This window comes from Schistocerca piceifrons, chromosome 2 (assembly GCF_021461385.2).
Source record: "Schistocerca piceifrons isolate TAMUIC-IGC-003096 chromosome 2, iqSchPice1.1, whole genome shotgun sequence".
Lineage (NCBI taxonomy): Eukaryota > Metazoa > Arthropoda > Insecta > Orthoptera > Acrididae > Schistocerca > Schistocerca piceifrons.
The window spans coordinates 638,731,893-638,876,071 of NC_060139.1; positions in this window are offsets into that span (position 1 = coordinate 638,731,893).

The following is a 144,179-nucleotide window of genomic DNA, read 5'->3' on the forward strand; positions in this document are numbered from 1 at the left end:
TTCATGTATCGTGAAGAGTAATGCCGAGTACAGCCTTCCCTTGCGATGATGTCTCTGCATTAAGGGCGACAAAATGAGTTGCATCCGCTGCTCATACATGTTGCGATCTGGTATTTCTTTGGTTACTGTTGGCATCCCAATATTTTCACGGTAATTATTCGTGAAATACTTCATGTAGCTGCTTCTCGTAGTTTCCTTTCTTAATTTTCTTTGTTAGTCTTTGCTTTTAGTCACTCAGCTCTGATACTCATACACAAATTCACTAATCAGTTCTAGTTTACGATTGATTTCGGTGGGTAAACAGTTAGAATTTGAATTACCTCTTCTGCCTCATCCAAAATATACTAATTAATCACAATTTTTTCTTCTTGTCTTTATTTTTTCTGCTGTAGTTCAAATGTTCCATCCCGTCTACAATTCACTTACTGCCATGGTCGCCAAAAACGAGGTATAACATCGGTGTTATTGTTATAATTATATTATTATTACTTTATATTATATACATATATAATAACTAGATTTTATTATATTGTATTATAATTATACGATAATAATGATTATTATTATACAGTCACTCGACTGTATATGTACCACTTTGATATTGTAAACTACATCACCAAATTTGCATTAACTCCATTAGTTCCTGTGTCGTGTCCGGCAGCAATAGACATTATCGATCCCAAGTCAGATGTTGGCTATACTTCCTTGTGCCTTGTGGTGTTCTCTTTCTGGCTGCTGAAGTGTTTATCTGACGGCAGTCGGGACATGGAAGGGGTTGGTCAATAGGTGCAAGGAGCAATGAGGAAAGGTGGTTGCTTGTCGTTCGGGAGGTGCCTTGCCTCTAGTTGCGAATGCGTTTTGTTTATGGGACCGGCCGCACACACTGAGAGATCGCAGACCTGCAGTTTTGTGGATTTTGGAGGCGGTGCTCTCTGAACTTATGGTGGTGACTACATTGTGTCTACTCACGTTTGACACACGGAGTGAATTCTGATCACGATCCAGGTATGCTTCTGATCGAAGCAGGTGCTGTGCTTTGCTGTGTCGCCATCTTTTCGCCATTTTCTAGTCACCACAAGTAGACAGCGTGTATTTAAACTGTGTTCACGAATTTGGCCACACACTAAGTTCTTGTGGTTGTATGTGACAGACTTCGCATGAGTGTATGGACAGTTACCCGATTTCTTATACGGATTCTTATACTGCTCACTGCGTCTTAATGTTGTTCTATAACGGTAGGCAATCTATGAGCGGACGTTGTTGGTATACAATCGATCTGTTAAACTTGTATATAATAATGCTATAGTGTCTGGCCGCGTGAAGGAGCCATAGTTTGCTGTTGTGAATACTGTGTTGCTGCGGGATAGCTTATTACACATCCTTATATTTTTATGAGTTGGAATGAACTGACGACGTAATGTTATGACAGAGAGATCGCTTGGGACCCTACAGACTATCCCAAGAAAGTTGCTGTTATTTTTATGTTCGATGAAAATTCAATTTTTAATATTAATTTTAATTTTAATAATCAACAGCCTCAGTTGAACCGTTTACCTATAATTTACATAGGTTTCAGTCGGGATAACCCAACCTTCTTCAGAATAGCAGTAACTACCGTTTGTCCATAGTTGCTGTAGTTGCTGACAGGGCCGCGAAATGTTGAGAATATTCTATTTTCATACTCTCTGTTTGAAAATATGTGAAATGAATATGTGTTGATTTTTTTATTCTAGAGCAAACTATTATTCATCAATTTAAAGAATGCGATTACAGAGTTCTTAGTGAATATTTCCTTCTAAACTAAGTAAAAACTGGAACGATTTGTCAACGGGTCGTATATATTTAGGTTTAATTTCTTGTGATGTTTAATGCTGTTTGTTTTTATTGAATCAGAGTGTTAAAACATTTTGCTATTGGTATGTAATTTCAGTTATTATGATAGGTTAATTGTTCAAGAAACATTGCACTTTGTATTTGATTCAAGTGTTAATAAATAAGTGCTCAAACGAAAATGTTAACCTGAACTCAGGTAATCGATTCCACCATTTTATCCTGTCCACACAAGCCAGCACGCTACACTACAAAAAATATTATCTTGTTTAGGCAACACTTTAGAAATAAACTTTCTTCACCAAATGCAACTGAACGTGCAATATATTTTCCTCGGCTTCAGGTACATCAACAATTATTCATACTAATCTGATACGTTAATCTTTCCACATGCAAGATCAATGTCAAAATCAATTTCCCACCCCTCAGGGTGGCTCACCACGCACACAACAAAAATAAAACAAACTCATAATAAGTGCGCATTTACATTAGACTTAGTATTTCTTGTTATTGTTTTCTTACTATGTCAATTACTTTTGTTTCAGGTGTCATTCGTCGTTAAGAATCCATAGGACTATGCTTCACTTCTGTGGCGTGATATGTATCACTACAGGCCGATGTTCATCATCATCCTCATTGTCATTATTGTGCAGTTCAAGTTTCCCTGCTACTGTTAATGAGCATCTTCCACTTCCTTCTTACCATTAATAAGTTGTCACGGAGAATATCATCCCCTGTCCTTCCACTGGCACTGAGGTCTTCCTTGATTAACATTCGAAAATCCGTACGTTTTTCATATGGAATCTATTTTTTCGTCAGTCATAACCTACTATTAGTTTTTGAGCTTAACAGGTTCACAATCTAATGGGCTTATCTTTACGTTCAACACATTCGTCTTATAAGCTACTGGCACATCTTTGCTAGGGGGCACAAGCGTCTCTAATAATCTCACCATCAACGAGAGGCTAATCGCTGATCTTCCTCCCTTGGAATAAGTGATGCTATCCCTTACGGCTCAGTAATTTGATGACATGGCACACTTAAGTGTCAGTATGTACTTTGGTAGATGAATAGCCACAAACTCTTTGCATGCACTGTGAAAGTTTTAAAGTCATTATTGAAGCATTCTGTTAAGTGTTATCTGTCTCTTTAGTCCGACAGTTGTTTTCCTTTTCCTTTAATTCATACGCTGTTTGTTAGTGACATCTTGCCTACGTGGTAACTGCCGTCCGCACAGAACCACTGACGTGTCCTTTTTCTTCTTGCGGAATTCTGGCAGAGCCGATCTTTATCTTCTCGCTTCATTTTCTGAACAGTCTAATTGTTTCTCACAAAGGAGCGGGAAGAATTAATCACTGAAGCGCTCCATTTAAAAGTCACAATTGAAATACACGTCTGAGAATTAATTAACGACCTTTTGTCGCTGCTAATGAAATAAATTCCCCAAGTCTCTCCTTCTGAGCATTGCCCTTTGTCTCTGCGACTGATAGAAATTCACTCTGCAGCCACCCAACAACTGTAAAACTATCCGAATTAATTATCTGCGTTTCAGTGAAAGCGCAAAGGTCGGGGTTCTTTCCACCACCCTAGTACTTACGAACGATTAGACTGAATCTGATCTCTTTAAATATCCGCAAGCTTCGACCTGTCTAAACAGCATTTAAAGAGTCAAAGTTGTTGCTTACTGCAGATTCTTGTCTGCCGCGTATATAAGCGGACATTGTCGTTATAAATTCCAAAATACGATACCGCACGCAGCCAGATCCTTCATACAGCTACGTTCGATGGTGTCCCTAGTTTACAGACTTTGTCCCAACATTTAACTGTTTGTAACCTTTAATAGAAGGGAAATTTAGTATAGTGTACTCTGATTTCGCTCTGGTCCTTGATGCCATGGAAACAGCGCATTCTGTGTGAAGGAGCCCCGTTATTATTTCCCTGTATGTTATGTAACACTCGAAATCGAAAAGGGAACAAGAAGTCATTATTTTCTGCCTAGAGCTGTCTTGCAGCTGGTACAGAATGATAAGCCTTACCTGAAAAGATGCTGTGTATAGAATTTCTTTATTGGTAGGAACGTATATGTATTGTGAGATACTAACGGAGTCAGTCTGGATTTACGAAGCTACGTCATTCAGTCAATTCCTCAAATGTGAAGTCTCAGTGGATACGTTGTAACACCATAGCTCTAATGCTGTACGGATTCATTTTGCCTTTTGTTTTGGTTTAATGTTATAACATTGAGTATCTGTAAAGGTTATTGGATTGAATCGATATCATGGGAGTGTTTATTCTTTTCTGTGTAAAAAACTTTGATGTCATGGTTTGATTCTATTCAGTGTAGTGTATCTGTCATTTAAATTCTTTGTCCCAATTGGAGGGAGACAAAGCTTACTGTATGTATTCGGAATTTGTTTAAATAATTTTTATAGAAATGTCAGTATGTGCAAAGGATCTGTTTTATGTAATTGCTGATCCTCACTTAGGGTTCTTAATTATTTCATACGCAAAAGGTGTTGTGTTTCCCCTCGGGAACAGAGCTGTGTAGGGCGCGCAAATTGTGGTTGGCCTAGGTAGAAAAGGTGGAATTGAGAGTCAGTCGGGAACGAGCTTCCAAACTGTGAACTTCCCATGCAAAAGTTGTATATTGTGCTGGTTCCGAGGGAGGCTTCTCCTGACGTTTTGCAATGCCTCGGATGGATGGACAAAGAGCTGGAATTATTCTGAAATTGGTATCTATCATTGCCACCAAGAAATGACAGAGTCCAGCAATTCTACCTGCAAATCCACTTACCAACATGCAACCCGCCACCACATTGCGCAATCACTGTAACGGAACACTGTAGTATTGTACAGTGAAGGATCAGCTTATTGGATGTGTTAATGTAATTTATAAGTGAATTTACGTACCTATCTCGATGTTTTTCCTTATCATAACACCTCTCAGGTTCCTCTCCGTTTGAACTAAATTGATTACCGAGTGTCCTTACTGAAAAAACATTAAAGCCCAGTGTTTTACTAATTAATGCCTCTTGAACATAGTAAAAAGAAAGTTAATGTGGCAAGATAGTGGGTTAAAGTAAATGATGCTTGCTAAAAATAATTTTCCTATTAAAACTGCTTATTAATATGTTGTTGCCAACTTCAAAACTAAAAGTTCTTAAGACTGTGGCTTATAAAGTTTTGCTTAGTAAATGATCACATTGCTGCCTGTTGTAAATCGCAAAAGGTGAGTCAGTATCTTACAAATATGTTAATTCTGTGTCTCACTGTAGTAAAAGTGGAAAACTGAAATTCTGGAAAGTTATATACTCATGCTTGCTAAGCACTGGTTTCTTTGTGTATTGAAAGTGCATATTAATTGTGTAATAGAATCCACAGTTTCTCCTTCATGCTCATGATAAATAACAATTAATAGAAAGAGCACTATTTATAAAAACAATAATTTCTTTATTCAAAAGACAGTGAGAAGTAACCTGTTAGTGAATTCTATTTAACTTTCACTCTAAATATAAAAGTATTTAGCCGAGGGAAACTTAATCTTTGACCAGTTCATAATTTTGCAGTAAACTACATTTACAATTTTTTTGTCATATAGGAAAATGTTTGAAAGATAATACTGAACCTATGTCCAGCTTATGATTATACAGTGAATATTAATAGTAATGTTGTAAAGACCATTCACTTTGAATGAGCCCTGAAAGTAATAGTGTGTATTGTTATCTGTTATATTTATGCAAATAGTTTGTTCTGATCTGTCAGCTCCAACCTTAACCTGAACACACTTTATTCATTGTACTCGCGTGTGGCAAAGTATAGGTTGTGTTTGTCCGTTAAAGTTACTCGTACCTATATTCTTAAACAAGAATGTTAATCATTCTCTTGCCTAATTAGGCTGGCGACCGTTTTCTTTATTCTTTAAACAATGTAGCTAGATAAAATATTATTTGTTACTCTTTGAATATTTACGTAATTCTGACTTTCATTTCCGATAAGTCACCTCTGTTAGTTACAACACGGTCAACATAACAAAATTCCTCTCAGAGGGTAACACTGCCCTGTTGCTTTATACCATATTTGCTTTAACACGATAGTTTTATTTCACGACCTGCCTCCAACTTTAAGGTTGTGGTGTAGCAATAGCGGACAGTAGTGTTATAACGTAACTTTACATTCACATGTTAATCGATTTCATAAGGTCTCTTATTGCTCATTGTCGGGTGCACGGACGAAGCTTCCCCGAAGATTGTATGAATTATGCCATGGAAAATCAGAACAATAGGACGCACCCTGGACAATGTTGCTTATTAGCAGCGGCAGTTTCTTCCACCAACGGTAGCCGGATACGGAAATTAATGAATGAATGAGATTATTCGTTGCAGAACAGGCTATACTCACACTTTTTTTTTAATATCAGTAGATTTTCGTACTAAATTTCCCACAGACATGATCATCTCATTTAAAACCAGCATCTCGTCCGTGGTAGTAACACAACTTGCAACTCCCTGTTTACAAGACAGCAGCATCGACGCTGACAGTCAAGCCCTGTGATTTTAGAACCTGGTAGGCTTTTATTCCTAAAAGGATTGAGGAGCCATTTGTGCCGTGTTGAACAACACAGGTGCCGAAAATCCTGGTCATCTGTGTGTGTGGCACTGGTGTCAACATAGGGTTGAAACGTATCTTGTAAAAGAGGTATTATTTTCCTTGCAAAAGATGTGTTATTTTTAATTTTTTTTATTTTTAAGATGAAATAATTACTGTGTATGAGGACCATGTCATAGAAAATGAATATAACTTCAAGAATAAGAAACATAATATAGCTTGTAAATCACAGCGTATACGAGAAATGTTAAAGATAAGAACACTACTTTGGAAACGCCAGAAATCACTTCTCTTTTACTCGATGGCTTTCAGTCAATTACTACGAATTTTGACCTCTCTGACAAGAATTCACGAATCCAGTCACACAACTAAAACGATATTCCATAAGCACGCAATTTGATTACAAGCGGCTTGTGTACAGTGTCCAAAGACTTCCGGGAATCCAGAAATACGGATTCAATTCGAAGTCACTCGTCAATAGCACTGAACACTTCTTGCGAGTAGAGAGCTTATGAAACATGTAAGAACGATGTCTTCTAAATACGTGTTGACTGTGTGTCAATAGACCGTTTGCTTCGAGGTAGTTTATAGTGTTCGAACAGAACGTATGTTTCAGGATCCTGCTGCATATCGACGTTAACAATATGGGCCTGTAATTTAGTGGATTACTCCCGCCACCTTTCTAGAATATTGGTGTGACCGTTCAAGTTTCCAATCTTTGGATACGGATCTTTCGTCGAACGAAGGGTTGTATATGATTACTAAGTATGGAGCTATTGTGTCAGCATACTCTGAGAGGGACCTAACTAGTATACAATCTGAATCGGAAAACTTGCTCTTGTTAAGTGATTTAAGTTGCTTTGCTGCTCCGAGGATATCTACTTCTGTGTTACTCATGTTGACAGCTGTTTTTGTTGAGAATTCTGGAATATTTACTTCTTCTTCTTTGGTGAAGAGATTTCGGAAGGCTGTGTTGACTGTCTCTACTTTGACAGCACTGTCTTCTACAGTATCTCCATTGCTATCGCGCAGTGAATGTGTTGACATTGTGTCTTGCCGCTAGCATACTTCACATACGACCAGAAACTCTCGGGATTTTTTCCCAAGTTTCGAGACAGAGTTTCGTTGTGAAAACTATTATAAGCTCCTCGCATTGAAGTCTGTGCTAAATTTCGAGCTTCCATAAAAGGTCGCCAACCCTGCAGTTTTCGCGTCCGTTTAAATTTGGCACGTTTTTTTCGTTGCGTGTCCGACAGTGTTCTGACCAGATGGGTGGTGAGCTGTATCCACTGAAAATTCTTGGAGTGACGCGACAGAAGACAGTGCTGCATGGAGCCTATTCCAGGGCTTCAAGGAGCTGGTGGGCAGGACAGTACCGGACTCGACGACAGTCAGCTAGAGCAGACGGCAAACTACGATTACTGCAGTGTTTGCTGGCTTTCCCAGTCGGAAGGCACAGCCTTCCAGTGGATGCGAGGGATTAGCTTCAGCTGATCTTAAGGAGCATAAGTTTAATGCTTTTACAGTTAATGACGCCTCCAGGTATCCTTGTGATTTAGGCGACGCACAGGTTATGTGTGAACGTGCACTAAGTATGGCCACGTGTAAAGAACTTCTGAACAAAATCTGTGAGTGCTGCGTGATTGATTGTCGATATTTAGCCCTGTCAGACTAGAATTTTTCCGGGTGAAGGAAAATCTTTCTTTACGTTGTAATGTTCTTCGGTGGTTTTATTGACTTTAGATGTAAGATTCATACAAAAATATATACCTGTTTCCAAAATATTCTTTCTGCACTTGGCTCCTTTTTATGGACAGAAATAACTAATTTTGAAATATTCACTTTTTTAATAAATAAAATTACCATGCAGAATAACAATAATAATTATAGTGAAGCCCAACAGTTGGTAGCACTTGTACATGACAAAAAGATTGAACATTCACACATGTGTATACAATGCTTCCACTGGGGAAAAATGTTTCTGTTGCAACTAAGAGACACTAAAATTTAATGTACACAGCTGTAAACAGAGAGTCTGAAAAGGTTAGGACAGTGTGTCATGCGAGACATCGGACCTGACTGCTCAGTAAATTGCATAATGATTTATGGTTTTTTTGTTATTATTCTCAACCTTTTGTTGTCAGTGGTTTTCAGAACTGATTCTGTACTTGTTTCTTGTATGTAAACCAGCGATTACTTCATGTGCCCTACGTGAATGAACTGTCTCATATGCTGTTACATAACTATTTATTTAGACATAAGTTTGGTTATCTTGTTAGTGTCGTTGGTAAGCGGTGTCCTAGTTGTTGGTGTCGGTAGTTAAAGTAGATCAAGGTGTAGTTAGAGATTACAGATTTCATCATAAGTAAGTTAAATAGTCTATGTCTTTGTAAGTTTCCAGCTAAGTTATATTGTTACATAGTCACCCATTGTAGGTTGTAGCCGGCCTGGTTGACCGAGCGGTTCTAGGCGCTACAGTCTGGAGCCGCGCGACCGCTACGGCCGCAGGTTCTAATCCTGCCTCGGGCATGAACGTGTGTGATGTCCTTAGGTTAGTTAGGTTTAAGTAGTTCTAAATTCTAGGGGACTGATGACCTCAGAAGTTAAGTCCCATAGTGGTCAGATCATTTGAACCATTTTTTGTAGGTTGTATATTTTCTTTTGTTCTGTTTCTTTTAAGGATATTTTGTGTTCGAATATTCTAGTCTTACTGAAGCCCTTCGGCTACAGGATGTAATAATGTTTTACTGCAAATGGTGTCGGTTTGAACTTAAAACTATTTTCATGTTAAATAAATTATTGTTAATTTCAGCCCCAAGTCTTCAGAAAACTCCGCCCGAACTTTATTCCACCTAAACCAAGGCTACACATTGAAGCCAGCAAGACAAAAATGTTCAACAAACAGTGATACTTTATCATGTGTCTTATACAATCAACGTTCGCCATTTTTAAGTATGAAATAATTGAAAGGACTATTTTACTTCGTTAATAGCGACAGTGTCTGCGTGTATGCAGTATCTGCAATTGCTACAATATAAGTAGTAGTATGTAGTACTGTAATAAGTGCAGTTATTGCACAGACACAGACATTGTCGCCATTAGTGATATAACCACGCCTGGTGGAGCTACAATGACAATATAATGAAACTATTCTTCCTACTTACTTTCATGAATGTCCAGCCATTTTAATTGTGATTGCGTAACATATGAAGTTTTCGACCAGCACAGGGGGAGTGCTCGAATAGCTGAAGTTCTTATACCACCGCTTAGGGCAAGCGGAATAACCGGGTTCGAGTCGCAGTGGGCACAAGTTTTTGTATGTCACAAATGGCTGACGCTAATATATACTCATAATATATGAATCCGTTACATGTTTATTTTAACTTGATTTAAGGTCCTTGATATACTTATTACAGTTGCACAAAGGTTATTTAGGGTTTTATCAAATGTTTCATCAAAGCCACTCAACACGCAAATTCAAATGGTTGAAATGGCTCTGAGCACTATGGGACTTTATATGTGACGTCATTAGTCCCCTATAACTTAGAACTACTTAAACCTATCCAACCTAAAGACATCACACACATCCATGCCCGAGGCAGGATTCGAACCTACGTCCGTAACAGTAGCGCGGTTCCGGACTGAAGCGCCTAGAACTGCTCGGCCACCACGGGCGGCCACGTAAATTCCCCAAGTTGCAAAAAAAAGTGCACGTTCTTCCTAAATTCTTCACTCTCACTCGCATTCGAGAGGACGACGGTTCAATCCCGCGTCCGGCCATTCTGATTTAGGTTTTCCGTGATTTCCCTAAATCGCTCCAGGCAAATGCCGGGATGGTTCCTTTCAAAGGGCACGGCCGACTTCCTTCCCCGTCCTTCCCTAATCCGATGAGACCGATGACCTCGCTGTCTGGTCTCCCTCCCCAAAAACAACCAACCAACCAACCTCTCTCACACCTCTAATTCTGACCATCATCGGATTAATTCAGAACTGGTGAAGTCGCAAAGAGTGACTCATCACCCTCAGCCTCCGTTGCCTGTAACCCACCCAGTCCCTTTTAATCAGAAGTGATCTTCAAAAAACTTTTTTAGTTAGAGTTCTTTCACTAGATCCAATGAATTTATGGTTACAGTTCTATATCAATATATTTGAAATTTCTAATCAATTCTCAGTTAACACAGAAAAGTGGAGAAACATCTACGTATCTATCGCTTCAGCCTTGACCCGCAGTTACGCAGGGTCAGCCATTGTTAGTCGGATTTGGCATGTTAATGGTTAAGGGGTGGCCGGGTGCCCTTCCTGCCGCCACCCCTAACCCCCTGGGATGGAATTAGTGAACCCCAACTGTCTGCGTCAAGTGTAATCCATGGAATAGTGCGAATGTGTGCAGATGTCTGCGATCCGTGTAACTGAGGTGGAACATGGAGACCAGCCCTGTATTCACCTAGCGGGATGTGGAAAACCTCCTAAAAACCACATCCAGGCTGGCCGGCACATCAGCCCTCGTCGTGAATCCGCCGGGCGGATTCGATCCGAGGCCGGCGCGCCTACCCGAGTCCAGGAAGCAGCGCGAGAAACATACAGTAAGCGAAATGTCTTTTCGGTTACCTTCGTTCCACATTGAAAATTCCCTTGAATGAAGAAGATAGGAAATTAATTTCAGTTTCCTCCAAAAGCAGAGTTATTGCTTCCAATAGGGCACAGTGGCAGCTGGATAACTAGTGTTCATCCTCGTGTAACTACATTGCACTCATTGAGAATAGCTGGATCCTAATGATGATCTGATTAGAGGGAGTCTTTGTGTTTTCGAATAGGCATTTGTGCACGGCTGTGTCAACAACAGTTGTAACGCTCGCAGCGGGTGGAAGAAATACTGACATAGCTAAGGACAGTAAATTTGACCATCATTTTCTCAATCAACATGTGATTTTGCACAATTAATAAAGTTCTCATTAACCAACATATAGGTGATTTACAACTCAACAGAACACGATACCTCCCTTTCCTGCAGACTCACTTGCTGGAGCAAATCCAGAAATTTTACTTCGAAACAATAGATATAAGGTACTCAAAGGTTCATTTCCATCAACAAAACATTAAACCAGTCCAGGGTGAGGGATAGTTTGCAACAGCGCAGTAAATTATTATTTACGTGGCAATTTAAATAATTAAGCCCTATCTCTGCCAGAGTCAACTGCTCATGGCACCTGAAAGAAGAGTGTGGACATCAGCTCCTGTTAACTACACCGCATCTATGAACACGAATTGTAAAATGCGTTAAAATGAGGGTTGGAGCTAAAGTTGTTGTTGTTGTGGTCTTCAGTCCTGAGACTGGTTTGATGCAGCTCTCCATGCTACTCTATCCTGTGCAAGCTTCTTCATCTGCCAGTACCTACTGCAACCTACATCCTTCTGAATCTGCTTAGTGTATTGATCTCTTGGTCTCCCTCTACGATTTTTACCCTCCACGCTGCCCTCCAATGCTAAATTTGTGATCCCTTGATGCCTCAAAACATGTCCTACCAACCGATCCCTTCTTCTAGTCAAGTTGTGCCACAAACTTCTCTTCTCCCCAATCCTATTCAATACCTCCTCATTAGTTACGTGATCTACCCACCTTATCTTCAGCATTCTTCTGCAGCACCACATTTCGAAAGCTTCTATTCTCTTCCTGTCCAAACTGGTTATCGTCCATGTTTCACTTCCATACATGGCTACACTCCACACAAATACTTTCAGAAACGACTTCCTGACACTTAAATCTATACTCGATGTTAACAAATTTCTCTTCTTCAGAAACGGTTTCCTTACCATTGCCAGTCTACATTTTATGTCCTCTCTACTTCGACCATCATCAGTTATTTTACTCCCTAAATAGCAAAACTCCTTTACTACTGTAAGTGTCTCATTTCCTAATATAGTTCCCTCAGCATCACCCGACTTAATCCGACTACATTCCTTTATCCTCGTTTTGCTTTTGTTGATATTCATCTTATATCCCCCTTCCAAGACACTGTCCATTCCGTTCAACTGTTCTTCCAAGTCCTTTGCTGTCTCTGACAGAATTACAATATCATCGGCGAACCTCAAAGTTTTTATTTCTTCTCCATGGATTTTAATACCTACTCCGAATTTTTCTTTTGTTTCCTTTACTGCTTGCTCAATATACAGATTGAATAACATCGGGGAGAGGCTACAACCCTGTCTCACTCCTTTCCAAACCACTGCTTCCATGGATTTTAATACCTACTCCGAATTTTTCTTTTGTTTCCTTTACTGCTTGCTCAATATACAGATTGAATAACATCGGGGAGAGGCTACAACCCTGTCTCACTCCTTTCCCAACCACTGCTTCCATTTCATGCCCCTCGACTCTTATAACTGCCATCTGGTTACTGTACAAATTGTAAATAGCCTTTCGCTCCCTGTATTTTACCCCTGCCACCTTCAGAATTTGAAAGAGAGTATTCCAGTTAACGTTGTCAAAAGCTTTCTCTCTAAGTCTACAAATGCTAGAAACGTAGGTTTGCCTTTTCTTAATCTTTCTTCTAAGTCGTAAGGTTAGTATTGCCTCACGTGTTCCAACATTTCTACGGAATCCAAACTGATCTTCCCCGAGGTCCGCTTCTACCAGTTTTCCCATTCGTCTGTAAAGAATTCGCGTTAGTATTTTGCAGCTGTGACTTATTAAGCTGATAGTTCGGTAATTTTCACATCTGTCAACACCTGCTTTCTTTGGGATTGGAATTATTATATTCTTCTTGAAGTCTGTGGATATTTCGCCTGTCTCATACATCTTGCTCACCAGATGGTAGAGTTTTGTCATGACTGGCTCTCCCAAGGCCATCAGTAGTTCTAATGGAATGTTGTCTACTCCCGGGGCCTTGTTTCGACTCAGGTCTTTCAGTGCTCTGTCAAACTCTTCACGCAGTATCTTATCTCCCGTTTCATCTTCATCTACATCCTCTTCCATTTCCATAATATTGTCCTCAAGTACATCGCCCTTGTATAAACCCTCTATATACTCCTTCCACCTTTCTGCCTTCTCTTCTTTGGTTAGAACTGGGTTGCCATCTGAGCTCTTGATATTCATACAAGTGGTTCTCCAAAGGTCTCTTTAATTTTCCTGTAGGCAGTATCTATCTTACCCCTAGTGAGATAAGCCTCTACATCCTTACATTTGTCCTCTAGCCATCCCTGCTTAGCCATTTTGCACTTCCTGTCGATCTCATTTTTGAGACGTTTGTATTCCTTTTTGCCTGCTTCATTTACTGCATTTTTATATTTTCTCCTTTCATCAATTAAATTCAATATTTCTTCTGTTACCCAAGGATTTCTATTAGCCCTCGTCTTTTTACCTACTTGATCCTCTGCTGCCTTCACTACTTCTTCCCTCAGAGCTACCCATTCTTCTTCTACTGTACTTCTTTGACCCATTCCTGTCAATTGTTCCCTTATGCTTTCCCTGAAACTCTGTACAACCTCTGGTTCTTTCAGTTTATCCAGGTCCCATCTCCTTAAATTCCCGCCTTTTTGCAGTTTCTTCAGTTTTAATCTGCAGTTCATAACCAATAGATTGTGGTCAGAATCCACATCTGCCCCTGGAAATGTCTTACAATTTAAAACCTGGTTAATAATTACTATTAAAAACAGTCTTGATCACGATTTATTTTATAAGGTGACCGGTTTCGACCACTACTGTGGTCATCTTCAGACCATTGAGTGGAAACCCCTTTCCAACAGAAAGATGCACGATGCACGAAAGGCCTTTAAATCATATCACTGTAAAAAGTGATTAAACTAATAAGAATGTTTCTTTCTTTTCAGTCATCACTATTCCGGCTTGTTTGATGCGGCCCGCCAAGTATTTCTCTCTCGTGCCAACATCTTCTACTTAGAACGAGCGAGGTGGCGCAGTAGTTTAAATCCGCATTCGCCGGTCGGGGTTTAAGTTTTCCTTGATTTCCCTAAATGGCTCCAGACAAATACCGGGATTGTTGCTGGAAATGTGCACTGACGATTTCTTCCCAGTTCTTGAACATTCCGAGCTTGTGCTCTCTCTCTAATAACCTCGATGTCGACGAGAATTTGAACCCTGATTTTCCTTCATTCTTCATCTCGGAGTAGCATTTGCGCCCTACGCTTTCAACACTTGTTGGATTATTCCAGTCTTCGTCTGTAGTTTTTACCCTCTACAACTCCCTCTTGTACCACTGAATTATTCCCTAATGCCTTAATACAAGTCCTATCATTCTGACCCTTGTTCTTAACAGTGTTTTCCATGTTTTCCTTTCTTCAGCGATACTGTGGAAAGTCTCTTTATTCCTTATTTTATCAGTTTATTTAATTTTCAACATCAATCCACAGCTCCGCATCTCAAAAGCTTCGATTGTCTTTTGTTCCAGTTTTCCCACAGTCTATGATTCACAATCGCACACTGTTCGCCACCCAGAATGCAAGACCATGAAGAAAGAATCCAAATCAAGTGAAATTTGCAGCATGCTTCTTCGGCGACGAGGGATGCACATGATTAGAATTTCAGTGCAGGCGCTCATTACTGACGCCAGTAGCGCAACCTGCAATGCCTGCATAAAGAGGAAACAGACGGCCGAGTGGCGGTACTGGAATTTTTCCTTCGTGTGCTTATTTTGCGTAAGCAGCTTCAGTATCCCTCGTAGAAGACAGCGAGTGCGTTTCGAGCATGTTTCTGAGTTCGATCTAGGAACAATAGTTGCCTATGGGGATTGCGGATTATTCTTCAGAGAAATCGGTGACAGTGACGAACGGAACGAAGCAACTGTGATGCGGATCTCTAATCTCTGGATTCAGGAGGGAATGACAGACTAATGGGACCGATTGCACCAGCCTCATTGCACCACTACTTGTGATGACAGGTTTTTAGTCTGTTGCGCAACAAGCAGCTCCTACGTTTACCATTCGATGTCGCTTGCCACAGAGCGGAGTGTCCGCAAGGCGTCCGTTGTCGCGTTTGCCTCTATGTCAACGCCACAAGCACTTGCTCCGGAAGTGGTGCAATGAACGATGGATACGGATAACCGAATGGAACAACACGGTTTTTACCGATGAATCGCAATTCTGCCTGCACCACCACAATGGTCGGATTAAAGTCTGAAGACACCGTGGAGAGATTGTTGAATTGTTGCCTTATGCATCGCCATGCTGGTTCTACACCCAGTGTTATGGATTTGGGTGGTATTGGACTGCATTTCCGCTGCCCTTGTACGCACTGCCGGCACACTAACCAGCCAACGCTACTCCTCTAAAGTGTTGAGCCTTTTGTCGTCCTTTACCTTGGGAGCCTGCAGACGACCACACTGCAACACGATTATGCGTGAAGATCCGCGGCACATGATGTTCAAGAAGACTTCGTTGCCCATTGGGCTGCATTGTAGCCTTAGCCTCACTGTTCTACCGATTTCTCGCCTATCGAAAACGTCGATGACTGCGGCACGACTGGCACGGGATACGCTACCCACTGTTACAACAGATCAACATTGGCAATATGTGGAAGCAGCATCGACTGCTGTATCCCAACAACACGTCCAGAGCCTCTTTGATCCAATGCCGAGGCGTGTAGCAGCGTTTATAGCCAGCAATGGCGAAAACAATCAACACTGATTTCGTCATCTTCCTCACTTAAAATGGGGCTGTTAAGTCACGTGTGTACAACGTATTATCTCCCAAGTGAGTTTGGCTGTAATATTTTCGACCCTTTTTGGTGTTGCATTTTGGATGGGCAACAGTCAACAATGTTGTGCTCAAAGTGTACATTGTCAGAAATGTCATCTTCAGATTAAGGCCTATGTTTTCTGCTAGATGATTCCTCTTTGACAGGAATACTCTCTTTCCCTGTGGTATTCAGCTCTTTATGTCCTCTTGCTTTGTCCGTCGTGTGCTATTTTACTTCCAAAGCAGCAGAATACCCTAACTTCGTTTACTTCGAGATCCCCAGTTTTTATGTTAAGTTTATTGTTATTCTCATTTCTATCAGTCCTCATTACTTTCGTCTTTCTTTGGTTTAGTCTCAGCCTGTACTCTTTATACATTAGACCATTCCATCCAGTACGTCCTGTAGTTCTTCTCCACTGTCATAGAGGGTTGCAACGTCATCAACAAATCATAATTGAAATTATTTCACCTGATAATTAATCCCACTCTTGAACATCTCTGACATTTCCGTCATTGCTTTTTAGATCTCGTCCATGAACCATGGACGCTGCTGTTGGTGGGGAGGCTTGCGTGTGTCAGCAATACAGATAACCGTATCGTAGGTGGAACCACAACGAAGGGTATATGCTGAGAGGCCAGACAAACGTGTGGTTCCTGAAGAGGGGCAACAGCCTTTTCAGCAGTCTGGATGATTGACTGATCTGCCCGTGTACCACCCACCAAAATGCCATGCTGGTACTGCGAACGGCTGAAAGCAATGGGAAACTCTAGAGCCGTAATTTTTCCAGTGGGCATACAGCTCTGTTGTATGGCTAAATGATGATGGCGTCCTCTTGGGTAAAATATTCGGGATGTAAAATAGTCCCCCATTCGAATCTCCGGGCGGGGACTACTCAAGAGTACGTCTGTATCAGGAGAAACAAAACTGGCGTTCTTCGGTTCGGAATGTGGAATGTCAGATCACTTAATCGGGCAAGTAGGTTAGAAAATTTAACAAGGGAAATGCGTAGGTTAAGGTTAGATATAGTGGGGAATTAGTGAAGTTCGGTGGCAGGAGGAAGAGGATTCCTGGTCAGGTGAAAACAAGATTATAAGTACAAAATAAAATAGGGATAATGCGGGAGTAGATTTAATAGTGAGTAAAAAATAATTGCCTGGCTGAGTTACTATGAACACCATAGTTATTATTGTAGCCAAGATGGACGTGAAGCACACACCCACCACCGTAGTGCAAGTTTATAGGCCAACTAGCTCAGCAGATGAGGAAGAGATTGAGGAAATGTCTGATGAGAGAAAAGAAATTATTCACATAGTTAAGCGAGCCGAAAATTTAATAGTAATAGGGGACTGGAATTCGATAGTAGGGAAAATAAGAGAAGAAAAAGTGGTATGTGAATATGGACTGGTGGAAAAGAATGAAAGAGGAAGATGCCTGGCAGAGTTTTGCACAGAGCGTAATTTACCCTTAGTTAACACTTGGTTTACGAATCGTGAGAGAAGGTTGTATACATGGAAGGGACCTGAAGACATCAGAAGGTTTTTGATTGATTATGAAATGGTCAGACAGAGATTTAGAAACAAGATTTTAAATTTCAGGACATTTCCAAGAGCAGATGGAGACCCCCAACACAATTTATTGGTTACGAACTGGAGATTAAACCCGAAGAAACTACAAAAAGGCAAGAAGTTAAGGAAATGGAACCTAGATAAACTGAAAGAACCAGAGCTTGTAGAGGATTTAAGAAGTAGCATTAGGGAATGATTGACAAGAGAAGGGGAAAGGAAGAAAGTAGTAGAAGAACTGGTAGCTTTCAGGGATGAAATGGCGAAGGCAGCAGAGGATCAAGCGGGTAAAAAAAGACGAGGGCTAATAAAAATCATTGGGTAACACAAGAGATATTGCATTTAATGGATGAAAGGAGAAAATACAAAAATTCAATAAATGAATCAGGCGGAAGTGCAAAATGGCCAAGCAGGAACGGCTAGAAGACAAATGTAAGGATGTAGAAGTCTATTTCACTAGGGGTAAGATAGAAACTGCCTACAGGAAAATTAAAGAGACGCTTGTAGAAAAGAGAACCATCTGTACGAACATCAAGAGCTCAGATGGAAAACCAGTCCTAAGAAAAAGAAGGGAAAGCAGAAAGGTGGAAGTACTATATAGAGTGTCTATACAAGGGAAATGTACTTGAGGGCGATATTATTGAACTGGAAGAGGACGTAGAGGAAGATGACAAGAGAAATATGATACTGCATGAAGAATTTTACAAAGCACTGAAAGACTTGAGTCGAAACAAGAACTTGGGAGTAAACAACTTCTGTTAAAACTATTGATAGTCTTGTGAGAGACAAACATGACAAAAGTCCTCGATCTGGTGAGGAAGATGTATGAGACAGGCGAAATATCCTCAGACGTCAATAAGAGTATAACAATCCCAATTCCAAAGAAAGGAGATGCTGACAGGTGTGAAAGTTACTGAACTACCAGTTTAATAAGTCACGTACGCAAAATACTAACACGAATCGTTTATTGAAGAATGGAAAGACTGGTGGAAGCCCACCTCGTGGAAGATCAGTTTGGAATCCTCAGAATTGTAGGAACACGCGTCACAATACTGACCTTACGACTTCTCATAGAAGATAGCTTAAGGAAAGGCAAACCTACGTTTATACCATTTGTAGACTTAGAGAATGCTTTTCACAATATTGACTGGCATACTCTCCGTCAAATTCTGTAGGTGGTAGGGGTGAAATACAGAGAGCAAAACGCTATTTACAATTTGTATAGAAACCAAATGGCAGCTGAAAGTGTCAAGGGGCACGAAAGGGAAGCATTGGTTGAGAAGGGAGTGAGACAGGGTTGTAGCCTATCTCCGATGTTATTCGATCTTTATATTGAGCAAGCTGTAAAGGAATCAATGGAAATATTTGGAGTAGGAATTGAAGTACAGGCAGAATAAATACAAACTTTGAGGTTTGCCGATGACATTGTAATTCTATCAGAGACAGCAAGGGACTTGGAAGAGCAGTTGAACGGAATGAACAGTGTCTTGAAAGAAGGATATAAGAAGAAGACCAACAAAATCAAAACGAGGATAATGGAATGTAGTCGAATTAGATCAGGTGGCGTTGACGGAATTAGACACAATTATGAAATAAGACACTTAAAATAGTGGATGAGTTTTGCTATTTGGAAAGTAAAATAACTGATTATGGCCGAAGTGGAGAGGATATAAAATATAGACTGGCAACGGCAAGCAAAGCGTTGCTGATGAAGAGTGATTTGTAAAAACGAGTATAGATTTAAGTGTCAGGAAGTCCTTTCTGAACATATCTGCATGGATTGTAGTCATGTATGAAAGTGAAACATGGACGATAGACAGTTTAGACAAGAAGAGAATAGAAGCTTTTGAAATGTGGTGCTACAGAAGAATGGGTAGATCACGTAACTAATGAGGAGATACTAAATAGAATTTGGGAGCAGAGAGATTTGAGGTACGGCCCGACTAAAACGAGGGATCGATTAATAGGACACATTCGAGGCATCAGGGGATCACCAATTTAGTACTGGAGGGAAGCGTGGGGAGTAAAAATGGTAGAGGCAGATCAGGAGGTGAATACAGCAGGCAGATTCAGAAAGTTTAAGGTTGCAGTGGTTATTCAGAGACGAAGATACTTGCACAGGATAGAGTAGCGTGGAGAGCTCCATCAAAGCAGTCTTCGGACTGAAGGCCACAATAATAACAACAGCAACAACAAATTCAACAGTATAGACGAAGGCCTACCTCCATGCCCTACAAGCTTTTAATCGCCAGTAGTACTCTTTCTCGAGCCTCCGTTCTTATTGTTCCCTCTTGCTTTTTGTACACAGCGTAACTTGTTCGTGTTACCCAACAGGTTATTCTTGTTTTTCTCTGAATATCGGACATCTGGCGCCATTTTATACTGTCAAACTATTTTCTAGGTCGACAAATCCTATGAACATGTCTTGATTTTTCCTAATTCTCCCTTCTATTATCAACCACAACGTCAGAACTGTGACTGACGCAATTATCTTTCAGAAAACAAATTTCATCGTCATCTAACAGATCCTGAATTTTCATTCGTCTGTATATTATTATCATCAGCAACTTGGATTCATAAGCCGCTAAGCTAATTGTCTGATACCTCTCACACTTACTCGCCCTTCTTTTTTCGGGGTTGTGTGGACGATATTTTTTGAGAATCTTTGTGATATTTTTTCAGTATCATAGACTCTACACAACAGTTTGACTAGTCGTATAGTTACCATTCCCGAAAAACATCTAAAATTTCTAAAAATAGCTAGCTTTCCCTTGTTTGCTTTGATAGCAGGTAATCCAAACCTCTACTGCACTCTGATTCTTACAATGAATCCCATATGTCTTCCTTATTGACTCCTACTCTTCTGCTATCACATCTGAGAAGTCCTGTCTCTCACAGAGTCCTTTGTACTCATTCCACCAGTCGCTCTCTCCACTGTGTTTACCTATGGAATTTCCATTGCACTCACAATGTTACCACCCTTGCTTTTAATTTCACACAAGTTCGTTTTGACTTTGCCGTGTGCTGAGTCAATCCTCACGATGATCATTTCCTTTTCCTTTTCGATTTTGTAAAGTCTTTTGTGCAGCCATTCCACCTTGGCTCCCATGGGCTATCTATTTATTTTATTACTGAGAAATTCCTATTCATGTGTTCCTGTCTTCTTGTGGACATTTTTGTTCTTCATTCCTTCGTCGATCGGTTGAAGTATTTCTTCTGTTACCCATTGCTTCATCGCAATTACCTAGGTTGTACCTAAGTGTCTCTGTCCAGCATCTGTGATTGCCATTTTAATATGTGTCCATTCCTCTTAAACTGAGCTGCCTGCATCGCGCGTGATGGCGTAGTGGTTAGCACACTGGACTCCCAATCGGGAGCACAACGGTTCAAACCCGCGTCCGGCCATTCTGCTTTAGGTTTTCCGTGATTTCCGTAAGTCGCTTCAGGGAAATGCCGGGAATGTTCCTTTTAAAGGGCACGACCGACTTCCTTCTCTATCCTTCCCTAATGTGATGGGACCGATGACCTCACTGTTTGATCCTCTCCAGCGGATCAACCAACCTGAACTGCTTACTGTGGTAATCATTAGCTCAGTATCTATGGCCTCACATCGTTTCACATGCACCTTATCATTACTCAATATTTCAGTATCCCACTTCTTTCCACACGTATTATTGCTCATGCGTCTATTTAACTTTAGCCTACTCTTCATCATTACTAAATTGCTAACCGAGTCTTCATAAGCTCCTTGGTTAGCGTACTATGTAGTATCTTATTTCGGAATTTATGTGCGACTATGATGTAATGCAGCTGGAACCTTCTCTAATGTGGGCGCCTTTTCCAATTATACCGCTTTCTCTTGGGAGTTTTGTACATTGTATTCGCTATTATCCTCTGAAATTTATTGCAGAGCCCTTGGTCGTTCCTACTACCTAGCCCTTACTCTCCGGTAACCTTTTCTTCTATTTATTAACCTACTACCACGTTCCGATAATCTATGATAATTAGAGCATCTCCCTTTTCATACTGAATAACACTTTCTTTATCCTTATGCACTTAATCTATCTTTTCAGATTTCTCAGCCGGCATGTACACCAGAAGTTTTGTTATCGCTGGTTTGCTGTCGATTCTGATGAGAACAATACTGTTACTTAATAGTTCGCAGTAACCGTTTTACTGTTTCTGCTGCTGTTGATATTAGCCTATTTTCCTCTAAAAAGAAATCCATATTTTCTTTCCGCTTCACTTCTTTGATACCCACTATACCTTCACCGAGCGTTTGCATTTCATTTTCAGATTTTCTAACTACGCTACTACGTCCAAACTTCTTACATCTGCCTTCGACTCATTGTTATTCCACTAAGTACCCAAGGATTTCAGTTAAGAACAACTTAAAATGGTACCATCCCATAGATTATGTTGTGGGGAAGGCGAACAGAAGACGGCGTTTTATTGGCAGAACACCCAGAAGATGCAACAGATCTACTAAAGATATGGATATGGTGTTATGGGCACTCAACATCGTAGTCTTTAGCGCCTGAACGGAAACAATAACGGACGAGTGTCACTAAAATGCAGCAAGTGCAAAAATAAGACTAAAATTAAAGGTGACAGTCTACATAGGCAGTGTGCACGTCAACAGTAGCAAAGTGGAAAGCAGCATGTAAAGAGGAGAACTGCAGGAGAATGTAGGGGAATGGGTTAAAATGAAACACATAACACATGTTTGGAACTGGCTTACTACAAGAATAAAAAGGAGTGGTCAGCCACTCGGCAACACACTAAAAATTCCAACCTAAAATTTTAGGCTGAAGACCAGAAACATCACAGTACCTTAGAACTTTGTTGACACTCGCCTCGTCATCGGCTAATATCGAGGACAGATCCCCACTAACATTAACTTTCGCCGTGACAGAACGATATAAATCACACTCAACTAAAATGTGGCGTACAGTGATTCGTACACCACGAAGCACTCTCAACATTACGTTTGTTGTCCTATTCAGTGGTATTAATGCGACGTATGGTATCCTTACCAGACAGGATTGACGTAGGACACCAAAAAGTTCAAAGAAAGGCAGCTCGTGTTGTATTGTCACGAAAAGTGGGAAAGAGTGTCACTGATGAGGTGAGCGAGATAGGGTGCAATAATTAAAAATGAAACAGGCATTTTTCGTTTCGATGAGATCCTTAACACGAAATTTTAATCACTAGATGTGGTATTTTACCCTTTCCTTCGTTACTCAATATTTTTCTCATTGTTACCTCTCCCTTGACAGTTCCCTCCTGGACATCCGAATGGGGCGGTAACCACGTATCTTTTGCCAACGGCAAAATGATGATATTTCGATTACTAGACAATGACGCTAACGCTAGAAGAGGAAATGTGGATGCCAGGCAGTGAAGGTAAATGGAACAGCCGGCACTTGGGTTTGGTCGTAGCAAGGCAGGTGTCCTTCGAGACCCAGATGTGAGGTAGGTGTGGTGGAGGATGGGAGATGGCGAGCATGAGTGCTTCGTGGTCGTATGCAAAGATTTTTAGTAGTTTAACCTATCCTATTATGTTCATCGTAAGAGACGGTGAACATACTGTGATTCGAGCACAACTGCGGAAGTGCAGTTGCGCTTATTTTAGAAAACTGGACTGTCTAAATGAAGGAACACAATTGACGGTCGCACAGCGACTGTACTTTTAACTGATTACAAATCGTACTACCAGTGGGAGTACGACTATTCCACATGGTTATTGACCTACAAACTAATCTTTAAGCTCCCTGGCAGTATTCATTTAAAAGGATGTCGAAAGGTAGGGGGTTTGGCGCAGCAGTCACTGTCGCCGAGTATAGTGCATTGTCGCGATAATAAAGAAGCTGGTAACATCCAAGAGACCGGGAAGAAACCGACTAGTGTCCATTGTGTCCACACTTAATACATCAGTTTATTCAGTTAATAATTCGTAATTTATGTAAAATTTGGTGAATTCCAGCTTCCCTAAAGCAGTTCCACCTTAATAAACTCAATTTAATCCCCAGACAGTCCCAATAAGTAAAACAAATACTGTTACTCCTACTGCCGTATCTACTACTTGCGGGCGTTGAGCGCAAGTACCGATCTGAAATGAGAGGTTGACGCCAGATAGGAATTCGTGGCGGGCAGCATCAGGCACCAGGTTACTCATAAGACCGATGATAAAAAAACTGCTAGGAGTGTTATTCCAAACAACCTGAACACTGAGGTGATTTCTTGTCTTTCTTTAGTGTCCGCGCTAGACCGGTATCTGTTTATATTCACGTGTGGAGATCTAGACTTTTTCAAGTCCGGAAATGGTCATTCGGTGCTGCTGTTGTCTGCTTTGCTACTTATAAAGGAAAATCAAGCAATTTGTAGTACATGGTGCCAATACTGTTCCCAAAATTATGATCAGTACTTAGTTTTCACAACGAAGCAATTATGCGCTTAGCCGTTCCCATCATGCGTGTAAGGGTTTGTGCTTACACTGAAAACAGGTTATGAATGTAGTGGTGTCACCACTGTAGAAACGGAGAAGAGGCTGGGGTGGGAGACGGAAGAGGGGCCACAACGTACCGCCCAGTGTGCAGCGACACAGATAATCTTGTAGCGGACTGGCAACGACCAAAACGTCGCCGCTTTACGGCAGCCGAAAGAGCGGTCGTAGACAGCCGAATGGGTTCATACAAAAACACTAATATCAAAACTGAAATCGTTACCAAGCGAGGGGCTGCTATTGGTAACGTTCCAGGACGAAGAAAATATAACACGTCAGCTAGAAAAGACTCATTACAAATAGTGCAAACTGGTATTGTTACCTTACATACAGTTTCTCCCCACTCAGACGTTTCTTCCTCGAAATCAATTCTGTAAATGAAAGTACGAATTCAGATGCTACTAAAACAGATAGTAACACTCCAATTAACAAATACTCCTAGAACAACACGTCAAGCACAAATAAATAGCGGGCCAGAGTGGCCGAGCGGTTCTAGGCGCTTCAGTCTGGAACCGCGCGACCGCTAAGGTCGCAGGTTCGAATCCTGCCTCGGGCATGGATGTGTGTGACGTCCTTAGGTTGGTTAGATTTAAGTAGTTCTAAGTTCTAGGGGACTGATGACCGCCTATGTTAAGTCCCATAGTCCTCAGAGCCATTTTTTGAACAAATAAATATTTGGTTAACATCTATAAACACATCACATACAACAGTCAATGACCAACAATAAAACAGTATGAAATATAACCTTCACATAAATCGAATGAAGGCTGTTCGAACTCTCATAAATAGGTAACTGTTGTCTCATTAAAGAGCTCGACAGCAGGAGCAAGTAGAGGAACATGGAATTAAGTAGAATGTAAAACACAATCACGAGAGAATGTAGCAATTCACGTAGTTTGGTTTGAAGTTGTGATAACTCAGGCTCGAACTATAAAAATAATTATATGTAAAAAAAATGGTTCAAATGGCTCTGAGCACTATGGGACTTAACATCTATGGTCATCAATCCCCTAGAACTTAGAACTACTTAAACGTAACTAACCTAAGGACATCACACAACGCCCAGTCATCACGAGGCAGAGAAAATCCCTGACCCCGCCGGGAATCGAACCCGGGAACCCGGGCGCGGGAAGCGAGAACGCTACCGCACGACCACGAGCTGCGGACAATTATATGTAACATATAAACAATAACGCGCACGTGGCTCAAACTAAAACAGCAGGTAGTAAAATTGAGCTTGTACAAATCCTGAGTACCAAATGAATTACACATAACTGGCACAAATAACACTCACAAACTACCAACAGGGCTCATATCCGATTGACAGAAATTAGGAAATCTGGCCAGAATAACTGTGGCATAGCAATTTTAGCCTTGTAAGTTAGTCAAACTGAAACCAGTAAACTATTTAAATAAAACTGGGGTTCGCTCAAGCCTGAAACAGCACAACACACATAGTTTAAAGAATACTATAGTACAGCAGATGGCTCCGAATAACTGTTCGTACACTCTACACACTAAAGTGTTCACAAAAAAAGTCGGACAAACGCCGCTCACTAATTCCACTTTTCATGTGAATACTTTAGACAGAAACAGCAGACACAATTCCAAGGACGGCTTCCACCACAGCCGAGCGACGTGCTTGTCGGTCACGTAGCTTCGTAGAGTAGAGAATCACACACATGCTCAAAGCGATAATAAACATCGGCAAACGCCCATGTTCGATTAAACTTGCCCATCCTGCAGTTATCGGTGATATACGACTGAGAAAGGCTCATGCACAACGCCATAGTTCGGTCCCTTGGCAGTACGCGAAAAATGCAGTTGACTATCCACAACAGCAAATCGATTATTGAGTTTATATAGAAGCATTTCGCGGGTCACAAACAAATTACAGAATTGTCGGAGTTAACATTGTTCGCCGTTTCGATCTCTACACTGCCTACAACTAAGTACGAGGTCTACGTGAAGAGAATGATGGAATCTTCGCTACTTAACAGTCAAGTTAATCATATAAAGCTTATAAAGCAGAAATGAGACTCATCCTCCCACCATTATACGACTGTATAATTTTTTCGTCTTCTTCTTTTAATTATAGCCGTAATTGTTTCATTAGTGAGCCCCAACATTTGCAGATTACATAAAATATACATACAAAATTTTGGAGGATATCTTCATGTTTGTACTAGAATCAATGAATTACTTGTCAGTGTTCTACTGAGAGACGTTTCAGAAAACCTGTTACGTCTATAACGGGAGCCGTGAGCAAAAATACAGAGTGTTTCCGAAAAATGTGGACACTCTTTGATAGTTAATATCTTTGGAACAAAATGACATATCGTTGCAATCTTGCGTGGTTGCGTAGTCCTTTCTTTTCTCAACGGATCTTGGCCCGCATTTTCCAGCGGATGACAGTGCAACAACGAATGAAGTAAGATTGTCGTTTGAGCAACACAAGGCTGCAGTGAAGTGTAAGTACGATTTAACTTCTATCCTAGTGAAATTGACGTTAGTAAGAAAAATCACTTCCCCACTGTTTTTACACAGTTATCTCTCACAGTTCCAGTTATTAATTATAAGTTGAGTTCTCAAATGTACAAAATAAAATAATTAGAATTTACATTTCATAATCATAATATGTCTGTCTCTCTACGTCGAAATCAGCACCTGGAATGAAATCTCTGTGGCTCTGCAGAATTCCGGCGATCGTCGACTCTGAAATTTCTAAAACTAAACAGAAGCACAATCGTACGCCGTGAAGAAGCCGTCTTGCGTGCTATGACGTACTCTGCAGCGTGGGAATCAGTGCGCAGGATGTGTATCAGTTTCGATAAGTCCAGAATCTAATCTCTTAAAATAGAGCATAAACGATCGTGGTGCAGCTCTACTGATTTCCCAGGATATTAAGTTCCCTACGACACGCCAAATAATGTTCCGATTCACAGACAAGGGCGAAGTTAGAATAACCAAAGTATCTGACGTACTTTTTCCATTTACGAAATTATATTTTTCCATAAATTATCTCCATAGATACATTTCACAACACATCATTCTCTCGTATGAGATGAAATGTTAGCATAATTAATACAATTACATTCAATAATCAAAATGGCAGCTTACGCCAATGCCGCTAATTACAGTTCCACTGCGATCAAAAATGTTTCAAATGGCTCTGAGCGCTATGTGACTTAACATCTGAGGTCATCAGTCCTCTAGAACTTAGAACTACTTAAACCTAACTAAGGACATCACACACATCCATGTCCGAGGCAGGTTAGAACCTGCGACCGTAGAGGTCGCGCGGGGCCAGACTGAAGCGCCTAGAACCACTCGGCCACAGTGGCCGGCCACTGCGATCCTACTTCCCACAACTTTAAATCAGAAGTAAGTTCCATATTATCACGAGTCACAGATAATTTGTCTCTAGCAGTCGTAACAATTGCTTTAAGATATAAATTGTAAGGAACGGAGATAGCGGGCAATACTCGCGCTTTCGTAAACAGACGTGCTAATGTATGGAGCCTTAACGTGCGATGGGGCACGCCATCGCGCGGCCTGATTGCCCCATTGCTCCTCATAGGTATGGTAACAAATGGTGCAAAGATCGATTTTACGTGCCATCTGGAGGTGTTTCGAAATGAAAGGTTTTAACTTCAAGAAGATGGTGCTCCCTCTCACTACCACATAGATGCGGAGCCTACTTGGATGAGAGTCTACCTTGATGATGGATAGGTCGAAGAGGAGCCATTGAGTACCCACATCAGTCTCCAGACCTCACAATTTTTGACTTCTACCTATGGGGCACCAAGAAAAATATTTATCAAATGAAGTTAGCTATACTGAAGGGCTACGAGAAGCTATCGAGCCGCCTCGTGTGGCTTTCAACACTGGCAACACAGACAGTTCGGCCAACAGTTCAGCGGCATATATGTTGTTTGGCTGCTAATGGGGGCCACTTTCAACCCATAAAATAACCTTACCTTGTGCAAGAATTGTAACAGTGTGTTAGTTTGTTCCATTAATGTTGACCGTCAATGAATGTCCACAGTTTGTATATAATACTCTAACATGTGTCAGACTGGTTCTGATCTATATTCCTACCACAGTTGTGCAATGACGCTCTGGGAGTGTTTTAGGAATTTGGTGTTGAACCTACTGCCTGCAAGGTAGGATAATGCCGTATCACGCAAGCAGAGTTCACAAGAGTGCAGCAGCATGGACAGTAATTTTATCAGACAGTGATCTTGACGTAGATTCCACTACGCTCCCTGTACAAGAATCTTTATCGCTAACAGAAATTAGTGTACAGGTTCAGGCGTAAGTAAATGTTAGCAAAAACTGAAAATCTTAGAACTCCGTTATCAAGGTTTACTTTTTCTCTAAGTATGACTTCATAATATCATAATTACAACACGTACAAGATGGTGAAACATTGATATTGGGTGTTCCCAACTGTGAAGCTAAATTCCTAACTATTCTAAGTAAGATGTTTGATGACCATGCCTGGGGGTGATAAAATACAAACACATTAAATAGAATTGGGGCCAGAGATATAAGTTAAGCTGAAAATGAACAAATAAAATAACCAATTAATGGATAGGTGTCGGTAAAGGCAATCTGAAAGATGTACACAATTAAAAAACTCAACAAACTTCAGGGTACAAAGCGCTCTACAGTGACTGATCAGTTCCTTTCGATAAATCGGATATCTCGCGTTTCTGCTTCAGGTAAGCCGGACAGTCATGAATACGTTTAACTACAGGTCACGGTTGAACATACAAAAAAAAAAAAAAAAAGAGACGGAGACGACCATCTTTGGCGGCGGCAGTGGCAGCTGTCGGCGCGAGGTGTGAACCTGAGAATCTATTCTAAACTCCTCTCAACTGTTAAACCCCAGTCTGATACATCTCCTACGTTTTCTGTGAAACCGAGACTGTGTACCATGCTCATTGGCATGGTACACGCTATTTGGCTGTAGTAGGGCGTACGTCGTTTCCCTCAAATCGTTCACAAACGTTAACTTTCAGTGATGGGTGCGATTCTCCATACTAGAAGACGTTGCAGTTAAACTCCTTACGAGTTGAGACGAGCCTGTGAACAAGTGTTCACGTAATGACTCTCGCAATCGTCTCAGCATGGCACGAGTCGCCTTGATCAAACATTCGACGATTTGCTGAAAGAGAGAAAGCGAATTTCTCTGCCTACATTTGCCTATATCAAAGCTGGTGGGCACGCATTTTATTTCGGGCCAATCAGAGCGTTCATACTTGTTATAACTTCATCTACTAGAGTTTTTGTAGCCTATCACACTTGTCGTTTCTTTCGCAGGGCAGAGTTTAACTGCTGCTACATAATACTAAGATAAACAGTTTTTCCTTTCATGCAAGTTTTTGACACAGGTGGCTACAATGAGTCACCAGTCTTTTCAGCTTGGTTTCTCTGGATGTTTATCTGCTGCGTCCAGCCATGTTCCTGTAGAAAGGCTTTCCGAAGGGTTGTCGTTAAAAGCAGGCATAAGGGCGGCTCTTGCCGAAGGCCTGCGCAGTGGCTCCGACACCGCATTCTGTCAGCTAGATGTCCCACTGTATGGGTTTCGGTCTAGCATTAGGACGGGTATTGCTGTCGTAAAATTCTCCTTCCCTCAGAACTATATCTCGTAGCTAGGGTCTGGAAAATTACTTGTATGCCATTATTAGTGTGAGTGTTAGTGGTTTATATTCAAGGAATGTTGGTTTGTTTATTCGCTTTGTCTATCAATAAGTTGCACATTTTCACGTAACTGTGTCGTGTGACATATTGATTTAACCAGAATTGTTTCAGGAATGCAATGTAAGGTGCGTTATTTGTTTGACACCTTACAGTGTGTCTGGCGAATCACATGCAGCTGTTAACATTGTCCTTTGAATTTAACATGTGTGTCATTTTATGACACGTTTGCCATGTGATTGATGAGCATTGGTTTCTCCTTCACCATTTCCACATCATGATTTACTGTTTGCACCGATATCTACGTACTGTTGCTGCAATAACTTGACAGCGGACTCAAAATGGGCATGGCGAGAGATCGTGTGTCCTTGCGGCGAGATGTAGCACACAAATGTTGGAAACCTCCCTTTACGCGTGTTCAGTTTGGGACGGAAACCTGTAGGCAACTGGATGAGGTGGATGTTGTAGCAGTGAACTGTAAATATAAGTTGTCGTCTTTCTAAGAACGGCTTTGCCAATATAGCTAAATTCAAGGTAATAGGAGTCGATACACCTTGAGTGTGGAGTACTGGTGTTGTAATTACTTGGTGGCCCCATGCTCGGCAGTTAACGGAAGTGGGAAAAACATTGAGTCATGTTGTTATTATTGTTGAACCCGTACATCTGTTTTAAACAGTAGGTATGGATATCTTAATTTGTGTATAATATTGTCTTCAAAAAATATAACAGTTTAGAATACTTTACAAGTCGCTTCTGTGAAGAAGATTGCCTAATGTTTTTTTTCACCATGAGAACGAATGAGAGATAGAATTATAAGTTTGTTTGCCTCGTCATCATCCAGGGCAGACACAGAAATATTCGTTTTGTAAATAACACTGCAGCAAGAGAAAGGCGTTGTTTGTTTATAAAAGGAAAATTAGAATTGTTCATGAAATTTATTATCATCATTACAGAAATTTTGTAGTTTTTACGTTAACTTGCATTCATCTTTGGGTGCATCATGACGTCTGTTGTTGTTGGCTCTTTAAATTTGGGTGTATGAGATTTCCTATTTGCAGGGCGCCTTACAGGTGTTAGTTGACAATATGTAAATGACTTTTATTATTATTATTATTATTATTAAGCATTACAATCCATGAAGGCTTTTTGCTGCAGAATGGACAATGTTGAACCACTTTGCTCTGTCTTTACAAGTAATTTGCCACTGTCTGTCATGTCCTAGTTTTCTGAGATCGTCTTGAATATTGTCCAAGTATCTCATGCGTGGGCGTCCAAGAGGTCGTCTTCCGGTGGGAATCTCTTCAGTCACTTTCTTGATGGTCCTGTTTGGTGGTGCTCTGATGACATGCCCTATCCATTTCAGTCTTTTGGCTTTAATTTTGGCCACTATATCGGAGTCTTTATATAATTTGTAAATTTCATTGTTATTTAGCAATCTCCATTCATCACTGATCCTATCTCTTATGGGTCCAAATATTTTTCTCAAAATTTTTCGTTCAAATACTCTTAATCTGTTTTCCTCTTTTTTTGTGAGAGTCCAGGTTTCAGATCCATAGGTGAGTACTGGTATAATCAATGATTTGTATACTTGTAGTTTGGTGTTCCTAGAAATTAACTTGCTTTTGAAAACTGTCAAGAGACTATAGTAGCATTTGTTAGCCTTCTGAATTCGTGATTCTATTTCAATTTTTATGGAGTTGTCAGAGGTTACTATTGTACCAAGGTAATTGAATTCATTTGTCTTTGTGAAAGCTGTGTTATTAATTTGCAGTACATTATTATTTGATGGATAGCGGGATAAGATAAAGTACATTGTTTTGTCTGTATTCAGCTGGAGGCCTGTGCCATTTGTGGCTTTAATTAATTGTGCTGTAAGAAGCTTCAAATCATTCTCACTGTCAGATAATAATGCAATGTCATCAGCGTATGCTACAATGTTAATTTTGCTTTCCAGTTGTGCTCCAATTTGTAGTAGCTTTACTTTTTGGATTATTCTATTGATTACTATGTTAAAAAGAACTGGTGAGAGTGAATCCCCTTGTTTGACTCCAGTTTTAACCTCAAAGTCTTCAGAAAGTTTGCTAGCTACTTTTATTTTGTATTTTGAGTTTAAAGTGCAAGATTTTATTAAATTTATCAATTTGTTAGGGATGCCAATCTGCCTCATGCACTTCCATAAATATTCCCTGTTGATACTGCCAAAAGCTTTTTTAAAATCAATGAAAAGCATATGTACATTTTGATTGAATTCATATTTCTTTTCACCCAACATCCTTAGGACATATATATTGTCAATAGTCGATCTGTTAGGTCTAAATCCACATTGGGCATCATCTAGGGAGTCTTCAACGTAAGGGCTTATCCTTGCTAACAGTATATTTGTCAGAATTTTATATGTTGTGTTTAGTAACGCAATTCCTCTGTAGTTTGAACAATTTGTTGGGTCCCCCTTCTTGTATATAGGGCACACAACTACTTCTTTCCAATCATGTGGGACCTGTTCCTGCTTCCAGATGTTGGTGATGATTTTGTGTAAGCAGTTTACAAAAGGAAATTTACTGAGCTTCCATATATCTGTGTCTATACCATCACTTCCAGGAGCTTTATGTCTCTTCAGCTTCTTGATGCTTTCTTTAATTTCTGCTAAGCTGGGCTCTTCGTCCGATGGGTCAGCAGTAAGATATTCATTGTCATCTTCCTGAGAGACGCTTATAGTTGGAGCATTTAGTAACTCATTAAAATATTCCTTCCATCTGTTAGCAATGTCACTTCTTTCTGTTAGCAAGGAGCCATCTGGGTCTGTTATGAACTGTCCATAATTTTTTATATTCCCACTTTTAAACATATTTATGCTCTTGAAAAATCCTCTGGAGTCTGTGGTACGGTCATTCTCAGCTCTTTTTAATTTGTAATTCATAAAATCCCTTTTCTTTTTCCTAATGAGTTTCCTGGCAAGTTTCTGTTTCTCTTCAAAAATAAGTTTGTTTTGTGTTATTGGTTTTTGTAGGAATTTTTCCCTTGCTAATTTTCTATCTTCGATAGCGTTCGAGCACTCGGCATCAAACCAGGGGTTCTTAGTTGTAGTAAAATGTCCCAAAACTGAGGTAGTTGCTCGTGTGATATTTTCTTTCAGAGCGTTTCAGGCTTGATTAGTATCATCATTGTTAATTTTACTTTCCACTTCAGGTTTGTGTGTTTCTAATTCTCTAATGTACTGGTTGAGAATGTTTGGGTTTTTCAGTTTCATTGTATTAAACCTAGGAACACCATTTAATTTAGACCATTTATGTCTTGAGAGTGAGATCTTGAACTTGGCTTTTACAAGAAAGTGATCCGAATCACAGTCTGCTCCCCTTTGACTTCTGATATCATGTATGCATTTATGATGTTGTTTTTCGATTAATACATGATCAATTTGATTTTTTGTGATGCCATCTCTTGAAGCCCATGTTTGTTTATGTATATCTTTATGTGCAAAATATGTACTTTTGATCAACATGTTTTTGGAAGTGGCAAAGCTAATAAGTTTTGTTCCGTTTTCATTACTCTGCTGATGTAGACTATGAGGTCCAATTGTAGGTTTATAATGATTTTCATGTCCTAACTTGGCATTGAAATCTCCTAGAATTATTTTAATTGAATTTTTCGAGAATGTATCATATACCTGTTCCAATTTGTTGTAAAATTCTTCTTTAATATTGTCCTCTTTATCCTCTGTTGGAGCATGGCAATTTATAACATTTAAAGTCTTATATTTGCATTGAATCGTAATGTGAGATATCCTTTCATTCACTGCCTCAAATTTCCTAATAAAAGGTAACAATTTGTTGTTTATTATAAATCCTGTCCCTAGTGCATGTATTTGTGTATCATTTCCCCCATACATTATTGTATACTTATTTTTGTTTATACTTCCATTACCCGTCCATCTGGTTTCTTGTACTGCAACTAAATCCATTTTATACCTTTCAAGTTCCTGTATGACATTTATCAGTGATCCTGATCTATAGAGACTTAATACATTCCATGTTCCCATATTCATAACCTTTAAATTTTGCAAGTTCGTCATCAAGTTTGGTGGCCCAGCATTCTTGTCATTCTGATTCGTAGCAATCCATTTTCTCCTACAGGATCCTGTGATAGGGTCGCTGGCCCTAAGCACAACCCCCAACCTGGAGGACCAGGGTCTTGATTTCGGGGATGCCTACCCCTAGAGCAGTTGCTTTCACTTCAGCTAACGAACTTGCTCTGCCCGGCCTGTTGGTCCGCGGGAGGTATTTGATTTCCCTCCTACCACCCATATCTGGGAGGCGTTCCCCGATCCGCCACCTGGGGACGCGCCCTCTAGGAGTTACAGGCTCTCCCGAGGGAATGACTTTTATTGCTCATATATTTTCCTTTCACGGAGCACTTCGAACTAACAAATTCCTAACAACTTTTAGAGACAGCAGAAAATGTTCCAATTTATTACAATAGGTCTCACACTCCACACATGACACTACTTGCTGTATTGTCTTCCCACCAACCGTGAGAGAGGAAAGAAGTGGAATATACAGCAAAGAGAATATAATACTGGCGCAGTAGTTACTTTGTAGCAATATTTTCTTCATTTAATTTTTATGTTTTGACTAATAGTATTAAAGGAAATAATTTCAAATGTAATTGCGTAATAGAAAAATTTCCATATAAATTAAGTAGGTGGAAAATAATGCAGTACTTTCCATAAATGACGAAATTAATATTATTCATATTCACCTTCGTTTAAATGCTTGTTATTTATGTGAATATACGTAAACAGTCTAATTACATTATTCAAAGTACAAGCCACATTTTAAAAATGAAATCGGAAACTGATCCTCTTTGGATTGCTTAGTGAATTTATGGGATGTATCGTGCTGTTTACTAAATAGTCACTATGTGTCACTGACCAGTCCCTTTACAATTTTTGAAGGCCAGACGTCTGCGGTTGTAAGTAGTTCCGATGTTAGCGAAAGGCGCTTCAAAGACATAGAGGTTGTAGGTGTACCACGACGCGGCCGCCAAAATTTTATGTGCGGCTGGCGTTGCCGTTAAATGCTACACGAGCAGGTCGTTAAACTCAGATGCAGTTGGTTAAAATGGCTCTGAGTACTATGGGACTCAACTGCTGAGGTCATTAGTCCCCTAGAACTTAGAACTAGTTAAACCTAACTAACCTAAGGACATCACAAACATCCATGCCCGAGGCAGGATTCGAACCTGCGACCGTAGCGGTCTTGCGGTTCCAGACTGCAGCGCCTTTAACCGCACGGCCACTTCGGCCGGCGATGCAGTTGGTATGCGTTGTTTGCTTAAATGCAAGGTATGTGATTCTGCACATTGACTCCTCCATTGATACTACAGCCTACTTCGCTGTTTCTACGGAGGCTCATTTCTTGTTGTTGTTGTTGTGGTCTTCAGTCCTGAGACTGGTTTGATGCAGCTCTCCATGCCACTCTATCCTGTGCAAGCACCTTCATCTCCCAATATGTATTGTAGCCTACATCCTTCAGAATCTGATTAGTGTATTCATCTCTTGGTCTACTTCTACGATTTTTACCCTCCACGCTGCCCTCCAATTCTATATTGGTGATCATTTGATGCCTCAGAACATGTCCTACCAACCGATCATTTCTTCTAGCCAAGTTGTGCCACAAACTCCTCTTCTCCCCAATCCTATTCAATACCTCCTCGTTAGTTATGTGATCTACCCATCTAATCTTCAGCATTCTTCTGTAGCACCACATTTCGAAAGATTCTATTCTCTTCTTGTCCAAAATATTTATCGTCCATGTTTCACTTCCATACATGGCTACACTCCATACAAATACTTTCAAAAACGACTTCCTGAAACTTAAATATATAATCGATGTTAACTAATTTCTCTCCTTCAGAAACGCTTTCCTTCCCATCGCCAGTCTACATTTTATATCCTCTCTACTTCGACCATCATCAGTTATTTTGCTCCCCAAATAGCAAAACTTCTTTACTACTTTAAGCGTCTCAATTCCTAATCTAATTCTCTCAGCATCACCCGATTTAATTCGACTACATTTCATTAACCTCGTTTTGCTTTTGTTGATGTTCATCTTACATCCTGCCTTCAAGACACTGTCCATTCAGTTGAACTGCTCTTCAAAGTCCTTTGCTGTCTCTGACAGAATTACAATGTCATCGGCGAACCTTAAAGTTTTTATTTCTTCTCCATGGATTTTAATACGTACTCCGAATTTTTCTTTTGTTTCCTTTACTGCTTGCTCAATATACAGATTGAATAACATCGGAGAGAGTCTACAACCCTGTCTTACTCTCTTCCCAACCACTGCTTCCCTTTCATGTCCCTCGACTCTTATAACTGCCATCTGGTTTCTCTACAAATTGTAAATAGCCTTTCTCTCCCTGTATTTTACCACTGCCATCTTCAGAATTTGCAAGAGAGTATTCCAGTCAACATTATCAAAAGCTTTCTCCAAGTCTACAAATGCTAGAAACGTAGGTTTCCCTCAGTATTGCCTCTCGTGTTCCAACATTTCTACTGAATCCAAACTGATCTTGCCCGAGGTCGGCTTCTACCAGTTTTTCCATTCGTCTATAAAGAATTCGTGTTAGTATTTTGCAGCCGTGACTTATTAAACTGATAGTTCGGTAATTTTTACATCTGTGAACGCATGCTTTCTTTGGGATTGTAATTATTATATTGTTCTTGAAGTCTGAGGGTTTTTCGCCTGTCTCATACATTTTGCTCACCAGATGGTAGAGTTTGTCAGGACTGGCTCTCCCAAGGCTGTCAGTAGTTCTGTTGTCAACTCCCGGGGTATTTCTTATCTCACACAAATTAGTTGCGGTTGATACTACCCGATCTAAATGCATATTCACCTACTTTTCAACGGCTCTGTGCGTCCGAGAAAAGTAGGGAAGTGGTGCGTCGTTTCGAGACGATAGCCACGCTCAGAGCGGGGCCTGCAGCAAGTTCCTGGAACACCTTGCCTGTGTTAGTGGAGAGTGTGTTCGAGTCCAAGTTTGGACCGTAAGTGAGCGCGGCTAATCTAACTTGTCGGAACTCGGCTGGGGGGCGCGACTGGCCGCGGCTGAGCCGCGAGACGTGATGGATATCGCCGGCCGCTGAGTGCTCCGCCCCCGCACCCACCCTAATAACAGCCCCTCCTCAGCCCCGCCGGGAGAATTCGCCGCCGCCGCTCATCGCGTTCGCGTCTGCTCCCCCCCCTCCCCCTTCTCCTCCCCCCCTTTGCCTTACCTTTCTCTGGCGGTATTCCTTTCCCATTCCTCTCTGGCGGCTGATTATCGACCGCCGATCGGGTTCCGGGCGTGTAATTTACCGAGCCGAGCAGAGCCCGGGCTCTCCCCTGCGGTTTCCCGAGCCTCCGGAAGCATCTGCAGAAAACAGCGCCGAGGCTGACGTTTCCAGCTGGGCAGATTGACGTCGGTTAATCTCTCTGTTGCCCCAGTTTCTCTTTTCATTTTAATTAGTATCGGTAAGAAGTATAACTAAATGAGCGAGGCAATTTTACAGTTCAAGTCGCCCGGGCTTCCGACTGCTGATTAGGTGCTCGGGCTCACTTCGCTGTACAAACAAGCCTCTATACATCGACAAAATATAGTTTATTCGTCACCCAGCTTCCATTCAGATAGTCCTCACAATAAAATGTTACTAATAATGGTCCCAAAAATACGGCTTCTCTCTCACTGCTGGACTAATCAAACGCTATGAAAATTAAATGGCTTAAGATCGTGGCTAGCGTTTTGTCTACATCTCACACAAGAGGACTGCGTTTATGCCATCAACCGTTACCACCTGATGCACTGGAAACTCAGAAGATGAAACTGGAATGAAATTTTCGTCGGAGAGATCATCATTACACTTTTTCAATTACAGGCGACGTGTCCTGTCGATACACATTATCTGTATTGTTATGCAGTGCTTTCCATTGCCCTCTGCTTCCTCATGCTGTTGATCAATTTTGATTCTTCCGTCTTTTAGGGGCAGGTTCCCACCCCAAGGGCCGGCCGCTGTGTCAGAGCGGTTCTAGGCACTTCAGTCCGGAACTGCGCTGCTGCTATGGTCGCAGGTGCGAATCCTGCCTCGTGTGATGTCATTACGTTAGTTAGGTTTAACTAGCTCTAAGTCTAGGGGACTGATGAGCTCAGATGTTAACTCCCATAATGCTTAGAGCCATCTGAACCATTTTCTGAACCACCCCATGGGCAGTGGCCTGAACCTCTGTCTACTCCTTCATTGTTGTGATTAAGATCTCACCATTCGACTTACTCTCAAATTTTATTTTACTTTCTCCTCCTCCATTTTACATAGTTGTAGTTTTTATGAATAAATATAAATATCAAGTTCAAGATTGTGAACTATAACTGTACAGACAGAACTGGTTTCCTATCTTGAACTTGGTACGTGCGTGCATGTGTGTGTGTGTGTGTGTGTGTGTGTGTGTGTGTGTGTGTGTGTGTGTGTGTGTGCTCTAACCATGAACAATGCACCTCCTGTGTGTGTGTGTGTGTGTGTGTGTGTGTGTGTGTGTGCTGTAAGCCTGAACAATGAAACTCATGTAATTACGGAAACGCTATCTGATTAGAATGCGTCGTCAAAAATATCTTAAACTGTACGTTTGTATTTGAATTAAGACTTACCAGATTAATTAGAAAAAGTAAAAGGTATACAATAAGGAGGTCGTCCGCAGAATCGAAGAGAAAAGAATATATGGGACACACTCACAAGAAGACGGGATAGGATGGTAGGATATCTGTTAAGACATCACGGTAACTTCTATAGTACTAGAGGAAGCTGTAGAGGAAGGTAGAGACTGGAATACACCACCAAATAATTGATGACGTAGGTTGCAAGTGCTGCTCTGAGATAAAGAGGTTGTTATAGGAGACTAATTCGTGGCGGGGTGCATCATACCATTCTCAAGACTGATAACAAGAAAAAACAATGCATGTTGAATAAGCTGTCGTATGCAACTCCATATTGTGCAGTGCATTGTACAATGCTACAGTGCGTGGCGTCACAATACGTGGCTTGCAACTGCGACACACAAAACCAAAACTAGCAGAATAAAAATGGTTCATTAATTACAAAACCAGTTATGAAGGAATAAATAACCAAAAATGTTTCCCGAAAATGTGGCCTCTGATTCTACGTAAGCAACTGACAAAATTAAATTCCAACCGCTAGATAATAAACGCGTAAATATAGCACTGCACAGTAAAAATAATAATGTATGCATAAGAAGCGAAATCTAAATTGATCTTTAACATAACTGAACCTGATAACAGTTTTGTAATGCAACGCAAGCCGTGGATAATTTAACTGCGCCCCGACTGTTAATTTTAAATTGGACCCAACAAATTTATGTGGCTTACCTGTGACAACAGAAACTCGGTCTCGCTCGAAGTGATGAACATAAAAATAAAGCGCAGTCATATACCAGTTAAAAGGAAAGAAAGTTTGGCGCAGAGCCATGCAGGGACATGCAGGTATTCTAAACAAGTCATGCTTTAGCTTTAGCCACAGTGTACGGCGGAGTGAAATGTGGCCACATTTTCAAAACCAAACGTTCATGAAGAGACGGTGGAGGATATTATACATACTAGATAACGTAAAAGAGACTAGCATTCAAAAACTGTACTATATTACCGATAAACTCGTTAAGAGTTACAACTACTTCTTGTATATAGTATCTTATACATTTTAAGCAAGTGTAGTTGCTGATTATTTCCATACAATTACAAAATCTTTACAAAAGTTACTTCTTATTACATATTCGACTTCGTCATGAAATTCATTACTGAAACTGTAAAGGAGTGGTAAATCTACAACTGCTGAGTGAATGTGAATAAATAACTTCCATTAACCAATAAAAAAAATCAACTAAATCTTTCCGTTTTCCAAACTCATCTTAAATTACTTGCAGGCAAGCAGTGAGGCAGCAACATTACCTGTAAATCTCCTCTTATCTCAACTTACTAAATCATACTTCCAGAGTTCAGCTCCTATGTAATTTCATGCTCTGCAAGCTATTTCGAGACCTCTCGGTAGTGTGACCGATACCTGACTCATTCACTTACGTCTCACAGAATGCTACTGGCAACGACAACGCTATTAACAAGCGTACATCACATTGCTTGTACTCAGAACCTGTGTAGCGTAACATATCGACTATTGAAGACTACTGTTTGAAAAATGTCCACAGTAAAAATAAGAAGGACGATATATTGATTCAAAATATAAAACCCACATCACATTCCCCTATTATCAAAACTAAACTAGAAACCCTACGCAGTATGATAAACAAACCGTTCTGTCTTCATTCCTCACTTTTCTTATGGATCTACCAATCCATATTTTTACCAGTCCATTGTCACTCATTTTCTCAATACGTTGGTTGCACCTCAGAAAACTTCACTAAGTTACACCCAAGTATTCATTACTTTGTGTAATTGAATTTTTCTCTCTTTTGTTGCATCATTTCTCATGTTTATAGGTACTGTAGCACGTTGTATTTCATATCCATGATGATTGCTTCTCCGTAATCTTTTTCATAGCTAGTATTACTACCAAAAAAGTAATGTGCTACATCAGCTCTTCATTAGCAGCTGTCTTGAAACTTACTGGATGCTGTCTTCTATAATGCATTACATCCGTATCAATCAAGATCCTTTAAACTGTACTTTAAATATGTAGTTAAACGGTTTCTAAGGTATTGTACTCCATTTTAAACTTTGCATTTATTATGGTTCAAGCGGTTTCTAGAGTACTGTAGTCCATTTTAACATTTTGTTGTGTTATTCCGAAATCCGCAAGCAACACTACACTCATTTATTTTACGCACTTGTTATTCTTAACTCTTGTTTGATTTTACTGGATGTTCAGTGTAGGTCTAACAAATTCATTCTCAACAAATATCGCGTATAGAATTCGAAACTTAGTATTATTTCACCTTACACTTTACTGATACTTTATCACAATTATTCTACTGCTACTGCTTCTCCAGTAACAACCTGTCATCAGAACACGTGCATTGTATATTTTAGTCTTACTCGTTCTGGTACAAATTGAAATACATCGTCCATTCGTTAAACCCTGGAATTAAGTATACGACTTTACCACTCCTGCCAGTGGATTTTGAGGACCCTTGGAAGTCGTAAATTTAATTGCGAAATTCCGTACATGAAAACTGTAACTTATACTTTGTATCATGTAAAGTTAATAAACATTATTGACAGGGTATTTAAAATTCTTGAAATACCCGATTTCTTCAGTTTTCACTTAATAAGAGTTCCCTTTTGTTGTTATGTATGCACATAGTAATCAACATCGTAACAGCGCAGATTGCTGCAATGAAACTTTGATGGTTGATATGTGCTTTTTTGTTCCTTTGCGGGGTATATGTTGATTTATGGCAGGATGCTATTTATTTATTTGATTGTTTATTTACCATAATACCCTTGCTTTATTTCAGCAAAGGACCGTCACATATAGAAATCTTCCGTGTTGGCCCAGGTCTCGCTCGTTTAATTGTATGTCACTGTCACAGCCAGTAAATTTCCCTAGCACTCCATGCGGTCTTCCCTAAAATGTGATAGGAATGGAAGGACGACATTTGCATTACAATGGATGTATCAGAGAGTCCGTTTTGTCCACAAACTCAAGTTTGTTACTCTGGTGTAATCTCCTACCTTCCGTATAGTAAAGGCTGCATGCATTACACTACACTAGGTAAAATTGTGTATCATACTGAGACAATCATGGGTACTTTCCTTTCGTGTAACCGGTATATCAATTACACTATTAGGTTACACCTCACGATTTGACGCAGTCATTCAACACCCGGCTTGATTATCCTCATTCCTGCCAAATTCCACTGATTCCCTCACTCTGTGTTACGGGACTGAAATCTCGTGGTACACCAAGGAATTTTTATCCAAAGCCTCGGTGCTGTTACTGGGATTCTGCTCATCTGTTTTGGAGTATGCACTGTGACGATCGTAAACTGTTAGAAATAAACGCTGCACCGTCCTACAGATTTCAAAACTTCTTTTTTTTTTCTTTTTTAACCACAATACTCCTTTACCCACAAGAAATCACAGCTTACAGACACCTTGGTGATAGAGGTAAACACCGAAAAGTATTCTCTGAGCGATTCGGGAAAGCTCGCCTGCGCCTCGAATCGTGAACGGGACAATATCACGAAGTATCAGTTCAAGTAAAGAGGGTGTCAGCATTGATACAGAAAGGTTGTCAGCAGAGGAAATCAACCACCGATTTGACACACGGCACAGTCACGTTAATTGAAAACTCACCCGCTATGTTTGAACACAAAACTCAGATGCCTGCCTCACTGGCTGAAACAAAAGCTGATGCCAGCTACCTATAGAACGCACAGATATGCTAACTGTTTAATTTTTCAAGCAGTTCTGAGAGTCGTGTGGTCTCAGTACAGTCAGTTTCGCCTCTAGGTGCTCATTACGAATAATTGTGAAAACCTTGGAACTCGTAGTGCGTAAATAAGGTGGACAATGGGAAACCTGGAAACGAAACAGGATCAAAGTGCAGGACATGTCTAACGCTTCGGAGGCTCCCCAGCAATCAATGCACGTCCAAGCCGTGGAAGTAACTGGTGAAGCGGTGAGATAGATCTGTTTCGTTTCGGGTGTCATCAGTGTCGATGGTGAGTTCTATGCAGTATCGGGAAAGAAACCCCAGAATTATAGTGCTTGACAAAAATGTTACGCACCCGGAAGACGCTGCAAACACGAACTGAATTTCCACAGTTTGAGAGAAGATGTGGTGTTATGTCGGTGATTACAACATGGAGCCAAATTTACAAAGAACTTTGGAGTATGAACACAGTAATCGAGAGGAAATTGTACCCTCTATAACCTGGATGTGTGCATCGAACCGGTTGGAGAAGGTGTCATAAAGGCGTAGAATTCTCTTCTGAGATAAGCTGATCCACAATTTTTATGGAGGCTGTGGATGTAAATCCCGTGCTGTACCACGAGATTTCGGTCCCGTCACACAGTGTGAGAGAATCAGTGGACTTTGGGAGGGATTAAGGTAGTCAATGACGAGACAGAGTTGTCTAACAGGTCTTAGATACGTTTTATTGGGGATCTTGCTGCCCATGACAGTACCTCAACGTCACGAAGACAGTTCATAGTGACACGTACCATCGGAAGACGAGGATTGTTCTATTGAAAATGACGCCACGATACTGCGACATCAGAGGATACATGGGGACTGAGCATGTCAGTGACGCACCGTTGTGCTGTCAGAGGTCTATCAGTAACTACCAGCCGTGACATTAGGTCAGAGCTGATGGTGCCCTAAAACATGACGCCAGGGGTAACACCGCTATGCCGCTCCAAAACGTTGGAGAAGTGGCACCTGCTCCCAAAGCGCAGTCACTACTCGTCGATGATGGTCGTCTGGAGAAGTGCAGGACCGTGGTTCATCGCTGATGACAGTGCGACGCTATTTATCAGTAACAGTGCTTCGTTGTCACGGTATCACTCCCAACGTAATTCTTTCTGTTTTGGTGTTGGGCAGCAGGCTACACATGGCACGGTAATTCACCAGTCCGGCTGCAGCTAGTCTCAATACAGCGGTATGGGATGACACGGAATGTTGATGGGAGTTCATTACACGTTTTCAGGTACCAGGTACAGATGTGAAGACGAAGCAATATCCCCGTTGCATAATACGGCGGTCCTCCGTTGTGGTGGCGAGATTTGTTCAACTGTAATCTGGACGACGCTACACCTGTCCTCACGTTCCCATTCTGTCCAACATCTAGCCAATGTCACATCGAAATGTCCCAAAACTCTGGATCTAGCATGAAGCGACTTGTCCGCCAAATACAGAGCTACAATGAGGCCACATTCAAACCCTCATAATACTGTCTCATACGAGTGGGCGGCATCTCGGTGTCCTTCACTGTGGTAACGCCATATCTGACGCTATTAACACGCTTCACGTATCCTACCAGTTGAGGTAACAACACTAAACACTAACGACTCTAATCCACTCTCGTGGTTGATGTACCTGTGACAGGGAACTGCAGCTCTAATCATTTACACATCCGTGGATGATGTATATATATTTACATCGACATCCGACCATGTGTTCTGAGCTCTTCACTTTTTTTCTCAGGCAGTGTATTTTCTAGCCTTACGTCAACATTTTTGCAGTGGATTTGTTTTCAAGTCCATAGTGCTCGAGCACAACACGCCTAGCTCGTGAAACCTTCGTTCAGGGGTCGGGAATCGTCGAATGTGTTGGCCTGCAGTATACGATGATAAAAACCCTGTTAAGGATGCTTGGAGCCAATTTAAACCTTCAGTTCGCTGATTCTAAAAGCCATCTGATGAATGGGATTTCCCTGGAGATCCAGCAGAGTCTGTCCGTGCAACTCCATCCTAGAAAACCCTCTTCCATCTCCGAATAACTACTGTAACCTACAGCTTTCCCTTCTTTGCTTGGTACTGGTTTTCCGCCCGAACTTTCAATATCCATACGGCTGGGTCTCATTTGCCATTTCCTGTGGTCCGTACCTTTCTCCTAGAAATTTGTCCTCTAGACACTGCTGCTTAGCCATTTTGCCCTTCCTGTCAACTTTGTTTTTAGACGTTCGAATTATTTTCGCCTGCTTCATTTTTGGCATTTTTTTTATATTTTCTTCTCTCATCAATATCTCCTGTCATATTCAAGAGTTTCCACTAGACCTTACCTTTTTACCTGTTTGATCCTTTGCTGTCTTCACTACTTCATCTGTCAAAGCTACCCGTTCGTATTCCACTGTAACTTTACCCTGTTCTAGCCAGTCTTTGCCTAATCCTCCCTCTGAAACTCTCAACAACTTCTTGTTATTTTAACTTATGATAGCTTATAGAAATGCAGTATCAAAAGTCAGATGCACATGAACGTTACCAATCATGTGATTAGATTTTGATACTTAGAGCACTTCCAATCAGGTCATGTAATGAAAAGGTTACTGAAGACTTTAACTGCTTGTGTCCCATGTATCCACCACAAAAATGAGTGCAATTTGTGCTAACAACGTTTATATGTTAAAAGGCGATAGGAACAGGACAGTGAATATAAGATTTATACTTTTCGATCTATAGTGGAACATGAATGTGCAGTGCTACTTGAAGTTCTTAATTCTGACAATAAGCATACTGATATTGCTTATAGCTTCTTCTCTCCAAACCTGAGAGCAGTTCAGCCTCCGACTCAGACAATGACAGACACGTGGCCAGTATCGAAGCTGCAAGAAACGGTTAATCAAACAGCTAGTTACATCGCCGTAACTGATCGAGGAATTTGGGTACGTACAGGGACACTACGTTTTAAGGCTTTGAAATTACATACGTCGAATCAGCTTTGTATCCTTTGACATTCTGGTTTACATATCTCCTTGTGTTTAGGGCTCTAGCGGACTTTAACTTAGCATGGGAAGGTTACGAACTATTTCGCACTGTTTTACCTTCTTGAAGAAATCAGAGCAGTCGTCAATTTCAGAGTTGAATACTTCATAGATGGCAAAAGGAACTATTGTATTTCCCTTATTTTGGGGGGATTGCAGAGTAGAAGGCACTTTGAAGGAAATGTTCAATCACGGAAGCAGAATAGTTAATTACTAACAGTGAGAGAGAGGATAAGTTTAATATCTTCATCTTCGTATGAGGACTGTATGGATACTGTTCGTCATCGCTGAGAAAATCGCTCTTCACGTTTCCTACTCTCCTACCAGAAGTAAAACTGGCGATAATAATGATAATGAAGAGGAGGAGGAGGTGAACGTAGACGACGGAGGAAGTCCGATCCGATCTGTGGGCAGTTTCGGTGGCAGGGAAAATATAGAAATGCCAGCTCAGTGCAGTCGGGACTGGTGTGAGACTACAGACAGTAATTTTGGTACCAGCTCTGCAGAAAAGGGGTAATGATTGAAAACTCGACAATAGTGACATTGTCGGTCGGTCAGTTTGCAGTTCATTGCGATCGCTACAGGTAACGTCTCTGAGTTGCGAGTTGCAGACTGCCTGCCTGCCAGGCGCCGTGGGTACAGATGGCGCGGATCGTTTCGTCCACAGTGGGAATGCTTGGCAGCCATTCGATGAAAGATAGATGACGTCAATTGGTGCCTCGCCTGTTCCGTGCGGTTGTGAACGTTAGGACTGATACTGCGTCGTAGCGATCAGCGTGAGAAAGCACGTGAAGTTAGTACGGTAGAGAAGAAAGAAATGTCTTACTTCCACAGTAAAGGGTGTCTCACAAATAACGCAGCTTTTGATGTGCCAGTCATTTTTGTTATATCAAGGTGGCAGCACTGAACGTTGCACGATTTTTATCTGTTTTCTTTGTGGTTAGTAACGAAGCACTTAACGACGGAAAAGTTAATAATGAGAACTGTTGACAAATGTGACGTAGTTTGCGCAGACTCTGTTTGCAAACTTCGTGGTATATTTAGTCAATATTATGCACCGAATAAGACGACTGTGATGTGCCTGATTCCTAAGGTTGAGAAAACAGGTTCTGTTGCTGACAGTAAACACATGGGGCATTCTCGTTTGGTCGATCTTCAGGATACATCGCCATCATGAGTGATAAAATTGTTGCAAGTCCAGTGAATTTTATTCGCCAACGTTCACAGCGCTAGGATATTACCAAAACAAGCATACAAAAAATTCTGGAAGATCAGTACCTTTGAGCCTATAAAATCCAACTGAACCAAGAAGACAAGAAGCCAAACGACAGCAAAAAGCGACAAATATTTCGCCATTGGGTGTTTTCGCATCAAAGAGCAAACAACAGTTTCCACAATAAAATAACTTTCACCGATGAGGCATACATTCCTTTGAGGGGCTTCATGAACAACCAAAATTGTAGAATTTTGAGTACAGAGAACCCCCGAGTAATGGAGAAATATGCTAAGAGAGATTTTGTGGTCTGGACTAGATCGTGCGAATGCTGAAAGGATTTGATTTCAGCAATATGTTGCAAATGGTCATAAGTCGATTGCAAAACTGGATTTGTTACAAGATAGTTTCCCTGGCCAGATGATTTCTCGCAGCGACGAGCTGGATTGGCCATCCCGATCTTGTGATTTGACACTGTGTGATTTCTCTCTGTGGGGAGATTTGAAACATCGTGTGTATGCCAACAAACCAGGACGGATTCTAGTTCAACATATAATTTCAGAACTAGAGGTGCAAGTTTGCAGAAAACTTATGGAAAATTTCAGCGAAAGACCAAGAGTGTGCCTGCAGAGTCGTCGAAGGCCTATGAGTTACTGCATGTTCTATGCTCAAGCACGGGTAGAATAGGCACCAATGATATGCCAATTACTTAATTTCGTCAATAAATTTGTAGTTTAATTATGTACTAAAAATTGGCATTTTTTTATGGGACACCGCTAACAAAATGTCGGTGAATGTCATTTGGAAGGTATCAGAGAGACGTTAATACATACATAGATATACATTGTGCAAATAATAGAGTAAATTGCAAAAATATATGTTAATTAATCTAAATTGATATAACCTTTGAAAGATACACGTAATCATAATATACAAAATGTTATTCTTCATCGCTCCAAAGCGCTAATTAGTTGCATAGTCACCATTGCTATGATTATTCGAAATATTAAATTAGAGCCAGAAACATCACTAACTTACAGATTAATTAAATACGCCAAAAACTATCCCCAATAACGAATATCTCACCACCGTGTAATGAACTCCGGTAAAATGTAATATTTAAGACATTATTGAATCAGTGTACGATAAACAGACTTTCTTTCAATTATACAAACATTAAAAAACTATTGTTTTTATAAAAAATGCCTCCTAAAATAGTTACATAGTAGCATTTAATACCAGGTGGATTAACGGTATAAATGAATGTTTTACGGTACCGCTAAATATTTTATACTGACTCCACACACTTAGCACGCAATTTTTTATTTATTTTTCTCAATTAATAATCAAGATTTTTAAATCACCTATGAAGTTAAATGTCACTGTTTTTCTTTTTATTACAGAAGTTTATTCACCCAGATCGTACAAACACACACAATGATTCCTACGTTCGGCAATATTAAATCGCCATCTAAAGATCATCTGTATAGAAAACATTTTTACAGGGCCAATCCATTTTGTCGACTGTCCACATTCATTAAAAAAACTATAACTTATATAAAGACACAAATATGGAAAATTTTGAAGCCAAACCAACATTAAATGCTACAAATTCACATATAACGTACCTTATAGAGACGAAATTCCATAGCACCGTTTTTCGTCATACAAGAGAATAGTTGTGAGAACAATGCACAATAGCTACAAATGAAAAACGTAACACAAGTAAGAAATTTTTTCATGTTATGTCCATCTTGACATTTGACATGAAGGAATCAACGAAATACAGCGGGTTTTAAGGTGCCACCAGACAGCGGCAGTCTTCTACAATTTAAGATTATGTCTTAGAATTGCAACGTAAATATTTATAATTTTTATTTTTATACTTATAAAAATGGAAAAAGTAAAATGGTTATATATCTGGTTTTCCAAATATATACGTCACAAAATTATTACAATATTATTGTTACTGTGTCTTATATATAGCCAGGTATGTGACACTTTTCCTTTTACGGATTTTTTATATATAAAAACACAAAATATAAAATTCTTTACAATGTATTTATATAACATTACGTTATCTTGTAAAAGACTGCTGCTATCTGGTAGTGTCTCAAAACAGAATATATTCCGTTGATTGCCTCGTATCACTTCCCTTTCAGATGTCAACAAGCACACAAAATGAGACCATTTTATAGGCGTCTTATATATTTTATTTGTAACTATTGTGGACTGTTCGCAGAGCTGGTCTCTTATTGTACGACAAGAGACGGTACTATGGGATGTCGTCTCCATAATGTATGTTTACTTTGAATTTGTATGAATTTTATGTTGGTTTGACGTTAGAATTTTCTATAATTGTACCTTTATATACGTTAAAATTGTGTCCAGTTATTAATGTGGACTGCTGATGAAATGAATTGGCCTGTATATTTTTTCTGTACAGATAATCTGAAGATGGTGATTTAATTTCGTTGTAACTATTAATCATTGCTTAATTTTGTGCTATACAGGCGAATAAACTTCTGTAATAAGAGGAACAGCCCTGTTTAGGCCCTGAGATCGCCTACAATACAATTGACAATGTCAGGCAATCATCGCAAGTAACACTAAAGGCAGCAACGATCACAGTAAAAATCTTTTGAATTGGTCAATGGTTACAAAGTCTCGGTATGTACTGATGTACTATTGGCATGACGACCAACCAGTGATCCTTGGAACAAGGGAAGATGACTTCAGCTATAAAAGGTGAGAGTTGGAAAATCTCTCCAGGGTTACAGCTCAATGTTCGACTATCGCTGTCTATGTGCAGAAGATAAACTGTAGCCAGCAACTTGTTACGTGTATGTATACAAGGTGATTCAAAAAAAGGTTGCAAACTGACATGGAACGTTGGGCGTACAAGATGCATCAGTAATCGTATAGGAACCGGGGGCCGCAAAGGCCTTCCAGGGCTAATAAATGGCGTTCAGTTACTTAGTCACACGATACATAAAAGGTCACCCACTAAGGACATGTTCAAAGTTTCTTCCAGTTGCATCGAGACGTCTGACGTCGACGTTGCATTGAACGGCGAACCCTCTCAAAGGAACCTGATGTATCTCGAAGACATCCTGCTGCCGCAACAATCCTGCCCACTAGCTTCTCCGACGATGTAACAGGTGTTTCATACACAAGGCGCTTCAGATACCCCCACAGGAAAAAAATCGATTGGTGACAAGCCGGATAATCATGATGGCCATGTGACTGACGACCAATCCAGTAACTGCGAAATGTTGCTAGCAGATGTGCCACCTGCCGCTGTGGCCCAGTGGTTCTAGGCGCTTCAGTCCGGAACTGCGCTGCTGCTACGGTCGCAGGTTCGAATCCTGCCTCGGGCAGGGATGTGTATGATATTCTTACGTTAGTTAGATTTAAGTAGTTCTAAGTCTAGGGGACTTATGACCCCAGATGTGAAGTCCCATACTGCTTAGATCCATTTGAACCTTTTGCAGATGTGCCCTCTCTTGTCTACTGAAGTTCTCAGGGGCTTCGTGGTGCTAAAATCTAATGCGGCGTCGAATAGACATGGGAACATCGTTTAGCATGTCTGGTAGAACCTCTCGAAGTACTTAGAGGTACGTGCGACCTTCAAATCTATCTGAGCACAATTGAAGTCTCCCACGATGCCAGGCAACATGTTAACGGTAAATTTGCATTGTGGGACATGTGTAAGTGTAGCATGTGGGTTCACATCCACACACGTATGCAGTTTGTGAACGTTCATGTCTCCCTCGAGTGAGACTAGCCTCATCGGCGAAGAGGACACCCGCTGTGAGGCTTCGGTCCGCAGCAGATTCCTTCAGAATCCACAGCACAAATGTCGTGCGCTTGTTGTAACCTCCGTGTTACATTGCGTAGACGCATTGGAAATGAAGCAGATGCAGTCCTTTGTCATGTACAAGGCGGCAGGCGGATGGCTGGGGATATCATCGGCGTGGGTACCCCTCGTGTTTGTTGATGACGTAGGCGTCACTCTTTTGAGAACGCTTTCTTTCGTCGCAAGTGTTCTTGTTATTCGTTGGCGACCAGCATCCTGCTTTTGCACATGGAATGATCTGGTTTCGCAAAATTTGCGATGCAGGGTGGCAAATACTGTTGAAATGTGTGTGAATTCCTATGAGACCAAACTGCTGAGTTCATTGGTCTCTACACTTAAATTAATTTATGTTAAGAACACGACACACACCCACGCTCGAGGGAGGACTCGAACCTCCGGCGGAGGGCCGCGCAATCCGTGACATTGCGCCTCTAACCGCGAGGCCACTCAGAGTGGCGAGCAAATAGTGGGTGGCACGACACCTTTCTATTGGGATATTTCGCACGGTGCAATCACACCGCTTCTCGTCAATTGTAGTTGGCCACGCCATAAATCAGATGCACCTCGGCCATATCGCGGTACGTGTTGCTAGCCATGTTAGTTCCAGCGTTTCCACTGTGTGAATGGCGCCTGTCTCCGTGCATCCGTGTTTGTGTAGCAACACCATCTCGTGGCACTAGCTCCCTCTCGTGACGTTTGCGGCCCCCGGTTCCTATTGATCACTGATCCTTGTTGAAAGCCCAATGTGCCATGTCAGTTAGTAAACTCTTTTTTTAATCACCCTGTACACGAAAGCATACTGAATGGACACAAGTAACTCTACATTCTGATCAGAAGGAAGAACAAGCTACCTGGTCATACCTCCTAATAATTCTGAATACTTTGACTCCCGTTTAATGTCCACCAAAGTACCTCGTATTGAAAGTTTTTAGAGGGCGCTGAATGTGGAAACTGCTTCACTGCTTGACTGTATCTCAGTGCTTGGGCGTAGCTTTCCTGTCCTGATTACTTGTGCTCAGAAAAAAAATGTTACCACTTACAAAGTATCATATGAGCGAGTTGTCAGTTCCGGACTATGTTAGATATCCGCCTAAGTAGTGATTCTGAAATGTTGCTGATGGGCATTTAAGTCTCGTTATCTGTTCGAACATTATTAATTTTTGGTCAGTACTGCTACCGAGCGAGGTGGCGCAGTGGTTAGCACACTAGGCTTACATTCGGGAGGATGGCGGCTCAAAGTCGCGTCCGGCCGTCCAGATTTATGTTTTCTGTGAGTTCTCTAAGTCTCTTCAGACAAATGTCGAGATGGTTACTTGGAAAGTGCACGGCCGACCCCTTCCCCGTCCTTCCCTAATCCGATAGGACCGATCACCTCGCTGTTTGGTCCCCTCTTCCCGAATCAACCAATCAGTACTGTTGTCTAAATTGTGTAATTGCTCGATATGAATCTTTCTAGGCTCCAGACGGCTTTGGACGCAGTATTGATGTGGTATGTAGACAGAACTCCTTCCACACAGTTCTTAATGTCGTATTTCTAAACCAGATGCACTACGTCATGTGCTTACTCAGTTGTGAGCTCTGCGTATTAGTTTATATTGTGCAAGTCTGCTTATCTCTACATAACTAGTACATTCTACATGTATTTGAAACCAGTTTATTCAAGATTTAATCTTCTTCCACAGTTTTACTGTTCCCCTTCTCTCTCACCTCTCCTCTTCCCAAACAGAAACACACAAGCTGCCCTAGCCCTACTTGCAGTCAAGTAGCGACGTAAATCCCTTTTCTCCCCGATTAGATTCACTACTTCCTTATTAACTGTCCAGAGTTCTACCCAATTAGTCTACAACATTCTTCTGTAACATCCCATTTCGAAAGCTTTTACTTTCTTCTCGCTTGCGCCTTTTTTTCACCCCCGATTCACTTTTTTATAAGGTCATATTCCAGGGTAATCCTTCTAAAAATACATTTTGTAATACTTACAGTTATGTTCAGTAATAACAGTTCCCTCATTTGAGAAACACTTTCCCTGCTACTGGCAGTCGGCATTTTATATCATCTTACGTCAGCCATAGTCAAGTATTTCGCATCTCAGATAGGATGACTCATCTACCACTTTTAGTGTCTCATCTCACGAGTCCCTGAGCAGCGCCTTCATTCTTATTTTTCTTAGTTATGCTGATGTTCATCATACAACCATTTTTCAAGAAACCATTCATTCTGTTCAAGTCCTTTTTCATCTCTGACAAAAGTATAGTGGCATCGGGAAACCTAAAAATTACTATTTCTTCGCTCTGAATTTCCTTTTTCGAATTTACCTCTTTCTTTAATTTACTTCTTACTCCATATACATACTGAATATCATGACGATAGGTTATAACCGTTTCACATTCCCTTCTCAATTACTGTCTCTCTTTTATGTACTTTATGTATTTTTAGAGACTTCAGAATCATCAGAAAATGTGTTCTAGTGAGCACTGTAATGATGAAAGCTTTTTGACAACCCTATAGTGGCTACAACTTTTCATTTGTCCTTCTCTCAAGGTAGCCCATGGAGTCAATAATTCTTTCGTGTTCCTACATTTCTCCGGAGCTCAAACTGATCCTCCCCCACTTTGGCTTCCACCAGTTGTTTCACGGCTAATTTAACAGATAAACTTATTAAACTCGTAGACTTCCTGCCAAAGAATTCTTGTTAGCATAGAGAATCAAACTTGGCCTTTCGATTGACAGTAAGCGTCGCTGACCTCTCAGCTACATGATCGGAGCAATGTTGATATCATCAGCAACTTTCTTTCACAATGAAAGGAAAAATTGTACCCCATGCAACTTGCTCCTAAGTTCCTCCATAGATACATAGCTTCAACGATGCATCGAGGTGTAGCTTGCTCGCCAGGTTTCGAGAGGGTGCGTTTCTGGATGAGGTACCGAATATATTGCTTCCCCCTACTGATACCTCCCGAGGAGATCATGAATGTAAAATTAGAGAGATTCGAGCGCGCACGGAGGCTTTCAGACAGTCGTTTTTCCCGCGAACCATACGCGACTGGAACAGAAAAGGGAGGTAATGACAGTGGCACGTAAAGTGCCCTCCGCCACACACCGTTGGGTGGCTTGCGGAGTATAAATGTAGATGTAGATGTAGATTTCGGAGAAGGATATAAGGACTGGTAGGACCTTTAATGTTTCTTGAGATTTGCAAACACTATGTCTTGTACTGATGCGTCGTCCTACTTCTTCATGCTTGCGGGGCAAAAAAAAGATAAGATAGTGGATTACTTTGTGAGATAAGAACGATTCAGCTTTGTTGAGGTAGTTACATATGACGAGTCCAAAGTTTACATGGAATCAAACAGGGTCCATTGAACGTCCACTATCCTCACTTAATGTGACACTGCAGTTCCAATAATTTCAGAAAATAAATTGAGATCTAATTACATCTGCCGATTTTCGTCCACGAGAAGCGAAGCGTTTCCCCTCTCTATTAGAGCTATATCGCCAGCGAAACCCATTGTTCTTCATGAGGCTCATCAAGTTGATAGGCTCTCCGACAATCTGGATTACGAAATATGTCTTGCCGGCGAACCAAATAACTTTTTACGACTTGTCAGTTGATGTGGCGCTTTACTCTCCCATCCGTGGAATTGGCCGGAAAGGCGTAGTGGTTACTGCTTATTTTTATTTCGTTACCCTAAAAGTTACGACTCAAACCAATCAGAAAATACGTCATCATATTTTCTTCTGGTAAAGTTATTACTCGCAGAATATTGCTATATTACTTGGCTTCGTAACTCTAGTATCTGTTGTTAAGCTGATAAATGTACACATATTGTAACTCCGCTTCCACCACAAATACTCATCCCATTGAAACTTCTCTGTGCCCAGTTGCAAATCAGAAGCTAATGGAACCTATTCCGTCTGCAATCAGACGAGTGTTTCAGTTCATCTGATTTATACTCCACAATAAAAGATCTAAACATCACTCTCGCTGCTGAAAGTAGAGGAAGAGCAACGGATGCGAAATTTGGGCACTGAGAAAATTCTCAGCCAAAATCTATCACGGTAAGTATCTCACGAGTTGTTTCTCCACAACATTTAACAACAGAAACTTCAAGTCATTTTATTTTCACTAAGAGTTTCAGACGTTTACACCTCCATCGTCAGGTGCAGTTATACGAGGTAACAAAACTTACATGTGTTTTACGTACGAATTTGGCACGAGTACCAGTGGTCAAAGGCTCCTTTCTCCGTCACTACATCACATACAACACACACAATTTGTTGCAGGTGAGGTAAACACTACAATCGTACAAGTAACACATATATGTCTTATTCATTCGTAGTGGAAATATAAGCTGTGACTGGTACCAGTACACATGTAGTTTAAATTGATATCAGAAACAGTAAGTTGTGGTAAGGCCACCGAAATGCTCGACTTTAAGGACGATACATAACATTAAAATATTAATTTTAGTGTACATTCAGCCACTTGAAAAAATTTTTCGTTGCAACTGCCACGATGCCACGTAGCTGCGTTAGGAAGAACGAATGTCTGTGTTCTTTGACTTGAAGTAACTGTAAAGACTGTGTTACTACTTTTCTAAATACCACTCATTCTCAACATATCTATGTCACATGAAGCAAAATCTTACATTAAATTTATATACACTTATACATCTATGTTTTTTCGGAGTCGCTCGCTATTAATTTGGCTGGCATTTTAAAAGCAACGAATAAAATAGGAGGCATGTAAGTGCCACTACGAGCGTACAAAGAAAGAGCAGAAACCCTGCTTTCCGTTGATTGTTGGCTGTGCTGGAGACCATGCATGATACTGGATTTCATACGAATGCTGTGAAGTTCACCAATCCGATAACCGAAATAAGAAAAGTATGAATAATTCTGATCGTAAGCACGTGTAAAGAATTTATTTATATTATTGAACTATGAACCTTTCATTGACGCTGATATTGCTCTGGTATCGTCGCTCTTGTATGGTTGTATTGCTGGGATATGTGGGGCTCTCCGTATGTCCTATGTTCATTGTAATTGTGTTGTTTGTGTGCATGACAATGCCAACATGTAACCAGCAATTCAGCGCTTGTTTTGAATGTGAACGGAAGTCTGTTAACATTTTACTCATCGTATGTTTTCATAAATATATGAAACATATGAGGCATTATTCAAACCTGTGTACCCCGTTTTAGCTTAAATGACTAAACCTTTAAGAGACATACAAGATAATAACCACCCCATCGGTTAGACGTTCAGTAACGTGGCATCGCGCGTTCCTGCTGCAAATAAGGCGAATACACCGGTTCTTTGTCAATTCTAATTATCTCGCTTCAAACAGAAGTGACTTATTTTCAGTTATCTGTGTGGTTACTAGCTTGGCTTGATTGTTTGCAAGTTTACTAGGCACAGTCTAGCGTTCTTATAACTATGTAGTATAGAGTTTTGCCGTCTTTGGTATGGATAGGATCAGTGAATGTTGTGTTCAGATACGAGCTGAATTGGTGACGCTTCGCTCATAGCTCCAGACAGTGTTGGCTTCTGTCACACACCTTGAGGATGTTTTCTCATGGGCATCACTGTGTCGGGGCATCCCACGTGTCCTGCGATCAGTCCACTTCTGTAGCCACCCGCGTACGGTCCGCACTGAGGTTTAACCCTCACCTTTGATCTAATGTGGGACATTCTAAAGTGTGGCAGGCAGCGAAAGACTTTGCGGGAGTCCGATCGGAGAGCGAACCTGGATCGTCTAAGGGACTAATTTAGGGCTATATCTGTGACTTACGAAGTCCCTGAGCCAGGTGCAGTCACTTGAACTGTTCCAAAGGAAGCCACTTGGCCCTCAAGGATTGGACATTTACAGAGGGTGAGACAACTGGTAGTTGGGAGCTTCATCCTATAAGGGGGCCCTTAGATATACGGCTGACAAGGAGGAGAAGGATTCCACTGTGCATTCTGTAAATACCGGGAGCGTTTTGAATCAGAACAGATTTTCTGTGGTTTCGGGCGGCGTGCGAGATGAAGGCAGTCTTCTTTGCATTGTCGACAAAACTGACTGTGGTCCTTTGGTACAGAGCCGAGCGGAGGCTCTGAATCACAGACTCAGACGGTTCTGCGACAGTATAGGCTCCTGATTCCTCGGCTTGCGCCTTAGCATGACGCGTTTTCGGTTTTCGCTTAATAGGTCAGGTGTTCACAACACATTGGAAGCGACTACACAGGTAGCGGGGGCTGTGTGGAGGGGACTGGGAGTTTTTTTAGGTTAGATGATCTCGGGAAACTACAGACTCAGTGCGTCTAGGAAGGTATAGCTAGCAACAATCAGTATTTGTAGCGGTTCTGAAGACCGTCATCCAAACCCACCTGCACGTAAAACCCTCAAAGTACGTAAAAATTCGCGTCACCCCTTCCTAAAAGACGGTCTCCACACCTTCAAATCTGTGTAAGTCTAGACCACATGAAGCCTCAATTCAAAAAAGTAGTATCGACGGCATTTGAGAGATATATACCAAATAAATTAATAAGAGATGGTACTGATTCCCATGATACACAAAGCACGTCAGAACACAGTTCAAGAAGCAACAAAAAAAGCATTCCGATTTTAGAAGAACCCAAAACTCCCAAGATTGAGGAAGATTGATAGAAGCTCGAAATTTAGCATAAACTTAAATGCGAGATGATTTTAACACTTTCGTCTAAGGAACTCTGTCTCGAATCTGAAAGGAAATCTAAAGAGATTATGGTAGTATGTAAAGTACACCAGTGGCAAGACACAATCTGTGCCTTCAATTCGCGACGACAATTGTGATATTTCTGTGACAGTGCCACTGAAGAAGAATTACTAAATGCCATTTTCCGAAATTTCTTCACTAAAGACGATGAAGTAAATATTCCAGAATTCAAATCAAGAACAAGTGCCAACATGAGTAACAGAAGTGTAGCGAAGTAGCTTAAATCAGTCAATAATGTACCTCTGATACATACTGTTTACCAGTGAGGTTCTTTTCAGAGTGTTCAGATACAGTAGCTACAGACTTCGCAATCATATTCAATCTCTTGCTCAATGAATGATCCGTACCTAGAGACCGGAAGTTGCTCAGATCACACAAATACTGAAGAAAGGAAGTGGATAATCCTCTGAAATACAGACCTGAATCGCTAACGTCGATTTGCAGTGCGATTTTGGAACATTATCAATTACCTTGAAGAAAACGATTTATTTTCAAACATCGAACACCGATACAGAAAATATCGTTCTTATGAAACACAACTAACTCTTATTCTCACGAAGTAATGAGTGGTACCGACAGGTGGTGTCAAACTGATTCCATATTTTTAGATTTAGATAAGACTTTTGACACCACTCGACATAAACGATTTCGAATCAATTTTCGTTCCTATGGAGTATCATCTCAGACGTGTGACTGAATTCGTGATTTCCTACCAGAAATGTCACAGTCTGTATTCACTGAGTGAAAGTCATCGATTAAAAGACAAGTAATACCTGGCGTTCCCCAAAGAGATGCTATAATGCCTCTGCTCTTCCTGATATAAATAAACGATGCATGAGAAAGTCTGAGTAGTCTTGTCACATTATTTGCAGATGATGTGGTCCTTCACCGTCTAGTAAGTCATCAGATGATCAAAACCAGCTGCAAAAGGATTTAGACAAGATATCTTTATGAGTACTTAAGGAATTCTACTAAATTTCGGTTACTCGATAAACCAAACAAATCTAAAGGCTGTAAATATAACTGCATACTTCGTGATTACAATTACGAATGTGTTTATCTATAACGATCACAAAGATAACGTTGTGGGGAAAGCAAACGAAGACTGATTTACTGGCACAACACCTAGAAAATGCAACAGTTCTACTAAGGACAGTGTTTATAAACCGCTAGTTAACCCTCTTCTGGAGTAAGTGGTGTGGTGTGGGATCGAAATCAGATAGGATTCAAAATGGTTCAAATGGCTCTGAGCACTATGGGACTTAACATCTGTGGTCATCAGTCCCCTAGAACTTAGAATTACTTAAACCTAACTAAACTAAAGACATCACACACATCCATGCCCGAGGCAGGATTCGAACCTGCGACCGTAGCAGTCGCGCGGCTCCGGACTGAGCGCCTAGAACCGCTAGACCACCGCGGCCGGCAGATAGGATTAACGGTGGACATCGAAAAAGTTCAAAGAAGAGCAGCTCGTTCTGTATTATCGCGAAATTGGGGTGAGAATTCCAGTGATATGATACGAGCGTTTGGGTGACAATGGTTAAAGCAAAGGAGTTTTCGTTGAAGCAGAACCTTCTCATAAAATCCAATCACCAACTTTGTCCTTAGCGTGTGGAAATATTTTGTGGATCCCCGTCTGCAAAGGAGGAGATAATCATCATAATGAAATAAGAGGAATCAGAGCTCTCACGTAAACATATGTGTTCGTTTGTCAAGTGCTGTTCGACAGGGGAACGGTAGAGAAACAGCATAAGTAGGTGCAAATGGCTCTGAGCACTATGGGACTTAACATCTGTGGTCATCAGTCCCCTAGAACTTAGAACTACTTAAACCTAACTAACCTAAGGACATCACACACAACCTTGACAGAGGCAGGATTCGAACCTGTGGCCGTAGAGGTCGCGCGGTTCCAGGCTGAAGTGCCTAGAACCGCTTCTTAGGTTGTGTTTTAATGAGTATTTTCGCTTGATCCTCCACTCCATTTTTCGCGGACACCAGTGACTTAGTGGACATATTCCGATCACCATGTGACGCCCCGGCCGTTTTCTGGTACCTTGTAACAGGTACTTAGCAGGATAAGCAGAGAGGTTAATTGCGGCCTTGGAAAGAAACCCAAGACTACTGTTGCACTGCCTGGCAGTTCAGACGAACCTTCTAAGGTAATGCTAGCTAACCGAATGATTAATTCGGATTTGCTCCATGTCAGCACTCGCCACTGTGGCCTGTGAATGGCGGAGACGGTGTTCTTGGAAATCTTTTTTTTTTCTGGTGAATCATGGAATTCGTCGGGGTACGTGCAATGGCACATCACTTGTCGCTCGAGTTCAGAAAATGCTCATCATTTACAGCCAACATCCTTGCCACTGTCCTAACACCGAATCCCATAAAATCACTGAAGTTTAGCGTTGTTGGACTTGGCGAGCACTTGGATGGGTGACCTTCGGGGTCTGCCGAGCGCTGTTGGCAAGCGGGGTGCACTCAACCCTTGTGAGGCGGACTGAAGAGTCACTTGACTGAGATGTAGCAGCTCCAGTCACGAAAACTGACAACGCTCGTTAGAGCGGTGTACTGACTATATGCCCTTCCTTATTTGCATCCAGTCACGCCTGTCGGTTGAGGATGACACGCTGGTCGGTTGGGACAGTTGTGCCTTCCCATTCTTTCGAACGGAGAGTCATCACTTACATCAAGAGCCTCTCCACAAAGTTAAAAAAGGAATTTTGTAGCAACTCGAATTAGTAGACTATCATTTTTCCGACAAACCAAACTTTCTCTTAGTCTTGTGGACAATATGCTGCTAAGGTTTTTTCAGAGCTCATGTACGACAAAAGTCAAAGCACCAATGCCAGTGGGTGTGTAACAGCATTATGAACTGCTTTAGATGCTACAAATTGCCCTATGGGGTAACAATTATCCCATCTCTCCAAGGCCACTCTGCACTGATTAGTTAATTCTCGGCTAATAATGATATACCATATAATCCAGGCTACAGACCAGAGCGCCATGCCGTGATCGGCCCTCTAGCTTGTCTCCAGTACTTGTATGGCAGACCGTCCAGGTACGCCACGTGCTTTACTGCAGACGGGAGAAGTAGGGATAGTGGCGTAAACTCCCTTATCACGAGTCTTTGTGCCAGTATCCTGGATTCAGTTCCAAATCTCTCCGCAGTGCCCCATGAGGTGAAGGCAGGCGACTCTGTTTGACGGTGATGTGTCCTGTGGATGGAGACCTACACTTCGAATGCCCCCTTGGTGATCTTGGAGAGGAGTAGCCTATGTGCCGGTATCGAGGTTCACGCTCTTCCTTCTCACATCATCTTCAACACGAACACGACACTAAACTAGGTGGACACTATTCCAGTCGTCTACACTTAACAAATATACTTACACATTCAACTGTCATACTTTGGGAAGGGGAGGTGTCTACAGGCAGGGAGGATAGGGAAAGTTTTCCAAAGTATATTGATCAAAGAACACACTGTAAATACTGACTCATATGATTTACCGGACTACCGAAAACACTGCATTGCCTGGAGCGCACGATGCGGAACACCGCATCGGCGTCGTCGAATAATATGTGGTTTTTGCCTCGGTGTGGACATGGCTCTTCTTCAGATTAACAAATGCCTTGTGAAACTATTTTAATATTCCATAACTTTAGGACGAGCCCCAACAGCTAGCCGCAGGTTTAATACGTTGCAGCCGTATAGATCTCAGCCTCGTATCCAACCCAGGATGTGCTTATCGGGACGGCTGACTACTGGTTGCTGTTTTGCCCTTTGGTTTGTGAACACCAGTCGCTCCTTTAGCCTTTTCCAATGGCGCATCTTGGCCTCCTTAACACAGTGGAACCTACCTGCAGCTTTTGCTATCCTATCGATACAATTCTATCGACGTAACACATGGACCATTAAACCATGCAATACTTGCACAGATTATATTAGGTGTACAGAAATTATCCTTAGTTAACATGTTGTTGTTGTTGTGGTCTTCAGTCCTGAGACTGGTTTGATGCAGCTCTCCATGCTACTCTATCCTGTGCAAGCTTTTTCATCTCCCAGTACCTACTGCAACCTACATCCTTCTGAATCTGCTTAGTGTATTCATCTCTTGGTCTCCCCCTACGATTTTTACCCTCCACGCTGCCCTCCAATACTAAATTGGTGATCCCTTGATGCCTCAGAACATGTCCTACCAACCGATCCCTTCTTCTGGTCAAGTTGTGCCACAAACTTCTCTTCTCCCCAATCCTATTCAATACTTCCTCATTAGTTATGTGATCTACCCATCTAATCTTCAGCATTCTTCTGTAGCACCACATTTCGAAAGCTTCTATTCTCTTCTTGTCCAAACTATTTATCGTCCATGTTTCACTTCCATACATGGCTACACTCCATACGAATACTTTCAGAAATGACTTCCTGACACTTAAATCAATACTGGATGTTAACAAATTTCTCTTCTTCAGAAACGCTTTCCTTGCCATTGCCAGCCTACATTTTATATCCTCTCTACTTCGACCATCATCAGTTATTTTGCTCCCCAAATAGTAAAACTCCTTTACTACTTTAAGTGCCTCATTTCCTAATCTAATTCCCTCAGCATCACCCGACTTAATTAGACTACATTCCATTATCCTTGTTTTGCTTTTGTTGATGTTCATCTTATATCCTCCTTTCAAGACACTGTCCATTCCATTCAACTGCTCTTCCAAGTCCTTTGCTGTCTCTGACAGAATTACAATGTCATCGGCGAACCTCAAAGTTTTTATTTCTTCTCCATGAATTTTAATACCTACTCCGAATTTTTCTTTTGTTTCCTTTACTGCTTGCTCAATATACAGATTGAACAACATCGGGGACAGGCTACAACCCTGTCTTACTCCCTTCCCAACCATTGCTTCCCTTTCATGTCCCTCGACTCTTATAACTGCCATCTGGTTTCTGTACAAATTGTAAATAGCCTTTCGCTCCCTGTATTTTACCCCTGCCACCTTTAGAATTTGAAAGAGAGTATTCCAGTCAACATTGTCAAAAGCTTTCTCTAAGTCTACAAATGCTAGAAACGTAGGTTTGCCTTTCCTTAATCTTTCTTCTAAGATAAGTCGTAAGGTCAGTATTGCCTCACGTGTTCCAGTGTTTCTACGGAGTCCAAACTGATCTTCCCCGAGGTTGGCTTCTACTGGTTTTTCCATTCGTCTGTAAAGAATTCGTGTTAGTATTTTGCAGCTGTGACTTATTAAGCTGATAGTTCGGTAATTTTCACATCTGTCAACACCTGCTTTCTTTGGGATTGTAATTATTATATTCTTCTTGAAGTCTGAGGGTATTTCACCTGTTTCATACTTCTTGCTCACAGATGGTAGAGTTTTGTCAGGACTGGCTCTCCCACGGCCGTCAGTAGTTCCAATGGAATATTCTCTACTCCGGGGGCCTTGTTTCGACTCGGGTCTTTCAGTGCTCTGTCAAACTCTTCAGGCAGTATCGTATCTCCCATTTCATCTTCATCTACATCCTCTTCCATTTCCATAATATTGTCCTCAAGTACATCGCCCTTGTATAGACCCTCTATATACTCCTTCCACCTTTCTGCTTTCCCTTCTTTGCTTAGAACTGGGTTTCCATCTGAGCTCTTGATATTCATACAAGTCGTTCTCTTATCTCCAAAGGTCTCTTTAATTTTCCTGTAGGCGGTATCTATCCTACCCCTAGGGAGATAGGCCTCTACATCCTTACATTTGTCCTCTAGCCATCCCTGCTTAGCCATTTTGCACTTCCTGTCGATCTCATTTTTGAGACGTTTGTCTTCCTTTTTGCCTGTTTCACTTACTGCATTTTTATATTTTCTCCTTTCATCAATTAAATTCAATATTTCTTCTGTGACCCAAGGATTTCTACTAGCCCTCGTCTTTTTACCTACTTGATCCTCTGCTGCCTTCACTACTTCATCCCTCAAAGCTACCCATTCTTCTTCTACTGTATTTATTTCCCCCATTCCTGTCAATTGCTCCCTTATGCTCTCCCTGAATCTCTGTACAACCTCTGGTTCTTTTAGTTTATCCAGGTCCCATCTCCTTAAATTCCCACCTTTTTGCAGTTTCTTCAGTTTTAATCTACAGGTCATAACCAATAGATTGTGGTCAGAGTCCACATCTGCCCCTGGAAATGTCTTACAATTTAAAACCTGGTTCCTAAATCTCTGTCTTACCATTATGTAATCTATTTGATACCTTTTAATATCTCCAGGGTTCTTCCATGTATACAACCTTCTTTCATGATTCTTAAACCAAGTGTTAGTTATGATTATGTTGTGCTCTGTGCAAAATTCTACCAGGCGGCTTCCTCTTTCATTTATGTCCCCCAATCCATATTCACCTACTATGTTTCCTTCTCTCCCTTTTCCTACACTCGAATTCCAGTCACCCATGACTATTAAATTTTCGTCTCCCTTCACAATCTGAATAATTTCTTTTATTTCATCATACATTTCTTCAATTTCTTCGTCATCTGCAGAGCTAGTTGGCATATAAACTTGTACTACTGTAGTAGGTGTGGGCTTCGTATCTATCTTGGCCACAATAATGCGTTCACTATGCTGTTTGTAGTAGCTTACCCGCATTCCTATTTTCCTATTCATTATTAAACCTACTCCTGCATTACCCCTATTTGATTTTGTGTTTATAACCCTGTAGTCACCTGACCAGAAGTCTTGTTCCTCCTGCCACCGAACTTCACTAACATAAAAATTACAAGTAAAGATAATCTATTGACAGAGTTTACACAGAATATAGGCAAAATATTCTTTATAAACGACTGAAAATTAGGAATGGCACGTAGTGTTGTTGTTACGATATTGCTTTTCGTATGAAAGTCACACACATAGGTTCGAGTGTCGATCAAGCTCATAGCTACATATCCCAGGAAGTTTCAAATTAGCCCACAACGCGCTGCATAGTGAAATTTCATTCAGGAAATATGTTGATACTTTTCGTCAAAACTGCTAATATGAACTGCTTCTGCATGTTACAGTGTAATAGTGTGCTTGTCGGTCACATTACCTGTGATACCGACGCAAAGAGCTCGCTTACTGTCCGCAGCTCGTGGTCGTGCGGTAGCGTTCTCGCTTCCCACGCCCGGGTTCCTGGGTTCGATTTCCGGCGGGGTCGGGGATTTTCTCTGCCTCGTGATGACTGGGTGTTGTGTGATGTCCTTAGGTTAGTTAGGTTTAAGTAGTTCTAAGTTCTAGGGGACTAATGACCATAGATGTTAAATCCCATAGTGCTCAGAACCATTTGAAAGCTCGCTTACTTTGGCAGACTGAAAACATTCTATACTCGCATTTACTGAATCACACTGTCCTGTCACATTGATGTGCCGTCAAAAGCCGGATTAACCACCTTTTGCTTCGCACTAGACGTGCAGGAAGAGAGTCAATGAGGTTCTTGAGATACAAACGAAAACGTGCCAGCCATGTCGACTCCAGTGCCATAGCTAGCTGCACTGTTTCTTGGAGGATCCACAGCACCAACGGCCCGATGAAGGTGCTCCCACAGATTCTCGACTGAGTTTAAATACGGTGAGTTTAATGGCCAGTGGAGTACGGTAAACACACGCGATGCTCTTCGAACCACGCACGTACAGTGTGAACTGTGTGGCGGGTTGAATTGTCCTGCTCATAGATGTCACCGTCTCCAAGAATATATGCACGCTTGTGTTGATCGTTTGTGCCTTTTTCTTTTAGAAGATCAGCCATGAAATGCCACGAAAATATACCCCAGACCATAACTCTCCTTCATCTGGTCAGGAACCTTTGCTTTCAAACGTTTCACACCCTACATGCCAACGGTCGTCTGTCCCTCGGAGGACGTCCTGTTTCCGTATTCGGGTGCAAATGCAGCGCTCTTCGCTGAGGAACAGCAATCAGCTTGGGTCCACTCAGTGGACACCCAGTTGCGGTACTGGCTTGCAAGTGAGCACAGATCAAATGGTTCAAAAATGGTTCAAATGGCTCTGAGCACTATGGGACTTAATTTCTGAGGTCATCAGTCCCCTAGAACTTAGAACTACTTAAACCTAACGAACCTAAGGACATCACACACATCCATGCCCGAGGCAGGATTCGAACCTCCGACCGTAGCGGTCGCGCGGTTCCAGACTGAAGCGCCTACAACCGCTCGGCCACTCCGGCCGGCGAGCTCAGATCCATGAACCAGGCACCTGCTGCGGAGGCTCATACCAGCAACGTTCGCTGAACGCTCGTTGTGAAAACATTGTTGGTAACCCCTTGCTTCATGTGCGTGGTTAGTTCCTCAGAAGTTGCACGCGTATTCACCTGTACACTTCTCCGCAGCCTCAGCCGTCATCTATGACTCATGACGCAGTAGTTGCGTCGGCGCTGGTTTTGGGTAACGCCAATTTACCACGCACGGTTTACTTTGACCACGACAGCACGCGAACTGGCTGCAAAGTTAGCCGTTTCGGAAATGCTTCCATCCTTGGCTCAAACGCCAATGATCATGCTTTCTGTATTAAAACAACGATTGCACTGCTGTCCGCATCCTCTATACATGCTTTAGTAGTACTGTCTGTGAGTGGTTATTAGCACGTTGACGTCACATACAGGGTGAGGCAAAAGGATGTTAACGTTAAACGGGTGTGCTCTTCTTTGTTTTTCAACAGATTAAACTAAGATGTTCCGATATTCTATCTAGGAACGAAGGGATATGGCTTTCTGGTTGAAGATTTTTTAGTCCCCAAGCATCGCACTAGAAAAATTCAAGGCCATGACCGTAAAGGGGTACACTAACACGCCTGACAATTGGTAGGATGTACTAGAAGTTTGTAAGTATGAGTCTGTTCGAGACGATTGCAAGGGCACGTTCGAGTCGGTTGCGAGAGAAACAGCGGAGGAAGGATCTGTCCGAACTGAAGAGAATATCATCCTCTTCCAGGAAGCGATAGCAGCCAACCCAACCAAGCCCCCAGGCAGACTTCCTCTGGAGACTAACATTACTCAGTGGTAGACTTGTGCATCTTGGTTTACGAATGACGCCATACCACTTGCAGATTGTGCAGTAGCTCACAAACGCGGAAAAGCAATCACATGCGAGTGATACACTAATTATCTGGGAAAAGGTGCACATGGAGCCTGACATTCTATTCCTATTTTCTGATGAAGCAACATCCCACACCATCGGTCGTGTGAACAGTCACAAATGGGCGAGCGAGCAGCCCCTGGAAGTTCGAGAGCACGTTTGGCATTACCCATTACCCCAAGGTGAACCTTTGGTGTGCAGCGAGAAAATTTGGAGTGATTGAATTCTTATTTGTTGAAGAATAGACCGTCAGGGTAGAGAATTACCCTGCAACGCTCAGTACGTTCATGGAGGAGAACGTGCCACTTCGCGTTCTGCAGTGAGGGTATTTTCATTGAGACGTTCCCCCAGACCATTAAAGTCAGATGGTTCGGATTTAGTTGAACGACGAACGTTGGTGGTCTTCTTTCATGGACAGCACGTTCGCGCGATCTGACATCACACGAGGTTTGGCTGTGCGGCATGATCAAGGATCGTGTCTATGGCAACAAACATAGCAATTGGACGAACCGAAGCACGGTATCATTGAGGTCATTGCTTCCATCCCTGTCCAAATGGCTGAGTGGACCTTGCAATCAACAATGGACTGACTCTATAAGTACATTGCGCAGGATGAGTGCCAAATTTAAACCCTGTAACCAAATCCTTGCCTTGTAAGCTCATGTGATTTAAGAACTATTTAATTTTCACACTGAATTTTCTCATTATGAGAGAACTGAACGGCGATCTGTTTTAAATGTTAAAAGCTATTAAAAAGCCAAGACCGCACAAAATATTTTTTTATTCCAGGCAACTAGTTTCAACGGTCTTAGCTGTCATCCTCAGATCTTAAACACTTTGTGTTAGTAAAATGAACATATTTTCCACAAAAAAAAAAGGTAGGAATTGAAGATGACAGGTAAGACCATTGAAACCAGCTGTCTTGAATAAAAAATATATTGTGCGAGACGAGGTACTGGCAAAAGTACAGCTGTGAGGAGGGGGCGTGAACCGTGCTTGGGTAGCTCAGTTGGTAGAGCACTTGCCCGTGAAAGGCAAAGGTCCCGAGTTCGAGTCTTGGTCCGGCACACAGTTTTAATCTGCCAGGAAATTTCATATCAGCGCACACTGACTCTATAAATCTCATTCTGGATATTGTGCGGTCTTGGCTTTTGAATAGTTTTTAATAATGTACTTTTTGCCTCATCCTGTATACGCAGTGGTCACACTGAATGTGACGGGAGCGTATACAAGATTCTAGAGAGACCTCTTCTATCAACACGGAAACAGCACTGGAACGCTGTTCTCGTAACGACCCACAACATCACATAGTTTGCATTATCTATTTATAGCGCAGAAAACGTGGTGAACCTGTCGGAGAATGTACACAGAGCCTCTGTATTCACACAGGCCGCTGGCCCTTTTAGGTGGGAGACGTCTTTAGAACTCGACAACTACACTACTGGCCCTTAAAATTGCTACACCACGAAGATGATGTGCTACAGACGCGAAATTTAACCGACAGGAAGAAGATACTGTGATATGCAAATGATTAGCTTTTCAGAGCATTCACACAAAGTAGGCGCCGGTGGAGACACCTACAACGTGCTGACATGAGCAAAGTTTCCAACTGATTTCTCATACACAAACAGCAGTTAACCGGCGTTTCCTGCTGAAACGTTGTTGTGATGCCTCGTGTAAGGAGGAGAAATGCGTACCATCACGTTTCCGACTTTGATAAAGGTCGAATTGTGGCCTATCGACATTGCGGTTTATCGTATCGCGACATTGCTACTCGCGTTGGTCGATATCCAAAGACTGTTAGCAGACTATGGAATCGGTGGGTTCAGGAGGGTAATACGGAACGCAGTGCTGGATCCCAACGGCCTCGTATCACTAGCAGTCGAGATGACAGGCATCTTATCCGCATGGCTGTAACGGATCATGCAGCCACGTCTCGATCCCTGAGTAAACAGATGGGTACGTTTGCAAGACAACAACCATCTGCACGAACAGTTCGACGGCGTTTGCAGCAGCATGGACTATCAGCTCGGAAACCAAGGCTGCTGTTACCCTTGACGCTGCATCACAGACTGGAGAGTCTGCGATGGTATACTGAACGACGAACCTGGGTGCACGAATGGCAAAACGTCATTTTTTCGGATGAATCGAGATTCTGTTTACAGCATCATGATGGTTGCATCTGTTTTTTCCGACATCGCGGTGAACGCACATTGGAAGCGTGTATTCGTCATCGCCATACTGGCGAATCACCCGGCGTGATGGTATGGGGTGCCATTGGTTATACGTCTCGGTCACCTCTTGTTCGCATTGCCGGCACTTTGAACAGTGGACGTTACATTTAAGATGTGTTACGACCCGTGGCTCTACCCTTCATTCGATCCCTGCGAAACCCTACATTTCAGCAGGATAATGCACGACCGCTTGTTGCAGGTCCTGTACGGGCCTTTCTGGATACAGAAAATGTTCGACTGCTGCCCTGGCCAGCACATTCTCCTGATATCTCACCAATTGAAAGCGTCTGGTCAATGGTTGCCGAGCAACTGGCTCGTCACAATAGGCCAGTCACTATTCTTGATGAACTGTGGTATCGTTTTGAAGCTGCATGGGCAGCAGTACCTGTACACGCCATCCAAGCTCTGTTTGACTCATTGCCCAGGCGTATCAACGCCGTTATTACGGCCAGAGGTGGTTGTTCTGGGTACCGATCTCAGGATCTATGCACCCAAATTGCGTGAAAATGTAATCACATGTCAGTTGTAATATAATATATTTGTCCAATGAATACCCGTTTATCATCTGCATTTCTCCCTGGTGTAGCAATTTTAATGGCCAGTAGTGTAGCTGGGCGCCGCCGGACCGCAGGAGACTCAATGGCGCGCGAAGACCTGAGGGCGTGACGGCGACAGGGCGTGGCGCGGAGCGGCGCGTCGCCGCGAGGGCAGTCTGGCCGGCCCGCCGCGGCTGCATTAATTAGCGAGCGTCACGCGCACAAGAAGCGCAGCGCAGCGCAGCCCGGCACAGCCGGCGGCATAACTCGCCGGCCGCTCAGCGCGCACAGTAAATAACACACGCGCCGAGCCGCCGCGGAATTGCCTCACTAAATCTCGCCGACTCAGCGTCTCCTTTATTCTCACACTTTGCGTAATGAACAAAAGAGCCCTCGCTATCTGAAATATCTTCCGAGGAAGATTAACAGTCACTCCGCTGAACTTGGCAACGCGTACTTTTCTCCTCCTTTCCTTTAGAGCCGGTCCCTCGCTGGAGAAACTGAGGTTTAATGCCGGTGGCAGCGATTTATGCAACCGACCGCAAACGCTCTCGTACCTCCAGCAACTCACTCCTTCCCTTTTCCCCAAAAAAAAAAAAAAAAAAAAAATAAAAAAAAAAAAAAAAAAAAAAAAAAAAATAAAAAAAAAAAAAAATATTACAAAACAAAATATCTCAATGGCAGACGGTCGAAGCCTTCGTTTTTTACGAAACTATAACGAGCATACCCAGTGCGCTGATATCCATGCAGAGCTACCTATATACCCCAACGTTATGTGGACGTTTTTATTCGTTTTACGTGTATGAAGGATGGCTGGAGAGCTCCTCCCGAGTCACGAGTCTCATTGTATGCTACGAATTTGAAACAATATCATTACACCGTCCAGTAATATTCATGTGACTACCTGTCAACAGCCTTCTGAATCGCGGACACACGGAGAGACGTGGAGGAAGAGAGACACTAAGATTCTGAAAGGCACTGACAGGGACGCGGAGCACAGATTCTCGACTGAGTCTAAACCCAGGAGTTTAGTAGCCAGGGATGTAGAATAAACTGTAACAACTGCTACGGCTTCTGACATCAAATGTAACAACTATGACGGCTTATGACACTAAATGTAACAATTGTGTTACTAAATGTGACACTTCTGTCACTCAATGTAACTGTGTTTTCTCTTTTGATGCTGTCAATTGTCAGGATGAGCATTCTAAAGCATTCTGTCAGGGTGAAAATATTAAATAAATTAACTTTTCTCTCTTAACAACATGTGGGCAGGGTGGGTTCTTCCTTGGCTCGGGTATGAGGTCGAATGAAACATCATTCTTACATAAGGTAACTTTTATTGAAAGTTTCGTACAACTGTATCTTACTGGGACGTTCTGGTTCGGAGAGCGGCAGCCGTGTCGTTTGCGTAGCCTTCTGCTGCGACAGCGGCGGCGGCGGCGGCGGCGGCGGCGTCTGGTTACGCGTAGCGGTGTGTATCTCGTGTCGCCGTCTCGCCCAGCTGACCGGAGACGCGCAGCGCGAGGTGGCCCGTTTAATTATTGCGAGCGACGTCGTGCATCGGATGGTGATACCTTGAATGTGGCGTCCCAGTGTTTCTCTTCTCTAAGCGGCCGCGTGTGTTGTGCGTCGACCAGCGGAGCGGCGCGGCGGTGGAAGGCCAGTGTCCCGAACTCGAACCACGGACTCCCGCTTGCCAGTCTTCGGCTGTCAGGTCTTCATCCCAGCTCACAGGTAACTACTGATGTGAGGCCGTCTCCTTCCCGTCCTCACGAGTCACCCGGGTATGTAAAAACCAGACTTCCAATACCTTTTAACTTCTGTCTTCTGGCGCCGCGGCTGCTGCTTGCTATTCCATTACAGCGGCGGACTTGGTGCGTCTGTGCATGATGCAGTCTCTTCTTGCATGACGGTCTTCAGCACCGAAACTGACTGAAAACTACTGCTACTCTTCTTTTCTTCCTTCGTCTCTCGTCTTCGTCTCCGTCTGTCTTCATCTGTCTTCCATTGTCTTCCTCTCTCGGGGCCACCGCGTCTCGCGTATTTATTCACTTCAGTTTACTGGAGGTGAACGAATTCACGGCCATTGCCTCTTCTGTCACGTTGAAAAGCTTCTAGAAGAATCTTCTTGACCTCGGTCATTGGCTCTTGGAATGTAGGCGGGGGCCTCTGATCGCATGTGACGACTGAGAAACACGTGAGCCGGTCATTGCTTCTTCCGTCACGTTGAAAGGCTTCTCGAAGAATCTTCTTAACGTCGGTCATTGGCTCTTGGAATGTAGGCGAGGGCCTTTGCTCATGCGACAACTTAGAAACACGTGAGCCGGTCGGGCGATGCCCTGACGGCTGAATCGACAGCGCCCGCTTATGTGGAACTCGCTGACTCCACGGTCATTGTTTCTTCTGTTCTGCCCGCTGAATGCCAGTATGTAACTCTCTAAACTAAACCAAGTTTTCCATTTATATTCTAATTTCTTAGTTCACTTTGATTTCACTAATTTATTTACTTAATTAACACTCAACATTCCTCCACCCTTCGGAGAAATTCGCCCTCGAATTTACCACTCAACATTCCTCCACTCTTCACACGGAAAAAGCACAAGCACTGAAAACTCTCGACTTAGAAGATTGCACACGCTTCACATTAAGTACGTGGAAAATACTTTATCACTTTACAAAAGCACTGTACGGTCATGAATCACATAGTTCTTACATAAATGGTTGTAATAAGTGTAACAAATCTTGATGACAATGAATAAACTAAAAACAGATTTTGCACTTAGAAAATTACATAGCAACAGCTGTTTAATCTACCCTATACTAATGCAAGAATATCTATTCTACAGTATTGTTTATTTTAACAAGGGACTGTTTAATAAAGAATGAAGTACAATAAAAAAAATTAATACACTAATGCTCAAAAGTAACTGCTGAAGTACGCCAGTTAAGAGTGTGGTATCCAGTTAACAGGGATTTGATGAAGTGGTATATTATTATTTGGCTTATTTTTTCGTCTTAAATAACAGGAAACTGTACAAAGCAGAAACACCAACACAAAGGTTCCAGATATACCCGTTCCTAGCATTATAATTTTAGTTTTGTGTTCACCTTTTAATTTTAAGACATGTTGCATCATAACATTGGCATCAATTTTGCCTTGCTGTGAGTTTATGAACATATCTAATGACTTCAGAAGGGAACTGTCAAGGGAGTCATTGAGGTAGGACAGGTTTTGTGTAGGAAATGCCTGCATGGCGTTTTCTGAAAAAAGCAAACAACATGGTTATGAACCTACCAACCTAGTAAAAACAAAAACAAAAAACAGAAGAAATACATTGTTAACTACAAGATCTACATGCTTCTACGTTCAACTTTTCTTTCTTAAAAAATAAACCATTATAATTTATTATTTACATTTGTATACTGTCCACAGTCTACTAAGATTCAACTAGGACATTCGCACCCTTGAACGAAGATTGTATGGTGCCATGTCTGTATGTTGTGCTGGCGTGGCCACTCTTTTTCCTTTACGGGAACTTCCTCCACCCTTCGGAAAAGCAGACACTGTTGTTGAAGGAATTACATCTGGAGCGCCCTTAAAAGGTTTTAAACGACTTGCATGGACAATGGTAGTTCGGGTGGGCAGTTGCAATTTAACGTTGACTGGTGACGTGATCTCAATAATTTGATAAGGACCTCTGTAGTTTGTTACAAATTTCTTCGTTTTTCCTTTAGCTATGTAAGGAGTTGAAAGCATAACCCACTGACCGATTTTGTAATTTGGATATTTAGCTTGGGTATAACCTAATCTTTCCTGTCGTTCCAAAGCCTTTGTATTAGATTTTTGAACCTTTTTCCATACCTCCTTCATCATTCGACTGAAATCTCTTACTTTTTCTCCGACTTTTCCGTTTTTCTGCCTGATTACATCAAAAGGGGACGGCATTTTTTTCCCATAGACCACTTCATAAGGTGACATGCCAGTTGCTTCATGCGTTTTGGCGTTGTATACCGACACGATTATTGGTAAATACGTATCCCAATTAGAATGTTGTTCGTTAATATAATAACTAAGCATCTTGCCAATTGTCCGATGAACTCTTTCTGTGCGCCCGTTGCACTGAGGGTGTAACGGAGTTGTGCGTAATTTGCGTATTTTTAATAAGTGGCATAGCTGTTTCATTAATTCAGACATAAAATTAGATCCCTGATCTGTGATAATAGCTTCAGGTACTCCAAATTTAAGTATCCAGTTGTTAACTAAAGCTTGGGCAACTGTATTTGCTTGCTGATCTGGGAGACTCACCATAGCTAGATAGCGTGAAAAGTGATCTATAATTGTAAGAACATACTTATTACCAGCGGGTGTTTTATGAAATGGCCCGTAGAGATCTACTCCGCAGATTTGAAATGGACATGAAGCCTCGGGGAGCCTCTGTAAGGGTATTTTTGAACGAGAAAGTTCAGCTCGTTGTGCGCACGCAATGCAATTACGAACGTACTGCGCAACATCCTGCTTTCTGGTTTGCCACCAAAATCGTTCTGCTACTCGTCTTTCGGTTGTCCGCTGTCCACCGTGTCCTGCAAGGGTATGATCGTGGGCCTCTGCCATTATTTCTTGTCTAAGGTGTTGGGGAACAACAATTCGCGGTCCAAGTTTTGTTTTACGGCATAATACACCATCTTCAAAGCAAAATTGTTTTTGAGTTGCGTATTTTTTACATTCTGTATCCTCATCTTGTGCCTTTCTCCAGTCCTCAGTATCTCGGCCTGTTGCTTCCAAAAGTGCTATTTTCCGACTTAGGCAATCTGCATTCGTTGCGGTGTAACGACGTCTTAGGTTTTCGTTTGATATATGTATGACCATGTGCAGACTTCGTCACCTACGTCGGTTACAACCCACTTCAAAAATGATTCATATTCTTTTTAAATTGTCATAGAATGGTTCTTGAACGAAACTGTAAAACATCAGTTGAGTCGTGTACAGAGAATTACGTCACTTGGGCCAATTGGTTTTCGTACCTCTTTCGAATTTAAATTTCGTTTGTTTCTCCTCAGAAAATTATATCGACACACGTTATCTTGATCTAATCGATATCAGAATCACACATTAAATAAACTTTTTAGATTCAAAGTTTCGGCCAACGCTGTCTGAATCAATAATCTTGTCAAATATATTATTAATCCGTTCACATAACTCTTCATAAATAAATCTTCAAGACACGTGTTTCACCTTTAGTAACATACACTATTTTATTAGCTTCCTACACATACAGATGTGAACTTGAGCGTTGACAGACAGTGACTAACATTTCAATAAGATTAAGCTCATTATGACGTCATTGTTGTACAAAAAGAGTATAAAAATTCATTTTTAATTTTTAGAAACACGACGCAACAACTCGGTTCCAGGATCTTCTGTTGCTCCTTGGCTGTCGACCCGCGACGTATAGCGGCCAGCAATTTCCTCTCTGGTCGCGGCAACGAAGATGCTGTCCCCGTTCGTTGCGCCGATCTCTCCGTACATGAAACACATAAAAAAAAATACAAAACTTTTAGATAATTCACATTTATTACAAATAATAAGAAAACACATAAACAAAAACTAAATTAAACTTATAGTCACCTGCAAACTGGGCTGACTTGGTGGATGGGTGACGTTTAATTTCGTCCCACTACATACCCCACCCACAAGCTCAGTTTGTCAGGTTTTAACCGAAATTAAGACTGTTCAATATACAATATTTAACTGTTAATACATTTTCCTCACATTTTACGTAACCTAGAGTCCTTGCTATTAGATAGACTTAATCCTTTTAATACGATATTGTTGTGACTATTTGTTATTTACTCTTAATTGTGCTATTATGGTAATTCGTAACCGAATATAGGGAGATTGCTCCTCTTCAGTTAACAGTTGCTAATAAATACCAATCTAGTACGTTCTTTAACGTTATACATTAGGACAGAGCATTCAAATTGTGATAGATTAGTTATAGTTTCATTTATTTACTAGAGTTATTCTTTCCAAGAATGTATATTACTAATAAGTTTCTCACAATAACTAATAGTACTATTTACTTTACATCATTCTCTTCCCTAATGCCTTATTTATGCCTGAGGTCAAGAAGAAATCAAGCAAAACTTTCTTTAGAATCTCGGCACGGCTTTCTTTACCTTCGGACACCTTGTTGGGTAATGGCCATTTATTTAGGAGAAACAAGCGAGAGAGCCCCGTTTGGTGTGTTCTATACTAACACTATTACAAACCTCTATTAAAGGCACTCTGCTATGTTCTCGTGAGCCATATAGCTCTGGACGCCCATGGTCCCTAAAACTATTAACCATCCCCTTTGGCTCCTACTATCCGAGTAAATTTAAAATACGCAAAATTCCTTTAGACCTAAGAGCAAAATTTCCTCCATATAAATCCCCCTTTTTGGTTATCTTTCTCTTTTTGAAGTACCAGTAGATTATTGCAGAACACTTGTTTAAGCTTTCTGTTCTATTCTTTAAAATAATACGTAACTATCACGAAAAACTTCACATGAATAAACTATGAACGCTCTTCCGTATGTAACATATACTAAATATTAACTTATTTAGGAATGAAGAGTTTCATTTGATCAACACTATATAATCCTTTAATTACACCTGATGAAGGTTCCATAAGAAGTAATGCTTTGGGATGTACAATCTTATGTACAACATATGGACCTTCAAAGATAAAGAAGAATTTTCTACATTCCTTATCGATCTTAGAACTTTTAGGATGAGATCGTACTAACACAAGATCTCCTACCTGAAATGAGGGTTCTATAGCCTGTTGATTATAACTTTTAATTCTCCGTTCGGCATTTTTTACAATCTGTTCGCAAACTTTTTCGTCTGGGATACATTGTTGGATCTCATTTACTGGTGGCCAAGGTAAAGCAGCTAGTAAAGGCTCACCTATAATTCGTTTGCCTAAAATTTCTATAGGTGATAATCCCGTCGTTAGGTGAGGCAATTCATTTAATATCTTTTCGAATTCAGGCATTAGTTTGGCCCACCGAGTATGTTTATGTGCACAATAAGTTCTACATAATCGTCCTAATTCTTTCATGACTCTTTCTACTAAATTACTTTGAGGGTGATATTTCGAAATTAAGATATGTTTGATTCCATATTGTCTTATCATATCTTGAAATCTTTGACTAATAAAGGCACTACCGTTGTCAGACATAAGTCGTTTAGGAATGCCCCAGTTAACAAAGTAATTTCGGGTGAGGCAGCGTATAACGCTTGCTGTATTCGCTCGTTTCAAAGTATACAGTTTCACATGTTTGGACCAACATTCCATTACAACAAACACATATGTTAATCCTCCTGAACTCCGAGGCAGAGGGCCGAAAAAATCTAATGATAGTAGATCCCACAAACCTCGAGGAATTACAGCATATAATTTATAACGCTTGGATTTGTTATTAACTTTAACCTTTTGACAGGTTTCACAAGCCCTAATAATACTTCTCACAATACGTGACATATTTTTGAAATAATAATACTTCATTAGATGTTTAATACATTTATGAATTCCAAAATGCCCGTAACCTTCATGAATATAAGTAATTAACTCGTCCACAACAGTTTTCGGAATGCAGATTTTCCATCTCTGGTGTTCCCTCTGTGCTTTCCAATACAACAAGTCGTTAAAATATAACCACACACCCCGGGTGTTAACTGTTTCGTCCCCATTATTAAGGTTTTGTATAAGGTCCCTATATTGATCGTCATTTCTTTGATTGCATCTAACAGCAGTTACTATCCGTTTAACCTTACGTTCGTTCTCCTTAGTCAAAAGGAAATAAACATGATAATTTGTTCCTGGTTCTTCTGCAATATTAATATTCTCCATTCCTACGGGAAGCCTTGACAAAGCATCTGAAATTACATTCTGAGATCCTTTTATATACCTAATTTCGTACTGAAATTCTTGCAAGTATAATACCCAACGTAATAGCCTACGGTGCAGTAACCGGCAATTGTTCAAAAAGATTAAAGCCTGATGATCAGTATATACAATTGTTTTTCTTCCCATTAATAATCCTCTAAATCGTTGAAAACCCCATACCACTGCGAGAGCTTCCTTCTCGGATACAAAATAATTTCTTTCATGTTTATTTAAAGTTCGACTAGCGAATCCAATAGGCCGATATAATCCCTCTTCATTGGTCAGATCACCTTGGAATATTACACAAGACACACCATAATCAGAGGCATCCGTACACATACCAAAGTCCTGATCGAAATCTGGGTGGTATAACATTTTGGCTTTGGTTAACGCTCCTTTTATCTTATTAAAAACTTCCTCTTCCTTTTGTCCCCAGAGCCATACTGACTTCTCTTTCAATAAATCTAGTAATGTAGGATTAACAATATCCTGCCCTGGAAGAAATCTTCTCAGAAATCCTACCATTCCTAAGAATGATTTCAATTGTTTCCGATTTCTAGGACTCGGGCATCGAGCAATAGCTTCAATACGTGCTGGGTCTGGCCTAATACCTTTACTGTCCACTATATGCCCCAAAAATCTCACTTCCTCCTTTCCGAAGTAAGACTTAGATAATTTTAAAGTAATTCCTCTGTCAATTAAACGGTTAAACAATTCCCGTAATATCGTTACGTGTTCTTCCCACGTTTTAGTAGCTACCAAAATATCATCTACATATAAAATAATCTTTTGTAACAATTGCTGACCCAAAGCAGAATCTAATGCCCTAATGAAAGTTGACACTGATATATTAAGTCCAAAAGGTAAAACTTGGAACTGATATGATCTGCCTTCAAAAAGAAAAGCCGTATATTGCCGTGAATCCGGGTGTAATGTTACTTGATGGTAGCCGGCGGTTAAATCCATTGTACTCATATAACGAGAACCAGCAATCTTAAGAAGTACGTCCTCCATAGGAATAGGTCTGTCTCTTTCCATCTCTATAATTTTATTTAATTCACGGGCATCCAGAACTAGTCGTACCCCACCAGTGGCTTTCTTAACTACCCACAACGGACTGTTAAAAGCGCTACATGATCGTTCGATAATGTTTTGCTCTAGCATCTTACTTATTTCTCTACTAGCCGATTCTTTGAATTGCACTGGAATGGGATAAGGTTTCTTAAAGAACGGTTTTTTATCTTTAATCTTAAGTTTACAAACGTAATCTTTAATTCTCCCCGGTTCATCTGAGAAGACGGCTCTAAATTCTAACATCAAAGATTCCAACTCTTCCTTTTCTTGCTCGGATAGACAATTCGTAGATAAACATTTTTCTTTCACTTCGGTTTCGATACTATTACTAGCCTGACATTGGTATACTGCATACCCAAGATCACTAAAATCTGTTAATAGATTCATGGTCGGTGCGTACCTAATCTGTAAGGATTCGTAGCAATTTTCAGGTACTTGACTATTAGAGAACCTCACTTTAAAAGTACATGCCTCCTTATGGATGGTTAAGGAAGAATCTTTAAAATCTAATATAGCTTTATATTTACACAGCCAATCTATACCTAAAATTATGGCCACATTTAAGTTGGCTACGACGAGTACAGAGTGAGCAATTAATTGTTCAGCAATTTCAAAAGTTACATAAACTTCTTCAGTAATATTTTGACTTCTTTTACCAGTAACTCCTATAATTTTCACCCCAGTTACAGGTAAAGTCGGGAAATTCCAATATTTTCTTTTAAGCTGAAATAATTCTTTGGATAAAATACTTACTTCGCTACCCGAATCAACTATAATATTTACTTCGGTATCTTTAATATAACCTTTAATAACGGGTTTATATGTTACATTCTCCCTTATCTGATTGTCTTCCTGAAGTAAATCTTGTTGCCAGTCACCGTCCTTTTGGCAGCTTAATGATAAATTGCAATTGGGTCTTGGATAATCTTGACCAATAGTTCCCTTTAGTTGACCCGTACTAAAGGACTTTACTAGTTTTCCGAACGTTCTATGATGACGTCACCTACCACTTGACCTTCCTTAATTACTTGAGGATGATTTATCTCATGATCGTTATTGTGTAATTTCCGCACTTTAGAGTTATTACCACGATTTTGCTGGCTCTCTTTATCTTTAGATTGACGTTTTATATAACAGAACCGACTATGATTGTTGTTATTAGCTTTTCGTGGTTCTGAATCATTATTATTATTTCGAGGATTGTCATTTCTACCAAATCTAAACTTCTCGTCTTCCCTTTCTCTATTAAGTATATCTAACTGCTCTAAATATCCTAACAATTCGCACGGCTGTGACCATTCTCTTTCTATCATTCTTTCCTTTACGTAATACGGTAACCTACTAATTAGGACTCGTATTAAATGACTTTCAATAATTGGTTCTTCAATTAATTTAGCACGGTTTAAATGCCATTCAAAATAATTCCTATAACCTCCCCACCGTTTAGAATATGGAGGAGGGTCTAACAACTCTAAAGTTAAGTGTTGTTGTTTTCCTCTTGACCAATAATTTTGTTTAAACTGCTTAACAAAATCATCCCAATCCCTGAATTCAGTTCTATGCAGTACTGCCCACTCCGCAGCTTCTGCTTCTAAATGTCCTATTACAAATTGAATGCGTTTTTCATTACTCCATTTAGGAGATAATGATGTTTCAAAAGCTTTTATAAAGATTATAGGGTGCAGTTCGCCTCCTGGTTTGAATACAGGAAATCGACTTGCTACATTTGAATTTGTTGTTATGTCATCCAGACATTCTGCGAGAGAAATAGTCGGATTTTGTTTAGCTGGCAGAGACGGAGTTGCATCGGATTGGCTTGCCGTGACTGCCTTATTCATATTGTTGCCATCCGTGCTAGCAAATTCGATGCGACTGTTGTCTCTGATTATGTTATTACCTCTGCTACCTGAAATGTTCTCGTTATTATCTAATTCCGATAACCGTTTCGTAATTTCCTGTATCCGCATTTCTGTATTGGATACGCGATTAGCTAATATCGATTCTTCACTGTGTTCACGATGTGAACGCTCTGTACCTTCGTCAATATTATTATCTTTGGCAGTCTCAAGATTACTGCATATCTCAGTAATTAAAAATTTCATGTTTTCGATTTCGGTATGGTCCTTTTCTACTTGATGAGTTAATGTTTCTAATTCTACATTATCTATTGAAGAAATCTCTACGGGTTTGGTAGAGACCTCTTTAATAGATTTCAATAATTCTCTGCGAACAGTTTCTGTTTGCATAAAAAATTCATCTCGTAACATATCGTTATTTTTCTGTATTTCATTTACAACTAAGATATTGACACTATCTAGTCTCTCGGATAAGTCAGCAATATCGTGTCGCATGCGAGCTTTTTCCTCGCGCGATTCCTGGATATGTTCTTCTAACCTTTTACAATTATCAGCAATCTTATTACTAAGTCCTACTAATTTTTCCTGCATTTCAACTTTAGAAGACTCTATTTTATCACTTAATTCTCGACTGGTTTCATTAAGATATTCCTGCAACCTGTCTGTTGATTTTATTAGCTCCCCTTTAAGTCTAGCAGTAGATTCCTCGTTAGACTGTTTTAATCTAGCCATAGATTCTTCGTTAGCCTGTTTTAATTCCTCTTTTAATCTAGCAGTAGATTCTTCGTTAGATTGTTTCAATTTAGCGATCGCCCTAAAAAGGGATCTCATGCTCCTATCGGACATAGATTGCTCTTCGTCTGACATTTCACTTCCCGACATTATTGTAAGATATTAACTATTTACGCACGCAGACTTGTAATCAACAATCCTATAAAAGCACACTCCCTATATACAACACTCCACTTCCAACTTGAAACAAACTCACCGGACACTTAATATTGTAATTTGTAGTTCTCGATGATCAGTGTGCTGCTATGGGCTGCAGATGTAACAGCCGTCGATGCAGCCGCTGAGATGCTGCGACCCCGTTTCCGCAACCGGCAGGACACTGAGTTGAACACCGGAAACGTCGCTGGCTGCAACCACGCCCGGCACCGCCGTAGACAGGCGAAGCCCTCAGCAACACCTCTAATATCAGCCGGAGGAACGCCCCGCAGCTGACGTACTGGGCCTATTAATTTAGGGAGAAAAAAGGTTGTCGGGGTTTGCAGCGTTCAGCTGCTGCCCAACAGACGCGCCTTCTCGTGGAACAACTGCGTGACCGTACTGCTTGGCTGCACTCCGTCAGATGCCCACACCCGCGAAGTCGCCGCTGGCTGGTGAAGGCTCCACGAAAACTCGCGTTGACTTCGGAAGGACTCTCGATGTTTCGTTTCGTACCTGTGTGCCTTAGTTGCACACAAGTCCTGTTTCTAAGGTCGCCACGGTGCGGTGTAACGACGTCTTAGGTTTTCGTTTGATATATGTATGACCATGTGCAGACTTCGTCACCTACGTCGGTTACAACCCACTTCAAAAATGATTCATATTCTTTTTAAATTGTCATAGAATGGTTCTTGAACGAAACTGTAAAACATCAGTTGAGTCGTGTACAGAGAATTACGTCACTTGGGCCAATTGGTTTTCGTACCTTTTTCGAATTTAAATTTCGTTTGTTTCTCCTCAGAAAATTATATCGACACACGTTATCTTGATCTAATCGATATCAGAATCACACATTAAATAAACTTTTTAGATTCAAAGTTTCGGCCAACGCTGTCTGAATCAATAATCTTGTCAAATATATTATTAATCCGTTCACATAACTCTTCATAAATAAATCTTCAAGACACGTGTTTCACCTTTAGTAACATACACTATTTTATTAGCTTCCTACACATACAGATGTGAACTTGAGCGTTGACAGACAGTGACTAACATTTCAATAAGATTAAGCTCATTATGACGTCATTGTTGTACAAAAAGAGTATAAAAATTCATTTTTAATTTTTAGAAACACGACGCAACAACTCGGTTCCAGGATCTTCTGTTGCTCCTTGGCTGTCGACCCGCGACGTATAGCGGCCAGCAATTTCCTCTCTGGTCGCGGCAACGAAGATGCTGTCCCCGTTCGTTGCGCCGATCTCTCCGTACATGAAACACATAAAAAAAATACAAAACTTTTAGATAATTCACATTTATTACAAATAATAAGAAAACACATAAACAAAAACTAAATTAAACTTATAGTCACCTGCAAACTGGGCTGACTTGGTGGATGGGTGACGTTTAATTTCGTCCCACTACATCGTGTGTTTTTTGCCTGGTTTATGGATAACTTCGAAATCCATTTCGGAAAGACATAGGGCCCAACGGGTAAGACGACTAGATGGATCTTTTAATCCAAGCAACCATTTTAAAGCTGCGTGGTCTGTAATGACCTTGAATTTTCTACCATACAAGTAGCATTTAAAGTATTTGATACCATAAATAACACTTAACAATTCTTTCTCCGTTGTGGAATAATTTCTTTCTGCCGTTGTTAGTTGTCTCGAAGCATAGGCTATGGGGTGTTCCGCGCCATTAATATTCTGACTCAAAACAACTCCTACTGAATGACCACTTGCGTCACAGGATAAAATAAATTCTTTATTGTAATCTGGGTAGGCTAATACAGGACTGTGTGTTAACTTATCTTTAAGGGTTTGAAATGCAGATTCACAATCTTCAGACCAATGAAATTTTGCACCCTTTTTCAACAATTGGGTTAAGGGTCGGGCAATTTCAGCAAAATTTTGAACATATTTTCGGTAATACGATGCGAGACCAATGAAACTTTGTACTTCCTTAACGCGTTGTGGTGTTGGGAAGTCCTTAACTGCCGAAATTAATCGAGGATCTGTTTTAATTCCTTTTTCACTAATGACATGCCCTAGGTATGTAACCTCTGTCAATGCAAAACTACATTTTTCCATATTTAATGTTAATTTAGCTTTTCTAAGTCTCTGAAAAACATTACGCAGACGCACAGCATGTTCATTAATGTCTCTGGAGAATACAATAATATCGTCTAGATATACACAACATTGCTGAGTTTTGAGTCCTCGCAATACTCCATCGAGTAGTCTTTGAAAAGTTGCTGGTGCATTTTTCAAACCGAAAGGCATTCTTTTAAATTGCCAGTGGCCTCCAGGGGTAGAAAATGCTGTTTTATGCCTATCTTCAGGTGCAACTTCCAATTGATGATATCCACTACGTAGATCGATTGTTGAAAAGTATTTACTGTTACCAAAACTGTCAATGATATCTGTAATGTTTGGAAGAGGATAAACATCGGAGATAGTTTGTTTGTTAAGGTGTCTGTAGTCACAACAAAATCTATATCGTTTCGTACCGTCGGGAGACTTCTTTGGAATAATTACGATATTTGAATTATAAAGCGAATCAGAATATTCTATAATTCCATCTTTTAGATGCTGTTCTATAAATTCATCCAGTACTGGCTGTAAGTGATGCGCAACTCTATAAGGCTTCCTATAAACTGGGGGGCTATTTCCTGTTGGGATCTTATGTTGTGTGATGTCTGTTGCTGGCAATGGACCATCTGCATTAAATAAATCTTGGAACTCAACTAAAACTGCTTCTATCGTGTCTCTATCCTTTCCTTTCAAATGCTCAATCTTCTGGCGCAATGCGGTTTTATAGGCGTCTGGTTTCTGACCATCATTAATATCTGACCAAATGAAATCTTCTTCTTCAAAAGTACTGACTGTAGCTACTAATATTCCCTTATGCAACTCTTTGTCCTCCACTCCGAAATTGTCAATATGTACCGGTACTTTTCTTTCTCCCTCAACGTCTTGAACCCGTACAACACTCCTACGTACAAAACAATGTGATACATCTAATTCCTCATTTTCCTCTAAAGGCTCTATTAGACACACTGTATCTGTAGGTACTTCGTGGTCAACGGTCATCCAGAGAAGCTTTCCTGAGCCAGATGGTATCTGATCCCGCGAATCAACCTTCAAGGACGTTGCACGCAGTATAGTTGATTTCGCCTTCCGGTTAGGGAAATCTTGCGGCAGAGGGCCCTTTGCAGCGGTGTCACCTAGCTGAAACACTATTCCGCTAAGTTCTACAGTTTGCTGTCTGAGGTCGATTTTAGCGTGATGTTTATTCAGGAAATCCAACCCTAGGATAGCGTCGTACCCGTCAGTTACCTTTGTTACCACTTCTACATCTTCCTGAAATTGTACACCGTGAATATAGAAAATCAATGATGTACATCCTAATGACTTCACTGTACCTCCTCCTACTCCACTCAATCTATACCTTGGAGGGTCATATTTCTTTTCTCCCATACATTCATTACTTACTATTGATACGTTTGCGCCTGTATCCACCAGTATCCTTGCCTGTTTATCCTGTATGGTAGCAGATAACCAGCATTCCGCCTTCACATTCGCCTTAATGGCATGAAATTTTATTGGGAACGCCTGGCGGCGGCTCCGACATTCCCGTTGGAGTTTAACTGATTTCTATTTCCAAAAACTTTCTTAGACCGGCATTCCTTGAATGTGTGACCTATTCTTTGACAATTAGTGCATTCAGGTTGTCTGCAGTTTTTTGCTATATGTCCGTGTCGATCGCACCTAAAACATCGTACTCCTGCTGAAAATATATTTCGCTTCTCCTTGTATCTGGTGGCAATGTCAATTTCTTCAAAAGCTGTCGCCACAGATACAGCTTCTGCTAAATTTTTAGGAAACTCTGCCCTGACACGACGGGACGTTTCAGGAGGTAACCCACGTAAAAATGTATCCAGAGCTCTATTTTCTGCCTCTTGTAAAATAAATTTATTTGCTTCATCACTAGTTGTCAATTGATAGGTGTTAATATTAACTTTTCTAATCCTATCTACAAAGCTTTCTAACGACTCGTTTTGCCTCTGAGTGATAGTGTTTAACTGTTCCCTATAAAATCTACAGCTGTTCTGTTTTTGAAAACGTTTAAGTAATCCTTTCTTCAATTCCTCAAATGTTGGAGCATTCCGTAATTCTTCATGGTATAAGACGTGTGCTTTAGCCTCTCCTGTCAATCTTAACTTTGTCATTTGTAAGAGCTGTTCATCTGACCATGATCCTAACTTTGCAGCTGCTACTAAATCATCAAAAAAGGCTGTTATGTCCTCGCCAGGTTTACCTGAAAAAGGATTTACTAAGGCTGCTGCTGAGGAATCTAGGGTGGGAGGGATTGAATTGGTTTGCCTAACCTCACTCAACTGTTTAAATAATGTATTATTATCATTTTTAAGCTGTGCTATTTGATTAACTAAGCTCTGAATAGCTTCCTCAGTAGAAACCGCTTGTGGTGCTGACTCTGACTTTGTACGATTTCGTGTCATCATTTTACCAACTGTTAGTTACACAATCTTACTATACTGAATTTAAAAGATGTTTAAATATTTCCGACAAACTCTTAAAATCATGAGAGAAAATACACTTCTAAATAAAGAAAATATTACGACTGCTATGCAAACCTCTATCCCTTCACACATTAAAAAAAAACTAACTGTGGACCTTTAGTGACTGTCATTCACACCTCATATTGAGCCAAGGGTTTTTTCTCTGACACCAATTGTAACAACTGCTACGGCTTCTGACATCAAATGTAACAACTATGACGGCTTATGACACTAAATGTAACAATTGTGTTACTAAATGTGACACTTCTGTCACTCAATGTAACTGTGTTTTCTCTTTTGATGCTGTCAATTGTCAGGATGAGCATTCTAAAGCATTCTGTCAGGGTGAAAATATTAAATAAATTAACTTTTCTCTCTTAACAACATGTGGGCAGGGTGGGTTCTTCCTTGGCTCGGGTATGAGGTCGAATGAAACATCATTCTTACATAAGGTAACTTTTATTGAAAGTTTCGTACAACTGTATCTTACTGGGACGTTCTGGTTCGGAGAGCGGCAGCCGTGTCGTTTGCGTAGCCTTCTGCTGCGACAGCGGCGGCGGCGGCGGCGGCGGCGGCGTCTGGTTACGCGTAGCGGTGTGTATCTCGTGTCGCCGTCTCGCCCAGCTGACCGGAGACGCGCAGCGCGAGGTGGCCCGTTTAATTATTGCGAGCGACGTCGTGCATCGGATGGTGATACCTTGAATGTGGCGTCCCAGTGTTTCTCTTCTCTAAGCGGCCGCGTGTGTTGTGCGTCGACCAGCGGAGCGGCGCGGCGGTGGAAGGCCAGTGTCCCGAACTCGAACCACGGACTCCCGCTTGCCAGTCTTCGGCTGTCAGGTCTTCATCCCAGCTCACAGGTAACTACTGATGTGAGGCCGTCTCCTTCCCGTCCTCACGAGTCACCCGGGTATGTAAAAACCAGACTTCCAATACCTTTTAACTTCTGTCTTCTGGCGCCGCGGCTGCTGCTTGCTATTCCATTACAGCGGCGGACTTGGTGCGTCTGTGCATGATGCAGTCTCTTCTTGCATGACGGTCTTCAGCACCGAAACTGACTGAAAACTACTGCTACTCTTCTTTTCTTCCTTCGTCTCTCGTCTTCGTCTCCGTCTGTCTTCATCTGTCTTCCATTGTCTTCCTCTCTCGGGGCCACCGCGTCTCGCGTATTTATTCACTTCAGTTTACTGGAGGTGAACGAATTCACGGCCATTGCCTCTTCTGTCACGTTGAAAAGCTTCTAGAAGAATCTTCTTGACCTCGGTCATTGGCTCTTGGAATGTAGGCGGGGGCCTCTGATCGCATGTGACGACTGAGAAACACGTGAGCCGGTCATTGCTTCTTCCGTCACGTTGAAAGGCTTCTCGAAGAATCTTCTTAACGTCGGTCATTGGCTCTTGGAATGTAGGCGAGGGCCTTTGCTCATGCGACAACTTAGAAACACGTGAGCCGGTCGGGCGATGCCCTGACGGCTGAATCGACAGCGCCCGCTTATGTGGAACTCGCTGACTCCACGGTCATTGTTTCTTCTGTTCTGCCCGCTGAATGCCAGTATGTAACTCTCTAAACTAAACCAAGTTTTCCATTTATATTCTAATTTCTTAGTTCACTTTGATTTCACTAATTTATTTACTTAATTAACACTCAACAAAACTCATCCTGACGCTCTTTGAACCACGCACGTATACTTCGAGCTACGTGACACGTTGCATTGTCCTGCTGGTAGATGCCGTCGTGCTGAGGAAAAACCAACTGCACGTAGTGGTGGACATGGTTTTTATAAATTCTCGTGCCAGTTCTGTAAAGACCTCATCGCTACTGCTGTGGAGGCCGAATTGCCACTGTTGTTAAGGTAGGCCGAACTTGTGAGTTGGTGAAACGGCTTCTGGAGCAGTACACCGCTACGACAGTTCCTCCGTGCCATTACTACACAACTATGCCCTAGGGTCGGGGAACAGGATAGGAGAACGAAGTTTCTACAACGCTCCAACAAATCAGTATCAAATCCACACAAATGAGTGAAACAGGTTTACATATCTTTGTGACTAACTGAAATAAGAAGTGTGCAACACTGCTTCTAATATAACACAAGAAAAGGCCCTCAATGGCTAAGTGCAAATAATCGTAGGTGAATTTCACAGTACACAGCAAATGTAATTTATAACAACTGTCTGTTCACTTCTAAGAGTTCACCAAACGACGTTCCCAGGACGATGATCTATAACCATGTCTGTGAGAGCTGCTGTTCTACCTACCGAGAACGGCTCTGCCCCTTGTCATCCAGTTATTCGCGGATTGTACTCGGCCGGCAATTGGCCCAGGCAAAGTCGATCTCTTCATCCTCAGCGCCACCCTGGTGGAACTCGCGCATGTTGAGATATCAGCTTTACCTTATTATATTTACATAGACTAATACAAGTAATTAACAGGAAAACAAGTTATAACAAAGGGGTACAAATATCAAATACTGTGTGTATTCAACAACGCTTGGTCAAGTTTCTTTCATTATTGCGACCACGTGTATGGCAAGCAGTTTAGTTGGTGACCTGTACTCGCACTTTAACGGTTGCGTCCTAGCTGAATACTTACAACTCGTGGGTGTCCACTTCACGCGGAGTGAAACAGCGAAGTCGTCGTGTGTTGCACCGTGGATTCCTCCACAAATATTTGTTCATTCCTTGGAAACGGTGTGCGTGCTTGTGGAAATTTCGATGCTGTGACAGAAGACCTCACGTATTACGGCCCTGGACCCATTATATGCCCGTCGTAACGCGTTTATTCAGCGGAGAGGAATTCAGTCGATCAGCACCCGAAGATAAGATAAGTTCCTCACAAAACACTTGTATATTTATTCAGAGTTGAATGTAGTTTAGGAAAAAATTTTTATAGGTTTGCACACTTCATTTTGGAAAAAAAATCACTTTTACACAGGTTGCTTGCCAAATTCCCGTACGACTCCATAACCACTTATTTTGTACAAAGTGCCTGCTATCGTATGCTCTTACTCATTATACAAACCGTTATTTACGTAGTTATAATTTTAATACATTCATGTATAACATAGTGTTGTTGACACTCCACTCACACTTACTTCATAAACAGTCACATAAGGCTCGTTTACATTCATAATATATAATAAATATACGTAACCTCTGTTACATCGCTCATCCTTATGTAAGTATATACATCGGTGTGACTGAGAATCACATACCTCTGCATAACAAATGTTGTACATAATTCCTTTCACATTATTCATGACAGCTTGTTATTTATTTATGGAACAGGTGGGAAAGCATCGGCGCCTATTTCAAATACACTAAGCGCTGCTTGTCTAACTACGATTAGCATCGCCTCTAGGAATGAAGGGAGGAATTTGACTACAGGCCCATCGGATTACTAAGGAAAGGGCGTATAACTCATACATCGTGTTACAAGAAGACTCTCAATCGGCATTGTTCATTGTAGCTTCTTGTTATGTTCCTACTACAGACGACTTATAACTTAAGTATTTATGACATGTGTTTCATTGCCATAAATGTTGTTGCCATTCGACGTGTAGAAATAATAATCCTGCTTATAACGACCACGCACATATACACATGTACATTCACAAAGAGAAAATTCGGTGTTGGGAGTTTCTGAAACAGTGATTGTATCCTGTGTGTAGGTCTGCCCCTTACTTGTTCGGCACCATCAAACATATATCATTACGACGTCGCTTACCGGACTGCTACTGCATATACTTCGAATCATTCATTCTATCACTTATATATATAATATTTCTCACAACTAAATTTTATTCTCTTGAGGTTCGGCCCGTTAAACTTGTTTGGTACCATGCCACTCTCGTAGCTTATTATCTCTTCTTTCACACCGTCTCGATGCACTGGTCGTTGAAAAGAAAATCTTAAAACTAAATGTGTAATGAGTCAGTGGTCACTGATTCAGTCATTCTTTTACGTCAGTATGAGGCCGTTTTATTCGCCTGTTCTGCCCTGTGCATCACCAGCTTCACTTACCTGTACCCTGTGAAGAAACTTATCTACAAAATTCTATAAAGCCTGAGATACTTGTGCTCCTATCTCTTTATCCTCCTTTCATCTCAGCTGTCATCGTTCATATCGTTAAATGTATGTTGTAGTTTACTTTCCATAAACACTTGTGCACATCCGTATACAGTAGCTTAACATTATCATTTTATGTAGATATTACTCGTAATCTCTTGTGCATTTCCTTAGTTAAGCATATATATATATATATATATATATATATATATATATATATATATATATATATATATATATATTAGATGTAGTCCACCTTAAGTTAATGTATGTATGTAATTCTTATAAATATGTGTGTGGGTGAGTTGCGTTTAAATGCGTTAGCTGGCGGTAGTTTATCATGTCTGGTCTCAGTCTCAGGTAGCACCTGAAGAAGACAGTGAGGCACGCTGTTGAAATATCGTGAAAAACGACGCGAACATCCGGCTGGATTTCCGAATATCCAAGATGTCAACAGGTCGCCGGGAAAGCATGAAGAATTACAGTAACATTATTATTTACAGATTGGTTTCCAAAGACGAATTGAGATGTTTGTTTATCTGTTGCTTTATGTTGTCATGGTGGGTGTTGTGTGTTGTCCTTAGGTTAGTTAGGTTTAAGTAGTTCTAAGTTCTAGGGGACTGATGACCATCGATGTTAAGTCCCATGGTGCTCAGAGCCATTTTTTTGTTGTCATGGTGCCTCTTCATGAATCAGGTCAATGGAATCTAGAACTGACAAAAAGGATTCACTGTCGTGTTCCGGAGTGGTTACTAATTTTTCCAAATGTGACAGAAGTCGGCTCTTTCATATCTTCAGTACTTCCACCTGTGATATGGCATTGGTCCAATACCTGGCTTTATTTCAATACCTTACGGAATAAGCCCGCAAGCTTCCATGGTTGCTATTAAATGGAGTCGTGTTAAAGATTTCACGTCTTAATCTTTCTTGAATGGCTTTCTACCAGTACTTGTCCAAGAAAGCACGTTCAAATTGCTCGTAACTGTGACAACGTTCTGCCATTTCAGTAGGTGTAACCAACAACGAACCTTATTTTTTGATCCTCTGTCCAGTCGCTCGGAAATACGTTGCGCAACGCACTGATAAAAACTACTACGCTCATCCGCTTCCCATCTTCTGAATACGTGGGAAACTGCCTGTGTCTACGCAACGCTTCGTCAGCGAAGATGGATCTTAAACATGCGCCATTTAGTACATCGGTGTGTTGTTACAAGTGTGCGGAGCACTGTGTAGCAATTGTGCATGTGTTGTAGCTACTGCTGTAGGTAAATTACGAACTATGCAATCTTCACTTGCGCTCGCTATCGGGCTTGTGACAAGATGTGGATAACTATTACACGCATCCGTCTTGGGCACAGGTAGTTGAATATTAGTAACCTGACGTACTTCATTTGATGATTCGTTTGCCCTTTTCCTCATGGCCTCTTGTACCGCGTCTACATTTGCTTTGCATTTAGATACTACTTTCTGCGTTAATGTACGAATTTGATCTAAGGTACCTGATTCTGCCCTTTGGTCTTATCGTATAAATTTTTCCGCATGAGTTCGTTCGTTTTTGGCACATTCAGACTCTAATTCCAAGCTTTCTATCCTTAATGGTAGCTCCTCTACAGCCAATGGTAAACCTTCGTAGTCCTTGTGTAGCTTATTGCAGTAGTGGTCAATTGTTTTATAGTAGTACACATTTAGTTTTGATTTGCTCTTATAGTGTTATTCGTGTCCGTGATTTTCTTTAATTCACTTTCTACGTGTTCTTGATTGTCACTAATTGAACCTATCTTTTCGTTCAGAACACCAATACTTTCTTTAAGGTCAGAAATAAGCTACTGTCTTAGTTCCTTTTTCATTTCTTTTAAATTTTCAGATATGTGTACGTATAAATTTTCTGTCAAATGACTAAATTTTTGAGACACTTTTTGGAAATTTCCAACACCTGTTTTTGTTCTGTTTTGAAATCTGAAAAACCTTGTGACAAATCGTTCATTTTGTGTTCAAGTTACTAAACTGTTATGTAACTGTATTGAATTTGTTGTTGATATAATTGCTATATGTAACTGTATTGAATTTCTTGTTGATATAATTGCTGTAACAGCGCGTTAGTAGCATTTTCTGTCCTTTTATTAAATTAATTACATACGAGAATTTCGCATTAATGCATGAGTGGCTTTACATGTGCACATTGGATTAATACTGAATCTAATATCACTATAATTAATAAGTAACTGAAAGAAAAACATAAAAGTATAAAATTCCAATACGCTAAAGGGATTTACTTCGTATTGCATGTTGCAGCCCTTTCATTAAATGTTACGAATCCAGTTTTTCGACTGTAAGAATAACAACTTGCCAGGTGATAACCTTAACTCATAGTGGAACATCACAAAATTGAAACGTTACCTTATATCTAACAGAACAAAACTTACATCTAACAAAGCACATTAAAAGAAGACAAACATATATATTTATTACACACAAGAAATTAACCCCCCCCCCCTCATCCGCATAATACATTCATGTGAACAGCTGCTGTATTATTGTTGACTATATGCCTTCACTCATGGAACTTTTAGGGTGCTGTAACAAATAGTTACCTTCATGTGGTATGTTGCCTATTATGTAAGGTCTACAATAAACCTCTTGCCACTTCTTATTCTATTTCTTTATTAAAGACAACTTTTTAACGATATCTTATAGCTAATACTATACACTAAAAGCTACCCAATTTAGTATTGAATTTTGCCTTTCTTTTTCGAGCAGCATATTTTTAACTCCTCTAAGACTAGTTGGATAGTGTCTTCTTTGCCTCTTACAGCTTCATTAACCATCCATTCCGCAGGTGTTTGATTGGTAGGTAAATGTGGTAGGTTATTGAATACACTTTCGAATACAGGTACATGGTCTATCCAGTTATATTATTGCCTGGGAGCATATGATCTAAGAAATCGATTGAACTCACTAAACACTCTCTAAATTCGGTTGGATTCCAGATGGAGTAGATTTATTAAAATGATTTTGAACTTATTCGCTGTCACACAGTCTTTCCATTTATTTCCAGTGAAATATGAAGCGTTATGAAATTATATTGCATTAGGTTTTCCGACTGTAGGAATATAATCCCTGACTAATCGTCTAATAATAGAAGCAGTTATAGCAGTTTTAATAGGATACAACTTAAGGTATTTGGTAAATAAATCACAGCTGTCTACAATGTATTTAACACCACCCACTGTTGTGGACAATGGGCCACTTACATTAGGATAACAACTGAAGAGACCTATTCGATATAATCGGATGTAATTGTATCTTACTACTTCTATCTAAATGCTTAGCCTTTTCGCAGACATTGCTTGTTCTTCAGATACTCGTTACCTTCCTCTTGTTAAGGTAATGAAAATAAAAAATCTTAACTGTACATTTATCTGCTCTAGACTGGCCCCAGACGTAGTGAGTGAACCATATCATGTGCAATAAGTAATTTTCAGAAATACATGCCTCCCATATACTAAAGTTGTCATTACTCGCATAAAATATCATTATACAACTTATATTTTAACTGAACTGTTAGGTCTTCATTTATTATTCGATCTCTTATTCGTTTCCAGTACATGTCTTCTCTGACCAACTGTCCTAGATTTTTACACATAGACAGATATGGACATTCGAAAGGAGAATTCTGAACTATTAGTATTCTAAAAGCAGATAATTGGTCAACAATTTCATTTAAACCATTGAGGCCTTGGGACAGTAGTGATAGAGCGTCAGTCACTACATTATCTTTTCCACAAACGAGTATTAATTCTATATCAAAACTTTGAAGCACTAATGCCCCGTTACATACTGATACTGTCTTTATGAAAGACAGACGGAGGATAGTTGAGATTGGTGCGTCTGTGAAAATGTCTGTGTGTGAAGCTTACAACTACCGCCGACATACCTTTGCAAAAGATCTGGCCGAGAACTGAAGAAAATTCTGGTTCTGTGTCGAAGGATTTAATCCAGTCACTTGTTGATCAGGTTCAATGTAACAACTGAAGATAGGAATTAAATTTCACGTTTAATAAATAGTTCACGCAGGAGAATCGTACAAACGTACCGTCGTTTGACAATCGAGCCGATTCTTTTATGTATGACACCGTGATAAGCATCCATGCCGCAAAGAAACAACTGAACGTGTCGAAAACAAATAAGTCGCCATGCACGGATGGAATTCCAATTCGGTTTTACAAACAGTACTGTACAGCATTGGCCTCTAACGTAGTTTGGTTTTATCGCGTTATCTCTCGCCCAAGAGACTGGAAAGAAACGTAGGTGTTTCCTGTACCAACATCTGGTGACGCCTAAGGGCTGAGGATGACACGGCGGCTGGTTGGTGCCGTTGGGCCTTCAAGGCCTGTTCTGACGGTATTTGTTGGTTTTTTTTTATTTTCTGTGTATAAGAACGGTGAAAGAACGGAATCGCAAAATCACAGACCATTATCCCTAACATCGGTTGGCTGCAGAATCCTTGAACATGTCGACAGTTTGAACATAATAAGTTTTCATTTGACGGAGAACCTTATGCCCACGAAACAGCAAGATTTTAGAAGCACTGCTCGTGGGAAACTCAGTTTGTCCTTTTCTCGCATCATAATCCGCGAGCCATAGAAGAAGATAAGCAGGCAGATTCCATATGTCTAGATTTTCCGAAATCATTTGACACAGTGCCCCACTACAGACTGTTAATGAGGTATGAGCAATGAAATAGATTCACATGTATGTGAGTGGCTTGAACACTTTTTAAGTAATAGAATCCAGTATGTTGTCCTCGACGGGGAGTGCTCATCAGAGACAAGAGTATCGTTAGGAGTGCCCCAGGGAATGACGGCTATTATTTTCTGTATGCATAAATGATCTGGCGGACAGGGTGGGCAACAATCTCTGGCTGTTTGCTCATAATCCTGTGGGGTACGGAAAGGTATTGAAGATGAGTGACTGTAAGAGGATACGAGACGATTTAGACAAAATTTATAGTTGGCTAGCTCTGAATGTAGAAAAATATAAGTTAATGCGGATGAGTAGGAAAAATAAACCTCTAAGCATGCCAGATGTGGGATCTGCATCAGGTAGCACTGACGGATGACATCGAAAAAGTACAAAGAAGGGCAGCTCGTTTTGTATTATCGCGAAACAGGGGAGATAATGTCGCAGACATGATGCGTGAATTGGAGTGGCAGTCATTAAAACAAAGGCGTTTTTCGTTGCGACGGGATCTTCTCATGAAATTTCAATCACCAGTTTTCTCTTCCGATTGCGAAAACATTCTATTGGCACCCACATACATAGGGAGAAATGATCATCACAATAAAATAAGAGAAATCAGGGCTGGCACAGAAAAATTTAAGTGCTCGTTTTTCTCCTGTGCCATTCGAGAGTGGAACGGTAGAGAGACAGCTTGAAGGTGGTTCATTGAACGCTGTGCCAAGCGTTTAATTGTGAATAGCAAAGTAATGTAGATGTAGATGTAATATTCGGACACAGCATTAGTAGTGTTCTGCCTGACACAGGCATGTGGTTTAAGTTTCTGAGCGTTTTGCTGCCAAATGAAATCGAACGAGCATGTGAGGATTGTGGTAGGCGCGGGGAATAGTCGACTTCTGTTTAGTGGGAGAATTTTGAGAACGTGTGTTTCATCGGTGTGACTTACTAAACTGCTCAATTAGATGTACTGCTCAAGTATTTGAGATCCATACCAGGTCAAATTAAAGGAAGACATTGAAGCAATGCAGAGGCGAGCTTCTGCATTTGTTACCAGTAAGTTCGAACAACGTGCAGGTGTTACAGAGATGTTTCGGTAGCTCAAATGGGAAATCCCTGAAGAGACTACGACGTTCTTTTCTAGGAATTCTATTGAAGCAGTTGAGAGGAACAACATTTGAAGCTGACTGCAGAACGACTCTGTTGCCGCCAAGATACATTTCGTGTAAGGAACAGGCCTCAAAAGCCCAACGGCACTGACCGGCCGCCATGTCATTCTCAACCATTAGGCTTCACTGGATGAGGATACAGAGGGGCATGTGGTCAGCACACAGCTATCCCAGTCGTTGTCATCGTCTGTCAAGTAGCTCCTCAATTGCCTCACAAGGTATGAGTGCACCCTACTTGCCAAGAGCACTCGGCAGACCCAGACGGTGACCCATCCAAGTGCCAGACAAGTCCGTCAAAACTTACCTTCGGTGATCCGTCGCGAACCGGTGCTACCACTGCAGCGAGTCCGTTGGCATCACGAGCATAAGATACGAGAAATTAGGGCTCATGTGGATGCTTATAGACAGTTGTTTTTTGATCGCTCTGTCAGTAAGTGAAAAAGGAAAGGAAATCAGTAGTATCAGTTGGCGGTGCAGGGCACCGTTTGGCAAGTACCGTGCGGGGGCTGTGTAGGTGTAGATCAGGATGTAGCGGCCCCGCTCACCTCTAGTCGCTAAGTTTTTAGTGTACAGAGCGTACACATTAAATTTAGCAGTCTATAGCGACAACTTGTCTATTAATTACACTCATGCTCAGAAAGGATAACTGCAAAATGTGGTGCCACACAGATCTACAAGTCCACGATATTGGTGATAAGTTGAGAAAACCGTCCCAAAATATTTGTGCTACAAAACGCCATTGTTTCCTACGCATGTACCCCGACATCAATATGGTATATTATCACCATGCACACGTATACAGGCCGCACAACAGGTTGTCATCAGGTGTTCGAGCAGCTGCTGGGTATAGTCTCCCATTCTTGCACCAGTGCCTGTCGGAGCTCCTGAAGTGTCGTAGGGGTTTGAATACGTGCAGCTATACGTCGACCGAGAGCATCCCAGACGTGCTGGATGGGGTTTAGGTCTGGAGAACAGGCAGGCCACTCCAATCGCCTGATATCTTCTGTTTCAAGGTACTCCTCCACTATGGCAACTCGGTGTGGCTGTGCGTTATCATCCAACAGGAGACCCACTGCACCCCCGAAAAGGCGGACATACTGCTGCAAAATGACGTCCCGATAAACCTGGCCTGTTGCAGTGCCTCTGTCAAAGACATGCAGGGATATACGTGCACCAATCATAATCCCACCCCACACCATTAACCACGACCTCCATACAGGTCCCTTTCAAGGACATTAAGGGGTTGGTATATGGTTCCTGGTTCACGCCAGATGAAAACCCCGCGAGAATCACTGTTCAGACTATACCTGGACTCGTCCGTGAACATTACCTGGGACCACTGTTCCTGTGACCATGTACTGTGTTCTTGACACCAGGCTTTACGAGCTCTCCTTTGACCAGGGGTCAGTGGAATGCACCTTGCAGGTCTCCGGGCGAATAAACCATGTCTGTTCAGTCGTCTGTAGACTGTGTGTCTGGAGACAACTGCTCCAGTGGCTGCGATAAGGTCCCGAGCAAGGTTACCTGCAGTACTCCGTAGCCATCTGCGGGTACTGATGGTGAGATATCGGTCTGCTTGTGGTGTTGTACACCGTGGACGTCTCGTACTGTAGCGCCTGGACACGTTTCCTGTATGCTGGAATCGTTGCCATAATCTAGAGATCACACTTTGTGGCACTCGGAGGACCCGTGCTGTGACCTACTGTGTTTGACCAGTCATCAATATGTGTTCTTTCAGCCATTTTCAATACACAGTCACCACCAGCACGTCTGAAAATGTCTACAAACTTACTCGCTGCACCGTATTCTGACATGCACCGACACACCTCTGCGTATGTGGATTGCTGCCAACACCACCTTGCGACGACCACAGGTCAAATGCACCGCATGGTCATATCCGCAGGTGATTTAAATCCGCAAACTGCCCACCAGAACATTGTTTCATTCACCATGTGTCAGCATTATCCTTAATTTATGAGCATGAGTGTAATTAATAATCCCTGTTTCATTTGAAATGCCAGAGTTATGTCAATACTTGTCATCAGTGAATCTCTGGCTGCCATCGTACCTTTGTGAACGCTGCACTCAGCAATATTATTTATTTTAACACGGGACTGCTACAAATGATTCATTCACTTTCAAAACTATATTTTTCAAAGTATTCCTTGTACAGATATGATTGATTCGTGAATAGAGAGATAAGCTCACAAGGTTTACATTTTGCTCTCTACAAATATTCTATGAATGCCCCTCTGGCTACATAACACACATCCACGCTGTAGTCAGTTTTGTTTCATACCGATGTAGCAACATCTTGCCAATGAGCATCGCAGCGGCAGTTACGTCTTCTCTAAGCCCTTGGCAGTGGCACGGGGTGCATATATGCGATCATTAATGTATATCCGCCCCCCCCCCCCCCCGTCGCTTCCACCCACTGTCCCTGAGGAGAGTGGAGAATGTCAGACGACGTTTGGCCTGGCGACATGGGGGGGGGGGGGGAGGGGGGGATAGGAGGGGCAAGGGACCAGAGCCATATCGTGTTTCCCATTACGCCCAATCAAGCAGTGAGGAAGCTCGTCTTGAGGTAGCGACGAACATAGATGTTCCAATGACGGAGTACAAAAGGAGGGGGTTCCCATTTTGTTAGAAGACTAAATTTTCGGAATCAGCAAGCAGTTCTGGAAACAATCGTAACTGGAACAATTCAAAGTAAGACGTACCCGTCACAGTCTTCTCATAGAACAGAAACGGTCTATACAGCTTTATCTGCAAAGACAGCATTAACCTTCGGCGAATCGCGTTCACGCTCCACAATTTCATGGGAATTTTCAGTGCCCCACACTCTCAAACTGTGGCATTTAACCTTCTCACGTAAATGGAACGTTGCTTCGACTCCGAATATCAACTTGGAGGCGAAATGTTCTTCCTCGAGGGTTCCCAGCATTGAGATGCAAATTTGAAGGCGCCGGCAAAAATCCTCCGGTTTTAATTGCTGTGAGAGCTGCAGATATACAGACTGAAACATAAGAGCCGCGGTATTCCAAGTTCGTGGTATGAGCATACAGCTGATTTTTTGGACTGGGTATGAAGGTTTTCTCCGTGCTCTGCACGGTTGCAATAACGCATTTGGTCGATCGGTATTTTTCAGTTTCTGAGGCCACCACCGTCCCTAACTGTCGATACCGATGCACAATGTCGTGTTTACATGGCGATTCTTTTCCACGATTCCTTTTGCTTGCATTCTGCACTATTGTAGAAAACAGATATTTCCCTAATGAAAGAAGAAAAAGCCCGTTGCTTGCTTTATCGCCATTTGGTGAAAGTACTGCACTTGCAACGCCAACTTGAGGGCACAGTGCCAAGTCGGTTGCTATTCATGCATCTGTCGTATTTGTACATGTATTCCTTTGGAAAATATATAACTTTGAAAGCGCATGAATCATTTACTGTAGTCCTGTATATGAATATTTTAATGACAACATTTTTCATTGCATATTCTAGCCTCCACCCATCTTCTGATTTTATTAATCAGATTTGAACCTCTTGCCTATAGGGACAAGTTCGATTGGCTTACACTTTCAAGATTGAGACTGGAAGTCATAATTAATTTTCCCACTGGCAGGGTACAATGTGGAGAAATTCAAACTCAAATGGATCTGAGCACTATGGGACTTAACTTCTGAGTCATGAGTCCCCTAGAACTTAGAACTACTTAAACCTAACTAACCTAAGGACACAAATCCATGCCCAAGGCAGGATTCGAACCTGTGACCGTGGAGAGATTCCCCTCCCCTCTCTCAAATGGAGTCGCTTTCTGCTGACCATAGTTACATGTTGTTACAACATGACTGATTGTTAAAAACAAAATTTTCGTTGAGTGCTTTCGCGAAGATACATTCATGATCCAAAAACTACACTCTTAACTATGTCACAGCAGCATCTTTCGCTTAGCAGTCATTCTTGATCCAGATTAAGAGCAAGCAACAGATAACACCTTACCCGAGATGTAACGATCGTGTCTCTGCTTTTAATGAGTCTCCAGCCATCACAAACAATGTAAGCTAGTGCGAATCAGAGAAGCTAAAGTAAACTAAAGACAAGGCTGGACTGCTTTCAAAAGTGAATTATCTATGTCGAAAGTGTGTTTCGAAAGTGGGAAAAACGTCGTTGCAGACAACTTATTTAATGATAATTCGATCGGATTTAATGATAATTCGATTGGTTGGACAAATAACCAGAGATGGTAAATCAGACATATTGCCACTCCCATATAAATCTTTGCAGGTACTTACAGGAGAGACATTCGTACTGTATGATACTACATGTGAGGCACCGCGACAATCGCTTTACTGCAGGGCTGGATGTAAGGCTCTTCAGCAAATACTGGTGGGGACAGAACAGAATTTGCTCCTGTGTGTAAGCTGTGACAGCCATAACCATAAGCTGAATTGATTTGAGTGATAAGAAATCCAAATGTGTTTATGAGACAACGAAGACATTCAGATAATTAAAATTGTGCTGCACCTAAGGTTCATTAATATATTTTCCGAGCCGTTTGTGATGGCTGTGTTCTTTAACACATATGCTGATAGGCCGTCCTGTCTCTGCTGTGTAATGTAATTCACTCTCACAATTGAGTTCATACGATCCCGCCTAGTACAGAGCATTGACAACATATTGGCTGGACTACGGTAGTCTCAAATATTCTGCCTGCCACTGTAGACGGTTGCCAGCCGTGGTCGAGGACGCGCATCATTGGTACGTAGTCTAAACATTCAATGTCGAAAGTAATAACACAGCCGCCGCTTAAATTCTGAATGAAAATCATCAGCAATTGGGGGAAGGATTACCTGTATAAAGAATCGCCCTCGTTCTGAAACGGCCATTTCAAAGAGGGTGGAGGAGCGGACAGATATAGGGCAACTTATTGTCCTTCAGGAGAGCAGCTGCCCCTAATGGGCGGAAGAATACTTAATGATCAATGGCACGAGGATTGAAAAAGGAAATTGGAACCACTGCATCGAATACTCACAATTTGTACCCACCGCACATTAGCAAGTAATTTAAAAATGTTGTAATTGGCAACAGATTCCAGATTCGTCTTCCATTTTCAGAATTCCTGGAAGGCAGTGTTTATGGGGAGGTATCCATGAAATTAAGACTGAAAAATCAACGAAATGGGGAACATACCACGAGTCGGAACGTGGAAAGTCAGAAATTTGAATGTCGAAGAAAAGCTAGAAAATCTGAGAAAGGAAATGCAAAGGCACTGTTTATAGTGAGCATCGGTAAAGTTAAATAGGAAAAAGATAAGGATTTCTGAACATACGAACGTGGGATGATATCAACAGCAGCATGAAGTGATATGACAGAAGTAGGTTTTGTTAAAAATAAGAAAGAGGGCAGAAACTGAGTCATTGCGAACAGATCAGCAATAGGATTGTTCTCATCGGAATCGACAACGAACCAAGTATGGACACCGACTTCACAATAAGAAGATTAAGAGGTAGACAAAGTGTATGAGGATATTCAACGGGTAATTCGGTATGCGAAAGCAGATGATAATCTAGTAATCATGGGACGCTGGAAGCTGGTAGCACGGTAAGACAGAGTACAAAAAAATATGAACAAGTTTGTAGAAACGAGAGGGAGAAAGAGAGAACTCTGCAATAAATTTCAGTTAGCAAATACACATCTGACAATCAGAGATTCCAAAATCAGAATGTGGAGCAGATGCGGGCACGGTTCACAATTTAGTAATGATGAAGAGTAGGCTGAAGCTGACAAGAACCGTCCAGATGAATAAATGGACGAAGAAGTGAGATAATTATGCACCGACGAATGATTCGAAGTGTTTAAAGTTCTCCAATGCCGCATAATAATGTTAATGAATATCAAAGTTCCTTGTAGAGGAAGACAGAGATTGGAATGCAGCCAAAAAGTAATTGAAGACCGATGTTCAAGTGCTTCTCTGGGATAAAGAGATTCGTGCAACGCAGGAACTCATGGCAGGCCTCATCAAATTAGTCATAAGACTGCAAAAAAAAAACGACAACCAGTTAATTGGTCACTGGACGATGAATTTTCCCACATGGTCAATGACTTCCTGCTCCTCCGTTATAAGTTGATATAAGCGCGCCTTTCTGTCCGTTTGTTGTGTCAACGCCTCAGTCGCTCTTGTTCTTTACGTTTATGAATTTTTTGATTCTTTCGTAACTACATTGTTTAACTCTGAAGGTTTAGTTGCAGCTTCTGCATCTCTGCAATTAAATTTGTCTGTATCGCAAGTAATATGAACTGTCATCACCAGAACTCTACAGTGCTAAATCCATAGATAGTATAAAAGTGTGTGTAAGTATTTGTGTATGTATCTCATGTCCTCTTAAACCACTGGATCGATTTCAACCAAACTTTGAACAATCGCTTTGAGGGTAAGAACCATCTACCTATCAAGGGGGTGGGGATGAAAAATATGGGTAACCCATGACGCGCGAATCCCACGACCTCATTCATTCACCACTTGAGAATCAGAGCACTTAGTCAGTTGCAAAAAACTTCACAGAACCCCCACAAAATAATAAAGGAAAATAGATTCATCGCTTACTATAGTTTCACTGCTTATGCAGAAAACTGCCGCATCAGAAATGAAATTTTAATTTATTACATCTTTGCTATTAACACCAGACACAACGTGTTTCGAGTAAGACACATAGTTTAGGAAACAGACGACATAAACACTGAGCTGAATGAAAACGATACTGTGGAGCAAAATTTGCTAGCGATGTAGGTGAAATATCTCTACAAATATATGTGAAATATATTAAATGTTTGTGATACGTGCGTATGTTGACAAAGCCGTAGATAAAAACTTGTTCTAAATTCCTGGATATATTTCAACCAGTCTTGATAAATCTATTATTTACTGTCTGGAAAGGAATATTGTAGAGATTGAAACCGCAGCATCCTATTTGGGTGAGAAAGAAATGTTATGGGGTTAAGAACCAACAACTTTTTATTGGGTGGGGGTGACAATGTGGTGAGACGAGATGGAGGAAGAGATGGACAGAAAGAATGGGGAAGAGCTGATGGAATGAGTTGGGGAGGAGGAGATGGATAGAGTGATGGGGAGCAGGAAACGGACAGAGGAAAGGAATAAGAGATGGACGGAGATTGGAGAGGGACAGAGACAGGGGGAAGAGCAGATTGGCAGAGTGGGTAGTAGAGGAGACGGACGGAGAGAAGGGGAGAAGGAGATGGACAGAGAGAGGGGTAAAAGATATTGATAGAGGTAGAGAGGAGAGAGAGTGAGGATGAGATAGGGGCAGGAGCAGGTGGTTTCACAGTCCGGAGAAGAAGATGAATAGTTGGGGAGGAGCAGATGGACAGAAGGCAGAGATGCAGATGCATGGAAGGAGTGAGGAGGAACATATGGACAGAAAGATGGAGAGAGAGAGGGAGAGTGTCACATGGACAAGAGAAGACAGGTCAATACGAACAGAGAGTGGTGGGGGAGGATGTGGACAAGGCGAGGGGGAGAAGGAAATGGAAAGAGAGGAGGGCAGAGGAGATGTACAGAGAGAGGAGGAAAGAGGTGGACTATTAGAATCGGGAATAAATTCGTATGCGGGAAAAGCCAGCTACTCAGCCAGTTGATATACAGGCTGTTTTACCAGTCTGACCAGCCTGCGCAACCCCAAAAAGTCTGGACGTGGTTTCACCACGTGTTGAAGACACTCACTCCTCGAACACCCCGCAAGTCGTGTAGTTTCCAGGAAGCTCCACTCGAGACACGCGACCATCATAATCTGCCCTCCGTCTAACTCAGATAGATGATGCGCCTTCGCCATTCCATACCTGCTCAGCACACCCACTGATAGTACATGCAGCATGTGTGTGTCTGACTAGCAGTTATTGCTCGCTGTTATGGTCTGGATGGGTTTATATCGATAGTAGATCGATCGTCACAATGTTCTGGCTGATCAGTGTATAACTTAACTGCTGTCGATTTTGAAGAGAACAACCCTGTCACTGAATTGTTCACAGTAAAACTCTCTCTGCCCTACCTTCCTATTCATAACGAATCCTGCTCCAAGTATACTATTTTCTACTACAGTTCATATTACCCTATACTCGGCTGACCAGAAATCCTTGTCTTTTTCTCCACTGACCCTCACTACATCTAGATTGAGTCTCACTGTTTCCCTTTTTAGACTTTCTAGCTTCTCTATCACGTTCGAAGACCTGACATTCGACGCCTCCACTCACAGAACATCACCCTTTCGTGACGACGATCAAGTAAATAACAGTGAGTGTACAACACCAAGTTGCAAAATGATATTCTCTTCAATAAATCTGTGGCTGTTGCACCCGAGATGAATACACTTTGTTAAAATTGTGCTTCGAGGACAAGGTATAAAGACCTATGGCTAACAGTCCAGTACTGCGATTTTAGACAAAAATTTACATTTTTGTCCGTCCTTTCACATGTACACTATCCAACTTCGGATAAAATACTAAACTATCAAACTCTATTTCAGTAATCTGATTCCATATCTGAAACGATGTTGTGGCAGTTATTCTGTAATTACTGTGTAGTACACATCTAGTCCACTAATGCCCCTCTGCATTAGACTCAACTTTTATGATTACAAGTTTCTTTGGATGTAGAAAATGTTAACGTGAGCAGTGGGTTAAACTGGAAAAAGTTGTGGATACTCCAACATTTCGCACATTTAATTCCTTAGTCTTTAAATTGTGTAGCCACTTTTGTGGAGTGCATTATCCTGATGAAATATGATTTCTTTGCCAATCATGGCACGTTTTCATACACGGTTTCCTCCAGTTCACTCGCTGTACTTTCTTAGTTTCCACCATAGCCTTACGCTTTTTGTAATGAGGAACAGTTCCTTTTCCATTCAGAAAGGACTGGCCGTAATTATTACAAACGACCCCAGATTCGACCTTTGGTTATTTTTTCGTTATTACCATGTAGTTGCGAACACAAGTGTGATTCTCAGAAACAAATATGTGTACATAGGCTAAGGTCAGAATATATCTGAGCAACTAGTTTTCGGCCCTGAATGCAAAGAATCTTATGCCTGTGTGATATACCAATTCATCCATTTGAACAAAACTTGCAAAACATTATTTGAAAAACCTTATCAAATAAACTTACACCGCAAATTAATTCTGAGCTACGCCAAAGCGTGACGAGAATCAACACCTTAGAACTAAATTGCTTCGAAATCAGCGATCTATCCGCATCACGCCAGGAGCGTTTCATCTTTTCCACGTATATATCAACAATTCATTACTGAGGGGCATACATTACAGCTTCAAATGTTGCTGCATTTAGAATGGTTTCATTGGACTAATTTTTTGCCAAGTCTCTTGTCATACAGCTGTGATTGCCTGCTTCAACTCTACTAGATATCTCCGCTTGCCCACTTGCTGTTTTTGGTCAAATGTTTGAGTGATGCGGAAACAAGATTCCCTGAAAATTACAAGAAAGGTAGTTTTGCAAAATAAGAAAAATTTAATGAGTGATATGAGGGATAGCTGAAGTATTTCACGAGCAGCTGCTGCCAGCTATGTAAATGAAGTGTCAAAAACTTCATTTCTTCAAGGAATAGCTATTATGCACGTAAAAAGTGACACTGTTTTGATATTTGACAATCAGAATGGCTTCCTTCAACTCGAGGACTAAATTCAGGACATTCTGAAAGCCAATGACGCTAGGAAGGCAAACGAGGGGCCTGAAAGTTCGTCTCTTCGAGGTATAGGTAAATGGTGTAAAAAAAGTTGCATTTGTTGGATTTGTTGAATATAAAACGGCTTCCTTCGAATCAAGTACTAAATTTAGTATATTTCGAGGGTAGGAGATACCGTAAAGACTAATAATAAGTTTAAAAATTTGTGTTTTCAGCAGTTTGCTATTTTGCACATTAAAAATTACGGGTGGTATATTCAGCTCGCAAAATGTTTTCGTCGAATAAAGAACTATATTCGGAACATTCCAAGAACAGAAGACGCTAAGAAAGTAAATGAGATGTCAATAAGACCGTGGTTTCTGATGAAACTTGAAAATAAAGAGAAAAATCGAAAACATCAGTTACATACTTATGATATGATTGGTCTAAATTAAGCCAGCCGTTGTGGCCGAGGCGTTCTAGGCGCTTCAGTCTGGAACCGCGCCACCACTACGGTCGCAGGTTCGAATCCGGCCTGGGGCATGGATGTGTGTGATGTCCTTAGGATAGTTAGGTTTAACTAGTTCTAAATTCTAAGGGACTGATGACCTCAGATGTTAAGTCCCATAGTGCTCAGAGCCATTTGAACCATTTTGACTAAATTAAGACATGAAATAGACTTCACGCACCTTTGAGTGATGCTTGACATCATACACAGGAAATGAGGTACATCAAATATTTCTAAAACCTGCTTTATTTCCTGCTTACAAACAAACCCTTTTACAAAAAATTTCACCTACCTTTTTTTGTAAATTTTCTTATTATTCTTATACGTATTTTTTGTTTCTGAAACTTTTATCTCAGTTACCTTGCTGTTAGTAATTATTTATTTTTAGATACAGTTTCCATTGTTTGCACTATACTGCATATTGCCTCATCATTGCTACGTTAATCTTGTGTGATTTGTCATCGTTCCCCAAGTGTTGACATTTTGTTGGTTGTGTTGGCAATCCAGTTACGTTTCAGAATTTTTATTTCAGTTTAATATTTTCTTAAGTGAATTAGTGGATAATCTTTTAATTCAGTTATTAACATATGTTTCATTAAGAAAATTTCTTTCAGGGTTCATATTAGAAACATTTATTTCAACACTTTTCTTATTAATGGACAAATCAAGACTTTGTTCAAATGGTTCAAATGGCTCTGAGCACTATGGAACATCTATGGTCATCAGTCCCCTAGAACTTAGAACTACTTAAACCTAACTAACCTAAGGACATCACACAACACCCAGCCGTCACGAGGCAGAGAAAATCCCTGACCCCGCCGGGAATCGAACCCGGGAACCCGGGCGTGGAAAGCGAGAACGCTACCGCGCGACCACGAGATGCGGGCAAAGACTTTGTTAGCATCCAGATAATAGCGTAGTAGCTGACCTTCGAAGTGTTTCAAATGGCTATAAGCAGTACGGGACTTAACATCTGAGGTCATCAGTCCCCTAGACTTAGAATTACTTAAACGTAACTAACCTAAGGACATCACATACAGCCATGCCCGAGGTAGGATTCGAACCAGCGACCGTGGCACCAGTGCAGTTCCGGACTGAAGCGCCTAGAACCGCTCGACCACACCGGCCGGCCCTTCGAAGTGTAAAAAGTAAATAACGCTCCAGTGTATCATGGCAGCAACTCTGTACATTGTGGCTGGTGTTACAAGTAGCTGATGCCGTGTTGCCAAGGGACCACTTTTGATTGATCTGTCACGAGTGTAAGTAGCTGTGGGATGGCATCTCCAGTACCGCCGCAAGTACTGAATGAAGAACGCTTAACAGGAATGAACTTTATTTTTAGTTGTCTTGCGTACAACGCTCCGATGGTAGAGTCTCAAGCACTGAACGCGGCAGGTGATATACGAATGTTGGAACAGCAGAATGCTTCGATGGCATGACAGCAGCGTGGTGGAGATGGCCCATTTGCTGACGCAATAGGTAGTCGGCGACATATGCTTGGACAGTGGAATGCTGTGGCAGCACAACAACTGATGGGTGGAGACAGTGCTCTTTCTGACACAAATTGGGGTCAGATATGCGGCACAGTGAATCTAGGCAGTTGGGCAACCATACAGCCCATGCATTTTGTGGCAGCTGGCAGGTAAGCATCGGCACCCCTGGTTAAACAAAGGATCCTTGGAGACTGACTGGAGTGGCAGCCATTGGGCCGCCTCACTAGTTCAAAGCCTGGAACTACGAGTGCTGGCTAACGATTATAGTACTCTAGCTTAACTTTCGAGCAGTGACTGGTATGAAGAGTCTGCAAGATGAATGCACGGTGTTGCAGGAATGCTACCTGTGCTGGGAGAATTTATACTCACTCTGGCTGGCCGTGTTATGACAAGAGCTATGCTTCTGTCACATAGACTGCAGAAGAAATTCCGTATTGAGCTACAAGGTATCCACACACAGGAGAATACCACATTGCAGTGTGCTGTTCCAGAACTATTTCAGAGCCTAATTGCAGAATTAGATTGGGGGCTGGCTGTCACCTCCCTTGGCAGGTTGTAGAGCTGTGTGGATCACTGTGTACACCTATGTTGCTTCTACTGCACTAGTAGATTATGAATACTGATTTAGCCGGCCGGTGTGGCCGGTCGGTTCTAGGCGCTTCAGTCTGGAACCACGATACCGCGAAAATTTCATTCTAGAAAGGTCCCCCAGGCTGTGGCTAAGCCACGTCACCGCAATATCCATTCTTCCAGTAGTGCTAGTTCTGCATTTTTCGCAGGAGAGCTTCTGTGAAGTTCGGAAGGTAGGAGACGAGGTACTGGCGGAATTGAGGCTGTGAGGGCGGGACGTTAGTCGTGCTTGGGTAGCTCAGTTGGTAGAGCACTTGCCTGCGAAAGGCAGAGGTCCCGAGTTCGAGTCTCTGTGCGGCACACAGTTTTAATATGCCAGGAAGTTTCATATCAGCGCACACTCCGTTGTAGAGCGAAAAGTTCGTCCTAGTCCTGATGTACCGTTGCCTGCTGTTCTTATTTCAGTTAATTCTCATTACTTTCGTCTTTCTTCGATTTATTCTCACTCCGTATTCCGCAGATCACGTAATTTTTCTTCACTTTCACTCTGGATAGCAAATTTACCTGCGAATCGCAGCAGTGATATTCCTTCACCTAGAATTTTAATCCCGTTCCTGGACATTTCTTTTATTTCCTCATTGGTTCATCGATGTACAGATTGAACAGTAGAGGCCAAATAATACATTCCTGTCTTACACCATTTTTTATCCGAGCACTTCGTTCTTGGTCGTCCACTCTTATTATTCCACCTTGGCTCTTAAACGTATTGTATATTACCCGTCTCTTCCTACAGTTTACCCCTATGTTTCTCAGAATTTCGAACATCTTCCACCAGGTTACATTGTCGAACGCTTTTCGGGCCGACAGATCCTATGAGCGTATCTTGAGTTTTCTTTAGTCTTCCTTCTATTATCAACCGCAACATCTGAATTGCCTTTCTGGTACCTTTACCTTCACCTTTACTAAAGCCAAACGATCGTCATCTAACAGAGCCTCAATTTTCTTTTCCATTCTTCTGTGTATTATTCATATCAGCAACTTGGATGCATGAGCTATTAAGCTAAATGCGATAATTCTCGCCTTGTCAGCTCTTGCAGCTTTCGGAATTGTGTGGATGATATCTTTCCGAAAGTCAGATGGTATGTTGCCAGACTCATACATTCTCCACATCAACGTCGTTTTGTTGCCACTTCCTCCAATGATTTTAGAAATTCTGTTGGAATGTTATCTGTCATTTCTGCCCCCAAACCTATTTCAAACTCTGGTTCTAGTACTGGATCCCCTATCTCTTCTAAATCAACCCCTGTTTATTATTCTGTCACATTAGACAAATCTTTCCCTCATAGAGGCCTTCAATGTACTCTTTTCATCCATCCGGTCACTTCTCAGCATTCATCAGTGGAATTCCCGTTGCACTATTAATGTTGCCATCTTGGCTTTTAATTTCACCAAGGTTGTTTTGACTTTCTGAATGCTGAGTCAGTCCTTCCTGTAATCAATTTTCTTTCAATTTCTTCACATTTTTCAAGCAGCCATTTCATCTTACCTTCCCGGCACCACCTCTTTGTTTCTTTCCTCAGTTACTTGTATTTCTGTATTCCTCAATTTCCGTAAACATTTTTGTACTTCCTTCTTTCATTGATCAACTGAAGTATTTGTTTTGTTAGCCCTGGTTTCTTCGAAGTTACTTTCCAGCTTCTATGATTGTCCTTCTTAGAGATGTCCATTCCTCATCAACTACACTGCCTACTGAGCTATTCCTTAAGGCTGTATCTATAGGCCAAAGGAGCTTCAAGCATATCGCGTCATTCCTTGGTACTTCTTTATCCCACTTCTTAGTGTACTGATTCTTCCTGAATAATCTTTTTAACCTCAGCATTCAGTCTCCTCTTCATACTATTACATTGTGATCTGAGTTTGCTTCTAGGAACGCCTTAAAATCCGATTTGGAGGGTCTCTGTTTGACTATAATGTAATTTAACTGAAATCTTCTCGTTTCACCCGGCCTTCTCCAAGTATGCTTCCTCCTCTTGCGATTCTCTATTACTAGCTGTGATTTATTACAGAACTCTGTTAGTTTTTCTATTCTCTCATCCCTTGTCCCAAGCTCATATTCTCCTGCAACCATTTCTTCTGCTCTTTCCCCTACAGCTGCATTCCAGTCTCCCATGATTATTAGAGTTTCATCTCCCTCTGCGTACTGTATTACCCTTTCAATAGCTTCATATGCTTTCTCTGTCGCTTCATCTCCAGGTGTCGACGTCGGCACGTACACCTGGACTGTCGTTATCGGTGTTGGCCTGCTGTCGATGCTGATAAGAATAAGCCTGTCACAGAACTGTTCACAGTAACACATTCTCTGTACTACCTTCCTATTCATGATGAATCCTACTACCGTTATACCCTTTCCTGCTGCTGTTGATATTACCCAATATTTAGCTGACTAAACATCCTTGTCTTCTTTTCATTTCACTTCACTGATCCCTGCTATATCTAGATTTACATTTCCTTTTTCAGATTTTCTAGCTTCCCTACCAAGTTCAAGTTTCTGACATTCCACGCCCCGACTGATTGAACGTTATCCTTTTGTTGGTTATTCAATTTTTTTCTCATGATTCTCCCCCTTGGCAGTCCCCTCCCGGAGATCCGAATGGGGGCTATTCCGGAATCTTTTGCCAATGGACTGATCATCATGACATATTTCCAATTACAGGCCACATATCCTGTCTGCTCCTCCCCCATCTTTGACAGGGATGCTGGCAGAATGAGGGTGACTTCTTATGCAGGAAGTCTACGGCGGCCAATGCTGATTATTAATCGAAACGTAAGCGGTAGTGGTTTTTGAAGCCGCCTCTGAAGACGTTTGGACTACTTATCAAAGACGCTACCTCTGGACAGCGGGTACATCCATTGATTTAGTTGTGAATAACAATGTACAACGTCATTCCTTTCTAAATAATTTCACAGAAGTTACTTAAGATTTGGTCCTCAGCTTTTATAAAAAATATTTTTATGTATAATCTTTACAAAAATGCTAATATCTTGACTGTTCGACAATTAGTTTCGACAGTGTGTCATCGTTTGGCAGACTTTTAAGTTTTAGAATGGTGTAGGATGAAGTCGGGTTAAAATTTTGAAATATATTATACAGGCTGGTCAGAGACAGTGTTAGAAGCATGTAAGGGTATTGTAGCGTAGATTGTGTTCAGAAATAACTGTTAAGGGAAAAGTACAGTACAGATAACGAACGTGGCGGAACTAATATCAGTCTTTAATGCCGGTCGGAGTTCAAGTGTGTCTGAACACACAGTGCACAGAACACTCCTACTGATGGACCACCGCAGCCAACGACCTATGCATGTGCCATTGTTAACACTATGATATCGGCAACTACTACTGAAATGGGCACGTGACCGTCGGCACTGGACTATGGAGCAGTGACAGAACGTTACATTTTCTTATGAATCGCGACACCTTCTTCATCATGTGATGGGGCGTGTACGAATCCGTTGTCTTCCAGGGGAAAAGATCCTTCACACCTGTATTTCGGGACGGAAATAAGCTGGCGGCGGCTTCATTAAGCTCTGGAGAACATTCATGTGGGCACCCATGGATCTAGTGGAGCTCGTACACTGGGTGCAGACCACGTACACCCCTCCATATCGATCATGTTTCCCGACAGCATTTTTCAACAAGATAATGTGCCATGTCATAAGGCCAGGAGTGTGATGGAGTGGTTCGAGGAACACAATGGCGAGTTACAGTTGATGTGCTGGCCTCCCAACCCACCAAATCGGAACTCGATCGAACAGATCTCGGATGTAACTGAGCGTGGCGTCAGGGCTCATCGCTCCCTCCCCGGAATTTATGGGAATTAAAGCTTATTGTGCATGCAGATGTGGTGTCAACAGCGACCTGCCAAGGCCTCATCGGTTCCATGCGACGATGCATAGCTGCTTTTATCCGTGCTAGGGGCCGACGTCAGAAGCAGAATGTGAAGAGATAGGGGAAGTATATGCCTATGAGGATACCGTACGGGTAGTTCGGTATGTAAACGGATATGAAACTGTAATAGTCATGGAGGATTAGTATGACTTTGTAGGGGAAGGAGTAAAAGAAAGAATTACCGGAGAATACAGGCTTTGTAGTAGGATGAGAGAGGAGAAAAACTAATTGAATTCTGCAGTAAATTTCAACTAGTAATATCGAATACTCTGTCCAAGAACAACAGGAGGAGGAGGTACACTTGGCAAATGCCGAAATGTGCGGGAAGATTTCAGATATATTACAACACGGTCAATCAGATATTGGATTGTAAGACGTACCAAGGAAAGATATAGACTCATATCGCAATACGGTAGTGATTAAAAGTAGGCTGAAGTTTAGGAGACTAGTCAAGAAGAATCAATGCGCAAAGAATTGGGAAGCAGAAGTTTTAAAGAATGACGAGATTCTCTGAGAGTATAAATACTGTTGGAAATGAATAGCGCAGCAGGCATTTCAGTCGAGGCGGAATGTACATCGCTAGAAAGGGGAATCATAGAAGCTGGAAAGGAAAAATAACTCCGAAGAAACCGAGGGTAACAGAAGAAATACTTCAGTTGATGGACGAAAGAAGAATGTACAGAAATGTTCACGAAAATTCAGGAATACAGAAATGTGTGCCATTTATAAATGAAATAAACTGGAAGCGCAGGAAGGCCATGCCGAAATGACTACATGAAAAATGTGAGGAAATTGAAACACAAATAATTATTTGAGAGATTGACTCAGCATATGGGAAAGTCAGAACAATCTGCTGTGAAATTAAATACAAGGACGATAACATTAAGAGTGAAATGAGAGTTCCACTGCTAAACGCAGAGGAGAGAGAGCATAGGTGGAAAGAGTACATTAAAGGCTATGAAGGCTTGTCTCATTACCTGACAGAGGAACAAACAGAAGTCGACAGGGAAGAGATGGTGGACCCAATATTAGAATCAGAATTTAAAAGAGGTTTGTATGTATTAAGATTGAATAACGTAGAAGAGGCAGATAACATTTCATTGAAATTTCGAAAATCGTTGGGCAAGTGGTAACCAAACTACTGATCCCATTGATGTTTACAATGTATGAGTTTGGAGATATAGCCTCTCACTTTCGGAAAAACGTCAGCGACACAATTCCAAAGATAGGAAGAGCCGACAAGCGCGAGAATTATTGCACAATCAGCTCAACGTCTCATGCATCCTAGCTGATGACAAAAATAATGCATAGAACAACTGAATATTGAGGATCTGTTGCATGTTTGGCTCTACGAAAAGTACAGGCGCCAAAGAAGCAGTCCTCATGTGGCGATGGAAGCAAGACAAGAAAAATCAAGAGACGGTTATAAGAGCCGTCAGCCTCGAAAATGCGTTCGACAATGTTGAAATGGTGCAAACTGTTCAAAATTCTGTGAAAACTGGGGGTAAGCTAAAGCATAGACGGTAACATGCAAGATGTACAAGAACAAGAGAGAACGTTAAGTTGGATGACCAAATACGAAGTGCTCGGATTAAAAAGTGTAAAATACAGGGATGGAGCCTTTCTCCCCAACTCTTTAATCTGTAGATCGAGAAAGCAATAACGTAAATTTAAGAAAGGTTCAAGAGTGGAATCGAAGTTGAGTGTGAAAAGATATTAATAATTTGATTAGCTGATGACATTGCTATTCTCAGTGAAAGTGAAGAAGATTATAGGATCTGTTGAATGGAATGAACAGTCTTATGAGAACAGCATATGGATAAGCATTTACTGCTGGAAAACCGGAAAAGAAAATCGAAGCATTAACGAGTAGATGCCGTGCCTCAGAAGAGTGTTGAAAATTAGGCAGACAATGAGGAGGTTCTCCGAACAGAAGAGGAATACATTAAATACACTGTCAAGAAGTAGAGTCAGAATGATATGATATCTGTTAAGATATCATGAAAACCAAACACTATTTAATAGATGAACCACAAACACAATTTTGAAGATATAGCTATGAAATGGACACATTTACCGTTAACTTCCATGGATTACTTGCATTTAATATATTTTATTTTAATTAAAAACTTTATTTTCAAAAAATAATATATGTAACTTTTTCTCGGAAACCATTCAAGAGATTTCCACAAAATTTTCTCTGTTCAATTACTTTGCACGTAGTAAGTTTCTCTCATTAGGTTCTCTGGATATATAGAACGGTAGAATTTTAATCCTATTTTAATTATAATTCGTTAAGTATAATATAAAATTCATTTAAAATTTAAAACTCTGAGCTTACACTTAAAATTTCAAAATTTACCCTTAAGACAACATTTGGTGGGTTTATGGAAAAAAATCTACAAATTTTCTTAATTCTAGTCTTCATAGATTCTCAGAAGAGGGTATGTACACTTTAAAAACATTATTTTCAAGAAATGCAATTTAAAGTTCAACATAACTGTTCTTCTTATGTCACCTTTTCAGAAGGCCCCACATTTATAGTCCATCTTTTCGTTCAAGGCTTCCCGTATCTTTCTTTCCTTTACCAGGTCTTTAACTGACTTTTCAACAGCAGAGAAACGCTGAAAATCTATTTTTCTCAAGATGTCTTGAGTGAAATTTCCTATCTGAAAGCCCATTTTCTTTAATACCTCCCTTCTCCCTACGTTCCCATTATTGCGTCCAGCACGACAGCTGTTCTGAGCTGGTGCGGAGCAGTTAAGTGGGAAAGTTCACTTTTTAAATTTATTTTATTGAAAGTGGACCCGTAATATTGATTGTGTTTTTTATGATAAACTGGCCGTTAAATGCTAAACATTGGGCTTGCTGTTTTGAATGGTGCCCAAACCAAACCTTCAAACTGATAACGTTCACTGATTATGACAAAAACCAACTGCAAGAATGGCTGCGAGAATTGTAATAAAATCGTACCCTGTCTGAACCTTTTTGTTATCACAAAATCTTACTGAGAACTTTGAGAAAAAACTGTTTTCTTTTGAAACTAAAGTTGATCTCTGTGAAATTTGATTAAAGAAAGGATTAGTTTTCTACACTATTTGGCTTACCTGAGGCACACTGGGTAACGCCATGCAAACTACTCTAGTAGCTTCAGCGTGTCTCGGTAACAGAGCTGTAAAATCTAGCTATTGAGATACCCCCAAAGGTACAACGCGGTGTCTAAAAACACTGCTATCATTCTTGGTTCTTAATTTTTTTATATTAGTGGGATGCGGACAATGACTTTGGGTTAAATGAAGAAAATAGCAATCTCATATCATTTGATTTAATAACATTTAATGAAACCTCAATAATACTTTTCTCTGAAACCACGTAACTATAATCCAAGAATTACAAAAATTAAAATTCAGGTATAATCTTTCCTTAAACATAATTCCCAAATTTAATTCTTAAATCCATTTTTCTTACAATGAACGATAAATCAGAACAAAAAAAAGGAAAAGCAAAAAGATTGCTGATCTTGAAGTCTGACGAACCAAGAATGCTGCGTCATCAAATCGCTGCAGCACATAAAACAAACTTGATCTTTATCCGTAATCGATTCTTCTCAAGGACTATAGTCATATCAATGTAAAAACCAATTTATTTTCTCTCCACAATAAATCTCCCATTAACCCGTAATACAATTGCCATAAAACTCTTTTGTCTGCTGCTTTCTGCTACTAAACCAGAACTTGACTGTTCACTTCTAACATCAAAGCTCTAATGTCCGTCTCCTCCTCTCGTGATCAGTCAATAGCAAAGATCATCTCTAACGCATCTCTGTGCAGTGCAGCTACACTGGCGAGGCTGCGCCCACGTCTAAGCAATTCAGAATTTATGAGCGATGTTGCAGACACCCTAAACAACAAAAATCCTACTAAAATGTAGACACACACCTTTCAAGTGTTCGCATAGAGTATGTATGATGCAGTGTGTGCGGTGTAACAGTTAAATCGTGGCTGTCAAGAATAATTCCTCGCCGGCCGCCAGAGGCGCTTTGTTTCTCGCGTGTAACAAATGAATCGCGATGTCAAAGGGTTGAAAAAAGAGTGTATTTTTAAATGCAATCCTTTGGTGTCGGATTTATCAAGTATTCTTAATTAATTGGAATTACACTGATTCCGACAAACGGCGCCACTGACGTGATCCTTGAGATGAAGGAAATGAACTGCAGTTGGGTTTCGTTGAGCTCAGGAGATGTCTGACGAACGCACCATATCGAAACTGCCGGTCCGTTTCCCGCTGTTTTGACCCGACGATCTCGTCTTATCGTTCACAGAGGTGGAGCCAAGTTTTGCTCTGCTCTCATCATGGCCGACACCTCAAAGTTCTCACTCGTGGTAAGCCACTTGGACCAAAGTTCTAATGCAAGAAGACATCGGTGATCGTAAACCACCATAATATTTGAGGAATCTGCGCAGTAAAGTGGACACCGTCATCGTGCCAGACAACTTACTGTGTACACTGTGGATCAGTAGATTTACCTCCGATAATAAACGCAATAGTGACATGTCATTGGACGCCGTGGTGGAGTTGATAGACGCATACAAGAATCCATCGCGCCTGTCCAGGTTAGCGCGATAGTGGCACAGAGCAGCTGTATAATAGGCTCAGCAACATTCACGAGCGCCAATTTAAGGTTCGCTCGTAGCAGTAGTAGACATTTTCTGTGCGCGGGTTGGCGTACTGTTGTCGCAGGCTGGCACCGGAAACAGAGGGCGTTACTGGAGGCTTCCGAGGAGCTTGAGCTACGCTACGTCTTCGCAATGTGAGCAGCCTGTGTGTTGATACCGCCGCAGATTTGGCGAGATACGTGAAAATGTACGTCACGGCTCTTCCAACCAAAAACCGGTGGTGGTCTATCGTAGGCGTAACCGGTTGCATATCATCATCTAGGCGTCTGTTCATCATTGACAGAGATTCAGGCCAGAAATTCCTGGTAGACACCGGTTCGGACCTCAGTACCCTGCCACGCTCATCGTCGCATGCTTCTGCATCACCAGCTGCCTTCCGTCTAACGGGTGCCAACAGTTTGACTATTGCTATCTGTGGAAACCAGCTAATGGAGCTGAACTTCTGTCTATACCGTCCGTTCACATGGGATTTCGCTGTTGCTAACGCCACGGAAACGATCGTCGGTGCAGATCTCCTAGCACATTACAAAATCTTCCGGAATTGGTAGACGCCCAATTGGTGGACTGTGTCATTGGGATAACAGTCACCATCACAGAAAAATCAGAACGCCTATGAGCATGACATCGTGGCAGTATATGAAGTAGTGAAGTACTTCTGTCCTCAAGTCGAAGTGAGTGCGTTCACGACACTCACGGTCAATAAACTGTTGACTTTTGCTTTTTTTTCGCCAATTCCCTCATCTATAGTTCACAGCCCAGATCACTTATTGCATCAATTTTTTTGGTTATCGATAACGTAGTGGCCGTCTGTCTTTCAAGTGTCAGCAGCGTGACGTTCCTATCGACTATTCTTCACTGACCCGAGCGCGACGAGAAGACGACGGCGAACAAACATCTACGGATCCGCGTCAGCAATACAGTTGCAGCTTTCGAAATTCCAAGAGAAGATGTCAAGATCTACTGCGACGTCTCATGCGGACGACCTAGCCCGTTTCTTCCACCAGCGTTCAGAAGATAAGCCTTCAACTTGCTCCGTCCAGGAGTACTTCCCAACAATTTGTGTGTCGAGGCACTGAAAAAGACGAGGTGCAAGGACATGTTTGCAATGCCAAAGTTGAATGTCTCGCCATGTGCATGGTCTATCGGCGACTTTCTGGATAGAACTGTATATTTCGCCTATGTACATATGGATTTTGTGGAACTGCTTCTTCCATCTAATGGTCAATGCTATCTTTTCACAACGACTGATCGTTTGCTCCTCAGTCAGAGGCAGTGCCAATTGATATTATCACCGCAGAAACGTTATCCTCTACATTTGTGTCAGCGTGGTTAGCGAGTTTTGAGTGCCCGCAGCATATCACTAGCAACTGTGGATGGCAGTTTCAGTCGGACAACTTTGCGCTGCTGGCCAAGCATTGGGCGTATTTCCACCATAAGACGAACAGCGGTGAGGTGCTAGCGGTGAGAGAGTCGAGTGCTGCTGTCGTTCCTTAAAGCGCTCATGTGGCATGACAATACGTACGTGTAGCCTCTTCAAATGGTTCTTCTCAACTTACGAACAACTTATAAACACGACATAGATACTTCAGCCGCGCATTTGGTCTACGGAGAGACACTGCATCTATCTTGCGAATTCGTCGACGCTGTTATATCGCAAACATCCACGCAAGACCAGACACATTTCTTATGTTGCCTGCACAGTCATGTTGCACAGACCCGTCCTCCAAAGGCTTCGTGTCACAGCACGCAGTTTTGTTACATGCATTAGGAACTGAATCGCTGCTCTCATGTCATCGCACCGACAGCATGAAACAACTGTTACAAACTCTCTACACTGGCTCGTGTTGTGTCTTATGGAGGAGTACACAGACGATGAATATGGCAAGTGAACGACCGCTTTTCTGAACAGATTCAAACCTGCACGTATTTCGCAAGAGGCATGACCGTCTGCTTCCCAGCGCAGACATCAGAACCTGCCTCAACAAGACGCTCAGCAGCACGTGTCACTAGCACCATAGCCGCCCGCACAACATCCACCGACGCGGACGACCCACTCCAGATGGCCGTTTACTTCCCTGCGTGTTTCGTTGATACCGACGCTTCGATTCCGCTGAAGAGGCTGATATAGCAACCGACAATACAGCTGTTACTCGCTGGTATGGAGGAGTTAAGTTTCCGAGTAGTGTGTGAACGGCGCAGTGTTGTGTGCGCTCACAGCTCAATCGCGACTATCAACTTAGTTGCACGGCGGCCGCCAGGGGCGCTGGTTTTTCCTCGCCTGTGCTTGTGTCTTCTCCACAGACGATGGTTATACCTGTGTTTTATGTTCCATGTTTTATGTTTCATGTTCTGTACTGTCCCACTGGGTTACAGGTCTGTGGCGACAGACGATCAGCTAATCCCTCATTACGTATCGACTAATTTTGCGCCATGGCCGCTAGGAGCGCTGACATGTGGTGACTCCTTTCCACGGCGCGCAGACGTTCCGTGGTTTCGAGTGATATATTTAAGACTATTCCGTTATTGACTACTTTCTTAGATTACTGCTCTTAGCTTCTGTCAACGAATTGTCTCTTCCAGTTTATGTTAATTGAGGTTCGCCCACCTTCATACTGACGTCATAGGACCCCTACCACCATCAGAAGGTCAGCGATGTTTACTAACTATTTTTGACAGATTCACACACTGGGTGGAAGTTATTCCTATAGATAATGTCTCCGCCAAGACGCCAACTGAGTCGCTCGCTCAATACTACAGTAGACAGAGAACGTCAGTTCGAGTCCGATTGGTTTACACAACTGAGCAAGTTACGCAACTCGTCACAACACGTAACAACGAGTTATCATCGAGAAGTCAATGGCACGGTCGAGCAATGGCACCAGTCGCTCAAAGTCACCCTCGTATATCATGAACCGAAATGGACTGTGGCACTACTGTTTGTTCTGCTCTGCCTCCGCACCATAACCAAGACAGATCCTGATGCGCCCCTGCTGAATTGGACTATACGGAAACCCTTTGGCTACCAGGCGATTTTGGCGATTTTGGTGCCTCGCTAGGATACATATCAGGATCACATCCGTTCAGAGTGCATTTGAGAGATCGGATCTCACACATGTGACTGCACGCACCATCATGACATGGCATGCAGTAAACGTTCGTCCATAAATAGTTGAAGTGTTGCTCCCATGTCATGCAACGAAACGACGGCATCAAGCACACATTCACGCCATCATATACTGGACCACACCGTGTAGTAGCAATACAAGATAGGACGATGGACATTTTGTTCAATGGCAATGGAAGTGCTGTCTCTATTGACTGGGATTGGTACTAGGAATGACAGAGGAGAAAGATTAATTGAATTCTGCTATATATTTCAGCTAGTAATACCGAATACAGTATTCACGAATCACAAGAGGAGAAGGTACACTTGGGAAAGGCAACGAGCGGGAGATACGAGAAGATTTCAGTTAGATTACATCATGGTCAGGCAGAGATAACGACATCACATACTGAGATACCCAGGAGCAGATATATACTCAGATCACAATTTAGTGTTGATGAAGGGTAGGCTGAAGTTTAAGAGACTACTCAGCAAGAATCAATACGCATTGAAGTGGGATACTGAAGTACTAAGAAATGAGGAGATACGCCTGAAGTTATCTGAGGCTGTAGACACAGCGAGATGGACTAGCTCGGTAGAGAGTTCAGTTGAAGAGGGCAGTAGCAGAAGCCCAAAAGGGAAACATAAGAACAAAGAAGATAACTGCGAAGATACGGCGGGTAACGCAAGAAGTACTCCAGTTGATCGATGAAAGAAGGAAGTACAAAAAAGTTCAGGGAAATTTGGGGATACAGATATACAAGCAACTTAGGAATGAAATAAATAGGAAGTGCAGGAAGCTAAGGCGAATCGGCTGCAGGAAAAGTGTGAGGAAATCGGAAAAGGAATGATTATCGGAAGGGACTGGCTTAGCATAAGGAAAATCAAAACTACCTTCGGTGAAATTATCAGCAAGGGCGATAACATGAAGGACGCAATTGGAATTTCACTCTTACATGCAGAGGAGACAGCAGATAGGTGGAAAGAGTACACTGAAGGCCTTTGTGACAGGGAAGATTTTTCTGATGACGTGACAGAAGAAGAAACAGGAGTCGAAATAGAAGAGATAAGGGATCCAATCGTAGAATCAGAGTTTAAAGAGGCTTTGGAAGACTTAAGATCGAATAAGGTATAAGGTGTAAATATTCCATCAGAATTTCGAAAATTATTGGGAGAAGTGGCAACAAATCGACTATTCACGTTCGTGTGTGGAATGTATGAGTCACTGGTGATATACCATCTTAATTTCGGAAAAAAACATCGTCCATATAAATTCGAAGATTGCAAGAACAGGCAAGTTCGGCGAGAATTATTGCACAGTCAAAGCTCATGTATCTAAGTTGCTGACAACAGCAATATACAGAAGAACTGAATAGAAAACGGAAGATCTGTTGGATGACGATCAGTTTGGGTTTAGGAAAGAGGCAGTTCTGACGTTGCGATTGATAATGGAAGCAAGACTGAAGAAAAATCAAGATACGTTCATAGGATTTGTCGACCTGGAAGAAGCGTTGTGTGCTATGAAATGATGCAAGATGTTTGAAATTCTGCGAAAAATAGGAGTAAGCTGTTGGGAAAGAACCAAGTGGGAGCGATATGAGTGATAGGCGAAGAAGGAAGAGCTCGGATTAAGAGGGTGTAAGACAGTAGTGGTGGGGCAAGGAGGGCACCACCCGAAAGTACCATTATCTGAGATGGCGGAAGGGCATCGTCACCCCAGGGGCAGTAGCACCCCAAAGTACCACTATCCAAGATGGCCGCCATGACGCAAGTACTTGAGGTCACGTGATGTCAGCTGATGACGCAATAGATGACATTCAACATGGCTGCCGTGACATTAGCTGATAATGCGAGTACCGTTACCCAAGATGGCGGGATGTTTGAATTTTGGAGGGAAGATAGGTCAATTGAACTACCTCTACTAACCTAAGAAAATGGCGAGAAAGAAAAGGCACTTGGGCTATCTTTACAAACCTAAGAAAATAGTGGGAAAGAAAGGCAGTTGGGCTACCTCCACTAACCTAAGTCATCCGACCACCACCTCATCCTAGGAACTGCTGGGATAAGGACTCGGCTTATGCTGGATATAAGTCTTTATTTAAACAATTAGAGGCAGTATCACCATCAAGTGTTTTCGTCATGGGCTCCTGGTGCGTCATTCTCTTGGAAAATTGGCGGAAATTTCGAATTTTGCTCTAAGAGCTTACTCCTGCAGCTGAGGGGAGTTAGTAGGGTGTTGCCCCCGCTAGAGGCTGTTCGTGATGGCATTCAATTCGGATGTAAGCTGTTTAAATTTGTGTAAATTTGTTTAAATTTGTTATCTACCTACTGCATTAATTCGGTGTTGCCACCACAAGAGGCTGAGATATCAGTGCTTGTTGAGCTGTTGGTGTTCAATTAGCGAGATGTTGGTGCCTGACAGGGGGGGTGGGGGGAATTAATAGCTGTATTACTTTCACTCATTCAGTCGAGGTGTGCATCCATAGCTCACTGCATGAAGAATAGAAGCGAGCATTAATGCTTGAACATATCACGAAGAAGAATACGGTCCTGCAAATAAATGATTTTCATTCAAGATGCATTACACAATGCATGGGAACATCTGTCTCGGTTGGAATTCTCTGTCACTTCTAAAACCTGCGTGTAAGCTCCCACCACACAAGAGACAACAACCTCCAATTCACCAGACCAAGGAACTGACCTAGTTCACGAGTTCACCACTAGAGGGAACCTATGTAGGTCACGTGATTGTGCAGTTCAGTCCATAAGAGCATGATGACGTCATGTGTTTTTCTCTGCTGCAAGTCTCTCCCATGTCTCCATGTCTCGTGATTGAATGGAGCTTGCCGAGTCCTCGCCCATCTAAGTGCACAAGATTTCTCGAGATTTGCCCATGTCGAGGAGGTTAGCACTCCTTATCGAGGTATAGTAAGAGATTTGAAAGTGTTGTGAAGAAATAGTAGGCAATAAACGGGTCATTTTTATGCGTGATGGAGCTCCAGATGGATGGAGTTCGAAGCATTTCTATGTAATTCAACCAATCTATCAATTTTAAAGTATTATTCCAGAGTCTAGGATCAGTACCTGAAAGGTGTTGGTAAGAGAGAACATAAATACATGCACTCCTAAGGCTACAACGTTCCACACTTAAAACGGGCTATAATGTTAGATCGCTTGAGTTTCAGACGTATCAGTCGTATGAAATGTACCACTGCTAATATTCCAATGTAACAAATATATTTCAAGTGCAGGACATACATCATTCTTCCCAGTTTCTCAACGATGAACTATACTATCGAACCATAAAACAAAAGACTACTTTCTTAAAACAATGGCTCTGTGTGATATGAGCAGAATATTGCTTTCCAGAGATGTATAGCGTCCACTGTTCACATCCGATCAGGGTTCAGATGTTATACTATGCCTGCGTCAGTTCTATATAAAATAATCGTTAGTAATGGAGTATACCTCTTACAAGGAAATAGATAAACGCATAGTAGCAGATCCGACATGCGAAAATTGCAAGTCATTCAGTCACTAACTCTGTAAACACTACATCTGTAAGGCAACTGTATACAAGGAAATTGCAGTACCTCACAAGCACCTATCGCTGACTTAGTTATGAAGCTGAAGTCTCGATTTTACACCCAAGATGTGACAGGGGGATGGAGTGCTTCGCATAAATCATAGTTTGCTTAGGGGAAAGTGTCACGTTTCATCACACGTGAGGTGGAAGTCCTGTGATGAACGACAGGTTTACCGTTAACGATGGCAAGTAGACAATGCTTTAAATCACATACAAAACACGTGGCTGTATACTAGTCGAATGCAGGCTATGTCACGCGACTGATGCATCCTGACAGAACAGTGAAAAAATTGACCTGCAGCAACTTCTCCCTCTCTAGAATGCATCATCTGTCTACCGTTAAATCATACCTCGTTACAGTTCCATCTCAATCGATCACCCCGCCCATTCGGTGTTATCCTTTAATGCAAATGCATGTAAGTCAACTCGCGTGTATCACTGCTACCTCAATAGACATAGAGTATAATGCTGCCTCGACGGAAAAAAATTGACTGCTTCCCAGATCCCCTTCGCTTCTGTGCCAACGTTTTCTCGGAATTCCTCTTGCTGCCGCATACTTGTTCCCATGTACAAATTGTTCTGCGCCAACCAGAAGATACGCAAGTACTTGCTCAATTTCCACTCATTTTGGTGTACATTCTGTCAATTTATACATATTCCCTGGTCATTTTTCGCAATTCTATCGATTTTATGTCAGTTCTATCCATGAGATCATGACATAACCTCTTGTTCTGTGTTCTAACATTGCTTGTAAAAGTAGTACAGCTGCCAACACGTAGCCCATATGCACTGATCGGGAGGCATAGTATAGCACTGTACTCGATTTTGTCCAGTCACCTCCACATTTGGAGAGCGTTTGCTCTGTTATCTGTATGTCTATGCATATCCATGTGTCGCGGATTGCATTGCTTCATTGTTACGAGGATTATCATGTTCTTTCGCCTACGTTAATGACGTAATTGCCTTCTCAGTAACGTCGGAGGAAAATAAGTAGTATCAAACTGAAGATTTTGGGTGCGTTGATGCGTACGGCATTGTTTTTAATGCCCCTATTTGCGCGTTTGGACAACTGGAGACATTGCTTGTTTGCCACCTTATTTTATCAAGGGTGGAATACCCTCTGGCAGAGAATGCTGAAGTCTTTTTCAGTATACCTCGCCCAGAGACAATCAAAGAATTGAAGTACAATGTGTGTATCTCTGCCATTTTCCACATGTGCCAGAATTTCAAGAGCCACTTACAGCAGTTCTGGCCGAGACTAAAACAAAAGACACCTGTGCAGTGCTCACGCCTTCGAGGACCCCTCCATCTCCCCCCCCCCCCTGTCTCAAGTAGAGCATGGCTGTGGTCATGCATCTCGCTTATCCTGGATTAGATTCGGCCCTCTAGCTTGTGGTCGCACTAGCCAGTTAGCCATAAGCGCAGCATTGCAACAATATGTTGACGTGGCCTGGCAGACCTTCGTTTTTTCTCTTGGAAATTATCTCCAGCTCAGCAACAGTTGAGCGCCTATGACCAGATATTGTTAACAATCTAAAAGTCTGTGAAATATTTCCATCTACGGGGGCCACAAACTTCTGACCAACGCCTTCCGCCAGAACAACGACAAATGCTCTTGTGGGCAGTTAAATCAGACGGAATTTATTGTTCAGTTCTTGACCAACCTTAAAGACATTTTATAACTGAACAGCGTTGTGGCAGATTGTTCATCTCGAATCAGCGCTATTACAGAGACAATGTATCTCGCACACCTGACTCAGGTACGGCACTGTGGCCAAGGACCCCAAGACCGACTAAACGATACTATGGCAGACCTGCAGATCATGTTCAATGACGTACCAGAGGCAAAGACTAAGGTGTACTACGTCACATCCAATTTAAAAACTCACCCTTTCGTTCTGGCAGAAGTGTACAAACAAGTATTTCAAATCCTTACTACATGGTGAGGTACAGTAACGGCGACGACTATGCTCGTTTCTAAGAGTCATGTGTGACCTGGGATGCAAAAATAATGCCGTCAGTGGTCTCAAGCATGTGTGGATTGTCAAGACAGGAAAGTTTCAAGTCATTTTCACGCATCAGTGGGCAAATTTCCGGGTGTGGTCGAGAGGTTCGTCAATGTACGTATTGACGTCGTCGGACCTTTACCACCATCGGGAAGTCAACGATATTTGCTAACCATGGTTGATAGATTCACATGTTGTCCGTAAACTATTCCTATAGATAATATTTCCGAAAAGACGCTAGCTGCTGCGTTTATGTCCAAATTTGTCGCTCGCTTCGGATGTCCACTGCATATAACGACTAACAAAGGACGCCAATTCGAGTCTGATCCTTTTACACAACTGAGCAAGTTTAGCGGCGCTTCACATTGCTAACAACGAGTTATCATCCACACACAAATGGCACTGTCGAGCTTTGGCACTGGTCCTTCAAGGACGCTCACGTACGTAGCGAAGCAATGGGGAAGATGGCCCTACCTTATTTGCCCTCGGCCTGCTCACTGTAAGCAAGCCAGGCTCTGCGCATCCCCTGCTAAATTTGACATTTTGGTTGATGACAAAAGTCGCGCGGGATTAGTCGAGCGGTCTATGGCGTTGCAGTCATGGAATGCGCGGCTGGTCCCGGCGGAGGTTCGAGTCCTCCCTCGGGCATGGGTGTGTGTGTTTGTCCGTAGGATAATTAGGTAGTGTGTAAGCTTAGGGACTGATGACCTTAGCAGTTAAGTCCCATAAGATTTCACACACATTTGAACATTTTTTTGATGACAAAAGAAAAACATTCCAGCGTTTGTTTTGGAAGAATCTTCAGATGTCCACTTTCCCCTACACCAAACAACATCATTGCCTGACAGCAGAGAGCCACGTGCAAGAACTCCAGCGACGGGCATGCAAATGTCAGACGCGACCCGGACGTCAGGTGCACTCCTTGCAACATTCAAGAACGGCACTTGAGGCTGCCAACGAATACGACGCTCCGCTTCCCCGAAGAGGGAGAGGAGAAGGGGCCTGTGTAGTAACAGGTGATCGTGCAACTGTCATCACAAAATCAGCTGATCAGTTCGAACTGCACTATCAAATGGTTCAAATGGCCCCTGAGCACTATGGGACTTAACATCTGTGGTCATCAGTCCCCTAGAACTTAGAACTACTTAAACCTAACTAACCTAAGGACATCACACACATCCATGCCCGAGGCAGGATGAACTGCACTATTCCGACACCATTATTAAATACGATAAGTGCATCATAAGTAGCAATTCTGACACCTGTTGCAGACAAAAATGTAGCAGAACAAAAATTGCTTCTTCATAAACAAATCATCTGGTCTGTTGTCGTTTCTAAATTGCGGAACGGAGTCAACGATGATCTGCAAAACCGAAGAGACTATATTACAATCGACTTGATGCATTCCATGGAAGTATGCTTGACAATAATCCAAGAAATCGTTGTTTACCGAGCTAGTACTGAAGTGTTGCATCAGAAGAGAGCGTGGCAGGATGGGCTTCTCACACGTTTAATTATTTTTCAAACCCTTTGCATGCCTTTTCTTCATTGCTGCTTCAGAATTTTCTTGTCCATGAATTCTACTAATAAACAAAAAGTAAATTGAAAAGTGTCGTTTTTGGTCAGTTTCGTGACTTCCCCTCTTAAGACCTATATGTGGTGCCTGGTCTTTCAGTCATTCATAGAACAGACACCACATATATATAAATCAGGTTGAGACGGACAATGATCCTTTCTGTGCAGATGCACAAGAAAAACCTAATTCCTCTCGGAAACAGGAACTGCTGTGAAGGTAATAGACTGGGCACTATATTAGAAGCGTGCGGATAACTTGGGAATTGGGGTGTCCGGATAGCTAAGGCAGTCAGTATGCATTTGGCAGCGTAATGATGTTGACGTCTGGTTTACGCTCTGCTACTATAGTGCATGTGCGGCATTGTTATAGCTTGCAGTTGTCTCCGTCCAACTTAATTCCTTTGACGCGAAAATCTACATTCAATTACAGTTTTATAACCTAGAATGTGCGATCAAAAGAGTAGGAAATCGATCAGATATTATGAGAAGACGTTCATATCGATTATCAGTGAGTAGTGTGATCTACATGAAACTGGTGGACGACTTAGCTTGTGAAAGTATCCTCATTAAGAAAGGCAACCTTCAATTCATTTGAATGGACAGATTTTCTCAGTGAAAGTAAAACTCGCAGGTCTCGTTCAGAAGTCGGTACAAACGTTTAAACTGCCACTTGAGGTGGCAGCTGAATTGGTGATCACAAGATTGAGACGCTGTGGTGATATAATAAGACATATAGAAGAATGATGGGCACACTTTGCAACACACCCAGTTCTGAATGGGGGTGCCAGGTGTACATAAACTTTCCTAAATATGTTCAGTCCTTTTCGGACATAGACAGATGCAATGCCATCGTAATTTACGATGGTCAACTGTAGATCGGATTGCGGACAAGAGAGTCAGATGAATCTGTATGCAATATTACACCATACAATTGCCACAAGGGAAGGAGAATACGACGCCTGATCCGATGGCGCTCACAGTAATGTATACCGGGAAGAGGGGGGGGGGGGGGGCTCTTTGGTCTGAACTGCCTGATCGACCCTGAGCAGCCAATGATGCCATGCTTGGGCATTATGAGCGGACAGAAGGCACTGCCTGAGCATTCAGCAGCACCAGTCTTGCAGTGCTAAGGTTGAATGACATGAATGGCACCAGAGGAGAGGCTGGTCACCACAGACTATGTGGAGAGGTCCAAAGCTTTCTCCCTTGATGACTACGACTCCAAGGCATTTTCAGATACCAACACTCATGTCTGTAAGCAATGGTATGCAGAACAGTGGAAGAAACCCTGACAGGTTCTTCCCAGTACTTGCTGTCGATATCTACAGAGAACAAAGATCACGATGATGGCGACCACCCTCAGCAGGATCCTGGGTTCCTCTGATGGGATTCGAATGGCAGCAGACTCTCAGGAGACCTATCACAGTGCAATGATTTTGGTTGATGGATTGCAGACAATTCAGTCTCTGTCCCCATAAAAGATGCGATGAACCTGTTAATTCTGCAGAATGACCATCACACAAGCCTGAGTGTGTGAGCTGACAATGTCGAAGATATGACGTATGTGACGCAGGTAAGACACTTGCAGTTCCACCACATCACAACAGTTAAATGCCTATCGATATTGGAGGGGCACATTGTCGATAGTGGGGCCATCCCTCCTGTGGGGCACCAACGACACTGTCTCACATGCCATGCTCACCAGAATGACACTACCAGCTTCAATACCATGATTTCAAGAGTCAAGGTGCAGATGTGTCGTGACATGTTGCAGGCAGCAGACCTCTACGTCGCTCTCCTGCAGGGAGGAGCAGTTCCCTTCTATTTATCAATGTTTACCAGGCACCATGCACGGACAACAGCAGCAGCATGACCATTCTTGTGAAGAAAAGTATTGTGATCAGTCGTGTGACCTACGTCTCATCAGCACAGGGACATGCTGTCACATACTGGAGCATCTCTGGCAAGGGCAAGAGGAGAAACCATTTGAGGTTTATGCAGGCGAGGTTGCACCCTTATTCAAGGGACGCTATGATCCTATCGTTCCAGAGGTCGACATCAATTGTGTACTGCCACCACAGAATCAAATGCAGGCAGTTTAGCATGTGCCAGGAACTGCAACGACTTGTGCAAGACCGTCGCCTAGTCGATAGCTGGCGGAGTACTGATGACAGTGATGTGCATATTTTACCAAACAATCAGCGAGTACCATTGATTGGGTTTGTGGCTCACAAGGGACTTAAGGCAGAGACGCTTGTTGAGATGGCTGATGGCCTTTACCAGTCATGATGCCAGCCTTGTACCATTTCCCTCCAAAAACAAAGGTTGTATTGGAACAGGAGCCAATGGAAGATGAATGTGGCGCTCGTCGATGATCCAAAATGTCGGCGGGAGAGAGTGGAGATCTGGAGGAACTGTGAGAGGCAGCATCCATCAGTTCCTTGCAGGATGCAATGGACACTCGATTGTACAAACCATGCTCTATGGCATGCAATGATGTGCTCCAGTCTAGAGACAATGTGTTGAGAATGATACACTATGGACTATTATATTATGCTACTTTGGGAGATGTCTGCCAATACGTCAGGCTGATATTCGGCGATTGCAAGCAAAGATCACTACACTCTACATGATGCTGTCTCCAGGGCTTACTTGTGGAGGTGTGTAGTCAATACTGGATCCAGGGTGAACCGCCGACCATGCGTCACATTATCTATATGTGTGTATCTCAGAAGTCGAAGAGTGTTGATCTCCATGCTGAATATGCCAGATGACCAGCGCCTGACAGCCCAGTAGGTTGTCGCTAACACCTTCTTGAATCATTACTGATGGTTCCACGACGCAGAAGACTAAGAGTTTCTGGAAACAGGTGAATTCCACCACTTGCTATCTCAGTCCCTGAATAGAAGTGCGGTATCAAACCCTCTTGGACCCACAACGGCAAAGGATATCGCTGACGACCTTTGCGATGGGGCGCCCAACATATCGCTGGGCCCAGATGGCATCCAGATATAGTTTTATCAAACGTTCAACAAGGATGTAATGGGCTGATGTGTTACAATGTACCAAGAAGTAGTGATCCTTGCATTACGGTAGAAACCTGCCTTTGTCGATGGCATCCTCATATCGGTACCCCAAGTCATCTGCCAGCAGCTGAGTTGACGATTACTGGCCTCTTATGCTTCTACACAGCGATTTCACGACATGAGGATTCTGGCTGCCTGCATTCAGCATGTCTTCACCCAAGTCGCCTCTATCACCAAATGTGTCTCACTGGTAACAGTAACATCCATGTGGCTCTTGGTGATTACTGCATTGTCATTGCTCTGGCAGAGACATGTTGATTGCATGGGGTCTTGGTGTTGTAGGACTTTGAAAATACACTATGACTATCTTGAGAAGGTGCTGCGAGGCTGACCTTCACTCACTCTTTCATTAACATTATCATGCGCCTTACAGACAGCTCGATTTCACAGGTTACAATCGATGGACATGATCACTGTCACTTGTCCTATGAGGTAAAGTTGCCCTCCTGTCATTGGTTACACAGGGTGAGTCGCTAACTATTGCCACCAAGAATAACTCCGTAAGTGTGATAGGAGCTGAAAAGTTTGTAGGATAAAAGTTGCATGCCACACCAGGGGGTCATAATACGACGAAGGTTTTTTTGTTGCTAGATGGGGTCGCTTCAGAGACACGAAGGTCATCTTTGTTTTTTTAATGGGTTGCTACAAATTGGTACTTATTTTCTGATAGCGGCTATCGAGACCAATCTAATGAAGTGTAACAGTAAGGTCTTTGAAGTTCAATGAAGGTCACAAAGGTGGCACGAACGTCCATTTACAGGTGTTCGAAGTGATGAACATCGGTATCAATGCAGTGCTGCAATCTTGAGTGGTATTCCTTGTCACATCGGCACATATGGAAGTACATGCTCTGACAATTCTCTCTCGCATATCTTCAGGTGTAGTTGGAATGTCTTTATAAACAATGTCCTTTACGAATCCCGTCAAGAAAATCCAGAGGCGCCAAGTCTGGCAAACGAGCTGGCCACCACACACTTCCTTCGCGTCCAATGCAAAGATTTGGGAATTGTCTCTCCAACTCATTTCTAGCCACCATTGAAAAATGTACCGGACACCCGTCGTGTTGATACCACATTCTGTTCCATGTTCCTAATGGTATTTCTTCCAATAACAAGCCTAATATTTCTTGCAGGAATGTGGTGCACGTCCTACCATTAAGATTCCCTTCGACGAAATAGGGGCCTATAATGCTGTCCTCCAGAATCTCACAGCATACATTCAGCGATAACGGTTTTTGGTGTGCCACTTTCCGCAGCCAACATGGATTTTCAGTGCCCAATAACGCATGTTAAGCAAATTAATATTTCCATGATTCGTCAATGTTGCCTCGTCAGTAAATAAAATCAAATTAATAAATGTGTCATCCCTCTGAATCTGAAGTTGAGCCCATCGGTAGAATTCAATGCGATGCATACAATCCGTCCCAGTTAATTCTTGGTGGAGACTGATATGGTAAGGATGATATTTATGGCGATGCTGAACACGAACACCACTACTCTGGCTCATGCCAGATTTTAAAAAAATGGTTCAAATGGCTCTGAGCACTATGGGATTTTACATCTGAGGTCATCAGTCCCCTAGAACTTAGAACTACTTAAACCTAACCAACCTAAGGACATCACACACATCCATACCCGAGGCAGGATTCGAACCTGCGACCGTAGTGGTCGCGCGGTTCCAGACTGTAGCGCCTAGAACCACTCGGCCACTCCAGCCAGCTGCCAGATTTCCTTGCGATTTGACGAGAACTAACACAAGGATCTCGAACCACAGTGGCAAGAGTACCAATCTCCGTTTCCTTGTTAGCAACTTTCCTTCGCCGGATATGTTCCCGATCCGTTAAAGATCCAGTTATTCTACGTTTATAATACACATATTTAAATGTACGACGTGTAGGGTGAATACTGTGAGGATATCTTTCAGCGTATAATTCTCTTGATCTCACTGAATTTCGTTGGAAATCTTCGTAAATGAGAAGCATATCGACTTGTTCTTCGAAGGAATACATAATTCACATTCGCTTCATTCGACGATACTAGTCTTATCGTTCCTATTACTGTTGTATGGCGAAACCGTCGTATGGTGTTTACATGTCAATGGCAAGTTAGATTTATACGGCGTGTTCGGCAATATTTACTATTTGCGCGATATACGAGAGATAATTGTCAGAGCAAAAAAAAAAAAAAAAAAAAAAAAAAATGGCTCTGAGCACTATGGGACTCAACTGCTGAGGTCATAAGCCCCCTAGAACTTAGAACTACTTAAACCTAACTGACCTAAGGACAACACACACATCCCTGCCCGAGGCAGAATTCGAACCTGCGACCGCAGCGGTCGCGCGGTTCCAGACTGTAGCACCAGAACCGCTCGGCCACCAGCTGCCGGCTGTCAGAGCATGCACTTCGGTAAGTGCCCATGTGATAAGGAATACCACTCAATCCATAATAAGAAGATTGCAGCACTGCATTGAAACCAATGGTCATCACTTCGAACACCTCCTGTAAATGGACGTTCACCCCATCTTTTTGACCTTCGTTGACCTTGAAAGACCTTACTGTTACACATCATTGGATTCGTCTCGATAGCCGCTATCAGAAAATAAGTACCAAACTATAGCAACCCATTAAAAAAACTAAAAATAAAAAAGTTGACATATCTCTGATGCGACCCCACACAGCAACAAAAAACCAACGTAATATTATGGCCCCCCCTTGTCCCACGCAATTTTGATCCTACAAACTTTTCATCTTCCATTATTCTTTCGGAGCTGTTCTTGGTGGCAACAGTTAGTGACTCACACTGTATATGTCGTTCCCATGGAGCCACTGGTACGTGAACTATGGTGCCTGCTACAGGGACCTACATCGACAGACCATACCTTTGTCTCCCACATATATGCAGACAATATGGGTTTCGTAGTGTGTACACCAGAAAAAATTCAAAGGTCATTGACTGGATTACCCAATATGCTATCACAGCCAGAACCTCCGTGAAGCTGGTGGTGGTCATTGGCAGTAGCCTCCCAAAAGGCCATACGGTCAAATGTTTGGGAGTTATCTTTACACATGACAGTGAATACCGCACCTTACTTATAGTCGTCTTCTTCATGGCATTCATACGATCGTCCACAGCAGCTTGTGGACAGATAGTCTAACTTGGGACTTATGTCCAGAATACCCCACCTGGCTGCAGTACTCTCAATTCCAAAGATTATCATCATACAGTCTACAGATGGTCTTGTGTTACCTCGCCAGTGAAGGAATGATTAGCGAAGTATGATACAATGCACTCACCCTCCTTATCGCAGAGGGTGGTCTCGGATAGGTCAGTGTGTGGGTTAGAGCAGCAGCTTAATATGTCAGCATGATGATAAAAAGACGTGGACTCGCCGAAAGCACAGCTTCATGGGAATCTGACCAAAGAACTGATCCCTGCCTCTCACGAACCACTGACTGCAATGGTGCATATTTTTCTGGCACTTGCTCAACTGGAGGAGATTTTTTTGGACTTAATTTATGTCAAATCCGACTTATCGAGTGAGTAGCTGCAGATGGCCGTGACCGTGACTTTTATAGTCAGCTGATTCGAGGCTATCCCTGGAATCTGACTGAAAGTTGTCGTCCCTCGGTTACTCGGTCGGTAGTCGGGAGTTTAGTGCACAGTGCCCTTCTAGATTTGGACGCAAGAGCAGCCTTGTATTTGATGATCAGCCACCAGTATGTACAATATCCAGTGCCATCTACGTGGTAAGAATGAAAACCCTTTGGAGTGTGCAAATGCTGAAGAGGTATGTACACACAAAAAAATGTTTTGCATCAACTCTTTTCCGAGAGTTCCGGAACCTATACAGAAAATTGGAACATAGATCAACATAAACAATATTTTGGCCCTGTTTATTGCTTATGAAAACCTCACAGCGAGACCTTTGGAAGTAGTGGTCCAGATTTCTGTACACACCGGTACCTCTAATACCCAATAGCACATCCTCTTGCACTGATGCATGCCTATATTCGTCGTGGTATACTATCCACATGTTCACCAAGGCGCTGTTGCTTCAGATTGTCCCACTCTTCAACGATGATTCGGCGTAGATCCGTCAAAGTGGTTGGTGGGTCACGTCGTCCATAAACAGTCCCTTTCGATATATCCCAGGCATGTTTGATATGGTTCATGTCTGGAAAACATGCTGACCACTCGAGTCGAGCGATGTTGTTATCCTGAAGGAAGTCATTCACAAGGTGTGTTCGATTGGGGAGCGAATTATCGTCCATGAAGACGAATGCCTCGCCAATATGCTGCCGATATGTATGTACTATCGGTCGGAGGATGGCATTCATGTATCGTGCAGCCATTACGGCGTCTTCCATGACCACCAGCGCCGTACGTCGGCCCCACGTAATGGCACCACAAAACCGCAGGGAACCTCCACCTTGCTGCACTCGCTGGACAGTGTGTCGAAGGCGTTCAGCCTGTCCGGGTTGCCTCCAAACACACGTCTCCGACTATTGTCTGGTTGAAGGCATATGCGACACTCATCGGTGAACAGAACGTGATGACAATCCTGAGCGGTCCGTACCAGCATGTTGTTGAACCCGTCTGTACCGTGCTGCATGGTGTCGATGGTTGCAAGGATGGACCACGCCATGGACGTCGAAAGTTAAGTGCGAATCAAGCAGCTTATCGCGCACAGTTGGAGTCGTAACATGGCGTCCTGTGGCTGTACGAAAAGCCTTAATCAACGTGGTGGCGTTGCTGTTAGGATTCCTCCCAGCCATAATCTACATCTACATCTACATTTATACTCCGCAAGTCACCCAACGGTGTGCGGCGGAGGGCACTTTACGTGCCACTGTCATTACCTCCCTTTCCTGTTCCAGTCGCGTTTGGTTCGCGGGAAGAACGACTGTCTGAAAGCCTCCGTGCGCGCTCTAATCTCTCTAATTTTACATTCGTGATCTCCTCGGGAGGTATAAGTAGGGGGAGCAATATATTCGATACCTCATCCAGAAACGCACCCTCTCGAAACCGGGCGAGCAAGCTACACCGCGATGCAGAGCGCCTCTCTTGCAGAGTCTGCCATTTGAGTTTGTTAAATATCTCTGTAACGCTATCACGGTTACCAAATAACCCTGTGACGAAACGCGCCGCTCTTCTTTGGATCTTCTCTATCTCCTCCGTCAGCCCGATCTGGTACGGATCCCACACTGATGAGCAATACTCAAGTATAGGTCGAACGAGTGTTTTGTAAGTCACCTCCTTTGTTGATGGACGACATTTTCTAAGGACTCTCCCAATGAATCTCAACCTGGTACCCGCCTTACCAACAATTAATTTTATATGATCATTCCACTTCAAATCGTTCCGCACGCATACTCCCAGATATTTTACAGAAGTAACTGCTACCAGTGTTTGTTTCGCTATCATATAATCATACAATAAAGGATCCTTCTTTCTATGTATTCGCAATACATTACATTTATCATTGTTAAGGGTCAGTTGCCACTCCCTGCACCAAGTGCCTATCCGCTGCATATCTTCCTGCATTTCGCTACAATTTTCTAATGCTGCAACTTCTCTGTATACTACAGCATCATCCGCGAAAAGCCGCGTGGGACTTCCGACACTATCTACTAGGTCATTTATATATATTGTGAAAAGCAATGGTCCCATAACACTCCCCTGTGGCACGCCAGAGGTTACTTTAACGTCTGTAGACGTCTCTCCATTGATAACAACATGCTGTGTTCTGTTTGCTAAAAACTCTTCAATCCAGCCACACAGCTGGTCTGATATTCCGTAGGCTCTTACTTTGTTTATCAGGCGACAATGCGGAACTGTATCGAACGCCTTCCGGAAGTCAAGAAAAATAGCATCTGGGAGCCTGTATCTAATATTTTCTGGGTCTCATGAACAAATAAAGCGAGTTGGGTCTCACGCGATCGCTGTTTCCGGAATCCATGTTGATTCCTACATAGTAGATTCTGGGTTTCCAAAAACGACATGATACTCGAGCAAAAATCATGTTCTAAAATTCTACAACAGATCGACGTCACAGATATAGGTCTATAGTTTTGCGCATCTGCTCGACGACCCTTCTTGAAGACTTGGACTACCTGTGCTCTTTTCCAATCATTTGGAACCTTCCGTTCCTCTAGAGACTTCCGGTACACGGCTGTTAGAAGGGGGGCAAGTTCTTTCGCGTACTCTGTGTAGAATCGAATTGGTATCCCGTCAGGTCCAGGTAGCAGTCATCCACTGCAGTAGTAGCCCTTGGGCGGCCTGAGCGAGACATGTCATCGACAGTTCCCCTCTCTCTGTATCTCCTACATGCCCGAACAACATCGCTTTGGTTCACGCAGAGACGCCTGGAGACTTTCCTTGTTGAGAGTCCTTCCTGGCACAAAGTAACAACGCGGAAGCGATCGAACCGCGGTATTGACCGTCTAGGCATGGTTGAACTACAGACGACAACACGAGCCGTGTACGTCCTTCCCGGTTGAATGACTGGAACTGATCGGCTGTCGGACCCCTTCCGTCTAATAAGCGCTGCTCATGCATGGTTGTTTACATCTATGGACGGGTTTAGTGACATGTCTGAACAGTCAAAGGCACTGTGTCTGTGATACATTACCCACAGTTAACGTCTGTCTTCAGAAGTTTTGGGAACCGGGGTGATGCAATTTCTTTTTTGTTTTTGTGTATGTTGATAGGATTTACGTACGCCACCAAACTGCAGTGTCTCAGGGAGACGGCCAATAATCCGTTCTGTGCAGATGCACAAACAAGCCCGAATTCCTAAGGGAATCAGCAATTGCTGCGAGTAGTAAAGGTAATGGGCGGGGGCACTATGTAAGTACTCCGTGGATAAGCTGAGAATTTGGGTCGGTCAGGACCACGTCCAGATAGCCGAGGATGTTAAGGCAAGCAGTCGCTAGAAACGAAAAAATTCTGGCTGAAATTTTCAACTTTTACCATTGATTTGATTCAGTGCCCACTATCAGCTAACGTAATTACTTCTTCGATTAACAATAACATAAAGGCTGCAGGATCAGTGTCCTTTAGGCTTTGCTTTCTTCCCATTTTTTTCTTTTATTTTACATTTTCTGTAGTGTTCTGTGATCCAAGATCTACTTATGCCTTCATACCAGTCACAGAAATTCGCAGTGTTCCATACATAAAAGATCAATGTTCTTTATGTAGAAAGAACCAAATTATACCTGAAGCTAAATTCAAAGGATTCTATAGTGCAATTTAATAAATTATGTCGATTTGTGGGCGTAAGCAACTTCCCTGACGTGCCGATATATTCGCTTCAGGTACTTAAACTGTTACAAAACGGCAAATAAAACAAAATTTCCAAAACAAGCTTCGTTATTGGGCGTCCAGAATATTTTCAGCAGTGCACGCAATTAATATTAATAATGCTCCCAGTCCCACCCCCTCACCCGGTTGTTATTTATTTATGATTTTATTAGTGAAATAGCATGAATAATTAAAAGTTTTTATTCAGTATTATGTGTTAACAGGTTCGCTTGTACCGTGTGGTCATAACCAACATTCTCACGTTAATAAATATACAGGGAATCGTGCTGGACTCATCATGAAGACAAACTAGTAACTGTGGATTTGGTCACGTTCAGACGTACAGGAAAGAGATCATTTGTGACGGTTTAAAACGTTGTGCCGGATCGCACATCCAACACCTGCGATTTGCAGATCGTGTACTAGCTGCTAGACTACCATAAAACTTTTCACAAACCAGCTCAATGTATCAAACGATGACTGACAACATTCCATCACTTACAAGCACCACAAAGGCTTTCCCATAGGCAGACTTGAGAAAATTAATTTGTAGGACAGTTTGATTTAACAGAAAACTTATAAATATAATTGGTCTGGATTGGATTGGTCAAATATTTGAGCGCAGTGAAAGCAAGCTTCAGTAGAAAATACACAAGGGCTTCTCGTAAGAATTTTCATAGCGAAACAGAGAGTGGGAAATGGTTAAATGGAAAATTACTTGAGAGTAATCATGACAATTAAGAAAAACGTAACTATTTTTCGAGGGAAATCTTTTATTTGAGTTTCCGTCGCCAAACGAATAGAAAGAAATGGGCAAATGGGATATGAAATTCACAAGTGTGAGGTCTAATTTTGTAAATTAGATTTAATTGGTAACTGTAAACAGGTTAATTTAACTTAATTAGCAGTTTGAGGATAAAATGAAATATTTCACTCACAGATGTGTCAAAAAGATCATGTTCAAGATTTAGTTTTTGCGCAGAAAAAGCTATATCGGTATGATATTTAACAAAAAAGATGCTTCATTTCAATTAATGATATTTTGTGAAGAAAAGACGCTAGGAATGCAAATGAAGTGTCAAAAAGATCATCTCTTCAAGTCTCCGCTGTTTTAAGCAAAACGCTGCAAAGGTGTGATATTTGATTTTTAAAACTTGATTTCTTCCAATTAAGTTCTAAAGTTACGACATTTCGAGGACAGCAGACACCAGGAAGGCAAATAGAAGCGTCAAAAAGTTAATGTTGTTAAGGATTAGCTGTTTTGCGCATAAGAAGTTAAATTGTTGTAATATTTAACTATCTAAGACTTCCATCAAATCAAATACTAAAGTAGAACAATTCGATGTCGGAAGTTGCTAGAAAAGCAGATTAGGTGTCAAAAATAAAATATTGTACTTCAAGATACTTTTAGAACCTGGAAATGAAACAAAGATGAGAAACAACGGTCAAATGCGTGTTTTTAATTGTTTGTGTAATAACAAGAAATTAAATACAGTAGAGAATCGTTTGATATGTCTTTGAACGATGCTCAAATCATGTTTAGGAAATAACGAGCCGGCTGAGATCATAAAGTCTAACGCTTATTTTAGAACCTTAGAATTTGAAAGTGTGCTGAAAGATATTTGCTGTATGTGATACCGAGAGTCGTTCAAGGGTGCGTCAAATGCTTCTCTAATCTTTTTTGTTTCTTACGGTTAGACGATTTATTGCACCAAACACACACACACACATACACACGCACACACACACACACACACACACACACACACACACACACACACACATATAAGTTCTGTAGTGGTGTATACGCGGTCCGCAAAAGACAGACATGTGGTATCTAATATGGTCATATTTCTGCAGGTCACAAATGTCCCCTTCCCCCTCCCCTCTCCCCCCCCCCCCCACACATTGAAGACATCTGACAACTCGTATCTCGGAATACTCAAGCCACCATTGCGATAGCAGATTGGTACACATGATTCCCACACAGTAGTCTGTCTTGTATACCCACTAGTCACTTACATGAGAACATTTCGAAGACATCAGACACTAGGAAGGCAAATGAAGTGTCAAACATTCCGGGTACAGAAGAGAGAGCAGATGTGGAAAGAATACTATGAAGGCCTCTATAAGGGGGTAAATTTGTTTGATGTGATAAAAGAAGAAGCATTTGTTGTTTTAGAAGAGATAGGGGACCCAATATCAGAATCAGAATTTCAGAGAACTTTGGAGGACTTAAGATCAAATAAGACAGAAGGGATGGATTACGTTCCCTCAGCAATTCTAAAATCATTGTGGAAGTGGCAACAAAACGACTGTTCACGGTGGTGTGTAGAACGTATGAGTCTCGCAACACACATCTGACTTTCGGAAAAATATCATCCACACCATTCCGAAGACTACAAGAGCTGACAAGTGCCAGAATCATCGCAAATTCAGCATAACAGCTTAAGCTTCCAAGTTGCTGACAAGGACAATACTCATAAGAATGCAAAAGAAAATTGAGGATGTGTTAGATGGCTATCAGTTTGGTCTTAAGAAACGTAAAGGCACGAGAAAGGCAATTCTGACGTAGCTGTTGATAATATAGGCGAAACTAAAGAAAAATTACGTCACGTTCATAGGATTTGTCGACCTGAAAAAAAGGGTTCGACAATGTCCAATGACTGACGGAGCAAGGAGTACATAAAAAGCAGACCAGCACTGGCAAAAAGGACATTCCTGGCCAAGAAAACTCTACTAGTATCAAACGTAGGCCTTAATCAGAGAAAGTAATTTCTGGGATTATACGTTTGGAGCAGAGCTTTGCGTAGCAGTGAAGCATGGACAGTGAGAAAACCGGAAGAGAAGAGAATCGAAGCTATTGAGATGTGGTGCTACAGAAGAATTTTGAAAATTGGTCTGCTGATAAGATAAGGAACAACGAGGTTCTGCGTAGAATCGTAGAGGAAAGGAATATGTGGAAAACACTGACAAGGAGAAGATACAAGATGATAGGACATTAAGACGTCAGGGAATGACTTCCATGGCACTAGAGGGTGCTGTAGAGGAAAAAACTGTATTGGAAGACTGATGTTGGAATACACGCAACCAATAATTGAGGACGTAGGTTGCAAGTGCTACTCTGAGATGAAGAGATGGCAAAGGAATGGAATTCGTGGCGGGCGGCATCAAACGAGTTGGAAGACTGATGACTCAAAAAAAAAAAAGAGAAATCCTATTTTAGTGAAAGACAGCCACTAGCTACAAGTATCAACTGAGCTCCAGATTGCAGTATAGTTGAAGTGAGCTAATTTTTCCAACTTTGACATCTCTCTCTATAAACATTCTGTATACATATTTTGATATGTATTAAGGTAGTAAAATGTGTCACTTTCTGACAGGTATTTAATGTCGTCTGTGTTTCATACTGTTGTTATTATCCTGTCGATATTACCCAGGGACACGGGGAAATACTTCCGCATTGCAGACTTAAGGAAATATTCATGTAGATCCGAAGGTATAAAACATTTTTCAATTTTTTTGTTTTTGGTATGCTATGCGTCTACCATTCCTGGGTCACGTGGGGTGCCATAAATATTTTCATTGAAGTGACAGATTCCAAAACAAAACCAAAAATCTCTTACGGTGTCGGTATTCACCCGGACTCTCCTATCGAATGTTTTATCTAATTAATGAATTGCGTTGTCATTTAGATTAGAGCAATAATGGCCATAGAACCACCTAGCCGGCGAAAGACTGCGTCGTCTACAGAAGAAAGGGATCTATAAATATCCAATAACTATGTCGTGGTATAGGTGAGGGGGTCGACGTACAATGATGTTCGAGACTATCGGAATGTGAGGGATATAAAATGCATAATGATGTATTTTGCATTATATTCCATTTATTTGGGACCTAAGCAGATGACATGGTTTCTTATCTTCCTTTATTTATTTAAATAAAATATAGATCATTACTATCATTATTAACGTCACAATCCACTGGTTGACACCCACAGTTGCGTAAAGGCCTCTGGAGTATTCTATGGATCAAGCCTCTGGAGCATTATGTGGATTATGGTCTCCTGTTAAATCTATCCATCGCCTATGAGGGCGTAGTATCTTATGCTGTGGTGTTCAACAGAGATCCTCCTTGGTGCATCTGTCATTTATTCCTCTCACTAAATCCATTAAGTAGGAAGATTTACGTAGTTATCTTTCAAATGAGCAGAACAGAATTTTTATCACCAATCTGCTCTCCCTCTAATGTCATGAGATTTTGTGGTGTTTTCCTTTGAAAAGTGTTTCAGCTTCACATATTTCGATTTGAATACGTTGCAGATACAGTCTCTCACCACTGCGGTTGCTAGTAAATAAATGGATAAAAGCAGTTCGAATACGTGTAATTCTGAAGTTCTGGTCGAAGCACAAAATATAAGCAAACAGCCTTATTTCGGAAGTGATATGATATTTATCATTTGATAGCGACATGCACATTACGTTGTCCGTACTCCATAGCTATTTTTACTCTACAACTGTTGTCCATAACTACAGTATCTACAGAATACATCTTTCACTTCCATCTATTGTTTGATTAGTGGGTTTGTTTTACTGTCTCAGTTAAAGCCCCCAACATTCGTTTGTCCTTCGCTCAACGACTAGCCTTCAGTCTTTACTGTTTTTCACATACGAAGTCGACGTGTCCCACTCACAAATGAAAACCACTTGCTGATTGTAAACTTTTAGCTGTCTAGTAATTGGAATACTGATTTTGAAAACATTGTTTATATCAAAAGCACTGTGAGGACTTGTTCTGTTCTGTTTATTTTTTTCTTTCCATTTCGTTCATTTCTTCAACGAAACCAATCAGAAGAGCAATAGCGACTGGGGACTATGGTAGGAGGGCAATGGTGACTTTGAATGAGATTTGATGTTGTACCTTCATACCAGATGTCATCACGACCCTCCCCTCTTGTAAGCCATTCCGCTTCTTCAGCCCCACAGCCTCCCCTCCCCACTTTCTGATAAACTTCTTAGAAATCAACAGGAAGAAAGATAAAATTAGCCGCATTTTAGAGTTCTAAGACAATTTCACTACGATAAATACACATAGTTACCACTCCCAGTCACAGCTCAGTATTTTACCGCTGTACGAGTTAATCCAATCACATTTCTCAATTCTCTCTAAGCCACAGCTCACTTCCACTTAATTTCTGGGAAGTAGGCCGTTCATTCAATGTTCCTAACTTCATTTAACGTCATAGTACATCTATCCCCATCGCCCCCCCCCCCCCCGCCTCCCACGACATATGTATTAGATATTTATAGTTTTCTTTTTTGTGTAGACTACAGCTAAGTGTACTGAAGCAATCTCACGCGAACTAGGTAGTTGGTAGTCATGTTTTCCTCTTTTAAATATCTGAATGACAATGAAATTCGTTTATTAAGAAATCATTCGAAACTGATTGCAAGTACTCCAATCAGAGAGTTTTCCAATGGCAAGAAAGTGTGGGCATGACATTATTCTTGTCCAGTTGTGGAGGAAATCGTGTAATGTCTCTGTGTCGTTGGAGATATTTGCACCACCACCAATGATAGTTGGTTTTCTGTACCGCAGGAGTCTACAACACGTGAAACATCATACTATGACCAGTTTTGATATGATATTATTGCTTTATTTTCTGAGATGTTCTGGATTTCCTACAGCTACTACGAACAATATAAGCCTAAATACATGAGTGCTGATTATGTCGGCATCGTGGACATGGTAAAGTGAACAACGTACTAAATAGCCTCTACCAGAACGAAAAGCATGGTGAAGCAATGCGAGAAAACGATGACTTCCTCTCCAGCAATCACTGGTGTGGCTGCTATTTAACCGTTTGCGAGCACGGCTGAGAGCCACCCATCACTTCCGCATCAATCTTTAACAGGTTGCGAAAGGCATAGCGTCCACTAGGGCACCATACTCCCTACACGGCAGCGAGAAAGAGAAATAGTCGATACTGAATTCGTCGCTGCTTTGTTTCCGTGTTCATCTGCGAAAAATTACAGTCCGAGAATCCCATGTGATGGAACAACACACCATTCTGTCACTTTACTAGCGTGGAAAGGCGCTCATGAACGTCATTGGCATTTGTGTTTGCCCCGCAACGGTGGTTCCATTTTTTCATATAACCTGCGAGATGAAAATGTGCCTCATCTGACATCCACAACTTATTTAAAAATTCATCGTCATTGTTTACTTTTGTTATTATTTGTTGACAGAATCTAATAGTAACCGGTAATCGCTGTCCTTCAATTGTTGCAACATCTGTAGGTTGTACGGATGAAATTTTAATGATGATGAAGAATTCTGCGAATACTCACCCGGGAATTTCCAACAACTGCTGCTTGCTTACGAGCTGAACGCCGTGGGCTCCGTAAGACAGACACGCGTACAACATCAATGTCTGCTGAAGAACGCACACTTGTTGGTCGTCCTGTTGGTTTCTTCTTGAGGGCAGATGCAGTCTCTTCAAAGTTATTAATCCAACATTTTATCGCGTGTTTCGACGGAACGGCACCGCGACGACCTAAATCATAAAAACGTCGAATCTCCCTCTGCGCCGCTGCCAAACTATCATTGTCTTAACAAAACATTTTTTTGACTAATGCACGCAGTTGCGCGTGTCACTGATCTATAATTACCGAAATGGCGGATTGTTTACTCATTAACTGACAAAAACCTGCAGTGCTGCCACCTGCCCATGGCTGCCACTAATCATTTCAAACATTCCCATTTTCTGAGTCACCCTGTCCTTCAACATTCCGCTAAGTGTTAGCATTATAATTCTGTATTCTTGTATGTTTTTGACATTTTAAATGTATTTCCAGCTCCCTGCTGACTCTAATAGTTGTATCAGACTTGTTCTTCAGCATTGTTTTCTTTTGTTATAAAAAACACAAAGAAAATGTTGCTTGAAGGCAAACGAAACACTCCGTTTTATTGGCAGATCACTTAGAAGATGAAACAGATCTACTAAAGAGGCTGCCTACAATAGGCGTATGCGTCCTCTCTTGGAGTACAGGACAGGATTAACGGAGTACATCAACAAAGTTCAAAAAAAGATAGCCAGTTTTGTATTATCGAGAGACAGGGGCGAGAGCGTTACGGTTATCATACAGGATTTGGGGTGGAAATCATTAAAACAAAGGCGTTTGCGGGATCTTCCCACGAAATTTCAAACACCTATTTTCTGCTCCAAATGTGAAAATATCTTGC